Source organism: Lepidochelys olivacea (genome assembly GCF_965140295.1).
Source record: "Lepidochelys olivacea isolate rLepOli2 genome assembly, chromosome: 23".
NCBI lineage: Eukaryota > Metazoa > Chordata > Testudines > Cheloniidae > Lepidochelys > Lepidochelys olivacea.
In genome coordinates this window covers 12,959,181-13,062,853 of record NC_140433.1, presented here as the reverse complement: position 1 = coordinate 13,062,853, position 103,673 = coordinate 12,959,181, and the positions used below count along the sequence as shown (strand labels likewise).

The window sequence follows — 103,673 nt, the reverse complement described above, 5'->3', positions numbered from 1 at the left end:
AGCACGGCGCGGGAGGGGGTGCACGCCCAGACTCAAGCGCAGCTTCCCGGGGATCGATCTGGAGTCACCCCTGACTGCAGTGGGGACGGCACCGGGTTCTGATCTCTGCTATCCCAGGGTCGATCCGGAGTCACCCCTGACTGCACAGGGGGCAGGGTCGGGTTCTGATCTCAGCCCCCTGGGGTCGATCCATTGTCACCCCGATTGCAGTGGGGACGGCACCGGATTCTGATCTCTGCTATCCCAGGGTCGATCCGGAGTCACCCCTGACTGCACAGGGGGCAGGGTCGGGTTCTGATCTCAGCCCCCTGGGGTCGATCCATTGTCACCCCGATTGCAGTGGGGACGGCACCGGGTTCTGATCTCTGCTATCCCAGGGTCGATCCGGAGTCACCCCTGACTGCACAGGGGGCAGGGTCGGGTTCTGCTCTCAGCCCCCTGGAGTCAATCCGGAGTCACCCCGATTGCAGTGGGGACAGCACCGGGTTCTGATCTCTGCTATCCCAGGGTCGATCCGGAGTCACACCTGACTGCACGGGGGACAGGGTCGGGTTCTGCTCTCAGCCCCCTGGAGTCAATCCGGAGTCACCCCTGACTGCACTGGAGGTAGTCCAGATTTGCACCAGGGGGCCATGGGCCAGTTAAGCCCTCCCCCCGTGCCCCCCCCAAGCCATGGGCTGTTGGCTATAACACAGGAAACAATCCAGCTTTATTCTGTAGAGCGCCTACATACATTGTGGTGGGGGTCGCTGCCTCCTGCTGGCTGGAACAAGCCCCGCACGCCGCTGTGTCATCGTCCTCGTACCGCTCCAGGCTGAGGGGGAGTCTCAGACTGCACCGGCTGCAGAGGCTGGGGTGTGGTTCTCTCTGGGTTACAGCTGGGGTTACTCGGCCAGGTTGAACTGCGCCATCCCCCCGGCTTCCTCGCTGGCCCCCAGGGCCTCCCGCAGCTGGGTCCAGAAGACATCCTGGGCCTCGGGCTGCTCCGGCCAGTGCAGGTAGCTGCCCTGCTTCACCAGCCTCCGCAGGCGGTGGTAGGGGGAGAGGCTGCAGGGGCAAGAGGCCGAGATCTGAGCCCCAGGGCCCATGGCACCCGCTCCCCACGGCGCCCCCAGGAGCTCCCCCCACAGCCAGCCCCCTTCCTGCTCCCCAGAGTACCCCCGGGAGCTCCCCCCGCAGCCAGCGCTCACCCTCCTGCTCCCCAAGGCCAGCGCCCCCCCCGCTCCCCACGGCGCCCGCAGGTGCTCCCCCCGCAGCCAGCCCCCCTCCCGCTCCCCACAGCGCCACCGGGAGCTCCCCCCACAGCCAGTGCCCCTCCCGCTCCCCATGGTGCCCACAGGAGCTCCCCCCGCAGCCAGTGCCCCCTCCTGCTCCCCACGGCGCCCACGGGAGCTCTCCCCGCAGCCGGCGCCCCCCCTGGATCCCCACAGCGCTCCCAGGAGCTCCCCCCACAACCAGCTCCCTCCCGTTCCCCACAGCGCCCCCGGGAGCTCCCCCCACAGCCAGCACCCCCCCGCCCCGGCTCCTCACAGCTCCCCCGGGAGCTCCCCCCGCAGCCAGCTCTCTCCCACTCCCCACAGCTCCCCCCGCAGCCAGCACCCCACCCGTTCCCCACACGCCCCCAGGAGCTCCCCCTCCTGCCAGCCCCCCCCCACGGCTCCCCACAGCACCCCCGGGAGCTCCCCCCACAGCCAGCTCCCCCTGTTCCCCACAGCACCCCCGGGAGCTCCCCCCGCAGCCAACCCCCCTCCCACTCCCCACAGCGCCCCCGGGAGCTCCCCCCACAGCCAGCTCCCCCCTATTTCCCACAGCACCCCCGGGAGCTCCCCCCGCAGCCAACCCCCTTCCCACTCCCCACAGCGCCCCCGGGAGCTCCCCCCGCAGCCAGCTCCCCCCTCCCGGCTCCCCACAGCGCCCCCAGCTGGGAGAGGCGGGGCCAGGCTAGCCGCGCGCCCCCCGCCGGGGGAGCCTCACCGGTAGTTGGGGATGTCCTCGAGGAAGACGACGACCAGCGGGTCGTGGCCCTGGTCGTAGGTGCGGGCGCAAGCCAGCTGGATCTCCAGCGAGCACCACTCACTCTCCAGGGCACGGGCACTCAGCAGGCACAGGGCCTTGCGGCTGCTGCTCACGCCCTGCTGCACGTTGTCCAGGTAATAGGCCCCGGGGGCGAAGTCGCGGGGCCCGAAGCAGAGCCGGAGCCGGGGCCGCCCTTCCTCCTCCAGCTTGGCCAGCAGCGTGCGCACCGCCCAGGCCTCGTCCTCGGGGCAGCAGGAGACGTAGGCGTCGTACTGGTAGCCCCGCCGGCCCCGCCGCAGCCGGCCCCGGCCCCAGGCCCGCAGCAGGTAGTAGCCGTAGCGTAGGGTCCAGCCCAGCTTGGCCCCGGCCAGGGACCCCGCCAGCGCCAGGAAGGTGGCGGCGAACGACCCCGCGAAGAAGACCGCGCCCAGGTCCGCCCAGCAGAAGGCGAGATCGTGGGCTTGGAAGAGCCCCTGGCTCACGCCGGGCCCCAGGCAGAGGTAGGAGCCCAGCAGGGCCACCTGGACCCCCGGCTCCGCCGCCGACCAGTTCTGGAACCAGGCGTTCTCGCAGGAGCAGGCCAAGGGGTTGCCGGCCACGTCCAGGTAGCGCAGCGCGGGCAGGTGGGCCAGCGGGGCCCGGCTCACGTTCCGCAGCCCGTTCTCCCGCAGCGAGAGCCACTCCAGGGAGGCCAGGCTGGAGAAGACCTCGCCGGGCAGGTCCCGGAGGGAGCTGCCGTCCAGCCGGAGCCGCCGCAGGCCGCCCAGGCCTCGGAAGAGCCCCGGGCGGAGGCTGAAGAGCCCTTCCCGGCCCGGGTAGATGTCGGAGAGATCCAGGGAGTGGAGGCTGGCCAAGGGAGCCAGCGAGAGGTTGAGGAAGACGCCGCTGGGGTTGTCCCTCAGGCTGAGCTCCTGGAGGTTCCCCAGCCCTTGGAAGAGATTGGAGGGCAGCCGGACGGGGGGCCGGGCCTCCTGCGAGCTGAGATCCAGGCCCCGCAGGGCCGGCAGGCCGGCAAAGGGGGCAGGCGAGTCGTACTTGCAGTAGGCCAGGAGGCGGTTGCGGCTGAGGTCCAGGGTCTCCAGGGCCTTCAGGCCCAGGAAGGAGCCCTGGGAGAGTTTGTAGAGGCCGTTCTGGGCCAGCGAGAGGTGGCGGAGGGAGGTGAGGCCCTTGAAGGCCCCTTTCTGGAGGGTGAGGATGCGGTTGCCGGAGAGCAGCAGGGTGCGGAGACGGTGGAGGCTCAGGAAGGCAGAGGTCTTGATGTACTGGAGGTTGTTGTCGCTCAGGTCCAGGGTCTCCAGCTTGCGGGTGTAGGCGAAGGTGTCGCGGGTGACGGCCGCCAGCTGGCAGCCCTGCAGAAGCAAGGTCCTCAGGGAGGTCATGCCCAGAAAGGACCCCTTGTAGACGTAGGTCAGGCGGTTCCTGGACAGGTCCAGGTGGGCCAAGCTGCCGAGGGGCCGGAAGACGCGGTCTTCCAGCTTGGTGAGGTGGTTGCGTCGCAGGACGAGGACCCGGAGCCAGGGCAGCGACCCGCCCCAGGCACTCTGCTTCAGCCGCTTGACCTTGCACTTGTCCAGCGAGAGGGACTCCAGGCGGGGGAACGAGCGGAAGACGCCCCCCTCCAGCTGGCTCAGCGGGGTGGTGGACAGGTCCAGCCAGGTCAGGTTGGTGCAAGCGCCCAGTTGGCCCAGCCGGGACGGCGGGAGCTTGGAGTGTTTGATGTCCAGGGTGGTCAGCGCCGGCAGGCTCCCCAAGACCTGGCAGGCCAGCCCGAGGTCCGCGTCCAGCACCGGGCGCATGCTGGACCAGTGCAGGGCTGTGAGGTTGGGCAGCGGCAGGCCCAGGAGGTAGGAGATGTTGAGGGGGTTTTCGTCCAAACTCAGCTCCTCCAGGCCGGGCACGGCGCCGAAGGAAGCGGCCTCCAGCCGACTCATGTTGTTGTGGGTCAGGTTGAGAGAGCGCAGGCCGGGCAGGGAGCAGTGGGCGAGGTCCAGCCAGGCGATGCTGTTATTCCGCAGGTTGAGGTCCCGCAGGAAGGGCATAGAGAGCAGGCCGGGCCCAGGGCACGGGGCGGAGATCCGGTTGGAGTCCAGGTCGAGGAGGGAGAGGTTGGCCAAGCCGCTGGCGACCGCGGCCACCTCCTGGAGCCGGGAGAGCCGATTGTGGGGCAGATGGAGCTCCTGCAGACCGGGCTGGGCCGCCAGGGCGGCAGGGTGGAGGGCGGCCAGGGCGTTGCCCCTCAGAAGCAGGACCCGCAGGCCCGTCAGCCCCGCCAGCGCCGCGGGGCCCAGGGCCACCAGCCGGTTCTGGCTGAGGTCCAGCAGCTCCAGCTCCTGCAGGCCCTGGAAGGCGCCGATCTGCAGGGCGCGGAGGCGGTTGAGGTCGAGCCGCAGCTCCCGCAGGCGGGGCAGGTGGGCGAAGGTGGCGGGCGCCAGGTCCTGCAGGGCGTTCTGGGAGGCGTTGAGCCAGAGGGTGGAGTTGGGCAGCGGGGCGATGGCCGGGCCCAGCTGGGTGATGCCGTGCCCGGCGCAGCTGGCGTAGCCTGGCAGCTCGTAGGGCAGCTGGCACCAGGCAAAGCCGAAGGCGCTGGCATGGCGGGCACAGAGGACGGCTGCAAGGAGCCAGAGGGGCAGGGCCAGGGGCATGGCGGGGGGGGGGGGGGCTGTGTGTGCTGCCCTCTGCTGGTTGTGTGTGTGCACGCCTGGGACTGGCACAGCACAGAACACGCCCCGCTTACGCCCCCCACCCCACCCGCTGACCCCCGCACCCAGTGACCTCCACCCACTCCCGGCAGCGAGTGACCTGGGGCCGGGGCTTCTAGCTACACCCCCCCCCCACTCCCAAGGATTGCCTCCCCAATCCGATGGCAGGCGCCTTAAAAGAGCCCCCGTTTCCTGCCCCCGGCTGGGGCTGAGCCGAGCGACCCGGCACACAGACACCTGCAACGAGAAAAACAAATTGCACTCCTGTCACTAGTGGTTAGAGTTGTGGGGGGGGGGGGCTGGAAGCCCGGACTCCTGGGTTCTCTCCCCAGCTCAGGGAGGAGAGTGGGGTCTAGTGATTAGAGGGGGGAGGCTGGAAGCCCGGACTCCTGGGTTCTCTCCCCAGCTCAGGGAGGAGAGTGGGGTCTAGTGATTAGAGGGGGGAGGCTGGGAGCCCGGACTCCTGGGTTCTCTCCCCAGCTCAGGGAGAGGAGGGGTGGGCTAGTGGTTAGAGGGGGACTGGGTCCTGTTCCCTCAGCTAACACCAACTGTATGTGACCTCACGGGGTCAGACGTAATTTCTCCATTTCACTTCCCTTCTGCAAAGCCGGGCACAGGAAATTCGCTCTGCAGCCCGGAGGTCCGTGGACTCAGGGAGCTAATGACCGGAAAGGGCTTAAATCCGGGCTAAGCAGGGGCAGTATTGGCAGCCGCCCCAGGGCGGGGACTGGCTGGCTCAGGCGAGTGGGGAATGGGGCACGGGGCCTTTCCCTCTAGGGGGCACCGGCTCCCATCCGGTCCCAGAGCAGGGGCTGTTGGGGGGGGGGGCATAGATAATGGCTGCCTCCTGGCCAGGCTGGAGGGGTTCGGGGGGGGGGTGGGGTCTTTGGATGCAATTGTGCCCCCTAGTGGCAGGAAATCGCAGCTGCTGATCCCCCCCCCCGCCACTCTTCGCTCTACCTTTCTTGTGGTTGCAAATGAAACCAGCTCTGGGAACTGAGCCGCCACCCCCCCCCCCCACTGCCGCCACCCCCCCCCCCCCCCCGCCGCCAGGGCTCTGACCCAGCACCCCGAGGGACACTGTCAGCCGGGATGCCGTCGGGGGGAGTGAGTCGGGGGGGGGGTCTCAGCTGGGGGATGGGCTCCCCAGGGGCCTTCGTGGTCTGGGTTGAAGCTGTCCCATCCTTGCTGAGGGCTGCCGGGGGGATTGGGGGCATCTAGGGGCCTGCAAGTGCATGGTGGGAGGGGGGATGTCTATGTGACCAGACCCCCAACTTGGCTGGTGCCCCTCACTCCCGACCCGCAGCCCCCTGCTAGCCCAGCCCTGAGCTCCTGCCCCCCCCCAGCCCCCCCCCCCAGCTCTGCTGGTGCCCCTCACTCCCGACCCGCAGCCCCCTGCTAGCCCAGCCCTGAGCTCCTGCCCCCCCTCAGCCCCCCCCCCAGCTCTGCTGGTGCCCCTCACTCCCGACCCGCAGCCTCCTGCCTCTCTCTCACCTGCTGTCTCAGAGCTCAGACTTTCGGCACCACCTGTCCCGACTCCTGGGATGAGTCAAAACTTGTCTCCGGGCGTCGCTGGCCGCTACTTCCTCCCTGTGCAACGCGCCGACACCATCAGAAACTTGCTGCGGAAATTGCAGCACCCAGGCGTATGCGCAGGGTGTGCAAAAGGGGGCGCCCTCCCCCACAGGGGTCACTGACCCCCACTGAGCCTCTCCCCGCCCTGCTGCCCCCCGCCCCGCTCCCCGCAGCCCTGCGCCCCCTGCAGAGCCCCCCGCCCTGCTCCCCGCAGCCCAGCGCCCCCCGCTGAGCCCCCGGCCCCGCTCCCCGCAGCCCAGCGCCCCCCGCTGAGCCCCCCGCCCCGCTCCCCGCAGCCCAGCGCCCCCCGCTGAGCCCCCCGCCCCGCTCCCCTCAGCCCAGCGCCCCCCGCCCCGCTCCCCGCCCCGCTCCCCGCAGCCCAGCGCCCCCCGCTGAGCCCCCCGCCCCGCTCCCCGCAGCCCAGCGCCCCCCGCTGAGCCCCCCGCCCCGCTCCCCGCAACCCAGCGCCCCCTGCTGAGCCACCCGCCCTGCTCCCCTCAGCCCAGCGCCCCCCGCTGAGTCCCCCGCCCCGCTCCCCGCAACCCAGCGCCCCCTGCTGAGCCCCCTGCCCTGCTCCCTTCAGCCCAGTGGCCCCTCGCACCATGCTGGGGCATTGAGGCCAACCCTGACTGCTGGGGAGCTGCAGTGGCAGGGGGTGGGCAGCAGGGGGCAGTCTGAGCCCAGGTTCCGGGCTGAGCCCGAGACCATCCAAATCCGGGCTGTGAGATTGCGGTGCCGGAGAGATGCTGGCCGCAGTCCCATGGGAACGGGAAGCCCAGAGCACCGTGGACGTGCCTGGGAGCCCAGCCAGCCCCGGGGGGGAGAGGGAGGGGAGATGCTGCTAACGCCAGGTCCGGGGGGCGGGGTCACGCAGACCTGGGGGTGAGGTGGGCACCAGGAATCCAGGGAAGTGGAGGCTTCAGCAGACACGTCTTGGCGTCTGGAACCGGGTCAGGGAACCCAGGGAGTGGAGATGGGGGAAGAGAGGGTGAGGGCAGAGCCCTGCCCGTGCCCCTCACTCCCGACCCGCAGCCCCCTGCCAGCCCAGCCCTGGGCTCCCCCACCCCAGTCCTGGTGGTGCCCGTCACTCCTGACCCCCAGTCCCCATTGCACATCTGAGACATATGTTACAATGACCATTCATATTTGGCCACTGACCTTAGTACTTAGAAGGCAGAGCGCCCCCTGCAGAGCCCCCCCGCCCCGCTCCCCACAGCCCAGCGCCCCCTGCTGCTCCCCCGCCCCGCTCCCCGCAGATCAGCGCCCCCTGCAGAGCCCGCAGCCCAGCGCCCCCTACTACCCCCCCACCCCGCTCACCAGCGCCCCCTGCAGAGCCCCCCTCCCCGCAGCCCAGCGCCCCCTGCAGAGCCCCCCTCCCCGCTCCCCGCAGCCCAGCGCCGCTGGGTCCAACTATGGAGCTGGTTCCAGTGAAGCCAACGCGCCTCGTCCGGGGCGGGGCGTATTTCACGGGGTGGGGGGGGAGGGGGCGCGTTAGCCTGTCTCTTTAAATATGGAAATGAGCCAAAGAGGCCACGCCCATTCATGCTAAAGTGGCCCAGATTTCGAGGGGAGGGGAAGGATGGGGCGGTCACGGGCGACTCCTGATTGGCTGGAAAGTTTATTTTCAGGCTGGCGTTTTGGCAGGACCTTTTCCTGTCTGTCTCTCTCAGTGGCCCCCCCACCGCACCCCCCATAACTCCTCCCCCGCAGCACCCCGCCCCCCAGAAGCCCCCTCTTCCCCGCAACTCCTCCTCCCCCTCCTAGAATCCCTCCCACACCTCCCCCATAAACTCTGCCCCCCCCATTCCCCAGCCCCTGGCCCCCCAGCCCCAACTCCGCCCTCCCCCACCCGCTGGTGCTGCCCACCCCGCCCTCCGGTCCCTGCCTCGGGGCTCGCTGCGTCCCAGCTCCCGGCCGGTCCCCGGCGCCAGCATGTCCCGCTCGGACGAGGTCAACCGGCTCACGGAGAGTGTCTACAGGGTGAGCCCTGCCGGCCCCCCCCCCCGCCGGTCTCCCCCCTTCCCCCGCCGGTCCCTTCTCTCCTCCTCCCGCCGGCTCCCCCCCCTTGCAGGTCCCTTCTCTGCTCCCCCCACCAGTTTCCCCCTCCGGGTCCCCCCTGCCGGTCCCTTCCCGGCACCTTCCCTGCTCCACCGCCGGCTCCCGCCCCCCCCCTCCGCGCCGGTCCCTTCCCTGCTCCCCCCGTCGGTCCCCCCCCCCCACTCCTCTAGTCCCTTCCCTGCTCCCCCCGCCTCCTCTGCGCCCCCTTGCCTGCGCAGTTATTCTACTCCCTGGCCCCGGCCATACCCCCCCCCCCCGCATTCCCTCCATCTCCCTGGCCTGGAGCTTTTCTCTATACTCCCCCCCACCCCCTGGAGTCTGGAGCCCCTTTGTTAGCCTGGCAGGGAAGCGTCTGGGGAAGTGTTTTGGGGAGGGGGGTTGCGGTGGAGGGTGCATGTGTGGAGGTAGATGGTGAGGGGGGAGTGGGGCCTGAGGGGGTGGGGGGCCTGAGATTCCGTTGTCCCCCGTTTGCTCCGCCTCCCCGTGGGGGTTGGGGTGCTGGGGGCCCTGCCGCTCACCCAGACTTCCACTGAGCGATGGGGATGGGTCGGTTGCCAGGGTCTGGTCCCCTCAGCTTCTGGCTCTTTCTGGGGCTATGGGTTTTAACCCCAGCCCATGGGGCAGCCCTGAGGGGGTGGGGTCAATCTGGAGTCACCCCTGATTGCAACAGGGCCAGGTTCTGATCCCAGCGTCAAACTGGAGTCACCCCTGATTGCAGCGCGGCCGGATTCTGATCTCAGACCCTCTGGTGTCAATCCAGAGTGAACCCTGATTGCAATGGCACCGGGTTCTGATCCCAGCTCCCTCTCAGGGTCAATCCGGAGTCACCCCTGTTTGCAGCGGGGCCAGGTTCTGATCTCAGTCACCCAGCTCCGCCCGGAGGATTCCCCCGGGAGCTTGGACTGGTTCCTGCTCAGCAGGGAGCGAAGGGGAAAAATGAACCCGCAAATGCTGGGGCGCGGGAGGGGGTCGGGGGGATGGTTTCCTGCCCATGTCGCTGAGGGGTTCATCTGGCATCAGTGGGGAGGGTCGGGCGCTGGGGTCTCGGCTCCTTTCTATCCATCCATCCCTCCTCCCATGCACCCTTCCATCCCTGTCTGCACCTCTCCATCCCCCAATCTAATCACTCTGTCCTCCCCCCAGTTATGCCAGCCACGGCTCCGGCCCTGGGACCCCTCGTTCCATTCCCCTCCATGCAGCCCCCAATCGGGGGTCCCCCCCAGGATGGGATGTGACCCCCCCAAAGGGCCAGGGTGCAGAGCACTGTTGCGGGGGGGCTGCATCTTGTGTGGATTCCCAGCCCCCTGTCCCAGCTGACTGGGGATTAAATGTGCGGGGGCAGGGGGGGACTGCAATTTCTGGCTGGATCAGATTCTTTTAAAAGGCTAACTCGTTCCCGGGGAAACAGCCTGTGGGAGCCGAGAGAAATCGGGCTGGGCTCCAGATGCCTCTTGGATCCTCCCCCCACAGGGCCTGGGGGCCAGGGAACAGCCCCAGCTCAGGGCCCCCCGGCTACACCCCTCTGGCTCCAGTGTTTCCATGAGGGGTATCAGTCCATCTGTCCGTGTCTACATGTCTAGCGATAGCTACATGTCCTGCTTCATTATTGTAGGCTGCTTTACCATTGTAGGGTTGCTTGGGAACCCAGGAGTCCTGGCTCCCAGCCTCTCTGCCCCCCGCTCTAAGCACTAGTCCTCCCCCTCCCCTCCCCGAGACAGAGAGAGAACCCAGGGGTCCTGGCTCCACCACCCCGCCCCGGGGGACAGTGTCTTTGCGCCCGACCCGCTGACCCCAAAGCCATCGGGCTGAGCCGACTGATCCGGGCTGAGCTGGTGCTGGGCTCCCGTGCGCCGGGCGGGGAAGGGTGGGCAGTCGGCCGCAGCCCAGCGCCCGGGGGCCTTCGCCCAGCCAGCCGCCCTCCTGCTGGGCTGGGCCTGGTGCTGATCGGCCCTCAGCTGGCCCCCGTCTGCCGCCTGCTGGGGATTAGGGGTGCCAGAGTCCTGGGGCTCAGTACGGTGTCTGTCCCCCCCTCACATCATCCATCTGTCCATCCATCTTCACACACATCCTTCTCTCCATCCGTCCGTCCACCCCTCTATGCGTCCATCCATCCCTCTATCCATCTGTACCTCCACCCTTCTATCCATCCATGCCCACACAGCTCCTCATTTGTCCCTCTATCCATCCATTCACCCACCTGTCCATCCCCACACTCACCCCTCCACCCACCTGTCCATCTGTCCATCCCTATATGTGCTCCTCCGTCCATCCCCATCCATCCCTCTCCACACACTCCCCAGATCCGTTCCTCGCTCCTCCTCCTAGCCTCCCACTCACCCCTCCAAGTGTCACTTTGCTTAGGAATATAATACCTTGGTGTCTAACAATGTAAATCTTCAAAAACGAGGAGCCCGCTGGCACCTTAAAGACGAACAGATTTATTTGGGCCTAAGCTTTTGTGGTGAATACCCCACTTCTTCAGATGCAAGTGCAATGTAAATCCTGTGCCACCCCCCCACCCAGGATACCCAACCCCCGCGCCCCACCCCAGAGGGGTTGCATCCCAGCACCAGGCGAGGGGTCCCTGTATACCCAGCCCTTGCGCCCCACCCCAGAGGGGCCACATCCCAGCGCCTGGTGACAGCACGAGCTGTGATCACCACTCTGTTTGGTGCAGGTGATTCTGGACCAGTTCAACCCCGGCCTGAGGAGTTTTGTCACAATGGGGAAGAGTTACCAACGAGCGCTCTCAGGTAAACTGCGATTTTCCCACGGACCTCCCCAGCCCATCCAGCCAGCGCCCCCCAGAGGGGAAAGGCCCCATGCCCCATTCCCTGCTCCCCTGTGCCAGCCGGTCCCTGCCCTAGGGCCGGGTGGGAGCCGGCACCCCCTAGAGGGGAAAGGCCCCGTGTCATTCACTCCCTCCTGCTCTCTCTGTCCCAGCAGGGGTGACCGTAGCGGCCAAGGGTTATTTCGACGCCCTGGTGAAGCTGGGGGAATTGGCCAGCGACAGCCAAGGGTCCAAGGAACTGGGTAGGTGATACCTGGGGGACATGGCTGTGGGGCGGGGGGAGAGGGCTGGGCCGTCTGCTCCAGGTCAGACCCACAGGCCCATCTACCCCGGTGTCGTGCCTCCTCCCTGCCCGCCTGGATCAGAACTATGGGCCCATCGCCCCTGGCATCCCACCCCACCCCCCAGGTCTCCGTGCTGGGGACTTCCTGCTGCAGGAAGCTGCTGTTTTCTTGCTGGAAGCTGTGATTTCCTCCTGTCTCCCCTCCCCTGTCCGGGGCTGGGCCAGCCTTGCAGACTGGGGGTGGGGGGAGATATGTGTCCTGAGAAATGCCCCCCCCCCCACTACCATAGCTCAAGGCCCAGCCATCCCCTTTCCTCTCCCTTCGCCTTGCCTAGCAACCCCCCCCCCCCGCCCAAGGTTCCAGTTTTAACCCTTCACGGCCTGGGGGGCCAGCTCCCCCCACACACCTTTCAACCCCCACACACACTTTGCTGCCAGAGCCCAAATTCCCCCTCCCCCAGGGTGTGACCTGCCTGGGCGGAGGGAAGGGGGAGTTGAGAGGAGGGGGGGGGCTCAAATAGGTGGTGGGGTGGAGTGAGGGGGGCTGAAGGGGGGATTGTGTCCCTCTGCCTCTGGGGGAGGGGGCCATGGGGCACATTGGGGGCGTGGGCCCATGGGGTGCACACTGAGGGGCATGTGTCATGCATGGGGGGTTGTGTGCACAATAGGGGGGGGTGCAAGCGGGTGTGTGCGGCTGGTGATCAGCGTGTGAAGAGGGGCGTGCGGGGGTGTAGCCAGTGGGGAGTGTCTGGGAATTTGGAGAGGGGATTGTGTGTGTGCAAATCGTGGCAGGTGTGCACAGGTTGTGGGTGTGAGGGTGCGCGCAGAGGGCAGGAACCGGGAGGTGGGCGTGCACCAACGGGCAGACTGCGAGTTGTAGGGCAGCGTGGGGGTGACCGCGGGGAGCCTCCACATTGTGTGACCCGGTGGGGGAGGGAGCCGGCCCCACTCGCCACGGCTAGCGTGTGAGCACCGGGCATGTGTGTTAACGGGTGGGGGGCCCTGCTCACACACGTGTGGAAATGGCGCACGAGGCCTCGGGTGTGGGGGGCAGACGGGGATGGGCCCTTTTGCCACGTGGGGGATTATGGGATGGATTAACGCTCCCCCACCCCCCCATATACACACACCTGTCGTTTCCCCGTCCCGCAGGAGACACCCTGTTCCAGATGGCTGAGGTGCATCGGCAGATCCAGGTGCAGCTGGAGGAAACTGTGAGTATCTCCCTCCCGCCCCCCATCGCGTTATCTCTTCCCCCCCTCCATCGGTTCCCCTCCCCAGCTAGCTCCCCACCTCCCCAAAGCCCTGGGGCGCCTCCCATCCAGCCCTGCTGCCTTCTCAGTCCCCCCCCCACCCACGAGACCCCCCCTGCACCCAGAACTTTTCATTCCCGGAGAACAGTCGGGGGCGGGGATGGGACCCTGCATTCTCAGCCGAGGCCGGGGTGGGGGGGTGGGATACCAGGGGAGGAGGGGGATATCAAGGGGGTTGGGATGACATGGGGGGGGATATCATGGGGGAGATGTACTGAGGGGGAGGGGATCCCTCGTTCACTGTCCCCCTCTCGCCCCCCCCCCCCCCCCCGTGCCCCCGCCGCCCGCTTGTAGCTGAAACTTTTTCACTCGGAGCTGCTGGCCCAGCTGGAGCAGAAACTGGAGCTGGATGTCAAGTACCTGCTGGTAAGAGTCCCCCCAGCATAGGGTCCCCCCCCCCCAGCCCTGCAGGGCCCCCCCAGGTCGGTGCCTGCCCCTTCCTGCTCCCCCCGTGCCCGCCAGCCCCCCTGCACCCACCCCGGTGCCCCTGACTCCCCCGCAGCCCGGCATCTGCCCCTCCCTGCGCCCCAATCCACCCAGCCCCCCCATGTGCCCCCCATTTTCCCCTTTTCAATTTCCCACCCCCACCAAAGGGTTCTGCCCATTGTGGCCGTGAAAGGCGTTTGCCCTCTCCCTGCCTCAGTTTCTCCAGTTGCACCATTCATAAGTTCAGACACAGATTGGGGTCCCTGTCACACTGGTTACTGCACTCACCCGCACTCCCCCCCCCCCCCCCCCAGTGACTCGGGACTGGGGGAGGTCCCCATCACGGTGCATAGAACCGCTCTGACTGAGATCTGTGGGGGGGGGGGTCTCTATCATACCGGGCGCTGCGCAGACCGAGCTGGCCCTGCTGAGGGTCCTGGGAAGTCCCGTTCCCTCTCTCCCCACCCCCATCCTGCCCCATCCCTGGGGCGAGCTGACTCCCCCCCCCCCCCCGCCCCGCTCTCCGGCGCCCCCGCAGGCTACCCTGAAGAAGTACCAGAGCGAGCACCGGGCCAAGGTGGAGGCCATTGAGAAGTGTCAAGCTGAGCTGAAGAAACTGCGCAAGAAATGCCAGAGCAGCAAGAACCCCCAGAAATATGGGGACCGCGAGGTGCAGGTGAGGGGGGGAGTAGGGCTGGGGTGGGGGGGACCATGAGGTGCAGGGGAGGGGGGACTGCAGGGGGAGGGGCTCTCAGGGGGGTGGGAACCAGGAGGTGCTGGGGATTGTAAATCTGGTTGGGGGGGCACTTAATCTGGGAGCAAGGTCTGGGATAGGGGTCTGCCCCACAGGGCCGAGACCCTCCCCTTCCCCCCACGTGGTGATGTTCCTGCCCAGTCGCACGCGTGGTGTGCTCGGCCCGGGCTAGACAGTAGCGGAGACGCCCCGAACACGCCCACACGTGAGCCCGACACGCTCAAACACGGGGAAATGCTAACACGCGTGGCACACACGGTGTCCCCGGGCTGGAATGTCACGAACGGTACACACATGACAGACACCCACACCCACCCGCGGGCACATGCCTGGGCACACAGACACTGGCCAAAAGCCTCAATACCTCCAGGGCTGGCTGATTTGGGGGGGGGCAGAAAGGACCCCAGGCCTCAACCCCCCTCTCCCTCAGCCCCCCAAGGGGCCCCTGGCAGCTAGGGGCAGAGCTTGGGGAAACAATGGGATCGGCCAGGCTCCCGCAGGAGACACGGGGCCGTCACGTCCGGCCGGAAGCCGCAGCAGGATGTCCCGCTGGAGGCGGGGGGAGGCCAGGAGCTCCCCCACCCCGCTCTCTCTGGCGCCCCCGGCGGGCAGAGGCGGGCGTTGCTGTCTTGGGAACGGTGGCTCGGGGCGCGGGCGGGATCGGGGACCTGAGGGGCTCGCGGCTCCGAAGGGTTTTAACATTCTTTGGCCAGCTGGTGCCTGGGACCCTAATCTCCATAAGGGGCTTTGGGTGGATGGACTCGGGAGGGTGGGGGGTGGAACGCACACGGGGGGGGGGGGGGAACGCTGGGGAGGGCGCCCACATGGGGGGCGGGAGGAGACACAATTGGGGGATGCAGAGTGGAAGAGTTTCTGGCAAGTGTCTCCTGGGCCCCCCCCCCCGGTAGTTCTCTGCCCCCCCTCGCCTCTGCTCAAGGGTCCCCCCCCTCACTCCCCTCCCCCCTCATTAGCATGTCAGGCGCCTGCTCCCTCCCCTCCCCCCTGCCCACTCCCCGCCTTGGCTCCGGAAGGCCCCCCTTTGTCGACACCCATTGCCTGGGGAACCATTACTTCGGGGTCACGGCCCCCATTCTACAGGCTGCCAGGGGGAGGAGGGGGAAGTGGGGCGGGCAAAGGGGGGATGGTGGTAACCCTTCCCCCCACCAGGGCCTGCTACGGGGAGGGGGGGCAGAGGAGTGTGTGGGGGGTGTTAACCCTTCCCCCACCGAATCCAGTCAGGGCCTGATGGGGGGTGTTATTTGGGGTCCAATGTGGGGTGTCAGGGTCTGATGTGGGGCGGGGGTTGGGTTCTGATATGGGGTGTCCAAGTCTGATGTGGGGGGTTATTTGGGGTCCAATATGGGGTGTCAGGGTCTGATGTGGGAGGGTTTTGGGGTCTGATGTGGGGGGGTTTTGGGGTCTGATATGGGGTGTCCAAGTCTGATGGGGGGTGTTATTTGGGGTCCAATGTGGGGTGTCAGGGTCTGATGTGGGGGGGTTTTGGGGTCTGATATGGGGTGTCCAAGTCTGATGTGGGGGGTTATTTGGGGTCCAATGTGGGGTGTCAGGGTCTGATGTGGGGGGCTATATGGGGTTTGATATGGGGTGTCAGGCCAATATGGGGGGGATTATCTGTGGTCAGATGCAGGGTTGATATCTAGGCCCAACTCTGAGGTGGTGAGGTCTGATATAGGGGTGATTCAGCCCCCCCCATGCTCTGATACCCCCTTGGGACTCTTTTCTCCCCCCGCTCCCAGTATGTGGAGGTGATGAGCGCCAAGCAGAGCGAGCTGGACTGCTTTGTGGCGGAGGGATACAAGGGTGCCCTGACCGAGGAGCGCCGCCGGTACTCGTTCCTGGTGGATCGCCAGTGCGCTGTGTCCAAGCACTTCGGTGCCTACCACGCCAAGGTGAGCCGCCCTCCACGTATCCCTCCGCCCCCAGGGGCGGGGCACGCACACGCCGTATCCCTCCGCTCCGTATCCTTCCACCCGCTGGGGAGGGGGCCGCACGCCCCGTATCCCTCCGCCTGCTGGGGAGGGGGCTTTCCACCCCATATCCTTCCGCCCCGTATCCCTCCACCCACTGGGGAGAGGTCACGCACTCTCTGTATCCTTCCACCCGCTGGGGTGCGGTCACGCACTCCCCATATCCTTCCGCCCCGTATCCCTCCGCCCCCACAGGCCCCATGTTAGGGGGACGGAGGGGGGAGTGGTGTAGTTCCTACGGGGCCCTGGTTGGGGGTCGCGCTGTGGGCTGGGTGGGGGGGAGTGGGAGCCCCGTAGAGGGTGGGGGGTCCCCTGGGTGGGGCACGAGGGGCAGTGTAGGCCCCCCCATTCCGCCCCCCCTCACTCATCTCTGCCCCCCACCCCGCAGGTGAAGGAGCTGCTGGGGGCCAAGCTGCCCGGCTGGCAGCAGTCCTGTGTCCAGCCCACCCGCCTGCCCGACCGCGCTCTGGCCCTGGTGAAGCAGACGGCCAACAGCCCCGCCGCGCCCACCGTCTCCGACCCGCTGCCCGCCCCCCAGCCCCTGGAGGTGCCCGCAGAGCTGGCGCCCCTGCTGGGGGGTGGGGGGCTGGCCCTCAACCACGTATGTCTCTGCCCACGGGGGAGGGCCGCTGTCGCCAGGGGGTGGGGCCCCTCGGGAGAGACCCGGACTCCTGGGTCCCCTTCCGAACAGGGATGGTGACTTGGGGACTACGGGAGAGGGGTAGGGTCCCCCTGGCAGTGACCTTGTGTCCTGGGTCCTCATCCCCAGCTAGGTCAGTGACCCGGACTCCTGGGTTCATTCTGCAAGGGCAGAGCCCCTGGGAGGGTGACTCGGACTCCTGGGTCCCCAAGCCCAGCTGGGTGGGTGTCCCTGATCCCCAGTGAGCAAAGCCCCTCCCCCTGCCCCCCGTCTCTCCTTCCGCAGCGCGTCTCACTGCAGGAAGCGACTCCGCTCCCCAACGGCGACTCTCACCGCACCCGGGGCTCCCGTGACCTGGGGCCCCCGCCTGCCAGAGAGCCCCTCACCGTCCCGCTAGGCCTGCCGGCCCCACAGCCCGCACCAGCCACGCAGACCCCCCCGCCGCCCAGGGCCAGCGACAGCTACTCCTGTACCCTGCCCATCCCCCGCAAAGCCTCTGCGGAGACCCGCCTCGCCACGCTGAGTAAGTGCCCGTCGGTGCCCCTCTCTGCCAACCCGCAGCACCTGCTAGCCCACCCCTTCCCCCCCGAGCCCTGCCGGTGCCCCTCACTCCCGACCCGCAGCCCCCTGCTAGCCCAGCCCTGGTCTGAGCTGGCCAGCTCAGACACATTTGCTACTGGAGCTGAGCCTGACCGGCTCGTCTCACATGTGCCCCCAGATGGGGGTGTCCCAGCCCCCACTGGTTTCCAGCCTCCCTGGCACATGATGCAGGCTCCGTGGGGGGTTGTTGGGGGGGGGGAGGGTGACCCCATTCTGGGGGGAAACTGCCCCACCCCCACCCCCCAGGTCTGGGCACTTTGCCCAGACTAAGCCAATTAACAGTCCAGCGCTGAGCGGCTTGTTCAGATTTCATACCCTGGGCTGACCCGGCCGGGGCTGGGAGGGAGATTGGGGCTGTGTGGGGGGCTCTGCGGGTTCCTGGCCAGTTACACACAACGTGCCCCCCCCCCCCGAGTTCTCCTCTCCCCCCCAATCCAGCTTTTATCTCTATCCGCTGGTGCCCCCCCAGGCTCCTTGTGTGTACCCTGGGACACCCCAAGCCCCACCCGATGCCCCCCTATAAGACCCCCACCATATATCCCCCGTGTGCCCCTTTCTCAGTCTCTTGGCCCCTCTCCAGAGGCAGGAAGGCAAGGAATCCCCAGCCTGACCTCCCCACCTTTTCCCACCCCCCAGCAGAGAACAGGACCCTGCCGCGGAGTGGGGTGTGGGTCGAGCGGCGCCGGGTGCAGGCCGTGTTCTCCCACGCACCCGGTGAGAGCAGCACCCTGCTCAACTTCCAGGAGGGCGACGTCATTGCGCTGCTGGTGGCCGAGGCCCGGGACGGCTGGCATTACGGGGAGAACGAGGCCACGCACATGTGAGTGCTCCCCTCCCCTTGTTAACCATTAGCCCTCTCCCCTCCCCTCCTCCCACAGCTGGGGAGAGAACCCAGGAATCCTGGCTCCCAGCCCCCCCTCACCACTAGCCCCCACTCCCCTCCCAGACCCGGGGATGATGGATCCGGGCTCCTGGGTTCTAAGTCCCAGATCCGGGTCCCAGCGGGGCCCTTGCCAGCCTCTGTGGGGCTGTGACCTCAGCCGCCCTTTGTGGGGAGGGTCTGGGCGTGTCTCCGTCCTGCCTGACCTCTGCTCCCCCCACCCCCAGGAAAGGCTGGTTCCCCTTCTCGTACACCCGTCCTGTCCCCCCTGCCGAGACCCCTGAGAAACCCCATGGCAGGTGAGCTGGGGGCTGGGTGTGCCACGTGGTGGGAGGGGAGAGGAGGAGTAGGGGGTGACAGATGGAGGAGGCTGGGGTTGGGACTGGGGAGGCAGGGGGCTTGGAGGGGATGGGGGGAAATGGGGGGCTGGCAGTGGTACTGAGCTGGGGGACGAGAGGGGGCAGAGCGGGATGGGGAGAGGGTGGTGCTGAGCTGGTGGCAGGATGCGGGGCACAGAGAGGGGGAGATTGGGGCTGGGGGGAAGTATTTTGGGGGGACCTGTGCAGCTCCAGGGCCTCGTTTTAACCCCCACCTCTCCTCCCCCTTGCCCCCCCAGTTTTCCCCTGAGCAAACTCAACAGCTGCAGCACGGGGACCCTGGACAAAGCGGGGTGTGTGGCCCCCAGCCCGGAGGGGGGCCATGGGGGGGACGCCTTGCGCTACACCCCCTCCCCCCGCCCCAGCACCTTCCGCCAGCGCCCCTACAGCATGATGAACCCTGACCTGTCACAGGTGAGTTGGGGGAGGAGCTTCCAGGTGAGTGCCCCCCTGCTGGCCACTTGCTGGACCTGGGGTCCCTCCGCTCCTCTCGGGGCACAGCTCCTCCCCCCAGTCTCCTCCCCCCTGAAGCCTGCTGCCCAGCCTTGAGCGTGCCCCAACCCTTGAGACCCCCCCCGCTCCCCTCCCCGGCACCCAGCCACCCCTCCAGGGGCAGTAGCTCACCGGAGCCTCCTGAGCCGCTCCATTGCAATGGCCGGGCACTTCGCCTCGATGACCCTCCGTGGGTGGCGCTTGGCCTGCCCGCCCCCAGGGTGCCAGCCAGGCCGGGGGCGCAGGGGGCCGGCAGCATGGCACCGAGGCAGGGAGCGAATTGGTCGGTTGTCCAGTGCCACCAAATTGCCACCAAGGGGGCCCCACTGAGGAACCTCCCCCACATTTCTTCTGCAGGCCCCTTTGCCAGCTGCCACCTGGGGGCAAGTGTGTGTATTGCAGGGCCAGCCTGGTGACTGCCACGTGCCCTGCCCCCTGCAACCCCCCCCCTCCAACCTCACCTTCCGGCTAATGTGATTCTCTCCTTCCTCTTCCCAGTTAGCGAACGAATTTGGGAGCCCCCTGAACTCCTCCCCGTCCAGGTGAGAGCAGCGAGGCCCCCCACCCATCAGGATCCCCCCCCCCGTGGGAACTAGCACCTGGATTTATCCCCCCTACAACTGCCATGGAGGCCCCATGACCCCTGCCCTCTCTCTCTCTCTCCCCCCTTCCCCCCCCAGGTCTAACCCCTTCGCTCACGTCAGGCTGAAGCGGACTGTGACCAATGACCGCTCGGCCCCGCTGATCCAGTGAGGCCCTGAGGGCGCCCGCCTCGCCCGCCGACAGCCCCCTGGGGGAGAGATGCCAGGAGCCCCCCCTCCCCCGCTCAGGAAGGACTCGGGAGCTGGCGGGGGCCTCCCCCCCAAATGCAGCCTGCAGCTCTCTCTAGTGGCTGCTTTGCAGAAGAGCATCCCAAAAGCCGGGCCCCGTATTGCGCAGCGGCCAGGGAGGGGAGGGGGTCGGGGTTCGAATCCCGCCGGCGATGCCTGGAGGGGGAGGCAGGAACGGAGCTGGGCCCTGGGGAGCCAGTGTGTGGGGGGGTGGGGGAAGGGAGAGAGAAGGGAGGGGGAGAGGCTGCCCCCCAAGACAGAAATGCCTCCTGAGGGCTCTGCCTGCCCTAAAGCGACCACTTCTATGGGCTAGGTGTGTATCTGTCCATCCCCCCGTGCACCCCTCTATCATCCGCCTACACACATCCATCCCCTCTGTCTACCCCCCATGCGCCCATCCATCTGTCTGTCCTCCTGTGCACACATCCGCCCCCCTGCCCTCCCACCTATCCATCGGTCCCAGCTCCCCCAGGGGGGCTGCTGTGCCCTAGCTTTTCGCCAGTCCTTCGGAGCAACCCGTCAGTGCCAGGCCCCGTGCCCTTCCCCCGTTCAGAGACTGAGCCCCTGGGCTCCAGCCCCCCTGCTTCCTCCCGGGAGCCCTGCCCAGCTGGCCCGCCCAAGCCAGCCACTGGGGGGAGACCCTCACCCTCTGCAGTGCCCCCTGGCAGCGCTGCCCGGATGTGGGGAGCCCCAAGGTTCGCCACCCACCGCCGCCTCGGCCCATTGTCCCTGCAGGGCTCCAGGCTGGAGCGTCCCCTCCTTGGGGGTTAATTGTCCAACATGTAACTGGGGCAGGTGGCTAATGGGAGGCTGGTTTTTAAGCCCAGCATCAATGCCAGGCCCACGGGGTGAAACTCGAGGGCAGAGCAGAAGGCGCTGAGAGGTAGGGGAAGGCGGGTCAGTGGGGAAGGGAAATCCCTGTCTCGCCCAGCGGCTGGAATCCGAGGGGGGCACCTGACATGTGGCCAAGGGGGCGGGTGGGTCTAGCGTCCTTGGACAAGGCTCTGAAGCAAAGCAGGCCGGGCCCAGGGGGAAGGGGGCTGGTGATGCAGTGGCTGGTGAAAAGACAGGAGACAAAGGGGAAAGGGGCCGTTTTCAGACCGGAGCACGGTCGAGCGGGGGGGTCCCCCAGGGGTCTGCGCTGTGCAAAAGGCAAAAGGGGCGAACGCTGAGCGAACACGTGCAGACGAGAGAAAATGACTCCGGATCATTAAGTCCAAAGCGCCCGGTGAAGAGCCCCCCAAAAGATCTCACAGACAGGGGGACGGGGCGTTGATAAATGCGACGTGGGAAACCGTTGTCCCAGCCGTACCCACGTGAGGAAGGGCTCTAGAGTTGCCAAGACAGAGATGGTGGAGTCAGGATCGGTCGCAGCAAACGCCACGTAAGAGGAGGCTGGGGACCACGAGGAAAGGGGGGAGAATCGGACCGACAATACCCTAATGCCGCTCTATAAACTGAGGGCGCGCCCAGCCCTTGAATTCGGCAGGCAGTTCGGGTCGCCCCAGCTCCAAGGAGATCTGTTAGCGTTGGGAAAGGTGTGGAGAAGGTCAGAGAAATGATGTGGGGCTGGCACAGCTTCTGGCTGAGGAGAGATGAAAAGGACGGGCACTGTTCAGGTTGGGGGAGAGACGGCGAAGGGGGGATGTGAGAGAGGGCTGTGAAATCGTGACGGGGATGGAGCTGGGGAACAGGGACGTGCTATTTACCCCTTCACATGAGGCGAGAACCAGGGCTTAGCGGATGAAATGACCAAGCAGCAGGTTGAAAACAAACCAAGGGCAGCCCCGTCAACCTGGGGAACTCCCTGCCGGGGGATGCTGGGAAGGGCACAAGTTGAACAGGGTTCGAGAGTGGGTCCAGCACTGGTGGGGCAGGGAGGCAACCCAGGCTCTGGGTGTCCCTAAACCTCTGCCTGCCCGAAGCCAGGAGCGGTCGATGGGGTGCTTACGCGACACCTTGTTCTGTTCCTTCTCCGTGACGCACCAGGCTCTGGCCACTGGTGGCAACAAGCCACTGGGCCAGCGGGACCTTTTGTTGGCCCCAGCGCTGCTGTTCTTCTGCGGGGGCCCGTTGGCTATGTGGTTCCTCCGTCGATCGGGGTCGCTTCCAGCTGCCCTTTTAACACCCCGTTCACCCCACCCTCTGCGGTCCGTGGCCCCACCCCCATGGCGCCGGCTCTGTAACCCTTCGGCCCCCACAGGGGAGCAGCGCGAAGCACAGAGGGAAACATGGGCCTCAAAAATATTACAGCAAATTCCCATTTCCTCATGCCATCCATCAATATGATCATAGGTATGTTTCCGTCTTCCGCCCCACACCCCCTCTATCCATCCATCCCTGTCTCTATCCATCCGTTTTCCCCCCCACCCCCTTATTTATCCATCCCCCACCCCCCTGTATCCATCCCCCAACCCCTCTATCTATTCATCCATCCATCTTCCCCCAACCCCTCTATCTATTCATCCATCCCCCACCCCTGTATCTATCTATCCATCTTCCCCCCACTCCCTTATTCATCCATCCCCCACCCCTGTATCTATCCATCCATCTTTGCCCCCAACCCCCTAATTCATCCATCCCCCACTCCCTCAATCATCCATCCCCCACCCCCTGTATCCATCCCCCAACCCCTCTATTCATCCCCCAACCCCGTATCTATCCATCCATCTTCCCCCCACTCCCTTATTCATCCCCACCCCCCTGTATCCATCCTCCAACCCCTCTATTCATCCATCCATCTTCCCCCCACCCCTGTATCTATCCATCCATCCCCCAACCCCTCTATCTATTCATCCATCCATTTTCCCCCCACCCCTGTATCCATCCATCCATCCCTCCCCAACCCCTCTATCTATTCATCCATCCCCCACCCCTGTATCTATCCATACATCCCCCAACCCCTCTATTCATCCACCCCCACCCCTGTATCTATCTATCCATCCATCTTCCCCCCTACTCCCTTATTCATCCATCCCCCACACCCTTGTATCCATCCATCCCTTCTTCCACACCCCCTCTGTCCATCCCCTGCCCCCTCTATCCATCCATCCCAGCACACCCCGCTCTATGTCCAGCCCTCTCCAGCTGACACAAGTTGCCTGGGGTGGGAACAACCCATGACACCCTGAAAAGTGCCTTGTCCGTTCCTAGCCCCACAGCTGGGGGGGGGTGCTGAGCCCTATAACCCCTCTTCTTCTCCCCCGCCCCAAGACTATGGCTGGAGAATGCTGTATTCAGAACTGCATCAAACGGAACCATGGATGACCCCCGCTCCTGGGGGGAGGGCAGCACCCCCTGCTGGGCACATAGGGGGGCAGCACCAGGCTGTGAGCTGGGGCGGGGGGTGGTGGCTGTTAGAGCCTTGATGCTACTGTGGGAATTACACCTAAACTGATATTAAACTGCATGTGCGTCTGGCTGTCCCTGGCGCCCCCTGCTGGAGGGGCCGGCTCCTGTGCTCTGTGTGTGTCCCTGGCGCCCCCTGCTGGAGGGGCCGGCTCCTGTGCTCTGTGTGTGTCCCTGGCGCCCCCTGCTGGAGGGGCCGGCTCCTGTGCTCTGTGTGTGTCCCTGGTGCCCCCTGCTGGAGGGGCCGGGTCCTGCGCTCTGTGTGTGTGTGTGTGTCCCTGGTGCCCCCTGCTGGAGGGGCCGGGTCCTGCGCTCTGTGTGTGTGTGTGTGTCCCTGGCGCCCCCTGCTGGAGGGGCCGGGTCCTGCGCCATGTGTTTGTCCCTGATGCCCCCTGCTGGAGGGGCTGGGTCCTGCGCACTGTGTGTGTCCCTGGTGCCCCCTGCTGGAGGGGCCAGACCCTGCGCTCTGTGTGTGTGTGTCCGTCCCTGGTGCCCCCTGCTGGAGGGGCTGGGTCCTGCGCCGTGTGTGTCCCTGGCGCCCCCTGCTGGAGGGCCGGGCCCTGCACTGGGGTGGGGGGGATGATGCTGGAGCAAGCCCTTCAGTAGCTTGGACAATGCTGCCTCTGACCCCACCATTAATAAAGTTTAATTTAAATCCCTCCCCAAGTCCTCGCTGAACTGGGGGGGGGCAGTGCTGCCCCCCAGTGGCTGGGAGAACTGCCCCACACGGGGGGGGGGGGAGCATCTCATGGCCGGCCCGTCTCATCCCTTCTACCTGCTCTGTTTGTCCAGCCATCTCCCCCCCCGCCATCCCCCCATGTACCTCTCCCCATCCATCCTTCCCCCCACTGACCACTCCATCCTGCTATCCCGTACAATGCAGCACTCGATCCCTCCATCTATCACCCCACAGCCTCCTTCCCCCCGACACACACACACCTCGCCCCCCCGCAACCCCACCGCCATCCATGGGGCCAGCCTCCCCTCGTGACTCGCTCGCTCGTGGGTAGAAGACACTTGGGGTTTAATATTCACTCTTTTTTAATCTCTTTGTTCATTTTGGCAAATTGGGAGCAGGCCAAAGGTCTCCCCATGCCCACGTATTTACAGACCCGGCCTTGTTTGGCAGCTGCCTGGCAGGTGGTGGTGGGGGGGGGGCTCAGTTCTTGCCGGAGGGGGCAGGTGGATCACCCCATTAATGACAAACTGATCCAGAAACGCACGCTGGAGGGTGCCGGTGAAATCCAGGCCCAGCCCCACTTCTGACACAGGCCAGATAGGGCTAGGCGAGGGGGTGGGACCCATGGGTAGAGGGACCTGTGGGTCTGATCCAGGGGGGCAGGACACCAGGCTAGAGGGACCCATGGGTCTGATCTGTGAGGGAGGGGGCAGGATACCAGGTAGATGAGCCCCCTAGAGGGGACAGGCCCCATGTCCCATTCCCTGCCCCCCTGAGCCAGCCAGTCCCCCCACCCTGGGGCCAGATGGGAACTGGCACCCCCTAGAGGAGAAAGGCCCCGTGCCCCATTCACTAAGCCTATCCCCATGCACCCCAATGGGCAAAAGGCAGGGGATGGGCCCCACGGACTAGAAAATATACCCAGTGAACCCCCCCCAAAAGGCTCTGTAACCCCCATGGACTCCATCAGGCTTCCAGTATAAACCGGTGGTGCCCCCCTCCAGTGCTGGTAATAACCCAGCAGCCGCCTGCCCCAGCCCAGGGTCTCCACTCTGCCCCCAGTACAAACCAGTGAGCGTCAGACCTTTTAAGACAAACCATCTCCCCCCACCCCGCCATTCCCCCTCCCCGCTGAATCCCAGGGCCCCAGCTGATCTCCAGCTGCGGGGGAGGGGGGAGGGGGTGCTCCATTGTCAGTGCATATCCTGGGGGGGGCCACGAAGGTGTCTGTATAATGATGCCCCCCCTTGTCCATCCATCAGGTGGCATCTGGTGCCAGGAGGGGGAAGCGGGTGGCAGCTTTGGGGCCTACATTCCACAGTGCGGGGGGGCAGGGCTGGTTGGGGGGATCCCCCCATTGCTGATGAGTTATGGGGCATTTCCCCTCTTTGCTTGAGACACAAAGAGTTAAACAAACCGGTAGGGGGACCAATTCCAGGCCCCACCCCCACACCGCTCGGGGGAGCAGTCTGGGCCCCCCACCCTGATACGTAGCTCGCTGCCCCTCGAGGTTGGATTTGGCACAAGACAGAGTTTTGACAGCAAACTCCCATGTGGGGGGAAGTGGGCAGAGAGGGGCACGGTGGGGCGGGTACATTCAGCAGCCTGGCTGCCCCCCTGCTTGCCCCCCATCGTCTGAGTCACTGTAAAAAAATTGTCCAGAGAAGCAAGTTCTTGTGGGGGCACTCGTGGGGGGAGGGATCCCCAAAATGCTGGCTGTCCCCCCCCGTCCGGGCGCCAATGGGTCTCTGTGTCCCCCAGAACATGCCTGGCGCATGCGTCTCCCAGCCAGGCTAGCGGGTGAGGGTGCGGGGGGGGGCGATGGCCTGGCGCCACCCCATGGAGTCCCTGATTGCTGCGGGGTGGGTCCCCACCTCAGTTCTCAATGGGGTCTGGAAGAGAAAGAGAGAGGAGCAGAAGGACAGAGCAAAAAGACCTGGATCAGCCCCACACATCCATCACCCCAATACCCGGCCCCTTCCCTGTCCCTGGATCAGCCTCATGAGCCCATCTACCCCAGTATCCTGCTCCTCCCTGCCCCGCTGGATCAGGCCCATGGGCCGGGCCCATCACCCCAGTATCCTGCCCTCTCTCTGCCCCTGGAGAGCCCCATGGGCCCATCTACCCTGGTATCCCGCCACCTCCCTGTCCCTGGATGAGCCCCAGAGGCCCATCAGCCCGGTCTCCCGTCTCACTCACTGGCTGTGGGCGCCAGCTCGGCCTCGCGGGGGGCCAGGTGGGGCTCGAGGGCGGGGGAGACGGTGAAGCGGGAGAAGCGCAGGGCATCCATCAGGCTGGGCTCTGCCCCCTTGGCTGGGAGCAGCACGGGGGGCGGCGTCGGGAGAGCCCCCGAGCTGGGGTCTGTCACCATGGAGACGAAAGATGGGTTCTGGGCCATCAGCGGGAAATCGTCGTCCCATTCAAAGCTGCCACCTGGGGGCAGGGGGAGGGTGAGAGGGGGCATGGCCAGCCCCACTCCACTGCCAATGGCCCCTCCTCAGGGAGGGATCCCCACTGGGGCCGATGCCCCTTTTCCCATTGGTCAGCACAGCTGACCTCCCCTCCCCTCATTGGTCATCATGGCTGATGTCCCCTCCCCAATTTGTTAGCACGGCCAACGCCCATTTCCCCATTGGGCAACGCCAAGGCCCCCTTCCCCCTTCCCCATGGGGATATGTGGCCTGTGTCTAGCCCCCCATCTCCTCCTGAGCCCCCTTGAGCACCCACCTCCCCCTGGCTCAGCTTCCTCCCCTGCCGCCCGCCTCGGGGCACCCTGGCAAGGGGGTGTTGACCGGCAGCTGCTGTTTATGGCTGTATGCAAATGAGCATTTTAAAATAAGCAAATGAGCCCATGAAATAATTGGTGATGGCTTAGCCCCACCCACCCCCCGGGGAGCCATTCCCACCCCCGTGGTGCGGGGCTCACTGAATCCGTCGGCGGGCGGGAAGGCCTCGAGGGCAGGCTGCCCCGTGGGGCCCTGGGTGGTGCCGCCCTCGCCCTCCGGGCCGCTCTGTGAGCTCAGCTCGTTGGTGGGTGTCTCCTAGGAGCAGACGGGGGAGAATTAATCCATAGGCCCCGCCCACTCCCGGCCTGGCCCCGCCCCCTTCCCATCACCCCCACACCCATGGCTCCTCCCTATTCCTTATCCCCGCCTTCCTAAACCAGACTCGACCTGCTGCTCTCCTGGCCCCGCCCTCCATCCCCCAGGCCCCGCCCACATCCCCAGGCCCCGCCCACATCCTCAGGCCCCGCCCACATCCCCAGGCCCCGCCCTCACCTGGTCAAAGAGGTAGACGGTGAGGTCGTCGAAGAAGGACACCATCTTGCGTTTCCGGTCCAGCCCCAGTCCCCCGGGCCCCGCCCACCTCCCCCGGCCCCGCCCTCACCTGGTCGAAGAGGTAGACGGTGACGTCGTCGTAGAAGGACACCATCTTGCGTTTCCGGTCCAGCTCGGCAGCCTCCTCGGCTGAGCGCGGGGACTTGAGCAGCCCGCGCAGGTTGCGCCCGTCGTCCGAGTCGCTGACCACGATGGGGACGCCCCCGGCGCCCGACGCCTCCTCGTCCTCCTCCTCCTCGCCCGGCCCCGGCGCCCCCCGCCCGGCCCCCTCCTCCTCCGGCGCCAGCCCCCCGCAGCCCTTCCGCCCCCCCGGGCCGGCGAAGGGCTGCAGGCTCAGCGGGGGCAGCGCCAGAGACAGGCGCGAGACCTTGGCTGCAGGCGGGGATGGGGCAGGGGGAGAGAAGGGGGGGCAAAGGTCAGGGTCAGGGTTGAGAGGTCAGGGTCGCCGCCCCCCCCATCCATCCCTGCCACCGTCCCCGCCGCCCCACACCCCCATCCTCCCTCCTTCCACCCCCCCACACCTCCCTTCCTCTGTCCTGCAGAGGGTACCCTTCCCCCTCACACGGTCCCTCTCCCTGCCCCCAGATGGCACCCCCTTCCCCCCCAGACGGTCCCCATCCCTTCCCCCAGATGGCACCCCCTTCCCCCCCCAGATGGTCCCCATCCCTTCCCCCAGATGGCACCCCCTTCCCCCCAAGATGGTCCCCATCCCTTCCCCCAGATGGCACCCCCTTCCCCCCAAGATGGTCCCCATCCCTTCCCCCAGATGGCAGCCCCTTCCCCCCAAGATGGTCCCCATCCCTTCCCCCAGATGGCCCCTATCCCTCCCCCCAGACGGTCCCTGCCCCCTCCCTCCGATGGCATCCCCGGCCCCTGGCGTCTCCCCACCTTTGATGTCCTCGCTGCCTGGGCTCCCCGCCGTGCTGAAGTCCGAGTGGGGCTGCGGCTGCTCAGACGCCGGGTCGGCCCCCTCGGGGCTGGGGACAGGGGCCTCCCCGCTCAGCTCCGGCGCCCCCTGGCCGTCCAGCTGCCCTTCCTCGCTCTCCGCCCCTTGCTCCTCTTCCTGGGGCGGCCCGCCTGCCGCCTCTCCGCTGCCCCCTTCCTCCTCGTCTTGGGTGCCCTGGGCCCCCTCGGGCTCCAGGGCCCAGAGCCGGATCACGGCCTCCTCCTTGGCAGCTGGGGCCCCGGACGCCGGGGTCCTTGGGTCCCGGTAGCTGCAGAGCAGGTTGCGGGTGATGTTCTCCCGCAGCGACACCAGCAGCTGCTCCTTGCACACCTGCACCACGAAGCCGGCCTCTGTCTTGGCCAGCTGCCCCCCGCCCTGCCCCGCTGCCGGCACCTCCTCCTCCCCCTGGCCCCCCTCTGCCTCGCCGTCCGAAAAACAGGCCAGCCCCCGCCCCACGTCCACCTCCTCCTCCATCCCCGGCGTCGCCTCCGACAGTGTCAGGTCGCTGGTGGACTCCGAGAGGGGCGTGGGGGGCAGCTGGGGGGCGTCCCCTTGGCCGGGCAGCTCCCCGTCCTCTTCCTCCTCAGTCCGCTCCTCGGCCTCCCGGACGAGGAGCTCCGGGGAGAAGGTGCTCTCCGTCTCGTAGCCGCTGTCGGGGAACTTCTGGCCCGGCGAGGAGAAGCGGGAGGCCGGGCTGCAGCCCTCGGAGGAGCTGGCGTTGGAGGGGAGGTCCAGCGAGTCCCCGGAGTCCAGCGGGCCCTTCGGCCGGCCCGCCAGGGCCAGGCCGATCTGGGGGCCGTCCGCGAAGCCGTCCGCAGCCTCGGGCACGATGGCGATGGTCTCCTCGTCGGTGCTCTCCGCCAGCGTGGCCAGGGGCGGGATCTCCACCGGCATGATGGCGCTGCAGCAGGCGGCCGTCAGGCCGGGGAAGGGCGAGCCCGGCGGCCGCCCGGCCGCCCCCCGCTTGGGGTAGTCCTGGAGTTCGTAGCTCACCACGGCCGCGCCCATCAGCGGGTCGTAGAAGGCCGAGGGCGGGGGCGGGGCGGGGGGCTCGGCCCCGCCCTCTCCGGCCCCGGGGGGCCCCTCTCCCAGCAGGATGGGGCAGTCGGCCAGGGAGCCCCGCTCCACCTTGAGGGAGGAGTCGTCCTCGGTGCCGTAGCTGTCGCGGTGGGGCCGGGGGATGGGGGCGTGGTTGCTCCAGCCACTCACGACCTCCCCCCGGCCCGGGGCGCAGCGGCACCGCCCGCCCCGGCTGCAGAGGGGGCAGAGCAGGGGGTTGCGGCGCCCGGCCCCCCCGCTGCTGGCGTCCTCCCCGTCGGTGCTGCCGGCTGAGCTCTGCTCCTCCATCAGCGAGGGCTCCCGGTCCCAGGGGGGCGAGGGGCGGAACTCCGAGGGGTCCCCCGCCAGCGTCTCCCCGGCCCCCCGCTCCTCCAGCCCCTCGCAGTCCCAGCCGTGCTGCTGCTCCTTCAGCTCCCGGTACACGTGCAGGAGCGACTCCCCCAGGAAGACGCCCCCTGGCGCCGGCTCCGTCAGCGAGGTCTCCTGGATCTCGGCCCGGAAGGGGTTGGCGCCATGCCGCACCGGCTCCCGGGACGCCGAGATGAAGGGGTTGCTGGCACCGGGGGCCCAGCTGGACGGCCCCTCTGGCAGGAGGCGGCGGCGGGCTGGTGGCGGGGGGCTGCCCCGGCCTGCTTCAATGGGGTCCCAGTCGGAAGGGAAGAGGGGCTCTGGCGGGGAGCCGGGCACCCCGTATTGGCGCTCGTAGACGGGGCTGGGGGTGCAGACAGGGCCCTCGGGCCCTTCCCCGTCCCCGTGCTCCTCCAGCCGGATGTAGTACTCGCTGCTGACCGAGGGGCTGCGGGCGCTAATCACCGGGACCACGCTGGGCGTCTCCAGGCTCTGCCGCGTGGGCGCCTCGTAGAAGGGGTTGGCGCCGGGCACGGCCAGGCCGCCGTTGCTGGAGGGGGCAGCCCCGGCCTTCCAGCGCCCCAGCCGGGCCTTCTCCCACATGTATTCGAAGTTCAGCCCCCGGCTGCTCTCGGTGACCGTCAGGACATCGTCCAGGTCGGCCCCCTGGAAGCCATCCAGCAGCGGGTAGGCCGAGATCTCCTCCGAGCGGCGCCGGCTTGCGGGGGAGGCGGCCGGCGAGCGCTTGGGCTTCAGGGCATTCCAGCGCCACTCGAAACTCTCCTCCGCCTGCGCATGGCAGCGCTCCGTCAGCAGGTAGGTCAGCTGCAGGTGCAGCTCCTCCAGCGTGGGACGCTGTGGCGCCGGCAGCCAGCAGGACTGCATCACCTCGTACCTGCAATGGGAGGGAGAGGGGGCGGTCAGGGCAGGGCGGGATGGAACAGTCAGAGAAGAACAGTCGGAAAACAAACAGCTGGAGAGGTGGAAGAAGCACCAGAGGGAGAGAGAGAGAAGAGTCAGGAATAAGCCAGCTGTAGAGACTGAAGAACAGCCAGAGAGACACAGAAGGACCGGCAGAAAACAACAGCCAGAGAAACAGCTGGAGAGAGGTGAAAGAACAGTCTGAAAACAACTGCCAGAAAGAGACAGAAGAATTGGAAAACAGACAGAGCCGTCAGAAAGTAACAGCCAAAGATACAGAAGAACTGTCAAAAAGAAGCAGAACAGCCAGAAAAAAACTCAGAGAGAGACAGAAGAACAGGCAGAAACAGAAGAACAGTCGGGGGGGAAAACAGCCTGTCAGAGAGAGACAGAAGAACCGTTGGAGAGAGAGAAAACAGTCAGGAAATAACAGCCAGAGAAGAGAACAGCTGGGAAGAGAGGCAGAAGAACAGTAAGAAAATACCAGCTGTAGAGACAGAAGACCAGTTGGTAACAGAAGACAGAAAAAATCAAGAGAGACAGAAAAAAAACAGTCAGAAAACAGCCAAAGAGAGAACAGGCCGAAAATAACAGCCAAAGAGACAGAGAACAGTCAGAAGCATCAGCTAGAGAAACGGAAGTCAGAAAGAGCAAGAGAAGGGAAAACAGCCAGAGACAGAAGAACAGCCAGAAAAAACAAACAAACAGAAAAGTAGAAAGTAAAATCTGTAGAGACAGAAAAACAGTCGGAGACGGAAGAACAGTCAGAAAAACACAGCTAGAGAGGGAGGCAGAGGACCATTCGGAAAACAACGGTCAGAGAGAAAGAAGAACAGTCAGAAAACAACAGCCGGAGACACAGAGCAAAGCAGGACAAGATGAACGGCGAAATGAAGCAGTGATGGGGCCCAGCAACAGCCCAGCCAGGAACCACCCACGGCTGTCAGCGATGGAAGAGCCCGTCAGGCGCACACCGAGTCCGGTGGTCCTCAGCCCTTTGGAGCGGCTGTACCAGGCTAGGGTCATGGCCAGCTAGCTCCCCACAGACCCAGCCGCTTGCTGGGACCTGCCGGGGAGCTGGGGCGGCTGTGGGGCAGGGAGCCAGCACTCACCAGTAGTCGGAGTAGGGCAGCTTCAGGCGTGGCTTGGCCAGCTTCATCTGCTGCTCTTTGATGACGAAGGCGAGAACCTCCTCGTCCGACAGGTGCCGGTAGGGCTGGCTGCCGAATTCAAACAGCTCCCACATCGTCACCCCCAGGGACCTGGGCAAAGCAGGGTTACGGGGTGAGTGCGGGGACCCCTTGCCCGGCGCTGAGATGCAGCTGCTCTGGGGTGAGGCGCGGCGGCTGGGTATACGGGGACCCCTCGTGTGGTGCTTGGATGTGGCCCCTGTGGAGTGGAGTGCAGGGGCTGGGTATACGGGACCCCAGCGCTGGGACGCAGCCCCTCTGGGGTGGACACATGGGCTGGTTAAACGGGGACTCCTCACCAGTGCTCAGATGCAGCCCCTCTCGGGTGGGGCATGGGCGGGGGTATATGGGAACCCCTCACCTGCTGCTGAGACGCAGCCCCTGTGGGGTGGGGGGTGGGGGCTGGTTATATAGGGACCCCTTGCCCGGTGCTGGGATGCGGCCCCTCTGGGGTTGGGCGCGGGGGCGGGTTAACAGCCACGTAGAACAGGTAGCTCTGAGACAGTGCTCCCGCCAAAGCTTCCCCCTTACTGACCCTTTGCCCCTCAGGCTAGGGGCGGCCCTGGCTGCCCCGGGGCTCGGCAGGGGGCAGAGGGCTCCGGGACACAGTGCGGGACTCACCAGACGTTGCTCTCCTTGCTCTGATCCACCACCACGAGCGTCCCGTGAACTTCGTCCAGCAGCTCCGGCGCCGCCCAGCGCAGCGGGATCCACAGCCGGTCGGGGGTGATGTAATAATCCTCCTGCACGGGGGGGAGAGGGGTCAGCACCGGGCAGGAACCCCCCTGAGTCCCCTGAGCCAGCCAGTCCCTGCCCTGGGGCCGGGTGGGAGCCGGCGCCCCCTAGAGGGGAAAGGCCCCATGACCCATTCCCCACCCCCCTGAGCCAGCCAGTCCCCGCCCTGGGGCCGGGTGGGAGCCGGCGCCCCCTAGAGGGGAAAGGCCCCATGACCCATTCCCCACCCCCCTGAGCCAGCCAGTCCCTGCCCTGGGGCCGGGTGGGAGCCGGCGCCCCCTAGAGGGGAAAGGCCAGCCCCATTTCCCACCCCCCTGAGCCAGCCAGTCCCTGCCCTGGGGCCGGGTGGGAGCCGGCGCCCCCTAGAGGGGAAAGGCCCCATGACCCATTTCCCACCCCCCTGAGCCAGCCAGTCCCCGCCCCACCCCAGGGCTCGCACCTTGTAGTTGTTGTGCGAGAGGCCATAGTCGCCGACCCGGACGGTGAGGTCGGAGGTCAGCAGGCAGTTCCGCAGGGCCAGGTCGCTGTGGGGGAATGTGGGGAGACCCCAGTCAGCAGCCGGCAGCTTCCCCTGGGGACACCCCACCTGTGTCACACCTGCCCTGGGGAGAGCGCTACCTCCCAGACACCCCCACTCTAATCCCTCCATCCCCCTCCCCTCCCGGAGGTGGGATAGAACCCAGGAGTCCTGGCCCCCAGCCCTCCCTGCTCTAACCACTAAACCCCCCCTCCCCTCTCGGAGGTGGAATAGAACCCAGGAGTCCTGGCCCCCAGCCCTCCCTGCTCTAACCACTAGACCCCCCTCCCCTCTCGGAGGTGGGATAGAACCCAGGAGTCCTGGCCCCCAGTCCTCCCTCCTGGCACTAACCCCCTGAATCCCCTCCCCTCCCGCAGCCGGGAGAGAACCCCGGCGTCCGGGTGCTCACCTGTGGATGTAATTGTTCTTGTGGAGGTGCAGCAGCCCCAAGGTGAGCTCATAGGCCATGCGCTGCAGGGTGCCGAGGTCGCGGGTCAGCAGGTCGGGGGTCAGCCCCTCGGCCTGGCGCTGGGCTCGCAGGTAGCGCTTCAAGTCGCCCTGGGGCAACGGGGGAGGGATGGGGGGGAGGTCAGGCAGGCCGGGGCACAGATGGGGGCACCGGGGATCCCGCGGGGGCCACCGTACCCCTCCAGCAACCGGCAGCAACCTCGGAGCCCACAGCAGCTGGTAGAGTGGGGATTCCCCACCCAGCTTCCGGCAGCATGGGGCTATGACACACAGGTCGGCAGTGCGCACTGCCCCCAGGAGAGGGCGCACTCCCCTTCTCGGACAGACACACACACACCCAGCGGGGAGTTCTGCTCCCAGCCACCAGAGAGCAGTGGGACGACACACACACAGAGAGAGCCATTCTGAGCCCAGCCATCAGGGGACACACACACACACAAAGCCCCCCCACACCCCCACAGGGCTGTTCTGAGCCCAGCCACGAGGGGACAGCGCTGCGCCCCCCCCCATCCCCACGCAGCCCCCGCCCGCGCTCACCAGCTGGCAGAACTCCATGATGAGCAGGAAGGGGATGGTCTCCGTGCACAGCCCCAGACACTGCAGGATGTTCGGGTGCTGAAGGCTTCTTCAAAGCCGGGGGGACAGAGAGAGAGAGAGCGAGAGCACTGTCATTCCCCATGGCAACAGCGGCACCCGGATGCCTGGGTTCTATCCTGGCTCTGGGAGGGGAGGGGAGTCTGGTGGTTAGAGTGGGGAGGGGGCTGGGAGCCAGGACTCCTGGGTTCTCTCGGCAGCTCTGACAATGATTTAGTCTGGGCAAGCCCCTCCCCCACGTGCCTCGATTTCCCCCTCCGCAAAGTGTGTGTGTGGGGGGGAGGCTCCTGCCCTTTCCACAGGGGGCAGAAAGTTTCCCAAAGGGCTGGAAAATGCTGTGGGATCCTCAGTGGAGAGGGGTGGGGGACGATCCCAGTGACTAGCTCCTCCAAACCCTTCCCAGATCCTCCCCTACTGATGGGCTGGGGAAGGAGGCGTGGGGGTGTGTGTGTGGTGATTTTTAGCGGTGGGACTTTTATCTCGACGCTGTGGCTTTAAACACAGGTGTGGCAAGCCCTGCCCCCAATCTCAGTAAGTCTGGGTTGAAACAGGACCACCATGGGCTGCTTTCACACCACTGCATGATACAGGTTTCCTCTTATCTTTGTGCTCTAAGGATGCTGAGATGTGACTGCTTCTGGGGTGGGGCGCGAGGCCTGGGTATACGGGGACCCCTCGCCCGGCACTGAGATGCAGCCACCTCTGGGGTGCGGCACAGGGACTGAGTATACGGGGACCCCTCGCCCAGCGCTGAGATGCAGCCACTTCTGGGGATCTCCCATCCCCTAATTACCGGTAGGGCTGAGCCTCCGACAGGAACTTCCTCTGCTCCAGGGGTCCGGCGCTGACCCGGAGCTCCTTCACCACCACCTGGGCTGGGGTGAAGTCAGAGAAGATCTCCCCCAGGATCACCTAGGAGACAGATCTGACAGTCATACCACAGGGTCTCCACCCCAGTGGGGCCCAATCCCCCCCCATGCCTCCGCCTGTGGTGGGGGGCCCCCACTAGGGGGGCAGATTAGCGTGCAGTCTCTGAGGCCCGTCCAGCCCTCGGCCTCTCTGGTGCAGGGGCTGCTGAGACCCCGCAAACTTGTTTCACACAGGGGCAACAAAATGGCGTGTCAGATGGGAACAGCTCCCCGTCACTAGAGCGGAAAGGCCCTGAGCCCCATTCCCACTCCCACCCCAAGCCAGCCAGTCCCTGCCCTGGGGCGGGGTGGGAGTTGGCGTCCTCTAGAGGGGAAAGGCCCCGTGCCCCATTCCCTGCCCCCTTGAGCCAGCTAGTCCCTGCCCTGGGGACAGGTGGGAACCGGCTCTCCCTGGATGTGACACCTGTGGAGGCCGGGGGGGCGGGGAGCAGGTAGCAAAGTGGCAGGGGAGGCGCACTCACCTTCCCAAACCAGCCGTTCCCGATCTCCTGCAGGTAGCTGAGGTGCTGCCGGCTCAAGCCCAGATGCTTCACTAGGTCTGGAAGGGGACACAGGAGGGTGAGGAGGGGCTGAACCCTGCCAGCACCTCCACTGGGGAGAAGGGAGCTCCCGTGACGGCCCTCTACCCACCTTCATCCGATCCCTCCTCCTAGCAGGAAAGAGGTTAGGACCAGGGGGTCGCAATCCTCCTTCAGAGGCCCCCAGGAGGCTGGGTCATCGGCTCCTCCGCAACACGGCTTCCAGAATCACTGGCTAATCTAGAACCATGTTCCCAGAGTCACTGCATCCCCATTGGGTCATCTAGAACATGGCTTCGAATGGAGCAGACACCTCGATTGCTAGTCTAGAATGTGCTTTCCAGAGTTGCTTCATCTGCACCCACTCATCTAGAACCTCACTGGTCTAGAATCGGGTTGCGAGAGTCATTGCACCTGAGAACATTTTTTCGAATATACCCCTAGTGTCATAGACTAATCTAGAACATGGTGTCCGGAGCTGCTTTGTCCACACTAGTTAGTCTAGAACATTACTTGTCTATAAAGAGATTTCCAGAGCTAGAACATTGTTAGTCTAGACCCTCTTTCCCAGTGTCATTACTTCCACATTTGGTTAGTCTAGAGTCTGCTTTACAGTGTCACTGCTGCCTCATTGGTTGGTCTAGAACCTGCTTTCTTGATTTGCTGCATTTACATTGGCTACTCTAGATCCCAGCCTCCAGTCACTGAATCTTCACTGTTTAATGTAGAATGTGGTTACCAGAATCTCTGTGTCCTCATTGGGTAGTCTAGAACATGGTCTGTGGTCTTTTGCCCTATCTGCTGATCCAGAATGTGGCATCTAATGCCATTGTGTCCCGGATGCTAGTTCAAGGCTGCAGCCATTTCAGCCCCTTTGTCAGGTCTAGTTTTGACCTAATAAATAATTAGTGGCTGATCTAGATCCTGGTGGGTCTACACATAGTGTCTCAACACTCACTGGGTAGCTTAGAACCTTATTTCCAGAGCCATTTCATCCCCATTGGCTAGCCTGGAAACGGAGTCAGTCCATCTCCACTGACCAGAATAACCTCTTCCATGTTGATTAGCCTAGAACCAGAGCTTTCTCATCCTCGTCAACTACCTAAAATAAGAGTCACCACATCCCAGTTGACTAGTGTAGAACCAATGCCTCCCCATGGACTAGCTTAGAACCAGTACCACCAATCCCACTGACAAGCCTAGAACCAGAGTCTCCCTGCCTCCATAGACTAGTCTAGAACCAGAACTCCCCCTTGCCCATTGACAAACCAAGAACCAGAGGCACCCAGTCTCCATTGACTAGCCTAGAACCAAGCTAACATAGCCCATTCCCACTGGACAACCAAGAACCTGGTTTTCCAATCCACCCCATCCCCACAGTCCAGGCATGTATCACACCCAGTTGGGAGACAAGCATGTCCTCTACCTGTCTTGGGCATCTGCTGGCTGGGAGCCGGGAGCGAGACCTCAGAGAGCGGCAGGATGTAGACATCTGGGATGGACTGGGACGATGAGGTCTCCTCGGCGGGTGGCGTGTACTCCCCTGAATACTCCTCCCCATCCGGGTTCTCGAACTCCTGCAGGGTGCAAGCAGACAGGGACGCATGAGGACCTGGGGTGTCGTGTCTCTCTCCACTTGCCCCCTCCTTTCTAGGGCCTATGTCTCTCAAGGCACAGGGCCTGGGAACCACAAATCCCAGGGGTGGAAGGCAGGTGGTCCCGGGCTCAGAACAGGGGTGTTCCAGGTGTGTGGTTTTCCCTTAAAAGGCCAGCATGCCCTGTGACACCCAGCTGTGCTCCTCCCCAGCCCCAGCCACCTCTCACCTTGAAGCCAACATCGCCCCGTTTGCAGCACAGACAGGTGAGCAGGAGAAAGATGAAGGCCAGGAGACCCGAACAGGAGATCAAGACCACGGCATATGGGGGTGCAAGAGGGAACCGGCCTTGGGACAGACCATCTAGGGGAGAGAGAAATGAGAGTAAGAACTGGCCCGGTGCTGAGATGCAGCCCCTCTGGGGCAGGGCACGGGAGCTGGTTATACAGGGATCCCTTGCATGGCACTGAGATGCGGCCACCTCTGGGGCAGGGCGGGGGACGGGTTAGACCACTGTGCTCAGCTATTGATATAACAGCTCATTTCTGCATAGCTCCCACACGGTCATTAATTCAGGCCCCCTCCCCGCTCTTGAAGACCACTGCCCAGACTCCTCTTCCCCCCGTCACAACATGCCCCAGTGGTCCGGACCCTCCCCCATTCCTGGGACTGTTGTGATTGAGCTCTGTGGGGAAAACCCCATTGGAACCGCTACCAGTTCCGGGCGTTACAGGGCAAATAATGCCCAGTCCCCGTTGAAATGGTAATTCGTGGCAAATGCAGGATTTAGGGAGGGGGCGAGGGATGGATGGATGGATGTGGAGCGCAGACAGACAGACAGACTTCTCCGAATTCACCCATCAGGAACTGGGCCAAGACCCCTCCCCAAATCACTGACTAGGAATTGGGCCTTGATCCCCAACTGCCCCACTAGTAACCGGGCCAAGACACTACCTGCAACTCACCCACCGGGCACCAGGCCGACAGCTCTTGTACCCCAAATTACCCCTCCCGAAACCTGACCCAAAACCACCCCCAAACACCTGCTCTGGGGACTGGACCCAGACACGCCCCCTCAACCAACTTGCTGGGAACCAGGCCCAGGTCCCACAGACTCCCGTCATACCAGGGTGCCACCGATCAGTGGCCCAACAGGCCCAGCCGCCCGAAATGTGGACCTCTCCCCTCCGCGCAAAATCCATAACGCACCCCCCCCACCAGCACCCCAACTCCCAACACCCCATCCCCACCCTCCTGCCGCCACACAAACACATGTCACTAGCCCGGGACTGACTAAGCCGCTCTGTGGAGGGGACAGGCCTGGCCACCTAAGAAGAGAAACTTACAACCCAGCCACGGGGGAGGAAAACCCCCATCCCGACCCAGCCCCCCAAATGACACACAAAGTGATGGGGTCGTGTCGGCGGAGGGGACGGGCGCGCAACCAGGTGGTGCTCGATGGAGGGGTGGAAAACAGGTGGGACAGAAGTAAGGAAGGAGAAATGGGACATGGCGGGGAGGGAGCGAAGGAAGGGATGGAGGAGGAAGGGGACAGCGGATGGAGGGAGCGAAGGAAGGGAGGGAGGAGGAAGGGGACGGCAGAGGGATGAAGGAGGAATGGGATGGCGGAGGGAGGGAGCGAAGGAAGGGGACGGCGGAGGGAGGAAACGAAGGAAGGGATGGAGGAGGACAGCGGATGGAGGGAGCGAAGGAAGGGATGGAGGAGGGAGGGGAAGGCGGATGGAGGGAGCGAAGGAAGGGATGGAGGAGGAAGGGGAAGGCGGATGGAGGGAGCAAAGGAAGGGATGGAGGAGGAAGGGGACAGCAGAGGGAGTGAGCGAAGGAAGGGATGGAGGAGGAAGGGGACAGCGGAGGGAGGGAGCGAAGGAAGGGATGAAGGAGGAAGGGGATGGCAGAGGGATGAAGGAGGAAGGGGACAGAGGATAGAGGGAGTGAAGGAAGGGATGGAGGAGGAAGGGGACGGCGGATGGAGGGAGCAAAGGAAGGGATGGAGGAGGAAGGGGATGGCAGAGGTAGGGAGCAAAGGAAGAGATGGAGGAGGAAGGGGACGGCGGAGGGAGGGAGCGAAGGAAGGGATGAAGGAGGAAGGGGACGGCGGAGGGAGGGAGCGAAAGAAGGGATGGAGGAGGAAGGGACAGCAGAGTCAGGGAGCGAAGGAAGGGATGGAGGAGGAAGGGGACAGCAGAGGTAGGGAGCGAAGGAAGGGATGGAGGAGGAAGGGGACGGCGGATGGAGGGAGCGAAGGAAGGGATGGAGGAGGAAGGGGATGGTGGAGGGCGGGAGTGAAGGAAGGCATGAAGGAGGAAGGGGACGGCGGATGGAGGGAGCAAAGGAAGGGATGGAGGAGGAAGGGGACGTCAGAGGGAGGGAGCGAAGGGAGAGATGGAGGAGGAATGGAATGGTGGAGGGATGAAGGAGAAAAGGGATGGCGAAGGGAGGGAGAGAAGGAAGGAATGAAGGAGAAAAGGGATGGCAGAGGGAGGTAGCGAAGGGAGGGATAAAGGAGGAAGGGGACGGCAGAGGGATGAAGGAAGAAGGGGACATCGGAAGGAGCGAGTGAAGGAAGGGCTGGAGGAGGAAGGGAATGGTGGAGGGAGGGAGCGAAGGGAGGGATGAAGGAGAAAAGGGATGGCAGAGGGAAGTAGAGAAGGGAGGGATGAAGGAAGTATGGAGAGCAGGTTAGAGCGAACAAGGAAGGGATTGAGGAGGAATGGTAAGCAGGTTACAGCGACGGAAGGGATGAAGGAGAAAGGGGATGTCGGAGGGAGGGAGCAAAGGAAGGGATGGAGGAGGAAGGGGATGTTGGAGGGAGGGAGCGAAGGAAGGGATGAAGGAGGAAGGGAACAGCGGAGGGAGGAAGGAGGAATGGGGCGGCGGACGGAGGGAGTGAAGGAAGGGATGAAGGAGGAATGGGACAGCGGAGGGAGGAAGGAGGAATGGGGTGGCAGATGGAACAAGCGAAGGAAGGGATGAAGGAGGAAGCGGACGGCGGAGGGAGGGAGCGAAGGAAGGCATGAAGGAGGAAAGGGATGGCAGAGGGAGGGAGCGAAGGAAGGGATGAATGAGGAAGGGGATGGCAGAGGGATGAAGGAGGAATGGGACAGCGGATGAGGGAGCGAAGGAAGGGATGAAGGAGGAAGGGGATGGCGGAGGGATGAAGGAGGAATGGGACGGTGGACGGAGGGAGTGAAGGAAGGGATGAAGGAGGAATGGGACAGCGGAGGGATGAAGGAGGAAGGGGATGTCGGAGGGAGGGAGTGAAGGGAGAGATGGAGGAGGAATGGGACAGCGGAGGGATGAAGGAGGAAGGGGATGTCAGAGGGAGGGAGTGAAGGGAGAGATGGAGGAGGAATGGGACAGCGGAGGGATGAAGGAGGAAGGGGATGTCAGAGGGAGGGAGTGAAGGGAGAGATGGAGGAGGAATGGGACAGCGAAGGGAGGAAGGAGGCATGGGACGGCGGATGGAATGAGTGAAGTAAGGGATGGAGGAGGAAGGGGATGGCGTAGGGATGAAGGAGGAATGGGACGGTGGACAGAGGGAGCGAAGGAAGGGGATGGCGGAGGGAGGGAGCGAAGGAAGGCATGAAGGAGGAAGGGGATGGCAGAGGGATGAAGGAGGAATGGGACAGCGGATGGAGGGAGCGAAGGAAGGGGATGGCGGAGGGAGGGAGCGAAGGGAGGGATGGCGGAAGAAAGGAAAGCAGGTTAGAGCGAACAAGGAAGGGATGGAGGAGGGATGGTAAGCAGGTTACAGCGACAGAAGGGATGAAGGAAGCAGAGGAGGGATGAAGAGGTGGAAGGACCGGAGGGGGGGGATCCGCCAGGGGATCTGTCCCCTCCGCATGCCCAGACACCGGGGAGGCCGTCCAGGCCCGGGGCTCACCGTTCTCCAGCGGCGCTGCCAAGGCTCTGTCCGGGTTGAAATACGACATAGAGGCGGCCAGCAGGATGACAGGCCCCTGTCTTAGCATTGTCGGGGCTCGGCGGGCATCAATCGGCGGGTGCCACCGGCGGGGAGATGGCCTAGGTCCGGGGAGGGAGCGGGGGGGACCCGGGGTAGGGAAGCCAGGCGCGGGCCCCGCCGCCTGAAACGGGGGAGGTGCGCGGGACAGGGGGGGCGCGCCCGGTAGCTTTCACACATCCGACGGGACGAGGGGGACCCGGGCCAGAGGGCACCCCGGCTTCGCATCTCCGGGAAGATGGGCCGGCCTGGCCTGGGCTGCTACCGGGTTTTCATCCCGAAGCATCTTCCTTCCTTCCTCCGCCTCAGGGCCCCCAGGGGAAGGAGGGAAGGGGCCAATCCGCCCAGCGGAGGGCTGGCGGGGGCCAAGCGATAGGAAGGATCAGGCACGGGCTATGCCCATGCCAACAATAGAGTGGGGGGAGAAGAATTGGGGAGGGTGGGATGCAGGGCGGAAAGGAAGACTGGGGCGGGGGAGGGGAGATCCCGGCCGACGTCTGGGTTTCCCCCCCTTTTCCAGGGATGGGGGGGGGGCGGGGAAGTGGATGAGGGGGGGAAGGGGAGAAGAAAAGGAGGATCAAATCCAATGGGAGGCTGGCTGATTTCGGCATCCGCCTGGCTGGGGAGCGGGGCTGCTGGAATTGATGGAGACAAGACCCACCCCCTTCGGACAGACCCCCCCCCCAGTCACCGCCGGGCTCGCTGATTGGGCCCAGGAGCTGTCCGTCAGGGCCAGAAGCCCAAAGAAAGGAGAGAGGAAGGGAGAGGGGGAGGGCGGAGAGATGCAGGAGATGGATGGGGGGAGCGTCTCCATGGTTACCTTCTCCCTGGTACCAGCCTCAGCAGCACTGGGGCACTGTGGGAGAGGGATGGGGAGGGAAGGTGTGTGTGTGTTGGGGGGGTATTTTGGGGAGAGGGTGGAGTTTGGGGGTGCAGGGTGTTGGGGGGAGCCACCGGGGGATTCCCCAAGCCAGAGTGTGGGGAGAGAGCTGGGTGGAGGTGTCATGTGCAAACACACGCAGTGTCACACACACAATGGGCCACACACACACACACAAACATACACGGCTCGCACACACCCTGACAGTGTCAGATACACAAACGGCTCACACACACCCTGACTGTCACACACACACGGCCTGCACGCACCCTGTCACACACACACGGCTCGCATGCACCCTGACAGTGTCACATACATATGGCTCGCACACACCCTGACAGTGTCATACACACACCCCCTGACAGTGTCACATACACATGGCTCACACACCCCCTGACAGTGTCATACACACACCCCCTGACAGTGTCACACACACATGGCTTGCACACACACCGCTCATACACACCCTGTCACACACACATGGCTTGCACGCACACTGACTGTCACACATATGTGGCTCACACACACAGTGTCACACACACCCAGCTTGCGTGCACACACTGACTGTCACATAGACACACCCAGCTCAAACACACACTGACAGAGTCACACCCACACACACACAGCTTGTACACATCCCAACAGTGTCACACACACAGTTCATACACACCCTGACAGTGTCACACACATATGCCTCATACACTCACTAAGCGCTACACACACTTGGCTCATACACACCCAGAGTGCCACACACGCGGCTCATACACACACTGCACCCTCACACGCAGACATGTCCGTGTGATGTCTCATACACACACAGAGTGTCACACACACATCCTGGCTCCTGCATACTCACAAGACCCCCCCCACACACAGCGTCACACACACACAGTTTCACATACCCACACAGTCTCTCTCTCCCTTTCACAGAGAATCACACACACACGTGAAGTTTCACGTACCCAGACATAGTCTCTCTCTCTCTCTTTCACACACACACCAAGTCTAAAACACAAACACACACACAGCGTATCACACTAGCTAAGCAAGGGGCCTCCAAATGCCCCTGAAAACAGGGCACCCTCCTTGAGTGGGTGTGTTTCCGGGGTGGGGGGCACCAGGCTTGGTTCTTGGACATGTTTATTGTCAATGACCCGGGAGCAAACAGAGCACCCCGTGCCGATAACGCCAACGACCCGCTGATGAGGGCTGCGGTAAATGCCGCCGAGGACAGGCCACCGAGACAGAGCGACCAGGATCGCTGGGGGCACACAAAAAACATGCACTGGACTTCGGTGAAATGCAGAGTCCTCCGCCCAGGAGCAAGGAACCAAGGCCCGTGCTATTGGACTGGGCGGGGACTCGGTGCCAGGACGCGGCATCTGGAAAAGATCTGGGGTCTTGTTGGAGAATCAGCTGACCACACGGGCACTACGGCCCAAAGGGGTAAGGCCAGCTGGGGATGCACAAACAGGGGGATCTCAAAGAGTTTATTTCACCTCTGGGTTTGGCCTTGGTGCGACCGCGGCTGGACTCCAAGAAGGACGGTGCTCAGTCGATAGGGCCCTATCAAATTCACGACCATGGAAAACGTGGCACGGACCGTGAAATCTGGTCTCCCCCGTGAAATCGGTACAGCATAAGGTAATATGAGATTTCACGGGGGAGACCAGTGTTTCTCCAGCTGGGGGGCCTGAGACAAAAGGGGGTCATGGGGAGGGGTCACAAGGTTATTGTAGGGGGGTGACGTTATCGCCACCCTTACTTCTGCATTGCCTTCAGAGCTGGGTGGCCGGACAGCAGCAGCTGCTGGCTGAGGGCCCAGCTCTGAAGGCAGGGCTGCTGTCAGCAGCAGCGCAGAAGTAAGGGTAGCCAGTACTGCGGCCCCCCTACAATCACCTTGTGACCCCCCTTTTGGGTCAGGACCCCTACAATTACACCAGCATGACAGTTCAGAGTTGAATACCTGAACTCACGACATTTAAAATTTTTAAAATCCTATGACCCATGAAATTGACCAACATGGACCATGAATTTGGTAGGGCCCCATCAATCGGCGAGGGGGCCAGAGAAGAGTTCTCTCATGTGGGGAACAAATATTTAATCACGGGCTCCTCAGCCTGGCAAGGGATGGTTGGAGCCTGATCCCACGGCTGGAGGTTGGAGCTAGACGCATTCAGATGGCAAATCGGGGCCGGGTTTTGAAGAGGGAGGGGAAGTTACCAAGGGGCCTGGTGGATTCTCCTGCCCTGGCAATTACTCAGCCCAGGTGGCTGGTTTTGGGGATCTGCTCTCGTCAACCGGGAATGAATTCAGGGCAGCGCCCTGGGTGGGGTCATACAGGAGGTCAAATGAGCTGATCGCAAGGGTCCCTGCTGGCCATGAATCTATGAACCTAGGAATCATGGCATCAGACACACACACACAGCCACCCACACACACCCCCAACACAGCCAGGCAGGGGCGGAGGGCGCAGTCCCAGGCCAGTAGTCATCCTGGTTGGGGGCGCAAGATGTGTTGGGTGCAGTTGAAAACCACCCCCACGTGCACACACACACAGGGAACCAGCACCGAATGTGAGCAAACATCTCTCATGCATCCAGCACCCCTATGCTGGGATCCCCCCTCATCCCACCCCCCCCACCCGCTGGGATCCCCCCTTCCCTCCCCTCCCCTCCCAGCCCCCTCCCCTGCTGGGTTCCCCCTCCACCCCACAGCCCCTCCACTGGGATCCCACTCCCCTCCACACCACAGCCCCCCTCTGCTGGGATCCCACTTTGCACCCCTGGCCTCTATCACAGCCCCCCACCCCGCGATGCTGAGTGGGTAGCATAGAACCCACAGCCCCACTGCTCAGCCCCGCCAGGGGATCGCTGAGCTGAGAGACCCCGGGAAGCTGAGTCAGTTTCTAGATGGGGCACAGGCGGGGGGTGGGGGGAGCTGAGAGGAATGTGATGTCATCGTTGTCACAGACAGACAGACTCGCGTGCGCACACAGTCTAGACACACACATCCCCAACCACAGAGACAGACAGCCCCCCAACCACACAGACACACACAACCCCAGCCACACACACACAACCCCAGCCACACAGACACAAATACACAGAACCCCAACCACATAGACACCCTCCCCCAACCACACAGACACACACACCCCTAACCACACACACACACAATCCCAGCCACACAGACACAAATACACAGAACCCCAACCACATAGACACCCTCCCCCAACCACATAGACACACAGACATCCCCACCACACAGACACACCCACCCACAACCACACAGATACACAACCCCAACCATGCAGACACTCCAAACCCCACAGACACACAACCCCAACCATACACACACACACACACAACCCCAAACACAGACAAGCCCAAACACACAGATATAACCCCAAACACGCAGAAATATAGAAACAACCCCAAACACAGAGATCCAACCCCAAACACACAGACACTTTCATACGCACAGACAATCCCAAATATACATGCCAAGCACACAGACACACCGACTCATAACCCCAAACACACAGACACTCACACAACCCCACATACTCATGCACACATGCACAAACAACCCCAAACACACACACATGTGTATGCATGCACCTACAGCCCCACACACCCAGAGACACACACAAACACACACAGATGCACCCACACAGACCCGAGTGTGCACAGCCACAGAGATGCCCCCACACACAGCCACAAACATTCCCCCACACATAGGAGACACACAAACCCCGCCCCCCTCACCCCAAGTGCGCATGAAGAAAACAGCCGCCACAAACAGCCGTCCCCCCTCACACACAGCCACTCCCCCACACTGACTGCACACAGACAAATACCACCTGCTACTGCCTGTCTGCATCTCACTCGTCTCTGGGCAGGGCGGGGGGGGTCTAGTGGTTAGAGCAGGGGGACTGGGGGTCCAGACTCCTGGGTTCTATACCTGGCTCTGGGAGGGGAGTGGTGTCTTGTGGTTAGAGCAAGAGGGCTGGGGATTCAGCACAGTCGGCTTCTCACACAAATACCAGGTTAGGAGAAAAACACCCAGTAAATCAGCAGCTTAATTCTCTGCCATTTGCGGCGGCTGGGCACTTTACAGCTTCCCCAATGAAAAGGGAGATTTACAGGCTCCCGGCTCAGCCTGGGCCACCAGCCACGGGCTGTGTCTGGGATGGGGGAGCGGGCCAAGGGGAACCGGCCAGACCTCAAAGGGCTACAGACACATGGCCCTTCAGACTAGTCACCCCTGACTGCAGCGGGGGCAGGGCTGGGTTCTGATCTCAGCTAGACCAGTATAAAATCCACGCAATCAGACCCAGGCCTGGGACGGGAGGATTCGTTCACATTATTCTCTCCACTCCAGTTCCACTGTCCATTTCCATTGAGATGGTCCCTCTACCCCCTCCTTTCTGCTGCCTTTTTCCTCCTGCTCTTTTTCCTCCTAAACTTCCCCTAAGACAGACCCAAACCCTGCGAAAGGTTTGGCGTGAGATGGGGGGATCCGGTGCTTGCAACCCCTCTCTTCCTTTTATCATACACTCAACGGCTTCCAACGTTTTCTTTGGAAGTTGATCTCAATCCCACCCCATGGGTGACCATGCCAGGGTCCCCACCACACGCTGGGCACCTCCCATGTGATGCCAGGCGCTCTGGCCTCCCACCGGCTGTGGCTCATACTGGGTGGAGCAAGTCTACGATCTACAGGCCATGGTCGGTTGGCAACTAAAATAAACCAGCCCGGACGCATCACACCCCCAGTATCAGACTGCCCCAGGTGCGCTGAGCACCAATTAATTCAAGCAAGGTCCATATGCAATGCCCACCGAAATCAGCGGGGAAACGCCCACTGATGGGTCAGTTCTCCAGCCGGTGACTTCCCTGGAGCTAGGCCGATTTATGCCAGCCAGGGACCTGGTCCCACGGGTCGTGCTCTGGTTTACGAGGTCTCACCCTGCTCCCACTGAATCTAGAGCAAAACCCCTGTGGGTTTCATGGGGGGGCAGGACTAGCCCCGGTCTGGGGAGAGACGCACGGGCCATACAGAGGCTGCGTTATCTAGGGAATCATTTCCCAAACAAGGGGTCCCAACCCACCAGTGGGTCGCAGGGAGATTCTAGATGGGTTGCCTTAGTGAAGGGAAGGGGGTTCACCCCCACACAGCAATGGCGGCCGCTCCCCCCTGGGACGGGAGGAGGGTTCACCCCCACACAGCAATGGCGGCCGCTCCCCCCTGGGACGGGAGGAGGGTTCACCCCCACACAGCAATGGCGGCCGCTCCCCCCTGGGACGGGAGGAGGGTTCACCCCCACACAGCAATGGCGGCCGCTCCCCCCTGGGACGGGAGGAGGGTTCACCCCCACACAGCAATGGCGGCCGCTCCCCCCTGGGACGGGAGGAGGGTTCACCCCCACACAGCAATGGCGGCCGCTCCCCCCTGGGACGGGAAGGGGGTTCACCCCCACACAGCAATGGCGGCCGCTCCCCCCTGGGACGGGAAGGGGGTTCACCCCCACACAGCAATGGCGGCCGCTCCCCCCTGGGACGGGAGGAGGGTTCACCCCCACACAGCAATGGCGGCCGCTCCCCCCTGGGACGGGAAGGGGGTTCACCCCCACACAGCAATGGCGGCCGCTCCCCCCTGGGACGGGAGGAGGGTTCACCCCCACACAGCAATGGCGGCCGCTCCCCCCTGGGACGGGAAGGGGGTTCACCCCCACACAGCAATGGCGGCCGCTCCCCCCTGGGACGGGAAGGGGGTTCACCCCCACACAGCAATGGCGGCCGCTCCCCCCTGGGACGGGAGGAGGGTTCACCCCCACATAGCAATGGCCACCCCCAGCCACTCTCCCACGCGTGTACGACCCTCTAGGAATCTCTCTCTATGACCCCGGGAGCATTCAGTCATTGGCCAGCGGGTGGCGCGAGGCACCGCCCCTCCATTGGTCATCGGGGCCCGACGGCGCCCGGCCATTGGTTAACGCTTCGGAGGGCGGAGCCTTTTCCGTGCCCTATATAAGGCAGCCCCCGGGTACGCCGCTTTCTTTTTTTTCATCCGCCATCACTGTGGCTGTTCGTGTGAGGTGAGGCCAGGGCGGGGCGCGCTGGGCCGGGGCTGGGGGCCGGGCGGCCGCAGGGGGGAGGAGGGCCGGGCCGAGGGGGCGAGCGCGCGCGCGCGGCAGAAGGCGGGCGCGCGGGGCTCTCCGCGGGGCCGGCGCGCATGCGCAGAGGCGGCCGGCGCGCTAGCGACACGGGCGCGTGCGGCCCCTGGGCCTGGCGCGCGCTGCTGCTGCAGCGGGAGGGGTTTGCAAGGGGGGAGGGGCACAGCACGTGGCCCGGGAGGCTCCTTCCCCCAGCCCCGTGCATTGTGGGGGCGGGATTCGTCTCCCCCCCCCCCCCCGCCTGGTGCAGCGGGGTCGGGCAAGTGGCTCCCCCGGTTGTGCCTCAGTTTCCCCACCTGCAAAGCGCCCGCAGCGCTGCGGGGTTCTCGCAAACAGGGCTGCGAAGGAGAGACCAGCTGCCCCCGTGCCGGCCCCCAGGGCACCCCCTACACACCCCGCAGATGCCCCTGTCGCTTCCAGCCTTGCTGCGGGCTGGCCCGCAGCGCCTCCCTCTTCACCCCGGCACGGGAGGGGCCCTGGGCTCTGCTGGCTGCAGGGGCCTGGCAGCCCTGGGGCCCCTGTCCTCGTGCATGGTGTCGCCCTTGCCCCTGATTCCTGTAACGAGGGTTGGGTCCGCGGCACCGTGCAGTGGGTTGTGTAACTGCTGCGCTTGGTGCTGTACAGATCCCCAACAAAGGCTCCCCCTCTGAGGGCTTGTGGGTCCCGGCTTCATAGCTTTGCTGACTTCATTGCACCCACCACGGGCTCCTGCAATCCCCCACCCTTATGCCAGGGGCTGTATGTGCCCCCTTCTCCAAAGTGTGAAACGAGTGTCCTGGTCTGACAGCCGTTCCCTCCCGGGAAAAGCTGCACCCTGGGTTTGTGGGGTGGCTGGGGATGCAGCAGAATTGTCCTGTCTCTTCCTGGCTCATTCCCTCTGCCTCTCCCGCAGGGCCAGAGCCCACAGCCTTGGTCGCGATGCCCGTTGCCAGGAGCTGGGTGTGCCGGAAGACCTATGTCACCCCCCGGCGCCCCTTTGAGAAATCCCGCCTCGACCAGGAGCTGAAGCTCATTGGTGAGTTTTGGGGGTGGGGGGGACTCAGGCTGGTGCCTGGCTGGAGCTTAGCAGGAGGCACTGTGCTGTGGGGGGGGGGCTCATAGGGGGCACTGCTCCAGGGAGTGGGTCAAGGGTGCTCTCCCTTGGCAGTCAGGGCTGGCCCTGGGGCTACATTAGGGGGTGCTGGGCTGCAGGAAGCAGGGTGGGGGGGCTCAGCAGGGGGCGCTCTCACTCGCAGTCATGGCTGGCACTAGGGGGCGCTGTGCCACCATATGCAGCTTGTGTTAGATGCAGCATTAATGGCCCAGTGGTTTGTTTTCTGATCTTTAGGAGATTTAACCCCATTAAGCCAGGTAATATTCAACCTGCTGCCTCTCTAGTCAGTAGGATACAGTCCTGAACTGTGTCCCAGTGCCTGGTGAGGGGTCCCCCATATAACCAGCCCCTGCGCCCCACCCCAGAAGTGGCTGCCTGTTGGTAACAGCCCTGCTCCTCCCCAGGTGAATACGGGCTGCGGAACAAGCGTGAGGTTTGGCGGGTGAAGTTCACCCTGGCCAAGATCCGCAAGGCGGCCCGTGAGCTGCTCACGCTGGATGAGAAGGACCCCAAGCGCCTCTTTGAAGGTAGGGGGGCAGGATATGGGGGGTGACATGGTGGAGGGTGCTGGGAGCTGGTCCCAGTGGATGTCTGAAGTTGGGAGGGGAAGGGGCAGGGTCCCTGGGATCTGACTCCTGTCTCACCCCCCCCCCCACCCCCAGGCAATGCCCTGCTGCGACGGCTGGTGCGCATCGGGGTGCTGGATGAGGGCAAGATGAAGCTGGATTATATCCTGGGCCTCAAGATTGAGGATTTCCTGGAGCGGCGCCTCCAGACCCAGGTCTTCAAGCTGGGGCTGGCCAAGTCCATCCACCATGCCCGGGTGCTGATCCGCCAGAGGCACATCCGGTAGGGCAGCCGTGTGCCACGCTCTGTGTGTATGGGGGGGTGGGGGGGGTCTAGTGGGTTACATCAGGGGTGAGGGCTGAGAGCCAGGACTCCTGGGTTCTCTTCCCTGGCTCTGGGAGGGGAGGGTCTAGTAGTGGGTTACAGTAGGGGTGGGGGCTGGGAGCCAGGACTCCTGGGTTCAGTTATTGACTCTGCCACCTGGACCTGCTGGTTCGCTGGGGTGGTATCTCCCCCGGCTGGTGAGTTCGTGAGGAGGGGCCATGTGGCAGGCAGGTCAGTGGCCCTGTTCTCGGTGATTGACCCTGCCAAGGACCCAGGGCAAAGCTGATCCCAAGGACGTGGGGAGTTTGGCTGTTGCTCCGACCCTCCCCGTGCTAAAGCTTTGCTCTTGCTGTGTTGTGTAGCCCTCCTGGATGAGCCTGTGAGGTGCATGGAGCCCCCTGCCCAGAGGGGCAGGCTCTGGCCTGGGGAACCCCCCGGTTGGTCTAACCCTGCGCTCCGGGTAGTGGGCGGTAGGGCTGCCCATGTCGGCAAGGCTCACTGCGGCAGAGCCGTACACCTTGCGAAGGGCCAGGCCATTCCACCAGCCCCCTGCGCTTGGGGCTGCTGCAAAGGTAACGAGCCACCGCCTGCTCTGTGCCCCATGCTGGGAGGGGTCTGCCAATGGAGATTGGATCCCAGGGCTACCTGGGAATGGAGCTTGGTTCAGTGGGACCTGGTTCTGATCTCGGCTCCCCTGGTGTCAATCTGGAGTCACTCCTCTTTTGCAGTGGGAATAGGGCTGGCTTCTGATCGCTGCTCCTAGCATCAATCCAGAGGGTCACCCCTTTTCTTTGGACTCTGGATTCACACCTGGTAACAGCAGGAGCTGGCTTGGAGGGTGGGGTGGAGGGGACTGGGAATCTAGGAGCAGCTGATGTGCAGCTGGCTCTGGGGAGTGTCTGGGAGGAGCTAAGAGATGGCGAAGGGGTGGAGCATTTTCCCCAGGGGTTGCATGTTAAATCCTGAGGGGTCCCATTGCCCCAGAGCACTGTGGGTAGGTGGCTTCCTGTGCCTGCCCTCACCCCTCTCCCTTTCCCCAGTGTGCGGAAGCAGGTCGTGAACATCCCATCCTTCATCGTGCGCCTGGACTCGCAGAAGCACATCGACTTCTCGCTGCGCTCGCCCTATGGGGGCGGCCGGCCTGGCCGTGTCAAGAGGAAGAACGCCAAGAAGGGGCAGGGTGGCACTGGTGGGGCGGATGAGGAAGAGGAGGATTAAAGGCTGGGCGGCTCCCCTTGCTGGGCAGCCTGCGTTGCTGTATCTCTCAATAAACCAGTTTGGAGTGGAGCTTGTACTGGACTCCCCCTGCCCTGGGATTGGACTGTTAGTGGGGTCCTTGCGTTGGGGCATCAGGGCTGCTGGACCCCAGCCTCACAGCAAATGCTCAGACCTCTCTGTGCCTCACTTGGGGGGGGCTCTGGGCTGTGAGCGGGAGGCCCTTTGCAGTGTCTCCTGGGCCCTGCCGCAGGCAGTTTCCCCAGCTTGTTCTGTCTGGAAGTGAGCCCTGTCCTGCCTGCTGCTTGCCCTTCCCCCCTGCAGGCTGCACCGGCCCTTGGAAATAAAACTGGGGCATGGACCTGCTGCCTGTTTCCACACTGGGGGTGTGGTTGGGTTGGAGGGTTAACCCTGATCAGTGGCTGGCTGATGCTAATGGGGGTGGAGGCTACTCCCAGGGAGGGGCAGGAAGGGGAAGTAGCTGGGGGCTGTGTCACAAAGGCCATAGGGCCCAGTTCAGTATGGCTGGGCCCTCCCTCTCCCTGCCCCCCAGCTCAACACTGGGGGAGGAGCTTGGCCTGTTTGTGCCCTGGGCTGGGTTCTCCAGGTGCTGGCTGCTTCAGGGACATTTCTAGGATGCCTCTGTTCTGGGGTTAGACTGGGGCATTTGGGGGGGGGGGGGTGAAGAGGAGTACCCCTCCCTCACACTGAATGGTCCCCTGGGTCCTAGCCCCTCTGGCCCAATGCTGCCCCAGCCAAGCTTGGGGGTGGGGTGGGGGGAGAGATGTGCTGGGGTCTGGGCACATGGGTAAGAGGTGTGCCATGGCCTTGGGGGCTTCAAGAAGAGGGGAAAGGCCCATTCTCGGTGGGACCCCTGCCCTGCCCTGCCCTGCTGTTTCCTGCCTCATGGCACTGGGGGATGCCAGGCTGCTGTCAGCTAGACCTCACTCCCCTCGTATTGTGCCAGAAGCTGGCAGTGGTCACACCGGGATGGATCAGTGGGTGGTCACCTGTTGTGTTCATTCCCTGGGGGGCACCTGGCCCTGGCAGAAGCTGGGGTCCAGGGGTAGCTGGACCTTTGGTCTGACCCAGTCTGGCTGCTCTTCGCTCACCCCAGGAGTCCTCCTGGCCTGAGAAGGGGGCTGGGGCCCCTGCCTGGCTGAGAAGCAAACGGGGCAGCAAGCAACTGGCTGGATGGTGGCTTTACGGGGGGCTGGTTAAGGAGAAGGGGGTGAGACCTGCCCTGTCCCCAGCACCTGGTGCTGTATCACCTGGGGGAGCCCCGCCCCACCCCCCAGAGGGAGGTGGGTCCAGGGCTGGGACCTGCTGGGAAATGAAGGTGAAAGGCTGGAGCTGGGCCAGGGATGGGAAAGGGGGGGGTTGGGGGAGCAGCCCTGGGCTGTAATAACTGGCACAGTGCAGCTGGGGGCCCCCCCACGCCGGCCCCTTGACCCTCAGCCCAGCTGCTGGGGGAAACGAAAGCCGGAGGGGGGGGGAAGCAGCTGGGTTTTTTCCTGAACCGTGGAGCGACTTTCAGTAACTTTGCTCCCCTGAGTCAGCGGATGTGGTGCCAAGAGCCTTACGGGAACAGCCGGGCGCGGAAGGGAGTCAGGACGGGGTCAACTCTAGATGCAGCAGCCTCTGGGGTGGGGCCCGGGGGGGCTGTTTACAGGAGGCTCCCTCAACCAGCGGCTGAGCTGCAGCCACTGCTCTGGGGGGCACCAGCCCGGCTCTGGTCCCAGGCCTGGGTCTTGGCTGGCTCATGGGGCTTTTCCCTCTTAGGGTGTGGGGGCTCTGAGGGGCTGCCCCTGTATCCCCCGGGTCCCAGGCAGCCCCAAAGCAGTGGCGGGAGGCAGGGTGCAGCAGACCGAGGTTTATTCTGTCCCGACGCAGCGGTACAAGCCCACGGCCCAGCCCGGCTGGTAGTGACGGGGCCGCGAGCGCTCCTGGGGGGAAGACGAGGTCCGTGAGGTTGGCGGGACGCCCTCCAGGGGATGAGGTGGGAGCCCCAACACGGGGCCACGGTCCGCTTTGACTCCTCTGGCTATAGGTGGGATGTAGACCCCATGCCCTCCCCAGAGCTGGGGAGAGAACCCAGGAGTCCTGGCTCCTAGTCCCCTCCCTCCAATCGCTAGATCCCGCTCCCCAGAGTTGGAGAGAGAACCCAGGAGTCCTGGCTTCCAGTCCCCACTAATTCCTGTGTCCCCCTCCCAGTTCTTATCCTGGGTTGCAGCCCTGGCCCAAAGAGCCCCATCCACTCCAGGCCTTTCCCCCCTCCAGTCCCGTCTCTCCCACACGCCGGAGCTGCCAGGGGGCTGAAGCCAGTCTCCCCCCACCCCGGTCTCTCCCAACCCTGTGGTGCTGGGTTTTCCACAGGGTGTGGGGTACAGACCCCTTCCCTGGTCTTCCTCCCGCTGCGCTGGAAATAGCGGGGGTGTCCCAGAGGGGGTCCTGCTCTGGGGTTTCCTCCCCTCCCCCACCTGTTACGGGAGGCTCCCTGGACCCCCCCCCCGCTCGCTCCTCTCCCCTCCCGCTGGGCCGACAGTTCGGTAGGGCCTGGGGCGCGGCCCCCTAGCAGCGCAGGGAGTTGCGCAGGGCCCGGGGCACGGGCAGCCCCTCCAGATCGGGCCCCCCCGTCCCTGCCCGGACGCTGGCCCGCACGGCCCGCCGGCACAGCTCCTGCAGCGAGGCCACCTTGCAGCGCAGCGGGCGGGCCAGGGCCAGGGGCTCGGGGCGGCTGCCCCGGGCCTCCAGGTAGCAGGGGGCCCCCGGGTGCCCGGCCCGCCCCAGGTAGTGCTCTACCAGTTGCACCACGCAGGCGAAGGCGGGCGGGCCGGGGGCCCCCGGCTGGGTCTCCAGGTGGAAGGCGGCCCCCCGCTGCTGGATGCGCAGGTTGGTGATGCCGGCCCCGGTGCGGAGGCTGAGGGTGAAGAGGTGCCGGTGGTCGGAGGAGTCGCGGACCAGGAAAGCCCCCGGCGGGTGGGGGCTCAGCAGCCGCTTGGCCTCCGCCCCCGACAGGCTGCCCCAGTAGAAGCCGCTGGCCTCCAGCCTCTCCAGCGCCGTCTCCACCCGCTCGAAGTCCCCGCAGAAGCTCCGGTAGCGGTAGGACGGGCCGGGGGGCCGCGGGGCGGGGGGCCGGCTCATGGCGGCCGGGGGGTCCGGGCAGCAGCGCACGCAGGGCCAACACAGCGGGACCATCGCGCTGCCCAGGCCGGATTCTCCTCCCCCCCCCGCCCACCCCGCTGAGTCCTCCGGCTCACCGGGGTCCCTCCCGCGGGATCATCTGTGGAGAGAAGGGGGGAGGGGGGTCAATGGAAAGGGGGGGGGGTGGGGAGCCCGGGGCTGTGGGTCGGGAGTGAGGGGCGTCTCAGGGCAGGTACCTGCAAGGTCTCGCACAGAATCCAACACGGGCTATTAACGATCCTTACGATCTAACGACCCTGGGGCTGGGGAGAGAACCCAGGAGTCCTGGCCCCCAGCCCCCCCCCCCGCTCTAATCAGTAGACCCCACTCCCCTCCCAGAGGCGGGGAGAGAACCCAGGAGTCCTGGCCTCCAGCCCCCACGGCTCTTACCACTAGACCCCACTCCCCTCCCAGAGGCGGGGAGAGAACCCAGGAGTCCTGGCCTCCAGCCCCCACGGCTCTTACCACTAGACCCCACTCCCCTCCCAGAGGCGGGGAGAGAACCCAGGAGTCCTGGCCTCCAGCCCCCACGGCTCTTACCACTAGACCCCACTCCCCTCCCAGAGGCGGGGAGAGAACCCAGGAGTCCTGGCCTCCAGCCCCCACGGCTCTTACCACTAGACCCCACTCCCCTCCCAGAGGCGGGGAGAGAACCCAGGAGTCCTGGCTCCCAGCCCCCCTTCTCTAACCAGTCTAGTATTGGAATCACCTCCAGGTGTAAAGGGGTGTGTGTACACTTACTTGCGTGCTGGGATTTCTGTGCAGGACACACACACACACAGCGACAAAGGTGCACACAAGCAGGCTCAGACACACATGTACCCCACAGAAACATACCCTTAGAGTCACCTACAACGTCCATCACACACACACACACACACACACACACACACACACACGTACCCAAACGTCACACTGTGGCCAGCCAGCAACACACAGCAAACTGCACCAAATACAGTTACACACAAACACACACAAAACATACACACACTCACTCCCAGAAGCACCTCTGCATACCAGGGATACACACACATAATCACACCCCACAGAAGAACATACCTAAAAATCTATGGTGTGTGGGTGCACGCCTGCCGCCCCGTGCTGGAGGGGATGAGCTCTGCACTGTGTGTGTTTGTATACACACCATACACTTAAGACGCACCCACAAAATATACACACAAACAAACCACCCCCACATCCACACACTTATAACACACTCCTCAGAAACCCCATCGCAGATCTACACACGCAACATATTATTCCATATAATTATACACACACACTGAAAACACACCTGTGCAAACACAAGCATTCACAACTACCCATACACACACCCTCTCACACACGTATAACATACAAATGCACACAGATATGGTAAACACAAAGATAAATGTATATCTCCTGTATGTCTGGTTTCTTTGTGTACATTATACACAAAGCATGAGAGCCATAAACACACACACACAATATATACACACAGAGAGGAGTGTGTGGAAGACACTCATGGGCAAAACGTGTACATTCACACCAACAGAATATGCAAACATACTCATAACATATACAAGCAAAATGTACACCCACCCACTCAATCCTCCCCTCCCCACACACAATGTACACACACACAATCCTCACACAAAATGTACACACAGTACACACACACTCCTCCCCGCACAAAATGTACACACTCACACACATACAAAATGTACACACTCACACACATACCCCCCCAAATGTACAGACGCACACACCTCCCCACACAGAATGTATACACACACACACACAAAATGTACACACTCACACAATCCTCCCCACTCAAAATGTACACACACATACAAAATGTACACACACACACCTCCCCACACAAAATGTACACCCTCACACACACAGTGTACACACTCACACACATACAAAATGTACACACATACCCACACACACATACCCCCCCAAATGTACAGACGCACACACCTCCCCACACAGAATGTATACACACACACACAAAATGTACACACTCACACAATCCTCCCCACTCAAAATGTACACACACATACAAAATGTACACACACACACACCTCCCCACACAAAATTTACGTACACACACACACACTCACACAATCCTCCCCACTCAAAATGTACACACACATACAAAATGTACACACACACACTATCCTCCCCACTCAAAATGTACACACACACACAATCCTCCCCACACAAAATGTACACACACACAGAGACACACACACACACCACCACAAACTCTTCTGCTCTCTGCCTGCCGCTGCCCCAGCCCAGCAGCCCCAGAGAACAGGGAGCAAATCCCACTTTGTCTCTGTGTGTGTGTGTGTGGGGTGGGGGCAAAGGGGAACAAACATTTTAAGGCTGCGCCAAATTCACTCCCTGCTCCAACTTCCTCCAGGAAACCCTGAGGCTGGAACAAACCTCCAGCTCCGGGGGAACAGGAACTCTTGTTGGGCCTAAAAAACAAGAAACCCGGCAGGTAGATTATTTCAAACCAAGCTCTTATAAAAAACCTGACCCTATGAAATGAACGAAGGGCCTGAGCTGCATCGTGCTCCACGAAATCGGGGAGCCCAGTTCTGGGAACCCTTTTCCTAAGGCTCATGCAAACCCTCCCGGGTCAAAGCCTCGAGCCTGGCACAGATTTCCTCACCCGCTTGGATTTGTCCCATTGATTGCAGTGAAACACACTCCCGCACGTCACTTCTTTGGATGTACCGGGGCCCAGAGCCAGTGTGACGGGCACCCGCGGCCCGGGCATCCCAGTGTGAGCCCAAGTAACTACACTAAATGTCAAAAAACCCAACCCGTCAACTGGCCCCAACTAGCAAGTGTGAAAAACCGTGACGGGGTGGAAGGTAATAGGTGGGGATATTAGACAAAGCCCTGAATATCGGCATGGTCCTTATAAAATCGAGACATCCAGTCCCCCATAACCCCAAATAACTAACCTAAAACCAATATTAACCCCCCTACCCCCAACCAGCCCAGAAACTGACCCCAAATAACTAACCTAAAACCAATGTTAACCCTCCTACCCCCAAAGCAGCCCGGAAACTGACCCCAAATAACTAACCTAAAACCAATGTTAACCCCCCCACCCCCAAAGCAGCCAGAAACTGACCCCAAATAACTAACCTAAAACCAATGTTAACCCCCCCACCCCCAAAGCAGCCCAGAAACTGACCCCAAATAACTAACCTAAAACCAATATTAACCCCCCCACAAACCAGCCTGGAAACTGACCCCAAATAACTAACCTAAAACCAATGTTAACCCCCCCACCCCCAAACCAGCCCAGAAACTGACCCCAAATAACTAACCTAAAACCAATGTTAACCCCCCTACCCCCAACCAGCCCAGAAACTGACCCCAAATAACTAACCTAAAACCAATGTTAACCCCCCCACCCCCAAAGCAGCCCGGAAACTGACCCCAAATAACTAACCTAAAATCAATGTTAACCCCCCTACCCCCAACCAGCCCAGAAACTGACCCCAAATAACTAACCTAAAACCAATGTTAACCCCCCCACCCCCAAAGCAGCCCAGAAACTGACCCCAAATAACTAACCTAAAACCAATATTAACCCCCCACAAACCAGCCTGGAAACTGACCCCAAATAACTAACCTAAAACCAAGGTTAAAAAACAAACCCCAAGTGTAAACTGACCCCAAATCAGTGGGATATTAACAATTAACAATTAAGGAATGGCAGAATTAAAACAGTGGCAAAAAGAGACAGGTCAGGAGGGTCGGGGGGGGGAGGACAAAAATTGTTCTTAAAAAAAACCAAAACCCCGTGAAAACTTTAAAATAATCCCTTTAAACCAGGCATTGGAAAGCTCTTCCTTCAAATCAACCAGCCCCCAATTTCTCCCAGGCAGGCCCCTTCTTAATGAGGATTGTTGTTATCCTCATTAACAGCCCGGGCTCCTTGGAGCAGGGAGTTGGGTGTTGCTAAAAGCACCCTAAAGTCCCATTGTCTTGCCGGCTGCTCTGCTCCATGGGTGACGGGGGGCAGGGGGCAGCGGGGCAAATTTGGGGGCAGTTGTGCCAGGGGTGCCCTAGGTCCAGGCCCCCCACCCCGGGCAAAAAATAAAAACGACTTGCAAAATCCCCTGGTGGGTAGTTTTTGTGAGTGTCTGCCCACGGTCGCTCCCGCCCGAAATAATCGCCCGTTTTAACTCACCCCTTTCTGATCCCAAACCAGTCCAGATTGATGCGATTTCGCTCGCCGCCCGTGTAGACCTATTCTGGCGTGATGGGAAGGGAAGCTATTCCTGGAGTCCTCTCTGGGCAGGGGAGCGGGGGGGAGGGAAACAAAGCAAATCAACTCCACTCCCCCAAGTCACAGGAAAGCCTCCCCCTTGGGGGGCACATCCTGGCCAGGCAGCCGGCCCCCCAATCTCCCGGGGGGGGGGGAGGGAGCAGGGCCCCTGGAGAGGGGAGCTGCCGGGAAGCCGCGGTAGGCACCGCAGGGGGAAGGAGGAAAAACCACTTTCCCTTTCGCACAAGCAGGAGGCTTGGATGCTTTGGGAGTTGTGGGTCTGGGGCGGGGGGGTGGGGGCGGCACAGGAAAGGTCTTTCCCCCCCCACCTCCCCCGCCCAGCCCGGCCCCTAATCTCGTCAATTTCACACCCCACCCCACCCATTCAGGCTGAAATTGACACGCGGCCAGAGTCTCTCCTGGCTGGACTGGGGAGGGGGGGGGTATCCTGGGATGGGGGTGGGGGGGTCTCATATTTATTTTTGTGAATGGGCCCCATCCCCATCCCATTGGCCACAGGGGGTGCTCGGGGCCGGCGGGCTGGGCTGTGATTGGCAGGCGAAGCTGGGTTAACCCCCCCAGGCTCAGGGTGATTCCTGGAAGTGTGCAGGGCACTGTTGGTAAAAGGGAGGGGATCTTCGCCGCGGTCCCTCCCCCTCGCTGCCTGCACGGGGCTGAGGGACACCGGGGAGGGGGCAGGGCTGGCTTTCCTCCCCTTTCCCTCCTGGGGGGGGAGTCCCGTAACCCCCCGCCCCCGCCAAGAAACACACAGCCCAGGCGTTAACCCTTCCGCCCAAGCACAGGGGACGGTCACAGACCTTCCCAAAGGCTGGGAGCGGAGCTCACCCCCCCCTTCGTCTGCCCCTTCCCCCCCACACTGTCCCCCCCGCTTTCCCCCTGCCCGCTCCCTTCCCCCACCTCCTTCCCCCCTCCTCCGTCTACCTCTTCCCTCCCTGCCCTCCCCTCAATCCCCCTGCCCCGCCGCCCTCTCCCACCTCCTTCCCCCTCCTCCGTCTACCTCTTCCCTCCCTGCCCTCCCTTCAATCCCCCTGCCCCGCCGCCCTCTCCCACCTCCTTCCCCCTCCTCCTTCGTCTGCTCCTCCCCCACCACTGCGCTCCCCCCGACGCCCCTGCCCGCTCCCCTCTCCCACCTTTCCCCCTCCTCCGTCTACCTCTTCCCTCCCTGCCCTCCCCTCAATCCCCCTGCCCCGCTGCCCCTCTCCCACCTCCTTCCCCCCTCCTCCGTCTACCTCTTCCCTCCCTGCCCTCCCCTCAATCCCCCTGCCCCGCCGCCCTCTCCCACCTCCTTCCCCCTCCTCCTTCGTCTGCTCCTCCCCCACCACTGCGCTCCCCCCCGACGACCCTGCCCGCTCCCCTCTCCCACCTCCTTCCCCCCTCCTCCGTCTACCCCTTCCCTCCCTGCCCTCCCCTCAATCCCCCTGCCCCGCTGCCCCTCTCCCACCTCCTTCCCCCTCCTCCTTCCTCTGCTCTTCCCCCCCCACTGTTCTCCCCCCTGCCCCACTTCCCTCTCCCACCTCCTTCCCCCTCCTCCTTCATCTGCTCTCCCCCCCCACTGCGCTCCCCCCCAGACTCCCCTGCCCACTCCCCTCTCCCATCTCCTTCCCCCTCCTCCTTCTACTTTGTGCTTTCCCCCCTTTCTGTCCTACCCCTCTCCCTTTGTGTCCTTCCCCCTCCCTCTCCCTCTTTCTTTCTTCGCACTTCACATTTTTCTCTTTCTTTATCTCATCCCTGAAGTCCCCCCCCACACGGGGGGGTGGGGGCAAAAAGGGGCCAGTATCCCTGGCCCTTCCAGGGCTCCACTAAACCACCTGGCGGAGGAGAGGGCTGCGCATTGTGGGTGCCCAGGAAGCGGGGCTGAGACCCAACAAACTCATTACACACACGAGTCACCCAAGAAGGACTTTTGGTATCTACTGATCTAGGGCTGGATCTCAGCTGGCGCCCCCTAGAGGGGAGGGGCTTCCTGCCCCATTCCCCGCCCCCCTGAGCCAGCCAGTCCCTGGACTGTGGCCAGATGGGAGCTGAACAAGGGATATAACGAAAAACCATTTAAAATCTGGGGGCCTGCTGGTGCCCCCCGCTGGGGGAGGGCACCCCTCCAATACCAGCCACTATCCCCCCACCTCCAATAGAGCAGCAGGCATAGTGGCCCCTGTCCCCCAGAGAGAGAGTCTGGGGGAACCTCTGCAGAACCCAGGAGTCCGGAGGGAGAATCCCTGCTATCCCCCCCACTGAGGTTCGGCCACCCCTGAGGTATTGGGGAGTGGCCAGGGGGTGTCAGAGCCCTATGGTGGAGTAGGGGGGGTTGACGGATGATTGACAGGTGTCAGTAGCACCTGGCTGGGTGCTCAGTTCTCCCTGCTGCCTGTTCTCAGAGCCAGGTCCCGGGGGTCCTGAGCCCTCGCTGGGTCTCCTCCATCGCCGGCCCCCGGATGTGGGCTGGATGCCTGAACACAGCCCATGGCCCTTTGCTGGAAATTCACCAACTCTTGCAACCCTCCCCTGGGGCCAGCCAAGAGCCCTCACCCCATGGGGCAGATGGGGAAACTGAGGCACTGAGAATGGATTTGTCCACAGCTGTGGCAGAACTGGGCTGAGAACCCAGGAGTCCTGCCCTCTCACAACCACTATACCAAGCTCAAACGACTAGACCCTGCTCCCCTCCCAGAGGTGGGCATAGAACCCAGTAGTCCTGGCTCCCAGCCCCCACCCCCATCCTCTTCTCTTTTTCCCCTTTCACTCCTTGCCCCCCTCCCTTCCCCACGCCAAGTGCAGGAACCCTGCTCACCCCCCACCCCTCACGACAGGTTCCCCTTTGGCTGCAGCTGGTTGGCAGTGAGTTCATTTCATTTCCCAGCCTGAGTAACACACACAGAGCCCCAGAGGACAGCGTGCGAGAGGGACGCCCCATCCGGCCCCAGGGCGGGGACTGGCTGGCTCAGCGGGGGTGGGGAATGGGGCGCGGGGCCTTTCCCTTCTAGGGGGCACCGGCTCCCATCCCGCCCCAGGGCGGGGACTGGCTGGCTCAGGGGGGTGGGGAATGGGGCACGGGGCCTTTCCCCTCTAGGGGGCACCGGCTCCCATCCGGCCCCAGGGCGGGGACTGGCTGGCTCAGCGGGGGCGGGGAATGGGGCGCAGGACCTTTCCCCTCTAGGGGGCGCAGCTCCCATCTGGCCCCAGCACGGGGACTGGCTGGCTCAGCGGGGGCGGGGAATGGGGCGCGGGGCCTTTCCCCTCTAGGGGGCACCGGCTCCCATCCGGCCCCAGGGCGGGGACTGGCTGGCTCAGCGGGGGCGGGGAATGGGGCGCAGGACCTTTCCCCTCTAGGGGGCGCAGCTCCCATCTGGCCCCAGCACGGGGACTGGCTGGCTCAGCGGGGGCGGGGAATGGGGCGCGGGGCCTTTCCCCTCTAGGGGGCACCGGCTCCCATCCGGCCCCAGGGCGGGGACTGGCTGGCTCAGCGGGGGCGGGGAATGGGGCGCGGGGCCTTTCCCCTCTAGGGGGCACCGGCTCCCATCCGGCCCCAGGGCGGGGACTGGCTGGCTCAGCGGGGGTGGGGAATGGGGCGCGGGGCCTTTCCCCTCTAGGGGGCACCGGCTCCCATCCCGCCCCAGGGCGGGGACTGGCTGGCTCAGGGGGGTGGGGAATGGGGCACGGGGCGTCTCCCCTCGAGGGGGTGCCGGCTCCCACCCAGTAGTGTTATTCCTGTTCTGTGGCCTTCACGCTGGGTCTCAGCCCCTCTCCCAGGTGTCTCCCTCCCACCCCCCCAGGCATGACACCCCATGGTGCCACCTGTCCCCCGTTCCACCCCAAAAGAGAGGCCCAGTCCCAGAGGTCCCTTCTGCCCCTTGCTGGGGGTGGGGATGGGGGTGCATCGGTGGAGGGAGGAGCTGTGTATGTTGCTCTGGGTGGGGGTGTGTGTGGGGTGCTCCAGGCCCACTTACCCCCGTGGCACACACAGTCGTGGGGAGGGGAGCCCTCCCACGGGGTTTCTGGCTGGCCCGGTGTTTACAAGCAGCTGGTTCCTGGCAGAGGCGAGATGCCGGTAAGGCCGCCGGCTTCCTAGCAGCCCTTAGCGGAGGCACACGGCAGAATGCTAAACAGCAATCACAACAAAGGCCGTGCGCTGGGGGGGGGGGGCGGGGGGGGGCTGCCGGTCGCTCCCCAGAGCCCCCCCCCATTGCCATCAAAGCACCCTCCCCCCTGCCCACGAGGGTTCTCCACCCACTCCCCTGTTCGGCCCTTGGCGTCGGTGCCACCTGGCAACCCGGAGCTGAGGCCTGGCAGCTCGGTGCATGAGTGGGGATGGGAATGGGTCTGCTAGAGCAGCTCCCCCACCCCTGCAAGGCCCAAAGGGGGGGAGGGGCTGCCAGGGGGGATGTCAGAGTGCGGGGCATATGTTTGTGTGTCCCGATCGCCCCCTGCTGGAGGGAACCAGGAATGCCCTGCTCTGTGTCGTAGCCCCCACACTGCTCCCAGCTAGCGGGGATTCCCCGGTCGGCCCAGCGGCAGGGCCCGGGGCCCCTGTGGGGAAGGGCCAGGCGGGCGGGGGGCTGGAGCACCAGGTTACACTGCTTCCGGGCCGGCCGTTCTCTCCTGCCCGTGCCGCTCGGCCAGCTCGGTCCCCGGGCCCGTCCGGTTCGCAGCCATCGACTCTCTGGGTGGAACAGCTGCCGCACCCCACCCCAGAGGTGTCACGTCCCAGTGCTGGGCGAGGGGTCCCTGGATACCCAGCCCCCACGCTCCACCCCAGAGTGATCCCACCTCCCCCAGGTGAAACACACACTCCCGGCGCGGGTACAGGGGGGCTGCAGGGTGCCCGGGGGAGGGCAGGTTTGTGGTTCTGTGTTTATTACAAATCTGGAGATTAACAGGATACAAAATAACACAAACAGCTGCCACGGCGTGTCCCCTCCCCCCTCCTGGCGCTGAGCCCTCCTGGCCCCCCACCCATGGGGCTGGGTGGGGCGGCACCAGCTGGAGGGAGGGCTGCGGGGGGGCTATAAGCCGAGCCCGTTCTCTGGGGGGGGGGGAATCAATCTGTCACCCCCTGGTGGCCGCCGCTCCCTGTCCCGTCGCTCTGATGACTCCCCCTGGGTTCACGCTGTGGGGGGGCGCCCCTGCACCCCCGGCTCACGCTGATGGCAGGACGGGCTCGGGGGCAGGGGTCGGACACCCCCCGCTTGGCCTACAGCACCTGGGTGTCCACCTCAGCGTAGTCGGGGTCGGGCTCCTGGGGCTGGGGGGGGAGAGAGGCAACGGGGTGCTAACACCAACCCACACACATCAGACTGTTCTGATCCCAGCCACTAGGGGGCAGCGATGCCCCCCACAGCTCCGCCCCCATGCACAGTTGCTCTGACACGCTCTGTCCTGTCCAGCAGGGGGCTCCTGAGAGCTGCTCTTCCCCCTGCCCCCCAAAGAATCCAGGATCACCCCCCCCTCCCCGCCCGCTCACTCCAGCCCACAGAGCCCCATGGGGCAGAGATGAGGGAAATTCCCCCACCCTGGCAGCTGCCCCCCATGGAATTCCGCTGACCCTCCGCAAATCTCATGCAAACGTTTGCAGGATGGTTTGACGGGGTCAAGCTGAGTTTGCGGGGTGCAGGGTCAGGCTCTTATTCTCTGTGTTCTGGGTCTCCCGCCCCTCTCCTGGGGGAGCCTCGGTGCTGATCCCCACCTCCGGTGTCTGCCCTGAGGGGGCACGGGGGAGGGGAGGGTGAGAGACCAGGCAGAGTCTGGGGGGCCAGCGTCAGAACATGGCTCTAGTGGGACCTGTGCAGGGCTGGATGGTGGCTGGGCGGGGGGAGGCTGGATGGTCCATTGGTGCTGGGGGGGGGTGAGGAGTGGGGGCCACTTACCAGGACATCCAGCTCCTTTCCTTCGCCGATGAGGGTGTCTGTGGAATAGACGCACACACACGCACCTCGGTGAGTGGCTGGGTCCCTCACCCCGGGCCCAGCTCCCCACCCCCATCTGAGCCAGCCTGCCCCCCAGCGCACTGGGGTGGGGCAGGGTCACTAGCCCCATGGTGCAGCAGGGGAAACTGAGATACAGAGTGTGGCAAGGGTGCCCCCAAAGGTACACAGTGAGCCAGGGGAGCACCCACATCAGCATTAACCCCGCCCCCCCCAGGACACGGCCCCTGCCAGGGGACCCTTCCCCCCTGCTCCATGGCTGCCCCCTCATGTGTGACTTACAGACTGTGGCTGCAGCATTGGACTCCCTACTGGGAGAAAGAGAGAGGTAGTGATAGAACCCAGGAGTCCTGGCTCCTAGCCCCCCCCCCCCGTTGTAACCACTAGATGCCACTTCCCATCCCGAGTCGGGGAGAGAAACCAGGAGTCCTGGCTCCCAGCCCCCCCTGATCTATCAATTAGATCTCACTCCCCTCCTAGAACCCTTCCCTCCCAGAGCCAGGGAGAGAACCCAGGAGTCCGGACTCCCAGCCGCCCCCAATCTAACCATAGATCCCACTCCCCTCCCTGAGCTGGGGAGAGAACCCAGGAATCCTGGCTCCCAGCCCTCCTGATCTAACCACTAGATCCTAGTCGCATCTCTGAGCTGGGGAGAGAACCCAGGAGTCCTGTGTCGTGGGGCAGGTAGATCGGGGGTGGGGAGCGGAGCTGGGGTCTCATCTGCTCTGTCTTGGGTCTGGTGCTTTCCCTGAGTCGACCTGGATCCCCATGTACCAGCCCTGCCCCCCAGCCCTATAGGGCAGCTGGGATGGGGGGCCCAGGAGGGAGTCCCACACACCGCTCTGCCCGGGGAGCCCTGCCCCCTCCAGCTGCAGAGCCTGGATACCTTAGAGACAGGTCCCTGCCCCCTGCAGCACAGCGCCCCCTAGTGCCCCCATTGCCCTTCTTACTGCAGCACAGCGCCCCCTGGTGCTGCCCATGGGGTCTGGGGCCCGCTCTCACTGTAGGGTGACCAGAAGTCCTGATTTTAGAGGACAGTCCTGATTTTGGGGGCGTTTTCTCACATAGGCTCTTATTACCCCCCACCCCCTGTCCCGATTTTTTACCCTTGCTATCTGGTCACCCTCTCTCACTGTCAGGGGAGAGCATCCCCTGAGGCCTGTCTCCCATCCAAGCCGTGACCCCTTCCCAGCCCGGCTTAGCAGCGGGTTTAACCCTTCCCTCGCTGGGCGGGGCACTCACTTCCTCGGGTGCTTCTGTAGCAGAGGAAGGCCAGGAGGAAAAGGAGGAGGCCGGCGGCCGCCGCGCTCACCCCGGCCATGATGCGGCGGGTCAGATCCGGTGCTGCGCTTGGTTCCGATCCACCTGGGAAGCAGCACCAGGCCGTGAGCGCCATGAGCGGCTGGTTCGTTACCTGCTGCCCCAGAGCCTTCCCCTCGAGGACCCAGGGACCCACAGCAGAATATTCTGTGGGGCTAATGGGGGGAGGGGCAGGAGCAGAGGGGATTCTGGGTAATAGTGGTCAGGGGGTTCCCTCCCAAAGGCAGAGGGCTGTACTGAGGTGGGGGCAGAGTGTGTGTGGGGGGCCCCGTGCTTGTGAAGCCAGCTGGGCCCAGATCCTGCATCACCCGCCCCCCTGCCCTCGGGTCCTGCCCCTGTCCTGGAAATTTTTCAGCAGCTTCAGCTCACTTCTGCATAGGAACCATATGGGTGGGGGATGGCAGTTGAAGGGGGCTTCTGGCCCGAGAGGGCGCTTTGAGATCATTGGGAGAACTGTGCCCTGGTGAAGTGATCAGCAGCGGAAGATGTAACGGTGTTGTCATTGGAACAGCCATCATTAGGTTCCAGAGTCAGCAATATGTCACTCTGAATCAGTGGGTTCAAGTGTTAACGCCATGTCTATCTGCATTCATAGGTTCCAGGGATAATGCCACACTGGGCAGCACCCCTGCAAAGGGGGATCCCTGCTTCTGAGCCATTCCCCAGGGCTGTCTGTAGACTCAAGCAGACAGATGGGATACACGGGATCATTATCCCCAGTGCCGTTCTCCAGGGGGATACGCACTGAGCTATGCCCCACACGGGTGGCTTTGTGGTGCCAGTGGGCAGCATAGCAACCCAGTTTGTGGGGCCACTGAGGTGGGATTGTTTCCAGGGCTGGTTTGATGTTGATTACCCCCCACCAGCCCCGGTACCTGGCCCCGTGCTGCCTGGGCAGGTGGAAACTGGCATCGCTCCTGACCGAGTCGGGTCAGTTCCCTCTGAGGGAATAGAACCAGCGTCTGTCCGGGCAGGGGACAGGGGTGAGAAACCTGGAGCCCTAGTGTCTGTGGTTAGTTATACGGGGACCCTGTCCTCCCCGCAACCGGCAATGGTGGCTTTTCCCCGGGCTGAGCCGACGTCCCTGGGGAGAGGACATGACCCAGGGATTCGGGCTGGCTCAGCGGCCCTGGGATCCCAGAACGGGGAGGATCGGCCCAGTGAGACCCTAAGCACAGATACAGCCCCTGCCTGGCTCCACGGAAACTGAAACCAAAATCATTACTGACTAGTATTAATCACCAGGAGCCCCCATCATGAACCAGCTGCCCCGTGTGCTCGGAGCTATACGGACAAATGACACAAAGATGGTCCCTGCCCCAGCCAGGTGCCATTCCCGCCTGGAGTCACTGAAGAGCAGGTCTGGGAGCGGCTCTTCCTATTTCAGAGGAGGAACATCCCTGTATCTACAGAGGTACAGGTGAGCTCGTCTGCCCAACGGGGCTGTATCGACCCAGGGGGCGTGAATTCCAACAGCCCAGACTCGCTCTGAGATCACCGGGGGGGTTGGGAACGACACAGGATTCAACATTTGGGTCCAGTTATCACGTAGACAAGGTCTTAGTCCATCTTTCCATCCCTCACCAGACGTGCTCCCATCTGTCCACCGCCCTATGTTCCTAAGGACCCACATCCCCACCGACCCTTGGCCGTCCGTCCCCATGGATCTGTCCATCACCCTCTATACAGAAGAACTGAACCCATCAGTTCTGTCTGCAGGGACCAGCCACCTCCAAACGGCCTGAAGGCCCCGTGGGCATCTGAACGGGGAGCCCTGTTCCCTGGGGGATGAATTGTTCCATTTCTCCCACTCACCTTCTCCCGCTGGCTCCATGGGCAGGTGGGGGATCCGGCTGCTGGGGCCCAGCTGGGTCAGTTCCCTCAATGGGATGCAAACGAGCATGGGCTGGGATGGGGGAGGGAGGGAACCGAGCTCCGAGCCATCAGCCCTGAAACTCCAGCGGCTGCTGCCGCCCCCTAGCTGGGGAACCCCCCAGTGACTCTGTCCCCGCTCCCCACCGGGGGGTCCCTTCTGCTGGGTCCAGGGCTCAGGCCAGAGCCTGGCCCTGAGCATCCCACTGGGGCCAAGACCCCCTGAGGGTCCGGCTGTGGGAGGGGCTGTGTGCGGGGACGCCGAGCCAGGACCCTCACCTGCTACCACCAGCTGCACAGGGTCGCTGGGCTCGGACCAGACGGGCGAGTCCCACTTGGTGCTATATTGGCAGCTGTAGCCTCCTCCATCTCCCCCGTCTGTGGGACCCCCGGGGTGAGGCTCTCTGTTGCGGGGAAGCTCTCCCAGGCCATGTCCCCACCAAGCTAATCTGGCATCTTTCCAGTGACACCCTCCCCCCCGCATATGAAATGAATCTTGGGGGGAGGTTTCAGATGGGGCATTCGCTTTGGGGATCTGCCCCTGTCCCAAGCAGACAGCCCCTCGTGGCTCCCCCCGAGGGCGGCTCCTTGGGCTGCACAAACCTGCTTCTGGGGGGGTTGATGGCGATTTCCTGCCCCCAGTACTGCTACCTGGTCCCGTGCTGCCTGGGGGGGTGGGAGCCAGCGTCGTTCCCGGCTGAGTCAGTTGGGTTCCCCCTGCGGGAATAGAACCAGCGTCTGTCAGGGGTGGGGCACAGCGGAGAGAAAGCTGGAGTCCTGGTCTATGTGGTTGGTTATACAGGGAACCTCTCCTCCCCCAAACAGCAATCGCGGCTCTTCCCTGGGCTGAGCTGGCGTCCCTGGGGAGAGGATGGGACCCAGGGACTCGGGCCAGCTCAGCACCCTGGGGATCCCAGAATGGGAAAGATCGGCCCAGCAGGACCCTGAGCGCAGATACAGGCCCTGCCTGGCTCCACAACAGCCGGAACCAAAATCATTACTGACTAGTATTAATTACCAGAAGCCCCTGTCGTGGGCCAGCTCCCCCATGTGCTCGGAGCTGTACAAACACAGAGACAGTCCCCGCCCCAGCCAGGTGCCATTCACCCTTGGAGTCACTGCGGAGCAGGTCTGGGCATGGCTGTCCCTATTTCAGAGGAGGAACGTCCCTGTGTCTACAGAGGTACAGGTGAGCTCGTCTGCCCAACGGGGCTGTATGAACCCAGGGGGCGCGAATTCCGACAGCCCAGACTCGCTCTGAGATCACCAGTGGGGGTTGGGAACCACACGGGATTCGTCATTTTGGATCCAGTTATCATGTAGACAAGATCTTGGTCCATCTTTCCATCCCTCACCAGCGGTGCTCCCATCTGTCCACCGCCCTATGTTCCCAAGGACCCACATCCCCTCGACCCGTGGCCGTCCGTCCCCATGGATCTGTCCTTCACCCTCTATATAGAAGAATTGAACCCATCAGTTCTGTCTGCAGGGACCAGCCCTCTCCAAACGGCCCGAAAGCCCCGTGGGCATCTGAGCGGGGAGCCCTGTTCCCTGGGGGATGAATTGTTCCATTTCTCCCACTCACCTTCTCCCGCTGGCTCCATGGTGGGGTGGGGGGTCCGGCTACTGGGGCCCAGCTGGGTCAGTTCCCTCAATGGGATGCAAACGAGCATGGGCTGGGATGGGGGAGGGAGGGAACCGAGCCCCGAGCCATCAGCCCTGAAACTCCAGCGGCTGCTGCCGCCCCCTAGCTGGGGAACCCCCCAGTGACTCTGTCCCCGCTCCCCACCAGGGGGTCCCTTCTGCTGGGTCCAGGGCTCAGGCCAGAGCCTGGCCCTGAGCATCTGTGAGGATGTGACTCAGCAGGGAGGGGGGAGGGTTGACCTGGGAATGTGCCCTGCGGATGGGAGACCTGAGAGCCTGTAACCAGAGCCAGGAGTGGGAGTGGGAGGTAACACATCTGCCAGGTATGTGGACAGAGGCTGCAGCAGGGAACCTGCTGGGGGGGTTTAGTTTCAGTTTGGGGCTGGGTGGAGGAACACAGGGAACCCCAGGGCTGGGGTCTAAGCTCCCTGCTCCCCCAGAAGGACTCGACTGAGGGGTCCTGGTTGTACCCACAAGCTCTGTTGTGGACTGTGTTCCTGTTGTCCAATAAACCTTCTGTTTTACTGGCTGGCTGAGAGTCTCAGTGAATCCCAGGAAGAGGGGTACAGGGCCTGGACTTTCCCACACTCCGTGACAGCATCCCACTGGGGCCAAGACCCCCTGAGGGTCCGGCTGTGGGAGGGGCTGCGTGCGGGGACGCTGAGCCAGGACCCTCACCTGCTACCACCAACTGCACAGGGTCGCTGGGCTCGGACCAGACGGGCGAGTCCCACTTGGTGCTATATTGGCAGCTGTAGCCTCCTCCATCTCCCCCGTCTGTGGGACCCCCGGAGTGAGGCTCTCTGTTGCGGGGAAGCTCTCCCAGGCCCTGTCCCCACCAAGCTAATCTGGCATCTTTCCAGTGACACCCTCCCCCCGCGTATGAAATGAATCTGGGGGGGGGAGGTTTCAGATGGGGCATTCGCTTTGGGGATCTGCCCCTGTCCCAAGCAGACAGCCCCTCATGGCTCCCCCCGAGGGCGGCTCCTTGGGCTGGACAAACCTGCTTCTGGGGGGGTTGATGGCGATTTCCTGCCCCCAGTACTGCTACCTGGTCCCGTGCTGCCTGGGGGGGTGGGAGCCAGCGTCGTTCCCGGCTGAGTCAGTTGGGTTCCCCCTGTGGGAATAGAACCAGCGTCTGTTGGGGCGGGGCACAGCGGAGAGAAAGCTGGAGGCCTGGTCTATGTGGTTGGTTATAAAGGGAACCTCTCCTCCCCCAAGCAGCAATCACGGCTCTTCCCTGGGCTGAGCTGGCGTCCCTGGGGAGAGGATGGGACCCAGGGACTCGGGCCAGCTCAGCACCCTGGGGATCCCAGAATGGGAAAGATCGGCCCAGCAGCACCCTGAGTGCAGATACAGGCCCTGCCTGGCTCCACAACAGCCGGAACCAAAATCATTACTGACTAGTATTAATTACCAGAAGCCCCTGTCGTGGGCCAGCTCCCCCATGTGCTCGGAGCTGTACAAACACAGACAGTCCCCGCCCCAGCCAGGTGCCATTCACCCTTGGAGTCACTGCGGAGCAGGCCTGGGCGTGGCTGTCCCTATTTCGGAGGAGGAACGTCCCTGTGTCTACAGAGGTACAGGTGAGCTCGTCTGCCCAACGGGGCTGTATGAACCCAGGGGGCGCGAATTCCGACAGCCCAGACTCGCTCTGAGATCACCAGTGGGGGTTGGGAACCACACAGGATTCGTCATTTTGGATCCAGTTATCATGTAGACAAGATCTTGATCCATCTTTCCATCCCTCACCAGACGTGCTCCCATCTGCCCACCGCCCTATGTTCCCAAGGACCCACATCCCCTCGACCCATGGCCGTCCGTCCCCATGGATCTGTCCATCACCCTCTATATCAGAGGTGGGCAAACCATGGCCTGTGGGCCACATCTGGCCTGTGGGACCGTCCTGCCTGGCACTTGTGCTCCCGGCCGGGGAGGCTAGCCCCTGGCCCTGCACCGGCAGCCTCAGCTCACCGCACCGCCAGCGCTCTGGGAGGCGGGGCTGCGAGCTACTGAGAGGTGCAGTGTGTTAAATTGCTCTCCGTAGGAATGTCCTACACACAGAGCACCAGGACTGGCAGCTGTAAATCGTACACAGTGCATAGCACATTCCTATGGGGAGCAATTTAACACACTACAGGCTGTGACGAAGTGGGACTGTTCTTAATGTTTCCTCTGAATAGTGTGGGGGTGCCTCAGTTTCCCCTCGGCAGTTCTCAAGTCTCTAGGGGGTGGGGTAAGGGTGTATGATCCTTGCAGAGCCCTAGAGGGCAGGTGTGGGCAGGGGTCTGGACACAGAGAATGGCCGACACCCTGTTTCCTGGCAACTGATGGCCTGGGCCCTTCCCCCCTGCAAGGTGAGAGCTAAAGGGTTGGAGAACAAAGGAATCAGGTGGCCTCCTGGCCCTGGAAAGGGACAAAGCCCAGAGGAGGAGGGGCTGGAGGGAGTTTCAGTTTGGGGCTGGCTGGGACATGGAGTGAAGGGCAGATGAGATTGTCTGGCTCACTGCCCCCCAAAATGGACCCAGCTGAGGGGTCCTGTTCTCTGCACCCACAAGCTCTGTGTTAGACCATGTTCCTGTCATCTAATAAACCTTCTGTTTTACTGGCTGGCTGAGAGTCACATCTGACTGCGGAGTTGGGGGGCAGGACCCTCTGGCTTCCCCAGGACCCCGCCTGGGTGGACTCGCTGAGGGAAGCGCACGGAGGGGCAGAGGAGGCTGAATGCTCCGAGGTCAGACCCAGGAAGGTGGAAGCCGGGTGAGCTGTGTGCCCTGCAGACAGGCTGCTCCCAGAGAGGAGACTTCCCCAGAGTCCTGCCTGGCTTCATGGGGAGCAGATCCAGAGCACCGCCCAGGGACTCCGTGACAACAGGTACCTGGGTCGAAGCTGCCTATGCAGGTTGGAGCCGGCGTCATTCCCGGCTGAGTCAGGTTGGTTCCCTCTGTGGGAATAGAACCAGCGTCTGGAAGGGACGGGGTGTGGGGATGAGAAAGCTGGAGCCCTGGTGTCTGTTGTTAGTTATACAGGGAACCGACATCCCTGGGAAGAGGACAGGACCCGGGGATTTGGGCCTGTTCAGCACCCCCGGGATCCCAGAACGGGGAGGATCAGCCCAGCGAGACCCTGAGCGCAGATACGGCCCCTGCCTGGCTCCATGGAAACCAGAACCAAAATCATTACTGACTAGTGTTAATCACCTGGAGCCCCTGTCGTGGGCCAGCTCCCCCATGTGCTCGAAGCTGTACCCTAGAGTTCAGAGTGGGGAAGGAACCTTGACAGGGGTGCTGCAGGGTGGCTGGTGCCTTCACTGTGTATTTCCTGGGGGGCAGAGCTTTGAGTGCAGGGGACTTCACGCTGTGTGGTGCCCATCCCTGTAATGAGCGGGGCGAGGTCTCAGTCCCCACTTCCGGGTGTGGAAGGGAGCATGGGTCTGACAGGATCATCCCTTTGTGGGATCTGCACCCCTCACCCCCACCCATGTTCCTCATCCTTTATGTGGAAATTCCCCCAGCTGCCCCATTCCCCACAGATACTCACGTCCAGACACCCCGCTCCGCCCGGCCAGCCAGCAGCCTGGAAAGGAGATGGGCCATTAGGGACCAGATCCCAGAACAGCTGGATCCTACACCGTGGTCTCAGATCCCACCCCCACAATGGGCACACACCCTGGTCTCACAACCCCCACCATGGACACATGTCCTGGTCTCAGATTTCCCTCCTCCCCATGGACACACGCCCTGGTCTCAGATCCCCCCGCCCTATGGACACAAGCCCTGGCTGTCTCCGATACTCACCAAGGAGGAGGACGGTGAGAGCAGATGCCATGATGGGGGCAGTGAGTGGCCCCTCCGCAAGCCGCCAACACCCCAGTGTCCAGCTCCACCGAGACCCAAATAAAGAACTCAGCTGCTGGCTGCTGCTACAGGAAGTCCACAATGTCTCGTCTCTTCCTCCATCCATCACATGTTGTCTCTAATCTGCAGGTGAAATCTAGTGCATTGAAAGTAAGCAGAGGTCCCTTCAAAACCCAAGAAACCCAGGTACCGTCAGCCTGGCCAAGCATCATGCAGCTCCCAGCTTGTCTGTGTCTCTGTGGAGAGGGGGGACAGGTCACCCGCAACGCACCCTGCAGCCTTGAGGAAGGTGCCTCAGGCTGAGAGCCGGGCGCCCACGAGGTCTGGTCTTCAATCTGCCACTGACCACGATTGCCATGAAAATTCCATCCCCTTTTCATTCTGGGTTCAAGCCCGGCTGGTGACCCATGTAGGTAATGTTAATACATGATCGTGAAATTGAAGGCTGGCTTTGTAATGGACCTGCATGAGGGAGCACACTTAAGGTTGTTCAGAAAACCGTAACTGTGGCATTTCCTGGTGCTGGAGGGTTTGACTCTGCAGCCTTCCCGCTCAGCCTGCCAAGTTGCCCACCTGTGACAGGAGCCGTGGCACCGTGTGAGGAGTGGGCGCGATGGGGGACACCTGGATTTCCTGCCCCTTGGGCCCTAGCTGAGCGGTGATGACGGGTTTACGCTGTAACGCCTGGTTCGAAGGGGCTTTTCTCAGCGTGTGAATAAAATCAACCAGGTTCAAAAGAAAACAGGAGGAAGAGAAATTCCATCCCAGGCCCTCAACGGGTCACCAGCCAGGAGAGACCCAGGGACCTTCTAATGCCCCCACAGAGACCCTGCCCCCGAGCTGGAGGAGACCCTGTCAGTGGTTATGTGGCCAGGCCCCGAGAGAGGGACATGACACAGGCTTTGTCATTCAAGCAAATCCATTCACACCCCCCCATACGCCGACCCCGTCTCTGTGAGCGGGGAGCCATCCCCATCCCCCCATCCCGCTCTCCCCCATTCTCCTTCCTCCTCCTCCCGCTCTCCCATCTCCTCTGAAACGCCCGTCCGGTCGCCAGCACCCACACACCTGCCCCCTTTGTGTCTCCCCTCATATTCCTGTCCCCACTCCCTCCCTGATCTCAGCCTGTCTCCCGTCTAACCCCTACATCCCTCTCAACCTCGACCTATACCCCACATTCCCGGAGCCCTGCTGCTCTTTGCAGAGGGTCTCACAGGCCCAGAGGGCTCAGGGGGGTTGGAAACTCCCTCCCTCGCCAGCGTCACACAGGCTGGGGGCCGGAGGGGGCTCGTTTCAAACCGAGCCCCTGGTTCTACTCGGCTCCTGGGCAAACCCCCAGCAGCAGCCATTCAAAGGCAAAGCTTTTGGGTTAAACCCCCAGACAAGGAATCAAACCCAGCCTGTCTATTGAAACGGGGGCTGAGCAGCCGCGGCCAATAGCCGGAGTCAGACCGGCTCCAAGTCCCTGCTCCTTCGGGAGTCACCGGAGCAGAGCCGCTAGTTTCCAGAACAGCCGGGCTTTGTGGGGAGGGACCGGTTCATTTCACTCTCCGGACGGACGGGCAGGGCGGCCGCTGACCCCGCTCCTAGTGTAAGCGGGGGAATGGTCCCGCTATTGTGGGGAACTTTGCTGGCTTATACACGTCCCGGTGGGATTGACTGGCGAAAGGATCATAGAATCATAGAATCATAGAATATCAGGGTTGGAAGGGACCCCTGAAGGTCATCTAGTCCAACCCCCTGCTCGAAGCAGGACCAATTCCCAGTTAAATCATCCCAGCCAGGGCTTTGTCAAGCCTGACCTTAAAAACCTCTAAGGAAGGAGATTCTACCACCTCCCTAGGTAACGCATTCCAGTGTTTCACCACCCTCATAGTGAAAAAGTTTTTCCTAATATCCAATCTAAACCTCCCCCACTGCAACTTGAGACCATTACTCCTCGTTCTGTCATCTGCTACCATTGAGAACAGTCTAGAGCCATCCTCTCTGGAACCCCCTTTCAGGTAGTTGAAAGCAGCTATCAAATCCCCCCATATTCTTCTCTTCTGCAGGCTAAACAATCCCAGCTCCCTCAGCCTCTCCTCATAACTCATGTGTTCTAGACCCCTAATCATTTTTGTTGCCCTTCGCTGGACTCTCTCCAATTTCTCCACATCCTTCTTGTAGTGTGGGGCCCAAAACTGGACACAGTACTCCAGATGAGGCCTCACCAATGTCGAATAGAGGGGGACGATCACGTCCCTCGATCTGCTCGCTATGCCCCTACTTATACATCCCAAAATGCCATTGGCCTTCTTGGCAACAAGGGCACACTGCTGACTCATATCCAGCTTCTCGTCCACTGTCACCCCTAGGTCCTTTTCCGCAGAACTGCTGCCTAGCCATTCGGTCCCTAGTCTGTAGCGGTGCATTGGGTTCTTCCGTCCTAAGTGCAGGACCCTGCACTTATCCTTATTGAACCTCATCAGATTTCTCAGGATCTGAGTCTTCGCTCCCACTCCCTTTACCCAGAGGCCTGCCTGACCTCGAGGGCTCCCCTTCCTCCCTCCCGTGCAGCAGAGGCCTCATAACCCCGGCAGGGCTGGGCCCTGGATCCCTGCGGGCTCGACCCCCAGTCTTGTCGTGGTCACTTAGGACAGTGGCGAGGTTGTCCCCACTCTGGGGCACTCTCTTTGCACCGGATGGTTCCCTGTCCCACGGATCATTACATAGAGTTCAGAGCACGTACAATTTATTAAACAGCAACGCATAAAAAACAAGTAAAAATGGGGAAGGTGAAAGGAAACAAGTGACCTCGCCCTGTGGGCAGGGGACACCACAGACAGCCACTTCTGCAAGGGAAAGGAAGTTCACAGTCTGTTTCCCAGGCCCTGGTCATGCCAGGGTGATATCACAGGGTGACAATCTGTACCTCAGAGTAGCACCGTGGAGCCCCCGTGTTCACCACTGCGATAGAACTATGGTAGGTTGGGTCCAAAGTTGCCTTGTGAGGCATCATTTTAAAAGTCTTGATCCCTTGAACATTCCTGTCCTGGTGCACTGTATGTGCGACCCTTGTAGGGGAAGGGATGAAGCATTGCTGTGTGTGCTACTGAAACGTGGCGTGAGGTTGGCAGACGCCCACAGCCAATTTTCAACTGCAACAAAGGACCAGGCAGACGCTCTTCGTGGCTCATCAACACCCCTCAAGGAAAGAACCCACCATCCCAGAGACTGGGTACAATGGAGATTGCTTGACCACTGGGGACTGCCTGATCCCCCGGTCACAGCAAAGATCTTTCCAGCAAACTGGAAAAAAATATCAGTGAGGGGAAGGGACATAATCCCTGGCCTTCTCTTCCCCACAAATCAACACCTGGAGGAACATCTGGAGGACAAAGGCTTTGAACTGGAGAAGGGTGGTCCCAGGCTGGGATGGAGTCCAGTGTGTGCACTGAGGATCTGTAACCTGCTTGCACCATCTGTCAGGGGAAGACACTGCCTGATTCAAATCCTGTTTCGTTTGTAGAACTTAGACTGCAAATATTTCTTAAGTAGCCAACTCTGATCTCTGCGCCTGCTCCTTATAACCACTTAAAATCTCTCCTTCTGCAGTTAATAAATCTGGTTTATATTTGACCTAAAACAGTGTGTTTTGGTTGAAGTGCTTGGGAAATCTCCGCTCCGTTTACAAGGGCTAGCGTGTGTCCACTCCACACTGAGAGAGGGGCGAACGTAATGAACTTACACCAGACTGGTTTCTGAGCAGGGCAGGATGGTACTGATCTGGGGTGCAAGGCTGGGAGCCGGTGGAAATTGGCTGGAACCTCCCTATTAATGGTTCCTGAGTGGCTGGGAGATCATTCTGTGACGTTGCACGTCATATGGTTTATGGAAATATGCTTATGAATATGCCATAACTGGAATATGCTTTATGCTAAATACCCCTTGCATGGTGTCATGAGAAAGTTTGTTTGCTTGTATTATTTCTATATCTGGAGTTAGGAGAATAAGATATAAACTTGTATCACTCCTGTAAACACATTAAGTCGAGCCAGGGCCCTCCCTCACCTGCTACAATCATCTCGATGGGGTCGCTGGGATTCGACCAGCGATTCTGTTCCGTTATGGAGCGATATTCGCAGGTGTAGCTCCCTCCATCTTCCTGGCTGACACTGGGGGTGGGTGTCCAGCTTTACACAGAAAGAACTTCATGGATTGGTACCAACCCGCAGAGCGGATGGTACCGTTTCCCCTGAGCACCAGCACCCTGCCGGGGCTCACCCAGATGGGGGGTGTGAGGAAGTGGGGGGTTTTCTTGGTGTTTCCTTGGTTTTTCCAATGGTTTGCATGCAGCGGGGGTGGGACTCAGCTTCCCTGGGTGTTACTGGTTTCACGAGGTGATGGGAGAGGGAGTTGGTTGGTACAGGGGACCCGCGATGGAACTTGGGACCCCGGCCAATGGCCTGGAGATTGGAGATCCCAGCGACTGGTGACCTGGTGACCGGGAGGCCCAGCTCGGGAGTCACAGCCGGGTCCGGCATGTGGGAGGACAATGGGCTGCAGAGAGAGGCCCCGGTGACCGGACCAGCCGGTTCCAGCCAGAGGGGCCAGAGGACAGAAGAGGGGAGAGGGGGCCCTGGCGACCCTGTTTACCTGGAGAGAAGACAATGGACGGGGGGGCTTGGGGCCGGTGAGATCAGATGCCCAGCTGGGAAGCAGGGGGGCTCGGGGCTGGAGGGAGGGAGCAGGCAGAGCCCACCTGGATGCAGGGGAGACTGGGATGTGCTGTGCGGAGGGAGGCCAGGCCTGAGGGGTCTGAGAGTTTCTCGTGCTGGGTTCAGATGCTCAGTAAATCCTCCTGTGTTACACTGGCTGAGAGTCGCTCCGGGCTAGAGATCAGGGGTCATCGTCCCCTTCGGGGGGTGCAGGCTCCGGGGGTCCAGAGCGAGGGGACTCCCCAAGGGGGCCCATGGCAGAGACAGGCGTGCTAAGGCTCGGAGAGGTGTGGCTCCAGGAGCTGGAGGGGCCTAACCCCCGAGAGAGAGTGGACCCCTGAGAAGGGCTGTTGCACTGAAGGGGGTTCCTCTCACACCCCTGTTCTGCCCCTCAGCCTGTCCCCCCTCCCCCCAGACATGGCCGCCATCTCCCATTGCTCTCAAAGGGAGGGAAGCCTCTGGCTGGCCTCAGTTAACATGGCCGCCCGCTTTCTTTCTCATGCTGCCCCCTGGCAAAATGGCCGACATATCAGTCTGGGGGGGACTGTCAGGGTGGGGCGCTGGCTGCGTGGAAATGAGTGCCCCCCCCATGCCTCCCCGCTTCTCTGATCCAGACTGTCCCCAGCCTGTGCCTCCCTGAACTGCCATCTCTTGATCCCGCCCCATGGCCATGGGGGGTCGTTGCCTCCATGCCGCCCACCCTTCCACCTGGCGGGACCTGCCCCATCTCAACTGGGAGCTAGTGTGAAAAGGATCCCGCTTCCCACCCCCAGCTTTGCTGTGTCAGGGACCTACACGGGAAAGAGCCCCATCTCCTGCCCGGCCTGTTCCCCTAAACTCCTGGCTCCCTCCATCTGGATCCCCCCAAACACCCGCCAAGGGGGGGCCCAGAAGCACTGGCGGCTAAATGGCTCTGCACCTTGTGTTCATGCAGACGCAATAAAGGGCCTGAGATGAGAACACGCCCCAGCCCCTGCCCCACACTGAACAGGGTTAAACACGGGCTGGGGCCGGGGTCCAAAGCCTGCAACCTGCTCAGCCCCACGGCAAACCCCCCAGTGACCCCTGGGACCGGCTGTGACAGACCCAGCAGAGCAGGAACCAGGGGAGCCGTGGCAGGCGCCGTGGGAAACGAGGGGTTTGTTCCGGCCCCGGCCCCGTTCGCTGGAGCGAGTCTCTAGCTGGAAAATCCCCCGGGTTTGGGCGTCTCCCCGCTGGCCTGGGAGATACTAGTGACTGTCCTGGGGGCGGGGGCGCAGGCAGAGGAACCAGAAGAGCTGGGCTGGAGCCGGCGTTGCTGCGGCTGCTGCTAAAGTCCCACTGTGACGGGTTCGGTTACAGAGACCCCCTTGGGACTGTCACCTGACGTGCTGAAAGTACCTCTGAGCCCGTTTTCCCTGCCAGCTTGGGACTCCAGAACCCTGCCTTGTTGAGCCAGACACGCCAGCCTCTGCAACACAGACCCCGGGTCTGAACCATGCCCCCAAAGCTGCAGACTTCAACTGAAAGCCATTCAGCAGGTTTCCTGTCTCCAGCACCCAGACCCCAATGAGATGCAAACCCCAAATAAACCCATTTTACTCTGTATAAAGCTTATACAGGGTAAACTCATAAATCATCCACCCTCTATGACACTGATAGAGAGAGATGCAAACAGCTGTTTGCTCCCCCAGGTATTAATCACTTACTCTGGGTCAGTTAATAAACAAAAGTGATTTTATTAAGTATAAAAAGTTGGATTTAAGTGGTTTCAAGTAATAATAGAGAGAACAAAGTAAGTAACAAAGTAAGTTACCAAACAAAACACGCAAGTATAAGCCTAATACATTTAAGAAACTGAATACAGGTAAATCTCACCCTCAGAGATGTTCCAAAAAGCTTCTTTCACAGAGTAGACTCCTTCCTAGTCTGGGCCCAATCTTTTCCCCTGGTACAGTCCTTGTTAGTTCCAGCTCAGGTGATAACTAGGGCATTTCTCACGACTGACTGCCTTTGTTCTGTTCCACCCCCTTTTATAGCTTTAGCCCAAGGCGGGAATCCTTGGTCTCTCTCTGGGTACCCACCTATCCCGCTAAATGGCTGGGATAGGTGGGTACCCACCCTAACCTCGCTGGCACCTGACCAAAATGACTGAAAACCTCCTAAGCTTAAGTATCTTGTCTCCTCATTGGTCATTTTGGTCAGGTGCCAGCGAGGTTAGGGTGGGTACCCAAAATGGCTGGGATAGGTGGGTACCCACCTTAACCTCGCTGGCACCTGACCAAAATGACCAATGAGGAGACAAGATACTTTCAAAAGCTGGGGGGAGGGAGAAAAACAAAGGGTCTGTGTCTGTCTGTATGCTGCTTTTGCCGGGGACAGAACAGGAATGGAGTCTTAGAACTTTTAGTAAGTAATCTAGCTAGGTATGTGTTAGATTCTGATTTCTTGAAATGGCTGAGAAAAGAACTGTGCTAAATAGAATGACTATTCCTGTCTGTGTGTCTTTTTTGTAACTTAAGGTTTTGCCTAGAGGGATTCTCTATGTTTTGAATGTAATTACCCTGTAAGGTATCTATCATCCTGATTTTACAGAGGTGATTCCTTTACTTCTATTAAAAGTCTTCTTGTAAGAAAACTGAATGCTTTTTCATTGTTCTAAGATCCAAGGGTTTGGGTCTGTGGTCACTTATGCAAATTGGTGAGGATTTTTACCAAACCTTCCCCAGGAAGTGGGGTGCAAGGGTTGGGAGGATTTTGGGGGGAAAGATGTGTCCAAACCACGTTTCCCAGTAAACCCAGATAAAGTTTCTTGGTGGCAGTGGAAATCCAAGGGTAAAATAATTTTGTACCTTGGGGAAGTTTTAACCTAAGCTGGTAAAAGTAAGCTTAGGAGGTTTTCATGCAGGTCCCCACATCTGTACCCTAGAGTTCAGAGTGGGGAAGGAACCTTGACACCTTTCAAGAGACCTTTTGCATAAGGCATATTCCGGTTACATTATATTTACACCCATAAGCATTTTTCCATAAACATATGGAGTGAAACGTCACACATGACATCGAGGTTTCAATCCTGGGGAGCTGTTGTCAGGTCGGGAGCTGTTGTGGGGCGGGATTCTCCGAGGCAGGGGTGTTTGGGGGGTAGGGGAGTTTGTGCTGGAGTCTCAGCACCCGACGGGGAAGCGGCTCATCCCCTGGGAGATTCTCTTCCCTGCACAGCTAGGTCCAGGATAAGCCCCAGGATAAGCAGGACCACGGTGCCCAGCACCAGGCGGGCGATGTTGGCGTTGGTGAAATCCAGGGGGGCTGCTGCTCCTGGGAGAAGGGAAGAGTCACTTGGTGGTGCAAACGGGGAGATCAGCAGCTGGCGCTGCTCTGGGAGTCTCCCAGGCACTGCGGCTCTGGGGCCCCCCTGGGGCCAGACCCCCTCAAGGGAGACCGCGTCCTGCTGTCCCGAGGGGCCTGAGCCTCAGAGTCCCTGGGAAGGGAGCTCCCAGGTGGACGAACTGCCCCTGAGACACCCCAGGACCAGGCCAGGGGATTAGGACAATCAGAGCCTCAGGGTCTTAGCCCCCCACAACAGAGAACCACCCCAGCTCCCTGTCCCCATAGGACCCCTCTGTCCACCCCCACAGGTACCTTTGCCCTGGCCTGTCTGCTGTGCAGTGAGCCCATCCCTAGGGTATCTTGGCTACTGCCAAACACAGCCAGGAAATGCGCGCCGGGGGGAGACTGGTACATCACCTGCTGCCCCCAACACTCGGGCGGTGCCCAGGGCCCTAGGGACCAGGGTGCAGGCAGAAGCAGCAGAACATCTATTGGGGGGAGGGTCAGGGGGTCCCGAGACCCCAGTCGGGGAGGGGAAGCAAGAACCAAGGGAATTCTGGATGTAAGCAGAGTCAGGATGAGCTCCACCCTGACATCTGGTGCTGAGGTGTGGCAAGTTGTGGAAAAGAACTTCAGGGGCCGATCTCATTTGCATAGGCACACCCACCCCACCTAGAATGAGGCCATAGCTGCCCAAATGGGCACTTTGGCTGCTGTGGGATCCCCAGTGTCTCTGTTATTGGGGCAGGAAGAATAAATTGTTATTACTCTGATTATGGGAATCAAGGACAGTGGAACTGCACTTGGCTTTTTGGTCTGATGGAGGGACTCGCCATCAACTAAGTAGCACTCGCTAGGCAAGGGACATGGGTTCCAAAACGCGGTGAATAGAGAGGGGCTGGGGACAGGTGTTAAAATGTGGGGGTATGTGTCCCTGGTGAGGGCCTTACATGCTAATTGCAGTTCCTCCTCTCTCCACTGTGGAATATCAGAGATAATTTTGATTCTACTAGGAGTCTAGTTACAGGCTGCTGAGCTGAGTTCACTTTGGGCTAATGGTGCCCCAGCACTGAGGCTCCCCTGCTACAAGCTGAAATCACCAAAGAGCTAAACTGACTAAGAGCTGAAATCACTGAGTGTTGCGTTAAGTAGTGGGGGAGCCTGCAGATATATGGCGGAGCAGTTTGCAGGATGGTGAGCAGAGCAGTTTGTCGGATGCCTGGAGCAGCTCATGGGGTGGCTGGCAGAGCGGAGCCCCATGGAGAGGTGGGGCCATCAGCTTTGGACCACGTAAGGTGCCCCTTAAACCACTCCCCCCTCCCCAATCTCCACCCAGGTTGGGAGGTAAAACTCTGCAGATAAACTTTCGAACTCTGGGGCTGCCCTGACCAGGGACAGAGACTTTTGGGTCGTTGGACTTTTGGGACTTTGAGTGATTTTGGGTTCCTGGACTCAAGAACCAAAGGGAAAGGACACACCCCAATTTGCTTGGGGTGGGTTTTTTGCTCATGGGTTGTGTTATGAATCCTGTTGGTGGTGTTTCCCCAACACAATGCCACATTGTTTCTCTCTGTTATTAAAAGGCTTTTTGCTACACTCAGACTATGTGCTTGCGAGAGGGGAAGGATTGCCTCTTGGAGGCGCCCAGCGGGGGTGGTATATATTTGTCCCAGGTCACTGGGTGGGGGCTCGAGCCAGTTTTGCATTGTGTTATTGGAATGGATCCCCTAGATACTGAACCCAGCCCTTGTTGCTGCCAGTTCTGACAGGCAGAAGGGTTACGTAAAATACAAACAACAAATCCAACGACTACATCAGCGTAACAGCGACCGGCGCTATTCTCAGGCGAGCAATGCGGCACAGAGACGGGACAGGGGGGTGGGGGTTGTGGTTTCTGTTCCCCGTGAGCAGGAGAGGGAGAGAGAAATGTAGATCCTGAATTGTTAAAGGAGCCGCCGATAAATCCGTGAAAGGGGAAGTCTGCCCCGAAGCGGCGCTCACTTGGCGTTTCTGCTACTGACAGTGAAACTCTGCGTAAACCTGATGCCCGGCACCTACCCTGTTTATATACCCCGGCTCTGGGAGGGGAATGGGGGTCTAGTGATTGGGGGGAGGGAGTGGCTGGGAGGCAGGACTCCTGGGTTCTCTCCCTGGCTCTGGTTGGGGGGGTGGGGTCTGGTGCTTAGAGAAAAGGACACAGATTAGAGGCAGCCCCCTAGCGGTGAAAGGCCCCGTGTCTCTTCCCCAGCCCATCCCCGGGGCAGTGGGTCTGCACGGCTCAGGGCCCGGGGCAGAGCTCACAGGGGCCGACGGCTGAGCCAAGTTTCCCTCTCCCCCCTCAGGATGCTGCAAAAGAGACATGGGGAGGGGGGAAGCCGACCAGCCCCCCAGAAAGGGAAGGGGGCAAGAACATAGGGACAGAGCTCAAGAGAAACTGCCACCCCCCGCCCCCCTCCGGCACATGCCCCAGCTCTGGCTCCCCAGCTCCTTTGCCCTTCACCCCCCACCCCAGACGTTCACGCATTCGGCCCCTCAGCCCCCTGGCCTGAGTTCTCTCCTCCATTCACTTCCCCCTAACACCACCCCGTCCCATGTCCCCTCGTCCGCATCCCCCCCATTCTAACCCATGGCCTGTCTCTGCTTCCCCATACACGTCCCCCACCCCCATCCAATGTCCCCCTAGGTCTCTGCCCCCCCCTTTCTGCCCCCTGGCCTATCTCTGTACGGACAAATGACACAGAGACAGTCCCCCCCGCAGCCAGGTGCCATTCCCCCCTGGAGTCACTGCGGAGCAGGTCTGGGCGTGGCTGTCCCTATTTCGGAGGAGGAACGTCCCTGTGTCTACAGAGGTACAGGTGAGCTCGTCTGCCCAACGGGGCTGTATCGACCCAGGGGGCGCGAATTCCAACAGCCCAGACTCGCTCTGAGATCACCGGGGGGGTTGGGAACCACACAGGATTCAACATTTGGGTCCAGTTATCATGTAGACAAGGTCTTGGACCATCTTTCTATCCCTCACCAGACGTGCTCCCATCCGTCCACTGCCCTATGTTCCCAAGGACCCACATCCCCACCGACCCTTGGCCGTCCGTCCCCATGGATCTATTCGTCACCCTCTATATAGAAGAATTGAACCCATCAGTTCTGTCTGCAGGGACCAGCCCCCTCCAAACGGCCCGAAGGCCCCGTGGGCATCTGAGTCTGGAGCCCTGTTCCCTGGGGGATGAATTGTTCCATTTCTCCCGCTCACCTTCTCCCGCTGGCTCCGTGGTGGGGTGGGGGGTACGGCTGCTGGGGCCCAGCTGGGTCAGTTCCCTCAATGGGATGCAAATGAGAATGGGCTGGGATGGGGGAGGGAGGAAACCGAGCTCCGAGCCATCAGCCCTGAAACTCCAGCGGCTGCTGCCGCCCCCTGGCTGGGGAACCCCACAGTGACTCTGTCCCCGCTCCCCACTGGGGGGTCCCTTCTGCTAGGTCCAGGGCTCAGGCCAGAGCCTGGCCCTGAGCATCCCACTGGGGCCAAGACCCCTGAGGGTCCGGCTGTGGGAGGGGCTGCGTGCGGGGACGCCGAGCCAGGACCCTCACCTGCTACCACCAGCTGCACAGGGTCGCTGGGCTCGGACCAGACGGGCGAGTCCCACTTGGTGCTATATTGGCAGCTGTAGCCTCCTCCATCTCCCCCGTCTGTGGGACCCCCGGGGTGGGGTTCTCCGTTGTGGGGAAGCTCTCCCGGGCCCTGTCCCCACCAAGCTAATCTGGCATCTTTCCAGTGACACCCTCCCCCCCACATATGAAATGAATCTTGGGGGGAGGTTTCAGATGGGGCATTCGCTTTGGGGATCTGCCCCTGTCCCAAGCAGACAGCTGCCCGTGGCTCCCCCCGAGGGCGGCTCCTTGGGCTGCACAAACCTGCTTCTGGGGGGGTTGATGGCGATTTCCTGCCCCCAGTACTGCTACCTGGTCCCGTGCTGCCTGGGCGGGTGGGAGCCAGCATCGTTCCCGGCTGAGTCAGTTTGGTTCCCCCTGCGGGAATAGAACCAGCGTCTGTCAGGGGCAGGGCACAGCGGAGAGAAAGCTGGAGTCCTGGTCTATGTGGTTGGTTATACAGGGAACCTCTCCTCCCCCAAAACTGAAATCGCGGCTCTTCCCTGGGCTGAGCTGGCGTCCCTGGGGAGAGGATGGGACCCAGGGACTCGGGCCAGCTCAGCACCCTGGGGATCCCAGAATGGGAAAGATCGGCCCAGCAAGACCCTGAGCGCAAATACAGGCCCTGCCTGGCTCCACAACAGCCGGAACCAAAATCATTACTGACTAGTATTAATTACCAGAAGCCCCTGTCGTGGGCCAGCTACCCCATGTGCTCGGAGCTGTACAAACACAGAGACAGTCCCCGCCACAGCCAGGTGCCATTCACCCTTGGAGTCACTGCGGAGCAGGCCTGGGCGTGGCTGTCCCTATTTCAGAGGAGGAACGTCCCTGTGTCTACAGAGGTACAGGTGAGCTCGTCGTCTGCCCAACGGGGCTGTATGAACCCAGGAGGGGCGAATTCCGACAGCCCAGACTCGCTCTGAGATCACCGGGGGGGTTGGGAACGACACAGGATTCAACATTTGGGTCCAGTTATCACGTAGACAAGGTCTTAGTCCATCTTTCTATCCCTCACCAGACGTGCTCCCATCCGTCCACTGCCCTATGTTCCCAAGGACCCACATCCCCACCGACCCGTGGCCGGCCGTCCCCATGGATCTGTCCATCACCCTCTATATAGAAGAATTGAACCCATCAGTTCTGTCTGCAGGGACCAGCCCCCTCCAAACGGCCCGAAGACCCCGTGGGCATCTGAGCGGGGAGCCCTGTTCTCTGGGAGATGAATTGTTCCATTTCTCCCGCTCACCTTCTCCCGCTGGCTCCGTGGTGGGGTGGGGGGTACGGCTCCTGGGGCCCAGCTGGGTCAGTTCCCTCAAAGGGATGCAAACGAGCATGGGCTGGGATGGGGGAGGGAGGGAACCGAGCCCCGAGCCATCAGCCCTGAAACTCCAGCGGCTGCTGCCACCCCCTGGCTGGGGAACCCCGCAGTGACTCTGTCCCCGCTCCCCACCGGGGGGTCCCTTCTGCTGGGTCCAGGGCTCAGGCCAGAGCCTGGCCCTGAGCATCCCACTGGGGCCAAGACCCCTGAGGGTCCGGCTGTGGGAGGGGCTGCGTGCAGGGACGCCGAGCCAGGACCCTCACCTGCTACCACCAGCTGCACAGGGTCGCTGGGCTCGGACCAGATGGGCGAGTCCCACTTGGTGCTATATTGGCAGCTGTAGCCTCCTCCATCTCCCCCGTCTGTGGGACCCCCGGGGTGGGGTTCTCCGTTGCGGGGAAGCTCTCCCAGGCCCTGTCCCCACCAAGCTAATCTGGCATCTTTCCAGTGACACCCTCCCCCCCACATATGAAATGAATCTTTGGGGGGAGGTTTCAGATGGGGCATTTGCTTTGGGGATCTGCCCCTGTCCCAAGCAGACAGCCCCTCGTGGTTCCCCCTCAGGGCGGCTCCTTGGGCTGCACAAACCTGCTTCTGGGGGGGTTGATGGCAATTTCCTGCCCCCAGTACTGCTACCTGGTCCCGTGCTGCCTGGGCGGGTGGGAGCCAGCGTCGTTCCCAGCTGAGTCAGTTGGGTTCCCCCTGTGGGAATAGAACCAGCATCTGTCAGGGGTGGGGCACAGCGGAGAGAAAGCTGGAGGCCTGCTCTCTGTGGTTGGTTATACAGGGAACCTCTCCTCCCATGGTGCACAAGTCCATGGGGCCGGACGAGTTGCATCCGAGAGTGCGAAAGGAACTGGCGGCTGTGATTGCAGAGCCATTGGCCATTATCTTTGAAAACTTGTGGCGAATGGGGGAAGTCCTGGATGACTGGAAAAAGGCTAATGTAGTGCCAATCTTTAAAAAAGGGAAGAAGGAGGATCCTGGGAACTACAGGCCAGTCAGCCTCACTTCAGTCCCTGGAAAAATCATGGAGCAGGTCCTCAAAGAATCAATCCTGAAGCACTTAGAGGAGAGGAAAGTGATCAGGAACAGCCAGCATGGATTCACCAAGGGAAGGTCATGCCTGACTAATCTAATCGCCTTCTATGATGAGATTACTGGTTCTGAGGATGAAGGGAAAGCAGTGGATATATTGTTTCTTGACTTTAGCAAAGCTTTTGACACGGTCTCCCACAGTATTCTTGTCAGCAAGTTAAAGAAGTACAGGCTGGATGAATGCACTATAAGGTGGGTAGAAAGTTGGCTAGATTGTCGGGCTCAACGGGTAGTGATCAATGGCTCCATGTCTAGTTGGCAGCCGGTATCAAGTGGAGTGCCCCAGGGGTCGGTCCTGGGGCCGGTTTTGTTCAATATCTTCATAAATGATCTGGAGGATGGTATGGATTGCACTCTCAGCAAATTTGCGGATGATACTAAACTGGGAGGAGTGGTAGATATGCTCGAGGGCAGGGATAGGATACAGAGGGACCTAGACAAATTGGAGGATTGGGCCAAAAGAAATCTGATGAGGTTCAATAAGGATGAGTGCAGGGTCCTGCACTTAGGACGGAAGAACCCAATGCACAGCTACAGACTAGGGACCGAATGGCTAGGCAGCAGTTCTGCGGAAAAGGACCTAGGGGTGACAGTGGACGAGAAGCTGGATATGAGTCAGCAGTGTGCCCTTGTTGCCAAGAAGGCCAATGGCATTTTGGGATGTATAAGTAGGGGCATAGCGAGCAGATCGAGGGACGTGATCGTTCCCCTCTATTCGACATTGGTGAGGCCTCATCTGGAGTACTGTGTCCAGTTTTGGGCCCCACACTACAAGAAGGATGTGGATAAATTGGAGAGAGTCCAGTGAAGGGCAACAAAAATGATTAGGGGTCTGGAACACATGAGTTATGAGGAGAGGCTGAGGGAGCTGGGATTGTTTAGCCTGCAGAAGAGAAGAATGAGGGGGATTTGATAGCTGCTTTCAACTACCTGAGAGGTGGTTCCAGAGAGGATGGTTCTAGACTATTCTCAGTGGTAGCAGATGACAGAACGAGGAGTAATGGTCTCAAGTTGCAGTGGGGGAGGTTTAGGTTGGATATTAGGAAAAACTTCTTCACTAGGAGGGTGGTGAAACACTGGAATGCGTTACCTAGGGAGGTGGTAGAATCTCCTTCCTTAGAAGTTTTTAAGGTCAGGCTTGACAAAGCCCTGGCTGGGATGATTTAGTTGGGGATCAGTCCTGCTTTGAGCAGGGGGTTGGACTAGATGACCTCCTGAGATCCCTTCCAACCCTGATATTCTATGATTCTATGATTCCCCCAAGCAGCAATCGAGGCTCTTCCCGGGGCTGAGCTGGCATCCCTGGGGAGAGGATGGGACCCAGGGATTCGGGCCAGCTCAGCACCCTGGGGATCCCAGAATGGGAAAGTTCGGCCCAGCAAGACCCTGAGCGCAGATACAGGCCCTGCCTGGCTCCACAGGGGCCGGAACCAAAATCATTACTGACTAGTATTAATTACCAGAAGCCCCTGTCGTGGGCCAGCTACCCCATGTGCTCGGAGCTGTACAAACACAGAGACAGTCCCCGCCCCAGCCAGGTGCCATTCACCCTTGGAGTCACTGCGGAGCAGGTCTGGGCGTGGCTGTCCCTATTTCAGAGGAGGAACGTCCCTGTGTCTACAGAGGAACAGGTGAGCTCGTCTGCCCAACGGGGCTGTATGAACCCAGGGGGCGCGAATTCCGACAGCCCAGACTCACTCTGAGATCACCAGTGGGGGTTGGGAACGACACAGGATTCAACATTTGGGTCCAGTTATCACGTAGACAAGGTCTTAGTCCATCTTTCTATCCCTCACCAGACGTGCTCCCATCCGTCCACTGCCCTATGTTCCCAAGGACCCACATCCCCACCGACCCGTGGCCGTCCGTCCCCATGGATCTGTCCATCACCCTCTATATAGAAGAATTGAACCCATCAGTTCTGTCTGCAGGGACCAGCCCCCTCCAAACAGCCCGAAGACCCCGTGGGCATCTGAGCGGGGAGCCCTGTTCTCTGGGAGATGAATTGTTCCATTTCTCCCACTCACCTTCTCCCGCTGGCTCCGTGGTGGGGTGGGGGGTACGGCTGCTGGCGCCCAGCTGGGTCAGTTCCCTCAATGGGATGCAAACGAGCATGGGCTGGGATGGGGGAGGGAGGGAACCGAGCTCCGAGCCATCAGCCCTGAAACTCCAGCGGCTGCTGCCACCCCCTGGCTGGGGAACCCCGCAGTGACTCTGTCCCCGCTCCCCACCGGGGGGTCCCTTCTGCTGGGTCCAGGGCTCAGGCCAGAGCCTGGCCCTGAGCATCCCACTGGGGCCAAGACCCCCTGAGGGTCCAGCTGTGGGAGGGGCTGCGTGCGGGGACGCCGAGCCAGGACCCTCACCTACTACCACCAGCTGCACAGGGTCGCTGGGCTCGGACCAGAAGGGCGAGTCCCACTTGGTGCTATATTGGCAGCTGTAGCCTCCTCCATCTCCCCCGTCTGTGGGACCCCCGCGGTGAGGCTCTCCGTTGCGGGGAAGCTCTCCCAGGCCCTGTCCCCACCAAGCTAATCTGGCATCTTTCCAGTGACACCCTCCCCCCCACATATGAAATGAATCTGGGGGGGAGGTTTCAGATGGGGCATTTGCTTTGGGGATCTGCCCCTGTCCCAAGCAGACAGCCCCTCGTGGTTCCCCCTCAGGGCGGCTTCTTGGGCTGCACAAACCTGCTTCTGGGGGGGTTGACGGCGATTTCCTGCCCCCAGTACTGCTACCTGGTCCCGTGCTGCCTGGGCGGGTGGGAGCCAGCGTCGTTCCCAGCTGAGTCAGTTGGGTTCCCCCTGCGGGAATAGAACCAGCGTCTGTCAGGGGTGGGGCACAGCGGAGAGAAAGCTGGAGTCCTGGTCTATGTGGTTGGTTATACAGGGAACCTCTCCTCCCATGGTGCACAAGTCCATGGGGCCGGACGAGTTGCATCCGAGAGTGCGAAAGGAACTGGCGGCTGTGATTGCAGAGCCATTGGCCATTATCTTTGAAAACTCGTGGCGAACCGGGGAAGTCCCGGATGACTGGAAAAAGGCTAATGTAGTGCCAATCTTTAAAAAAGGGAAGAAGGAGGATCCTGGGAACTACAGGCCAGTCAGCCTCACCTCAGTCCCCGGAAAAATCATGGAGCAAGTCCTCAAAGAATCAATCCTGAAGCACTTAGAGGAGAGGAAAGTGATCAGTAACAGTCAGCATGGATTCACCAAGGGAAGGTCATGCCTGACTAATCTAATCGCCTTCTATGACGAGATTACTGGTTCTGTGGATGAAGGGGAAGCAGTGGATGTATTGTTTCTTGACTTTAGCAAAGCTTTTGACACGGTCTCCCACAGTATTCTTGTCAGCAAGTTAAAGAAGTACAGGCTAGATGAATGCACTATAAGGTGGGTAGAAAGTTGGCTAGATTGTCGGGCTCAACAGGTAGTGATCAATGGCTCCATGTCTAGTTGGCAGCCGGTGTCAAGTGGAGTGCCCCAGGGGTCGGTCCTGGGGCCGGTTTTGTTCAATATCTTCATAAATGATCTGGAGGATGGTGTGGATTGCACTCTCAGCAAATTTGCGGATGATACTAAACTGGGAAGAGTGGTAAATATGCTGGAGGGCAGGGACAGGATACAGAGGGACCTAGACAAATTGGAGGATTGGGCCAAAAGAAATCTGATGAGGTTCAATAAGGATAAGTGCAGGGTCCTGCACTTAGGACGGAAGAACCCAATGCACAGCTACAGACTAGGGACCGAATGGCTAGGCAGCAGTTCTGCGGAAAAGGACCTAGGGGTGACAGTGGACGAGAAGCTGGATATGAGTCAGCAGTGTGCCCTTGTTGCCAAGAAGGCCAATGGCATTTTGGGATGTATAAGTAGGGGCATAGCGAGCAGATCGAGGGACGTGATCGTTCCCCTCTATTCGACATTGGTGAGGCCTCATCTGGAGTACTGTGTCCAGTTTTGGGCCCCACACTACAAGAAGGATGTGGATAAATTGGAGAGAATCCAGTGAAGGGCAACAAAAATGATTAGGGGTCTGGAACACATGAGTTATGAGGAGAGGCTGAGGGAGCTGGGATTGTTTAGCCTGCAGAAGAGAAGAATGAGGGGGGATTTGATAGCTGCTTTCAACTACCTGAAAGGGGGTCCAAAGAGGATGGATCTAGACTGTTCTCAATGGTAGCAGAGGACAGAACGAGGAGTAATGGTCTCAAGTTGCAGTGGGGGAGGTTTAGGTTGGATATTAGGAAAAACTTTTTCACTAGGAGGGTGGTGAAACACTGGAATGCGTTACCTAGGGAGGTGGTAGAATCTCCTTCCTTAGAGGTTTTTAAGGTCAGGCTTGACAAAGCCCTGGCTGGGATGATTTAACTGGGGATGGGTCCTGCTTTGAGAAGGGGGTTGGACTAGATGACCTCCTGAGATCCCTTCCAATGCTGATATTCTATGATTCTATGGTTCCCCCAAGCAGCAATCGAGGCTCTTCCCGGGGCTGAGCTGGCGTCCCTGGGGAGAGGTTGGGACCCAGGGACTCGGGCCAGCTCAGCACCCTGGGGATCCCAGAATGGGAAAGATCGGCCCAGCAAGACCCTGAGCGCAGATACAGGCCCTGCCTGGCTCCACAGCGGCTGGAACCAAAATCATTACTGACTAGTATTAATTACCAGAAGCCCCTGTCTTGGGCCAGCTCCCCCATGTGCTCGGAGCTGTACAAACACAGAGACAGTCCCCGCCCCAGCCAGGTGCCATTCACCCTTGGAGTCACTGCGGAGCAGGTCTGGGCGTGGCTGTCCCTATTTCGGAGGAGGAACGTCCCTGTGGCTACAGAGGTACAGGTGAGCTCGTCTGCCCAACGGGGCTGTATTGACCCAGGGGGCACGAATTCCAACAGCCCAGACTCGCTCTGAGATCACCGGGGGGGTTGGGAACCACACAGGTTTCAACATTTGGGTCCAGTTATCATGTAGACAAGGTTTTAGTCCATCTTTCTATTCGTCACCAGACGTGTTCCCATCTGTCCACCGCCCTATGTTCCCAAGGACCCACATCCGACCCTTGGCCGTCCGTCCCCATGGATCTATTCATCACCCTCTATATAGAAGAATTGAACCCATCAGTTCTGTCTGCAGGGACCAGCCCCCTCCAAACGGCCCGAAAGCCCCGTGGGCATCTGAGTGGGGAGCCCTGTTCCCTGGGGGATGAATTGTTCCATTTCTCCCGCTCACCTTCTCCCGCTGGCTCGGTGGGGAGGTGGGGGGTCCGGCTGCTGGGGCCCAGCTGGGTCAGTTCCCTCAAAGGGATGGAAATGAGCATGGGCTGGGATGGGGGAGGGAGGGAACCGAGCTCCGAGCCATCAGCCCTGAAACTCCAGCGGCTGCTGCCGCCCCCTAGCTGGGGAACCCCCCAGTGACTCTGTCCCCGCTCCCCACCGGGGGGTCCCTTCTGCTAGGTCCAGGGCTCAGGCCAGAGCCTGGCCCTGAGCATCCCACTGGGGCCAAGACCCCCTGAGGGTCCGGCTGTGGGAGGGGCTGCCTGTGGGGACGCCGAGCCAGGACCCTCACCTGCTACCACCAGCTGCACAGGGTCGCTGGGCTCGGACCAGACGGGCGAGTCCCACTTGGTGCTATATTGGCAGCTGTAGCCTCCTCCATCTCCCCCGTCTGTGGGACCCCCGGGGTGGGGTTCTCCGTTGTGGGGAAGCTCTCCCAGGCCCTGTCCCCACCAAGCTAATCTGGCATCTTTCCAGTGACACCCTCCCCCCCACATATGAAATGAATCTTGGGGGGAGGTTTCAGATGGGGCATTCGCTTTGGGGATCTGCCCCTGTCCCAAGCAGACAGCCCCTCGTGGCTCCCCCTCAGGGCGGCTCCTTGGGCTGCACAAACCTGCTTCTGGGGGGGTTGATGGCGATTTCCTGCCCCCAGTACTGCTACCTGGTCCTGTGCTGCCTGGGCGGGTGGGAGGCAGCGTCGTTCCCGGCTGAGTCAGTTGGGTTCCCCCTGCGGGAATAGAACCAGCGTCTGTCAGGGGCAGGGCACAGCGGAGAGAAAGCTGGAGTCCTGGTCTATGTGGTTGGTTATACAGGGAACCTCTCCTTCCCCCAAACTGCAATTGCGGCTCTTTCCTGGGCTGAGCTGGTGTCCCTGGGGAGAGGATGGGACCCAGGGACTCGGGACAGCTCAGCACCCTGGGGATCCCAGAATGGGAAAGATCGGCCCAGCAAGACCCTGAGCGCAGATACAATCCCTGCCTGACTCCACAGCAGCCGGAACCAAAATCATTACTGACTAGTATTAATTACTAGAAGCCCCTGTCGTGGGCCAGCTCCCCCATGTGCTCGGAGCTGTACAAACACAGAGACAGTCCCCGCCCCAGCCAGGTGCCATTCACCCTTGGAGTCACTGCGGAGCAGGTCTGGGCGTGGCTGTCCCTATTTCGGAGGAGGAACGTCCCTGTTTCTACAGAGGTACAGGTGAGCTCGTCTGCCCAACGGGGCTGTATCGAACCAGGGGGTCCTAATTCCAACAGCCCAGACTCAGTTTGAGACCCCGTGAGTGCCCAGCTGGGGGTGGGGCTGGGAGCAGGGATGCTGAGCCAGGCCCCTCACCTGCTATCACCAGCTCCATGGGGCAGGAGGAGACAGGCCGTGAGACACAGACCCCGGCATGGTCACTGCACCCCGTCCCCGCAGCCCGGCCCGAGTGATGAGGCCGAGACAGGGGGCTGCAGGGAGAGAGTCTCCTGGATGTTTTTCTCCCAAATCCAAGACCGAGAGAGCTGGGCTAGTGACACAAGAGCCCCGGGGGCCCCCCACCCCTCAGCAGGGCAACGACGCGGCTCCATCTGCCAGGAGCCCATGGAGGGGTGGCTGGGGCAGGGCAAGGAGAGGCCGAGGCGACCTAGAGGCCAATTGCATTTTATCTGCATCAGCTGGGGAAGGAGAAATCAGTTCAGTGGGGAATAATCACAAGTGAATCAGAGTTCGCTGGTGTAGCAGGAGCTGCTGTGTAGATGTGACATTATTGACATAATCTGGGACCGTATAGATCATCGTTGCAGCCCAGGTCCTCTAGTGGCATCAAATCTTATATAAAGGGGGTCAAATGAGGTGTCTAAGACAAGGTGATGGTTTGTGGGTTAGGAATATGCTGTCTATATGTGTGTATCATTTTGTAGTTGAAGTTATGAATATTGGCTCTATCCTGTCTGCATTTCAAACTTATGCTGTGCTTCTGGGTGACGCCCCAGACAAGCTGGTGTCAGCTCTGCCTAGCCTGTGGGATGGCCCATTAAGGACCATCAGCGACACAAGTGACCCATTGAGAGAAGGCAGACACGCCTTGGGACTCAGCAAGATAGGCCGGGACTTGCCCATGTGACGCCAAACTCCATTTTGCTGTAATTTTCCACAGTAAGAACAAAGAGGGGTTCTTACACCTGGAAAAGACTATAAAGGGCTGATGTCTCCATCTTGTCTTCAGTCCTGCTTCACACCTCTGGCGGGACTTTGCTACACTGAAGCTTTGAACCAAAGACCGATGACCCATCCCAGCAGGGGATGTTCTCCAGAGACTTGCTTTGAACCTGCAGTTTCTGCCATCACTGCAACAAGCCTGAACCAAGAACTTTGCCATCACTGGATGTCATTGACTCCATTTAACCACTTCTCGCTCTCAGCTCTATCTTTCTCCTTTTATGAATTAACCTTTAGATTTTAGATTCTAAAGGGTTGGCAACAGCGTGATTTGTGGGTAAGATCTGCTTTGTATATTGACTGGGGTCTGAGGCTTGGTCCTTTGGGATCGAGAGAACCTCTTTTCTTTCACTGGGGTCTTGGTTTTCATAACCATTCATCCTCATAACGACTGGTGGAGATACTGGGAAACTGGAGTGTTTAAGGGCATGGCTTGTGTGACTTGTGGTTAGCCAGTGGGGTGAGACCAAAGTCTACTCTGCCTCGCTGGTTTGGTTTGCCTTAGAGGTGCCTTAGAGGTGCCTTGGGCTGTAACTGACCTGCTTTAAGCAATTTGTCCTGAATTGGCGCGCTCCGTTGGGTCCCGCCAGAACCAGCATCGTCACAGTAGGGTCACACTGGGAACTATTGCTGAGCTCGTCTGAACAGGAACTACCATTGGCTGAATTCAACCCATGTTATGGGCAACAATTTACTTTCATGGAGCACCAGGATCTGGAGTTCGAACGTCCAAGGCACCAGGGCCAGAACCCGCCCGCGCTACGTTCCCTTCGCGGTTTCTCTGTTCTTAGGCTGGTTTGTTGTATCTTGAGCCATCCCCTTGCCCCGTCTCTGTTGGCTGTCCTGGGTTCCAGCTCAGATACCTGCAGCTGTTTCTCCAGGCGATGGGTCGGCTTCTCAATTGGACAACTGTCCCTCCACTGCTTTTTCTAGAGTTCCTTTGCTCTCTGACCATTTCTCTGGTCCTGTCGCTGCACCTGAAGGTGCTGGGTGGATGTTTTGTCCATACTATTGGCTTTACTTTCGCTACAGCTCACTTCCTCCTCTTTTCTTCAGCCCGTTTCTCTATACTCAGAGATTATTTCTGTCACATTTCATTCGTGCTTTACTTCTCTTGTGGTTTTCTAACAATATCTTACGACTCTTTTTTCTTCGTGTTTCACTGCCCAGTTCTTCCAGTAACTTCCTCCCTCCTGCCTCTGTCTTTCCTCTGTCTGCCTCCCCCTGTTCCTGCCATCTCTGCCCCTGCTCAGCGGGACTCTCTCCCTGCCAGCTCTCTGCCGGGCGCCCTTCGACGACACAGCTTGGCCACCAGGTGCCTTTCCACTGGCTCCCCACTCGCTGGGTCCCTTCATTTCTGGTGCCGGTTGCTCCCTCGCTGGCTGCTGTTGTCTCTCTCCCGGCACTGGGCAGCCTCCCTCCAAACTCTACCAGCCCTTTCCCCCAGGAGCGCTGGGGGTGTAGGCAGGAGCCGCTGTCCCCGGCTGTTTTCTTTCTCTCCCCACCACAAAAAAATCCCGCCCCAGGCTTGAGCTGCCTCCACTTCTGCTGCTGCCCGGGAATCCTTGGGGGTCTCCCCACAGCAGCTGTTTTCAGGCCGCTTCTGAGCAGCCACCATGTACAGTTCCCACACGGGAAAGGGGGCTGCACACGGGTCTTTATTTATTAGGAAAGCGTTGTTTGGAAACGTCTTTCCCCCCAAAATCCAACGCTTTCCTAATAAATAAACCCAGATAAAAGTTTGGTGGTGGCAGTGGAAGTCCAAGGGTGAAGGGTAAAATAGTTTGTACCTTGGGGAAGTTTTAACCTAAGCTGGTAAAAGTAAGTTTAGGAGGTTTTCATGCAGGTCCCCACATCTGTACCCTAGAGTTCAGAGTGGGGAAGGAAAAATGACAGGGGTGCTGCGGGGTGGCTGGTGGCTTCACTCTGTATTTCCTGGAGGGCAGAGCTTTGAGGGCAGGCAAATTCTCCCTGTGTGCTGCCCATCCCTGTAATGAGCGGGGCGAGGTCTCAGTCCCCACTTCCGGGTGTGGAAGGGAGCATGGGTCTGACAGGATCATCCCTTTGTGGGATCTGCACCCCTCACCCCCACCCATGTTCCTCGTCCTTCATGTGGAAATTCCCCCAGCTGCCCCATTCCCCACAGATACTCACGTCCAGACACCCCGCTCCGCCCGGCCAGCCAGCAGCCTGGAAAGGAGATGGGCCATTAGGGACCAGATCCCAGAACAGCTGGATCCTACACCGTGGTCTCAGATCCCACCCCCACAATGGGCACACACCCTGGTTTCACAACCCCCACCATGGATACATGTCCTGGTCTCAGATTTCCCCCCCTTCCCATGGACACACGCCCTGGTCTCAGATCCCCCTACCCCATGGACACAAGCCCTGGCTGTCTCCGATACTCACCAAGGAGGAGGACGGTGAGAGCAGATGCCATGATGGGGGCAGTGAGTGGCCCCTCCGCACAGCCGCCAACACCCCAGTGTCCAGCTCCACCGAGACCCAAATAAGGAACTCAGCTGCTGGCTGCTGCTACAGGAAGTCGACGATGTCTCGTCTCTTCCTGCGTCCATCACATGTTGTCTCTAATCTGCAGGTGAAATCTAGTGCATTGAAAGTAAGCAGAGGTCCCTTCAAAACCCAAGAAACCCAGGTACCGTCAGCCTGGCCAAGCATCATGTAGCTCCCAGCTTGTCTGTGTCTCTGTGGAGAGGGGGGACAGGTCACCCGCAACGCACCCTGCAGCCTTGAGGAAGGTGCCTCAGGCTGAGAGCCGGGCGCCCACGAGGTCTGGTCTTCAATCTGCCACTGACCACGATTGCCATGAAAATTCCATCCCCTTTTCATTCTGGGTTCAAGCCCGGCTGGTGACCCATGTAGGTAATGTTAATACATGATCGTGCAATTGAAGGCTGGCTTTGTAATGGACCTGCATGAGGGAGCACAGTTAAGGTCGTTCAGAAAACCATAACTGTGGCATTTCCTGGTGCTGGAGGGTTTGACTCTGCAGCCTTCCCGCTCAGCCTGCCAAGCTGCCCACCTGTGACAGGAGCCGTGGCACCGTGTGAGGAGCGGGCGTGATGGGGGACACCTGGATTTCCTGCCCCTCCCTAGCTGAGCGGTGATGACGGGTTTACACTGTAACGCCTGGTTCGAAGGGGCTTTTCTCAGCGTGTGAATAAAATCAACCAGGTTCAAAAGAAAACAGGAGGAAGAGAAATTCCATCCCAGGCCCTCAACGGGTCACCAGCCAGGAGAGACCCAGGGACCTTCTAATGCCCCCACAGAGACCCTGCCCCCGAGCTGGAGGAGACCCTGTCAGTGGTTATGTGGCCAGGCCCCGAGAGAGGGACATGACACAGGCTTTGTTTATACGCCATTGGCTGCAGGGCGGGAGAAAGCTGGGGGTCAGGGGGCTCCATTCCCGGCTCACCCCCTCCCTCCCAGCCAGCCAGAGGTGCCCCAGCTCAGCTGGAGTTTTGGCCGAAAAGCAAATCCATTCACACCCCCACATACGCCGACCCCGTCTCTGTGAGCGGGGAGCCATCCCCATCCCGCTCTCCCCCATTCCCCTTCCACCTCCTCCCGCTCTCCCATCTCCTCTGAAACGCCCGTCCGGTCGCCAGCACCCACACACCTGCCCCCTTTGTGTCTCCCCTCATATTCCTGTCCCCACTCCCTCCCTGATCTCAGCCTGTCTCCCGTCTAACCCCTACATTCCTCTCAACCTCGACCTATACCCCACATTCCCGGAGCCCTGCTGCTCTTTGCAGAGGGTCTCACAGGCCCAGAGGGCTCAGGGGGGTTGGAAACTCCCTCCCTCGCCAGCGTCACACAGGCTGGGGACCAGAGGGGGCTCGTTTCAAACCGAGCCCCTGGTTCTACTCGGCTCCTGGGCAAACCCCCAGCAGCAGCCATTCAAAGGCAAAGCTTTTGGGTTAAACCCCCGGACAAGGAATCAAACCCAGCCTGTCTATTGAAACGGGGGCTGAGCAGCCGCGGCCAATAGCCGGAGTCAGACCGGCTCCAAGTCCCTGCTCCTTCGGGAGTCACCGGAGCAGAGCCGCTAGTTTCCAGAACAGCCGGGCTTTGTGGGGAGGGACCGGTTCATTTCACTCTCCGGACGGACGGGCAGGGCGGCCGCTGACCCTGCTCCTGGTGTAAGCGGGGGAATGGTCCCACTATTGTGGGGAACTTTGCTGGCTTATACACGCCCCGGTGGGATTGACTGGCGAAAGGATCATAGAATCATAGAATCATAGAATATCAGGGTTGGAAGGGACCCCTGAAGGTCATCTAGTCCAACCCCCTGCTCGAAGCAGGACCAATTCCCAGTTAAATCATCCCAGCCAGGGCTTTGTCAAGCCTGACCTTAAAAACCTCTAAGGAAGGAGATTCTACCACCTCCCTAGGTAACGCATTCCAGTGTTTCACCACCCTCATAGTGAAAAAGTTTTTCCTAATATCCAATCTAAACCTCCCCCACTGCAACTTGAGACCATTACTCCTCGTTCTGTCATCTGCTACCATTGAGAACAGTCTAGAGCCATCCTCTTTGGAACCCCCTTTCAGGTAGTTGAAAGCAGCTATCAAATCCCCCCTCATTCTTCTCTTCTGCAGGCTAAACAATCCCAGCTCCCTCAGCCTCTCCTCATAAGTCATGTATTCCAGACCCCTAATCATTTTTGTTGCCCTTCGCTGGACTCTCTCCAATTTATCCACATCCTTCTTGTAGTGTGGGGCCCAAAACTGGACACAGTACTCCAGATGAGGCCTCACCAATGTCGAATAGAGGGGGACGATCACGTCCCTCGATCTGCTCGCTATGCCCCTACTTATACATCCCAAAATGCCATTGGCCTTCTTGGCAACAAGGGCACACTGCTGACTCATATCCAGCTTCTCATCCACTGTCACCCCTAGGTCCTTTTCCGCAGAACTGCTGCCTAGCCATTCGGTCCCTAGTCTGTAGCGGTGCATTGGGTTCTTCCGTCCTAAGTGCAGGACCCTGCACTTATCCTTATTGAACCTCATCAGATTTCTCAGGATCTGAGTCTTCGCTCCCACTCCCTTTACCCAGAGGCCTGCCTGACCTCGAGGGCTCCCCTTCCTCCCTCCCGTGCAGCAGAGGCCTCATAACCCTGGCAGGGCTGGGCCCTGGATCCCTGCGGGCTCGACCCCCAGTCTTGTCGTGGTCACTTAGGACAGTGGCGAGGTTGTCCCCACTCTGGGGCACTCTCTTTGCACCGGATGGTTCCCTGTCCCACGGATCATTACATAGAGTTCAGAGCACGTACAATTTATTAAACAGCAACGCATAAAAAACAAGTAAAAATGGGGAAGGTGAAAGGAAACAAGTGACCTCGCCCTGTGGGCAGGGGACACCACAGACAGCCACTTCTGCAAGGGAAAGGAAGTTCACAGTCTGTTTCCCAGGCCCTGGTCATGCCAGGGTGATATCACAGGGTGACAATCTGTACCTCAGAGTAGCACCGTGGAGCCCCCGTGTTCACCACTGCGATAGAACTATGGTAGGTTGGGTCCAAAGTTGCCTTGTGAGGCATCATTTTAAAAGTCTTGATCCCTTGAACATTCCTGTCCTGGTGCACTGTATGTGCGACCCTTGTAGGGGAAGGGATGAAGCATTGCTGTGTGTGCTACTGAAACGTGGCGTGAGGTTGGCAGACGCCCACAGCCAATTTTCAACTGCAACAAAGGACCAGGCAGACGCCCTTCGTGGCTCATCAACACCCCTCAAGGAAAGAACCCACCATCCCAGAGACTGGGTACAATGGAGATTGCTTGACCACTGGGGACTGCCTGATCCCCCGGTCACAGCAAAGATCTTTCCAGCAAACTGGAAAATAATATCAGTGAGGGGAAGGGACATAATCCCTGGCCTTCTCTTCCCCACAAATCAACACCTGGAGGAACATCTGGAGGACAAAGGCTTTGAACTGGAGAAGGGTGGTCCCAGGCTGGGATGGAGTCCAGTGTGTGCACTGAGGATCTGTAACCTGCTTGCACCATCTGTCAGGGGAAGACACTGCCTGATTCAAATCCTGTTTCGTTTGTAGAACTTAGACTGCAAATATTTCTTAAGTAGCCAACTCTGATCTCTGCGCCTGCTCCTTATAACCACTTAAAATCTCTCCTTCTGCAGTTAATAAATCTGGTTTATATTTGACCTAAAACAGTGTGTTTTGGTTGAAGTGCTTGGGAAATCTCCGCTCCGTTTACAAGGGCTAGCGTGTGTCCACTCCACACTGAGAGAGGGGCGAACGTAATGAACTTACACCAGACTGGTTTCTGAGCAGGGCAGGATGGTACTGATCTGGGGTGCAAGGCTGGGAGCCGGTGGAAATTGGCTGGAACCTCCCTATTAATGGTTCCTGAGTGGCTGGGAGATCATTCTGTGACGTTGCACGTCATATGGTTTATGGAAATATGCTTATGAATATGCCATAACTGGAATATGCTTTATGCTAAATACCCCTTGCATGGTGTCATGAGAAAGTTTGTTTGCTTGTATTATTTCTATATCTGGAGTTAGGAGAATAAGATATAAACTTGTATCACTCCTGTAAACACATTAAGTCGAGCCAGGGCCCTCCCTCACCTGCTACAATCATCTCGATGGGGTCGCTGGGATTCGACCAGCGATTCTGTTCCGTTATGGAGCGATATTCGCAGGTGTAGCTCCCTCCATCTTCCTGGCTGACACTGGGGGTGGGTGTCCAGCTTTACACAGAAAGAACTTCATGGATTGGTACCAACCCGCAGAGCGGATGGTACCGTTTCCCCTGAGCACCAGCACCCTGCCGGGGCTCACCCAGATGGGGGGTGTGAGGAAGTGGGGGGTTTTCTTGGTGTTTCCTTGGTTTTTCCAATGGTTTGCATGCAGCGGGGGTGGGACTCAGCTTCCCTGGGTGTTACTGGTTTCACGAGGTGATGGGAGAGGGAGTTGGTTGGTACAGGGGACCCGCGATGGAACTTGGGACCCCGGCCAATGGCCTGGAGATTGGAGATCCCAGCGACTGGTGACCTGGTGACCGGGAGGCCCAGCTCGGGAGTCACAGCCGGGTCCGGCATGTGGGAGGACAATGGGCTGCAGAGAGAGGCCCCGGTGACCGGACCAGCCGGTTCCAGCCAGAGGGGCCAGAGGACAGAAGAGGGGAGAGGGGGCCCTGGCGACCCTGTTTACCTGGAGAGAAGACAATGGACGGGGGGGCTTGGGGCCGGTGAGATCAGATGCCCAGCTGGGAAGCAGGGGGGCTCGGGGCTGGAGGGAGGGAGCAGGCAGAGCCCACCTGGATGCAGGGGAGACTGGGATGTGCTGTGCGGAGGGAGGCCAGGCCTGAGGGGTCTGAGAGTTTCTCGTGCTGGGTTCAGATGCTCAGTAAATCCTCCTGTGTTACACTGGCTGAGAGTCGCTCCGGGCTAGAGATCAGGGGTCATCGTCCCCTTCGGGGGGTGCAGGCTCCGGGGGTCCAGAGCGAGGGGACTCCCCAAGGGGGCCCATGGCAGAGACAGGCGTGCTAAGGCTCGGAGAGGTGTGGCTCCAGGAGCTGGAGGGGCCTAACCCCCGAGAGAGAGTGGACCCCTGAGAAGGGCTGTTGCACTGAAGGGGGTTCCTCTCACACCCCTGTTCTGCCCCTCAGCCTGTCCCCCCTCCCCCCAGACATGGCCGCCATCTCCCATTGCTCTCAAAGGGAGGGAAGCCTCTGGCTGGCCTCAGTTAACATGGCCGCCCGCTTTCTTTCTCATGCTGCCCCCTGGCAAAATGGCCGACATATCAGTCTGGGGGGGACTGTCAGGGTGGGGCGCTGGCTGCGTGGAAATGAGTGCCCCCCCCATGCCTCCCCGCTTCTCTGATCCAGACTGTCCCCAGCCTGTGCCTCCCTGAACTGCCATCTCTTGATCCCGCCCCATGGCCATGGGGGGTCGTTGCCTCCATGCCGCCCACCCTTCCACCTGGCGGGACCTGCCCCATCTCAACTGGGAGCTAGTGTGAAAAGGATCCCGCTTCCCACCCCCAGCTTTGCTGTGTCAGGGACCTACACGGGAAAGAGCCCCATCTCCTGCCCGGCCTGTTCCCCTAAACTCCTGGCTCCCTCCATCTGGATCCCCCCAAACACCCGCCAAGGGGGGGCCCAGAAGCACTGGCGGCTAAATGGCTCTGCACCTTGTGTTCATGCAGACGCAATAAAGGGCCTGAGATGAGAACACGCCCCAGCCCCTGCCCCACACTGAACAGGGTTAAACACGGGCTGGGGCCGGGGTCCAAAGCCTGCAACCTGCTCAGCCCCACGGCAAACCCCCCAGTGACCCCTGGGACCGGCTGTGACAGACCCAGCAGAGCAGGAACCAGGGGAGCCGTGGCAGGCGCCGTGGGAAACGAGGGGTTTGTTCCGGCCCCGGCCCCGTTCGCTGGAGCGAGTCTCTAGCTGGAAAATCCCCCGGGTTTGGGCGTCTCCCCGCTGGCCTGGGAGATACTAGTGACTGTCCTGGGGGCGGGGGCGCAGGCAGAGGAACCAGAAGAGCTGGGCTGGAGCCGGCGTTGCTGCGGCTGCTGCTAAAGTCCCACTGTGACGGGTTCGGTTACAGAGACCCCCTTGGGACTGTCACCTGACGTGCTGAAAGTACCTCTGAGCCCGTTTTCCCTGCCAGCTTGGGACTCCAGAACCCTGCCTTGTTGAGCCAGACACGCCAGCCTCTGCAACACAGACCCCGGGTCTGAACCATGCCCCCAAAGCTGCAGACTTCAACTGAAAGCCATTCAGCAGGTTTCCTGTCTCCAGCACCCAGACCCCAATGAGATGCAAACCCCAAATAAACCCATTTTACTCTGTATAAAGCTTATACAGGGTAAACTCATAAATCA

At 61.4% G+C, this 103,673-nt stretch overlaps 6 protein-coding genes and 1 long non-coding RNA gene across 16 annotated transcripts; 2 read left to right on the top strand and 5 right to left on the bottom strand.

The window, feature by feature from the left end:
- Window positions 1–692: 692 nt before the first annotated feature.
- On the bottom strand, window positions 693–4,676 carry LOC311511720 (uncharacterized protein). The gene is made up of 2 exons (XM_084612532.1): window positions 1,975–4,676; window positions 693–1,047 (listed from the first exon to the last, which is right to left on the bottom strand). The coding sequence occupies exons 1-2, from the start codon at window positions 4,656–4,658 to the stop codon at window positions 885–887; spliced, it is 2,847 nt and encodes a 948-aa protein (XP_084468658.1). The 5' UTR covers window positions 4,659–4,676; the 3' UTR covers window positions 693–884.
- Window positions 4,677–4,807: 131 nt separating this feature from the next.
- LOC311511767 lies at window positions 4,808–7,380 on the bottom strand. Its single transcript, XR_014709337.1, has 3 exons — window positions 7,167–7,380; window positions 6,210–6,305; window positions 4,808–4,952 (listed from the first exon to the last, which is right to left on the bottom strand). It is a non-coding gene; the product is annotated as an uncharacterized lncRNA (long non-coding RNA).
- A 760-nt stretch (window positions 7,381–8,140) lies between these two features.
- Window positions 8,141–19,884, top strand: LOC311511725 (BAR/IMD domain-containing adapter protein 2-like). 8 transcript variants are annotated; one of them, XM_084612547.1, is made up of 14 exons: window positions 8,141–8,270; window positions 11,026–11,101; window positions 11,295–11,381; window positions 12,575–12,636; window positions 13,030–13,101; window positions 13,700–13,837; window positions 15,673–15,825; window positions 16,292–16,504; window positions 16,829–17,066; window positions 17,780–17,963; window positions 18,251–18,322; window positions 18,640–18,814; window positions 19,391–19,434; window positions 19,573–19,884. In XM_084612547.1, the coding sequence occupies exons 1-14, from the start codon at window positions 8,223–8,225 to the stop codon at window positions 19,643–19,645; spliced, it is 1,635 nt and encodes a 544-aa protein (XP_084468673.1). In that variant the 5' UTR covers window positions 8,141–8,222; the 3' UTR covers window positions 19,646–19,884. The 8 variants fall into 8 exon arrangements, with proteins under 8 accessions (XP_084468673.1, XP_084468675.1, XP_084468674.1 ...); XM_084612549.1 differs by having other exon boundaries at window positions 11,292–11,381; window positions 16,292–16,450; XM_084612548.1 differs by having other exon boundaries at window positions 11,292–11,381; window positions 17,783–17,963.
- Window positions 19,885–24,093: 4,209 nt separating this feature from the next.
- LMTK3 (lemur tyrosine kinase 3) lies at window positions 24,094–41,435 on the bottom strand. Its single transcript, XM_084612530.1, has 15 exons — window positions 40,812–41,435; window positions 37,137–37,270; window positions 36,739–36,889; window positions 35,256–35,332; window positions 34,659–34,777; window positions 33,809–33,896; window positions 33,213–33,361; window positions 32,726–32,810; window positions 32,173–32,294; window positions 31,474–31,623; window positions 27,976–30,335; window positions 27,137–27,459; window positions 26,676–26,790; window positions 25,949–26,182; window positions 24,094–25,641 (listed from the first exon to the last, which is right to left on the bottom strand). The coding sequence occupies exons 1-15, from the start codon at window positions 40,897–40,899 to the stop codon at window positions 25,625–25,627; spliced, it is 4,212 nt and encodes a 1,403-aa protein (XP_084468656.1). The 5' UTR covers window positions 40,900–41,435; the 3' UTR covers window positions 24,094–25,624.
- A 6,351-nt stretch (window positions 41,436–47,786) lies between these two features.
- Window positions 47,787–51,221, top strand: RPS9 (ribosomal protein S9). 2 transcript variants are annotated; one of them, XR_014709332.1, is made up of 6 exons: window positions 47,787–47,872; window positions 48,843–48,965; window positions 49,448–49,570; window positions 49,706–49,892; window positions 50,297–50,506; window positions 50,975–51,112. XR_014709332.1 is itself a non-coding variant. In XM_084612613.1 (5 exons), exons 2-5 carry the CDS (start codon window positions 48,869–48,871, stop codon window positions 51,150–51,152), a joined length of 585 nt encoding a protein of 194 aa, XP_084468739.1. In that variant the 5' UTR covers window positions 47,787–47,872; window positions 48,843–48,868; the 3' UTR covers window positions 51,153–51,221. The 2 variants fall into 2 exon arrangements, 1 of the variants encoding a protein (XP_084468739.1); XM_084612613.1 differs by lacking the exon at window positions 50,297–50,506 and having other exon boundaries at window positions 50,975–51,221.
- Window positions 51,222–53,013: 1,792 nt separating this feature from the next.
- On the bottom strand, window positions 53,014–59,060 carry LOC311511759 (suppressor of cytokine signaling 3-like). 2 transcript variants are annotated; one of them, XM_084612612.1, is made up of 4 exons: window positions 58,999–59,060; window positions 58,540–58,642; window positions 56,769–56,803; window positions 53,014–54,432 (listed from the first exon to the last, which is right to left on the bottom strand). In XM_084612612.1, exon 4 carries the CDS (start codon window positions 54,345–54,347, stop codon window positions 53,721–53,723), a length of 627 nt encoding a protein of 208 aa, XP_084468738.1. In that variant the 5' UTR covers window positions 54,348–54,432; window positions 56,769–56,803; window positions 58,540–58,642; window positions 58,999–59,060; the 3' UTR covers window positions 53,014–53,720. The 2 variants fall into 2 exon arrangements, 1 of the variants encoding a protein (XP_084468738.1); XR_014709331.1 differs by lacking the exon at window positions 58,999–59,060 and having other exon boundaries at window positions 54,399–54,432; window positions 56,700–56,803; window positions 58,540–58,883.
- A 4,479-nt stretch (window positions 59,061–63,539) lies between these two features.
- LOC311511739 (uncharacterized protein) lies at window positions 63,540–97,319 on the bottom strand. Its single transcript, XM_084612584.1, has 11 exons — window positions 97,196–97,319; window positions 96,938–96,973; window positions 93,195–93,308; window positions 90,004–90,117; window positions 86,807–86,920; window positions 85,162–85,275; window positions 70,396–70,509; window positions 68,352–68,465; window positions 65,799–65,921; window positions 64,500–64,537; window positions 63,540–63,877 (listed from the first exon to the last, which is right to left on the bottom strand). The coding sequence occupies exons 1-11, from the start codon at window positions 97,224–97,226 to the stop codon at window positions 63,827–63,829; spliced, it is 963 nt and encodes a 320-aa protein (XP_084468710.1). The 5' UTR covers window positions 97,227–97,319; the 3' UTR covers window positions 63,540–63,826.
- Between the last annotated feature and the right edge of the window lie 6,354 nt (window positions 97,320–103,673).

What these genes read in the sequence shown, in the direction of transcription:
- LOC311511759 (XM_084612612.1), bottom strand. Translation starts at nt 54,347, where the DNA reads ATGGTCCCGCTGTGTTGGCCCTGCGTGCGCTGCTGCCCGGACCCCCCG.
- RPS9 (XM_084612613.1), top strand. Translation starts at nt 48,869, where the DNA reads ATGCCCGTTGCCAGGAGCTGGGTGTGCCGGAAGACCTATGTCACCCCC. An exon ending in CCCCAAGCGCCTCTTTGAAG is followed by an intron (nt 49,571 to 49,705) that starts GTAGGGGGGCAG and finishes CCCCACCCCCAG; the next exon opens with GCAATGCCCTGCTGCGACGG. An exon ending in ATCCGCCAGAGGCACATCCG is followed by an intron (nt 49,893 to 50,974) that starts GTAGGGCAGCCG and finishes CCCTTTCCCCAG; the next exon opens with TGTGCGGAAGCAGGTCGTGA.
- LOC311511720 (XM_084612532.1), bottom strand. Translation starts at nt 4,658, where the DNA reads ATGCCCCTGGCCCTGCCCCTCTGGCTCCTTGCAGCCGTCCTCTGTGCC. An exon ending in GAGGACATCCCCAACTACCG is followed by an intron (nt 1,048 to 1,974) that starts GTGAGGCTCCCC and finishes TTGCCCCTGCAG; the next exon opens with CCTCTCCCCCTACCACCGCC.
- LMTK3 (XM_084612530.1), bottom strand. Translation starts at nt 40,899, where the DNA reads ATGCTAAGACAGGGGCCTGTCATCCTGCTGGCCGCCTCTATGTCGTAT. An exon ending in AGCAAGGAGAGCAACGTCTG is followed by an intron (nt 31,624 to 32,172) that starts GTGAGTCCCGCA and finishes TGCTTTGCCCAG; the next exon opens with GTCCCTGGGGGTGACGATGT. An exon ending in CTGCCCTACTCCGACTACTG is followed by an intron (nt 30,336 to 31,473) that starts GTGAGTGCTGGC and finishes CTCCCATTGCAG; the next exon opens with GTACGAGGTGATGCAGTCCT.
- LOC311511725 (XM_084612546.1), top strand. Translation starts at nt 8,223, where the DNA reads ATGTCCCGCTCGGACGAGGTCAACCGGCTCACGGAGAGTGTCTACAGG. An exon ending in TCGGTGCCTACCACGCCAAG is followed by an intron (nt 15,826 to 16,291) that starts GTGAGCCGCCCT and finishes CCCACCCCGCAG; the next exon opens with GTGAAGGAGCTGCTGGGGGC. An exon ending in TGAACCCTGACCTGTCACAG is followed by an intron (nt 18,815 to 19,390) that starts GTGAGTTGGGGG and finishes TCCTCTTCCCAG; the next exon opens with TTAGCGAACGAATTTGGGAG.
- LOC311511739 (XM_084612584.1), bottom strand. Translation starts at nt 97,226, where the DNA reads ATGGCATCTGCTCTCACCGTCCTCCTCCTTG. An exon ending in ATCAACCCCCCCAGAAGCAG is followed by an intron (nt 65,922 to 68,351) that starts GTTTGTGCAGCC and finishes GCTGCTTCCCAG; the next exon opens with GTGGATCGGAACCAAGCGCA. An exon ending in GAAAGGAGCTGGATGTCCTG is followed by an intron (nt 63,878 to 64,499) that starts GTAAGTGGCCCC and finishes CTCCCCCCCCAG; the next exon opens with CCCCAGGAGCCCGACCCCGA.